At 43.3% G+C, this 136680-nt stretch overlaps 11 protein-coding genes across 14 annotated transcripts; 4 read left to right on the plus strand and 7 right to left on the minus strand.

Annotated features, from left to right (window-relative positions):
* The first annotated feature begins 486 nt into the window (after positions 1–486).
* dnpep (aspartyl aminopeptidase) lies at positions 487–8149 on the plus strand. The gene is made up of 15 exons (XM_070930635.1): positions 487–557; positions 1005–1095; positions 1699–1787; positions 2141–2254; positions 2718–2843; positions 3092–3216; positions 3406–3490; positions 3659–3766; positions 4123–4200; positions 4649–4729; positions 5466–5626; positions 5798–5837; positions 5990–6091; positions 6892–7059; positions 7812–8149. Exons 1-15 carry the CDS (start codon positions 552–554, stop codon positions 7860–7862), a joined length of 1425 nt encoding a protein of 474 aa, XP_070786736.1. The 5' UTR covers positions 487–551; the 3' UTR covers positions 7863–8149.
* A 1138-nt stretch (positions 8150–9287) lies between these two features.
* On the plus strand, positions 9288–34862 carry ptprnb (protein tyrosine phosphatase receptor type Nb). Its single transcript, XM_070930641.1, has 23 exons — positions 9288–9366; positions 14700–14750; positions 18227–18337; positions 18462–18567; positions 18734–18896; positions 19045–19501; positions 19829–19972; positions 20230–20264; positions 20522–20709; positions 21150–21236; positions 21923–22002; positions 22153–22223; positions 24457–24666; positions 24974–25276; positions 25565–25712; positions 26042–26115; positions 26509–26586; positions 26693–26812; positions 26887–27053; positions 28261–28314; positions 28724–28788; positions 29258–29331; positions 34753–34862. Exons 1-23 carry the CDS (start codon positions 9288–9290, stop codon positions 34822–34824), a joined length of 2937 nt encoding a protein of 978 aa, XP_070786742.1. The 3' UTR covers positions 34825–34862.
* Positions 34863–37012: 2150 nt separating this feature from the next.
* Positions 37013–40351, minus strand: LOC139306854 (tubulin alpha chain-like). Its single transcript, XM_070930814.1, has 4 exons — positions 40301–40351; positions 38765–38987; positions 38252–38400; positions 37013–38151 (listed from the first exon to the last, which is right to left on the minus strand). Exons 1-4 carry the CDS (start codon positions 40301–40303, stop codon positions 37177–37179), a joined length of 1350 nt encoding a protein of 449 aa, XP_070786915.1. The 5' UTR covers positions 40304–40351; the 3' UTR covers positions 37013–37176.
* A 1471-nt stretch (positions 40352–41822) lies between these two features.
* LOC139306929 (tubulin alpha-1A chain-like) lies at positions 41823–44513 on the minus strand. The gene is made up of 4 exons (XM_070930894.1): positions 44479–44513; positions 43540–43762; positions 43278–43426; positions 41823–43198 (listed from the first exon to the last, which is right to left on the minus strand). Exons 1-4 carry the CDS (start codon positions 44479–44481, stop codon positions 42218–42220), a joined length of 1356 nt encoding a protein of 451 aa, XP_070786995.1. The 5' UTR covers positions 44482–44513; the 3' UTR covers positions 41823–42217.
* Positions 44514–46117: 1604 nt separating this feature from the next.
* Positions 46118–47629, minus strand: LOC139306821 (tubulin alpha-1D chain-like). The gene is made up of 3 exons (XM_070930775.1): positions 47410–47629; positions 47188–47336; positions 46118–47101 (listed from the first exon to the last, which is right to left on the minus strand). Exons 1-3 carry the CDS (start codon positions 47588–47590, stop codon positions 46118–46120), a joined length of 1314 nt encoding a protein of 437 aa, XP_070786876.1. The 5' UTR covers positions 47591–47629.
* A 3017-nt stretch (positions 47630–50646) lies between these two features.
* bin1b (bridging integrator 1b) lies at positions 50647–64529 on the minus strand. Of its 2 annotated transcripts, XM_070930773.1 has the most exons (17): positions 64449–64529; positions 57921–58001; positions 57689–57743; positions 57432–57526; positions 56636–56731; positions 56447–56554; positions 55162–55247; positions 54987–55062; positions 54844–54899; positions 54693–54737; positions 53878–53919; positions 53336–53486; positions 52036–52056; positions 51497–51757; positions 51182–51235; positions 50954–51055; positions 50647–50772 (listed from the first exon to the last, which is right to left on the minus strand). In XM_070930773.1, exons 1-17 carry the CDS (start codon positions 64527–64529, stop codon positions 50671–50673), a joined length of 1512 nt encoding a protein of 503 aa, XP_070786874.1. In that variant the 3' UTR covers positions 50647–50670. The 2 variants fall into 2 exon arrangements, with proteins under 2 accessions (XP_070786874.1, XP_070786875.1); XM_070930774.1 differs by lacking the exons at positions 51497–51757; positions 52036–52056 and having other exon boundaries at positions 53336–53476; positions 53877–53919.
* Positions 64530–66517: 1988 nt separating this feature from the next.
* Positions 66518–74899, minus strand: LOC139306547 (indian hedgehog B protein-like). The gene is made up of 3 exons (XM_070930439.1): positions 74600–74899; positions 69945–70206; positions 66518–67215 (listed from the first exon to the last, which is right to left on the minus strand). Exons 1-3 carry the CDS (start codon positions 74897–74899, stop codon positions 66518–66520), a joined length of 1260 nt encoding a protein of 419 aa, XP_070786540.1.
* A 2738-nt stretch (positions 74900–77637) lies between these two features.
* nhej1 (nonhomologous end-joining factor 1) lies at positions 77638–90282 on the minus strand. Of its 3 annotated transcripts, none has more exons than XM_070930440.1 (9): positions 90227–90282; positions 89194–89346; positions 88577–88791; positions 88274–88495; positions 87876–88014; positions 87515–87573; positions 78795–78972; positions 78581–78684; positions 77638–78249 (listed from the first exon to the last, which is right to left on the minus strand). In XM_070930440.1, the coding sequence occupies exons 3-9, from the start codon at positions 88760–88762 to the stop codon at positions 78172–78174; spliced, it is 966 nt and encodes a 321-aa protein (XP_070786541.1). In that variant the 5' UTR covers positions 88763–88791; positions 89194–89346; positions 90227–90282; the 3' UTR covers positions 77638–78171. The 3 variants fall into 3 exon arrangements, with proteins under 3 accessions (XP_070786541.1, XP_070786542.1, XP_070786543.1); XM_070930441.1 differs by lacking the exon at positions 90227–90282 and adding an exon at positions 89956–90044; XM_070930442.1 differs by lacking the exon at positions 90227–90282 and adding an exon at positions 89747–89784.
* Positions 90283–91238: 956 nt separating this feature from the next.
* rpgrb (retinitis pigmentosa GTPase regulator b) lies at positions 91239–100150 on the plus strand. The gene is made up of 14 exons (XM_070930871.1): positions 91239–91308; positions 92357–92482; positions 92667–92759; positions 93743–93805; positions 93894–94052; positions 94531–94680; positions 94831–94989; positions 95218–95373; positions 95458–95582; positions 95813–96004; positions 96295–96481; positions 97135–97229; positions 97323–97382; positions 98036–100150. The coding sequence occupies exons 1-14, from the start codon at positions 91278–91280 to the stop codon at positions 100148–100150; spliced, it is 3711 nt and encodes a 1236-aa protein (XP_070786972.1). The 5' UTR covers positions 91239–91277.
* Positions 100151–104331: 4181 nt separating this feature from the next.
* LOC139306909 (dynein light chain Tctex-type 3-like) lies at positions 104332–106810 on the plus strand. The gene is made up of 5 exons (XM_070930874.1): positions 104332–104471; positions 104919–104960; positions 105672–105795; positions 106037–106114; positions 106304–106810. Exons 1-5 carry the CDS (start codon positions 104436–104438, stop codon positions 106375–106377), a joined length of 354 nt encoding a protein of 117 aa, XP_070786975.1. The 5' UTR covers positions 104332–104435; the 3' UTR covers positions 106378–106810.
* A 469-nt stretch (positions 106811–107279) lies between these two features.
* cybb (cytochrome b-245, beta polypeptide (chronic granulomatous disease)) lies at positions 107280–116357 on the minus strand. The gene is made up of 13 exons (XM_070930873.1): positions 116313–116357; positions 115862–115954; positions 114155–114265; positions 113846–113930; positions 113365–113513; positions 112443–112624; positions 111308–111440; positions 111047–111139; positions 110266–110519; positions 109726–109888; positions 109254–109400; positions 108542–108666; positions 107280–108145 (listed from the first exon to the last, which is right to left on the minus strand). The coding sequence occupies exons 1-13, from the start codon at positions 116355–116357 to the stop codon at positions 108028–108030; spliced, it is 1698 nt and encodes a 565-aa protein (XP_070786974.1). The 3' UTR covers positions 107280–108027.
* Between the last annotated feature and the right edge of the window lie 20323 nt (positions 116358–136680).

Raw genomic sequence — 136680 nt, forward strand, 5'->3', positions numbered from 1 at the left:
TGTCAACACTACATTCCATGAGTTTTTGGGCATTGAGTCACTGCCATCCAAAGCCAAACTCAATAACAGTAGAGTTTGTCATCAAAATTGCAAGCAGTCCAAATATGGACTTTATACAATGAGTGAATGAGAAAATAGGAATCAGTTATGTGTGAAAAAAAAGAGAAATTTAGTGTACATACATATTAACCTCAGTAGAAGCACAGCAATGTTTCTTCCTGTAATGCACTGACGTAATCACAGATTAAGTTATTATAAACTCTATTGATCCAGAAGATAACATATCATAACCATGCCTATAAAGGAAACAATGATATGAACATTCATAAAACAGGGATTAAGACAAAATAACAATGTCTAATGCAATAGTTTCCTGAAACATCTGTTGGCCTGTGCAAAAGGTAAAGGTTGTAATTGCACCGCCTGGCCGCTAAACGTCACTGTGGCGCAATGTCTGAAAACAGCGACTGCTTCTTTGCTGCCGTCAGCTAATCGGTATCTGCCTGTAGTTACTGTTTCGTTTCGGAGTTCAGAGTTTGAAATTGCAATTAATGCAGGTAAGTGTCATAAAAATGATTATTGTCGCTGCGGTATGTGGAGGTGTGGCTCCCTCATCGAAAGCTGCGTTGACTTTGGCAAGCAGAGGAAGAGGAGCGAAGAAGAAGAGACAGAGCGTTCGAGTTTTCCCGTGCAGGTTAGCTAGCAAAGGTTAGCTAAGTACCAGTGGGCCCGTTATCGGACAGGGACATCGGTCTGGATAATGCCAGATTTTTAATAAGGTTTAAGAGCAAACCATTTGTCATTTGCTACTTTGATATTGCTAGTCATTGGCTTATTTGTATATATTTGTGGGATATCGATAAGAAAGAATAGAGAGGCTGAAATCTCGCGATTAGTGTCCGAATTTGGAAGTACTCGCCGGTACCTGCTAGCTGCTAGCTTTGCTGTCTCATTGCTTTTGAGAAACTTGTAAAATTGACGCATCTTTTCTATTTTTTCTTCAGTCTTTGATCATGAAGAGCTCCAAGGAGGCCGTGCAGTCCGCAGCCAAAGAGTTCCTGCAGTTTGTTAACAGAGGAGTGTCTCCATATCACGGTAGAGTTTGAAAAACTGGGGCTTTATAAAAGTGAAAAAAGTGAATTTGTCAAATAGAACATGGTGAAAAAATGCAGATTTTGCATGAGCTACAAGATGTATGTATGTATGTACATGTTATACATATTTTAAAGTACATTTGAAGACATTTCTCCAGGAGTGGAAACAGAGATGTGCATGTGTCAGCATTAAGAAGGTGCCAAGAACAGCAAGACGCTGTTCAGGTTAATGGACAACTTTGAGCTTGAGATAAGATAAAGTCTCTGCAGATGAAACAGATGTTTCATAATGTCTCCTACCTTTGCACTATGACCTCTGGCATCCCACAGAGTGTGCCTCAACTGAGCCAATGATCATGAAAGCAATGAAAAATAAACTTCATTTGTATATTATATTCAAGAAATGATGTAGGAATTTCTTAATATGTGACAACAAATTATCAAAGTATTGAGTATATTCTCAGTATATTCTCAGTGTGCAGAAACATCTATTCAATGAAAAATCACTCTGACAAAACCAAATAAACGCCAGTTCAGCAGTGAACAGAAACATCTTTGACAGAAAAATATAGCATATTGTTTTCTCTTCTTTTCGTCTCTGTAGTGGTTGAGGAATGCAGGCGGCGTCTGTTGGAGGCGGGCTTCATTGAGCTGAAGGAGACGGAGCAGTGGGACATCAAGCCGTCCTCTAAGGTCGGTCAGGGTTAATGGTCCTCTGCAAGAGTTCAGGGCTGCAAAGTGCCCCATGAGCTGGTCGGTTTCTTAAATGTAGCTGTCAGTTTGACAGTTTTTTCTCTAGCCAGCTGCCAGTAAGGTGTTACATACAGCTTTTTTAAAATATCAGTATATTAAAGTCAAAGTTTCTGGTACCTTCAAAGTGTTTATGCAAAACTCTGAAAATTCAACAATTTGTAGGACTTGAAATGTGCAAATGGTTGAATCATTTTACATATGGAAAAAAGGGTCAGTGAGGGGTCCAAAGCTGTGAAAATATTAGGATGTTTGCACATGCTGCTTGTTGAATAATTCATAATGTTTCTCTTCAGTACTTTGTGACCAGGAACTTCTCCAGTCTCATCGCCTTCGCTGTGGGAGGACGCTTCTTGCCTGGAAACGGCTTCTCCATGATTGGAGCCCACACAGACAGCCCCTGCCTCAGGGTGAGAGCCCGCCCACATCCACTTGTCAATCACAATGTGTCTTTTACCTTTATTACATCCTTAGAAAGCAGTCTACTCTACTACAAGTATTTAAAGTCCTCTGCAGCCAAACTGCAACAAAACTGAGCAGTGAAGCAGTTTAGAGGTGTTTAGCATTAATGTGTTCTGAAAAGTTTCTCCCTCTGATGTTTGGCCTCCTGTCACAGCATGTTATGCTGTATCTCTCACAGGTTTGTTTGTTACATTAGATGAAGGCACGCTGAGGAACGGCATCTGCCTTGAAATGATTCTGCTTTGATGCAAAAATAAAAGTAATTGTCCTGAAATATCCCACATAAAACATGAAACTCAGTGAACACATTTCAGTTTTGACATGAATTTACCAACGCACAGGAGCTACGTGTTAGATTTTGTTATTTCAGGTATTTATTAGACTATTAGATATGATAACTGTGTGTTTCAGGTGAAGCCGAGGTCTAAGAGGACGAAGCAGGGCTGTCTGCAGGTCGGGGTGGAGTGCTACGGCGGCGGCATCTGGAACACCTGGTTCGACCGTGACCTGACCATCGCTGGCCGCGTTATGGTCAAGGTATCAGGATTGTTTTTATTCTCAGGACTATTTCTGTAGCTGAAGGACATTAATTTGCACAATTACTGTAAAATCTGTACACCATTGATATTAAGGGTTCTAATAAGGTCACTAAATGCACGTTTACAAAGACAAAAACAAGACACATTGTTGACATTATTCAGCGACCAAAGCAGATGTTTCCCACCTCCTCATCCTCTTTATATATATATATATATATATATATGTGTGTGTGTGTTGTCCTATAGAGTAACGGAAAGCTGGTTCACCGGCTGGTTCATGTGTCCAGGCCTCTGCTCAGGATCCCTCACCTGGCCATCCACCTGCAGAGGGACGTCAACGACTCCTTCGGCCCCAACAAGGAGAACCACCTGTCAGTAACGAAACACACCAGTTTAGGGGATTTATTATAGACAGTTATACTTACCAACTTCAGCAGGGAGACTAACACAAAAACATCACAAGATTGGGCTTGCTTATTGTCCGATTAATGTTGGAAATTGCAGGAATCACTTTGACTGTGGAGTTTGTGCCAAAACAGTGATATGTGTTTGTGTCTTAGCGTGCCCATCATCGCCACCGTCGTCCAGGAGGAGCTGGAGACGGGCTCTGCATCCTCCGGAGATGCCACCTGTGCTGCCAACACGGTAAAACAGACACGCACATCTGACATTATGACATTTGGGAAACAGCATAACATGTGGCATCAAGGGAAACTTCAAAATACTCTTCTACTTCTACGTCCATGTGACTTCAAATCACGTGAGGGAAATGGAAGAAGTGATTGATTTCAGAATGAAAGATTCCCTCCTCAGGCAGAGAAACACCAGCCAGCGCTGGTGAAGGTGCTGTGTTCAGAGCTGGGCGTCCAGGCTGAAGCCTTGCTGGACTTTGAGCTCTGTCTGACTGACACTCAGCCAGCGGTGAGTCTGCAATTAAACCATTGACTTCCTGCCACTTGTAATAATCCAGCTTAACCTCCTAAAGCAGCAGTGATCTCAGGCAACACATTATTTTAATTTAGCCACTGGAGTGTTTGGACACATGATCATAATGCAGAATGTTTATTTAATATAAAGAGGAGACTCAATTGATAACCAGAAAGAATGTAAACTTTCAGCAGCACTAGAAGCACTTATTACTGCCTGATTCTTCTCAGTCATGCTCTCTTTTCTTTGGTTTTTGAATCATATTTCAGACTAATGGTGGAAGGAAACATTAACGACTCCACATCTGTTGTATTTCTGTTCGTCATCTTCTTCTTCTCTTCTCTCTGCAGGCGTTGGGGGGGGTGTATGAAGAGTTCATTTACTCACCTCGTCTGGACAACCTCCATAGCTGCTACTGCGCCCTGCAGGTCAGACTTTATCCTTTCTATCAGTGTACTGACACTCTGCTTATTTTCTCTTCTTTGTTTCTTTCTTTGTGTTACATGTCCTTTAGTCTGTTTTCTTGTTTCGGTCTAAAAACAAGATTAAAGTCTACATTGAAAAGACTTCTGACTGGTTAAACCGACTTTGAGGTTGTCCTGAATGTGAAAATAATTGGCAGTTAGTTGAAAGTGTTGCTCAAACAGAATGGCACACAAGTCAAAAAACATTCAACTAAATGAACTCTGCAGCAGTTTCAACAGATGAACCTTCTGTTGCTTTTCGTGTAACTCCTAGCTTAGTGTTTAACATTTCTATCGTTCTCATATTCACAGAATCACAGCGAGCCACCTTGTGAAGAAGAGTAACTGTCCTCTGACTTTTTTGCTTCATGTTCTCACGTCTTTCTCCCTGTCTGACTTTGTTGTCTCTCAGGGGCTGATGGAGTCCTGCTCAGGAGACTCTCTGGCCAAAGATCCCAACGTCCGCATGATCACTCTGTACGACAACGAAGAGGTGAGTGTGATGGAGACTGAACCAGTTTGGGAGATTTCCTTGAGTTGTGTGATGAGGGAAAACGAGCGACACAGTTGATGCTTGGTGTGCTGTGTCTAGTGTCTCCCAAACAGCTGTTGTTTTGAGTTTTTCCACACAACCGTTTCAGTGGTTTGCTCAGAACTCCCAGTGATGGGTGATCGTTGGGCTGAAAACAGCTTGTGGAAAATGGGGAGCATTGTGCAAAGAAACGCATATAGCCAGTAAAATCACACCTGAATTCATCTTTAAACTCTTCACATTAACAGGCTAAAGTGAACTGACAAGTCATTGAAAGACAGACTGTAAAAAGCCCAAAGTTTCCTTTTTAAATTGATGTGCCTTTTAATGTTATTATGTTTCCCATCTTGTCTATCAGCTTGTAAAGGGAGAGTTGAGACAAATGTCGAAACTCACGCTGAAATGATTAAACAATTTGTGAATCCACAGAAAATGGATGCACGAGTTGATCGTTCTTTAAAAACAAAAAAAGTGGACTGAAAGATTCTTTTGTTCCAGCTTCTCAAATGTGAGGATTTGCTGTGTTTCTCTGTTTTATCTGATTGTAAACTGAAATCTTTGGGTTGTGGACTGTTGGTGGAAAACAACATTCAAAGACAAGATGTCGCCTTGGGCTCTTTTTCAGTAGTAAAAAGAATCAATAGATTAATCAATGATTATGGAGCAGAAACATCTGTGTTTTCTGTGTGTCCTGTAGGTGGGATCAGAGAGCGCTCAGGGAGCTCAGTCCAACCTGACTGAGCTCATCCTCAGCCGCCTCTCCGCCTCCGCTTCCAACCTCACCGCCTTTCAACAGGCGGCGCCGCTCTCCTTCATGATCAGCGCTGACATGGCGCATGCCGTGCACCCCAACTACCAGTCAGTATCAACACACAACTTGTATTATTTACTTGAACTTGGACATATTCTCATTCCAAGATGACAGTGCAGTCGTTCTCTTTTTATCTCAGACCTTTTGATAATCTTCAGCAGAGAGATTGGTGCTGATTTCTTTCAGATTTGTATCAAAACTGTTGATTTTCTTCTCAGGGAGAAGCATGAGGAGAACCATCGACCAGCTTTCCACAAGGTGCAGAGACGAGGACAAAATACAAACACACACACACAAACATTTTTACATTGTGGACATTTAAAGATTAGATCTAGATTAATCATTTTTAGACCTTTCGACCTTAGTTTTGGCTTTACATATTACATATCTCCATATAATTGTTCCTTAAGGGCCCAGTGATCAAGTTCAACAGTAACCAGCGCTACGCCACCACAGCCGTCACCGCCTCTGTCATCAGAGAGGTCGCCGGGAAGGTTGACGTGCCTCTGCAGGTACAGTGTGTGTGTTAGTGTGTGTGATTACAGATGAATTGTTTGCACAGCTTCCTTTCTTTGTGTGTCTTGAGTCACTCTGCAGCTTACACAGATCACCTAGCAACATGCCGGTCTGCTCCAGGACGACAAAGAGGGGAAAAGAAAAGAATTCAAGTGTGAAACAAAGACTCAGGAAGAAAAACAAGGGCAGTTTATTAACACTAATTATAAAACGTGGAAAGACTAGAGACATTGCTATTTCCATGGCTGTAGAAATGGACAAAAAGTCATTTTTTTCTTTATTAATATTTATATGAGAATCACTTTAACATGTAACACTTCTGAAAACAGAAGTCACTTGGCAAAGCAGTGATGAATAAAAAGGTGCCATTACCATCCAAGTGGTGATCAACATACTGAAAATGATGTATTCTGTGATTATTTTCCCCAAAATGCTAAAGTGAAAAAGTGTTGAAAGAGTTGGTTTCAGGAGGATGGAAGAGGACAAAGGATCAGCGATACATTGAATAAACCCTCTGAATTACCTCTGAGAGCTGAGAAAGGTTGTTTGTGTGCAGTGAGAACCAGCCAGAGTTGTTTTTTACATGCTACCAAGTCAGAAAAACAGAACATTTCTAACCTTTCTGACTTTTAATCATGACACTTTGACAAGATCTCATTTTATGATTACAATGTTTTTAACATGGCCAAGACAGCAATAGGTGCTCCCTACACATTTACACAAAAAGTGTGTAAATGTGTTCTTTTTATTTTTAATAATCTTCCAGCAGTTTGACTTATGATCCTTCCTCCTGCAGGATGTGATGGTCCGTAACGACAGTCCGTGTGGAACCACCATTGGACCCATCCTGGCCGCCCGCCTTGGCGTCCCTGTGGTGGACATCGGGGCTCCACAGCTCTCCATGCACTCCATCAGAGAGATGTGCTGCACCTCCAGCGTCCTGCAGAGCACCACCCTCTTCAAGGTAACCCCTGTCTGTCAAACAAACATGCCACGCCATACTCTTGAATTGTGCCGTCAAATGGGAACAAAAACGAGTTCATAAAACAAAATGTGGAGGTTTTCACTTTGATATGTTATATTTATATATATATTGTTATAACTCCAAAATGACCAAAGAGTTGAATCAACACCTCTGACAGTCAGAGTTCAATGGATGAACAGAAAACAATCGACACAACATTTTTTGGGTTTGTATTGTGCACGTTGGGGGTGTGATTCACATCCTGCTTCTGAGATTGATTGTTATGACATGCTGCCCTGGAGGACAGAGGAGCCATGATGAGTCCTCAGCTGGAAATATGATCATTTCTTCACATTTTAAATATAAAAGATCAAACACACAAAGCAGCCGAAACATCGACACCGTGTGTTCACACTAATGAGAGAACATCAGAATACGTCAACAGCATTTTTACCGTCTTCTTCCCGGCTGGTGTTTCCTGACACTTCAACATCACACATGTTTTCTGCAGATGGAGATGTTTGTCTCATCTCTCATCGGGTCTCTGTGAGCTTAGAGTGATTCAGGAATTTAATTCTCAGCTTTTGACTTGGTGGAAATTTCGGCAGATGAGTCACAAGTTCTTTGTCTTTCAGCTTTGATAGTTTTATTTTTTTATCCCCTGCAGATATTTGCCATATTCTCCATTTTCTTTTCATTTCACTTGAGTGTTTTAAACCATGCTCCCACTTCCTGTCTGCTTCCTCCTGCAGGGTTTCTTCGAGTTGTTCCCCACAGTGAGGAGCACGCTGGTTGTCGACTAGAGCCGGAAACAATCATAGCTGATGGAAATTTTACATAACGTTTAGTGCAGCACATCCAGGATTCAACACATACTGATGCAAAGAATATCAACATCCGAAGTAGTGTCAATCTAGACTCCTGTTCATGTTGAAATCAAATCCTTTCTTAAAAGCAGATTTCTCAGTTGTGACAATGTTGTACTCCTCAATACTAAACACCAATATGCTGATATTATTAACACCCAGTGAATAAAATCACATCTTTCTTATGATCTGAAAATAATAAAATATTCCTGAGTCGTCCAGTTTTCGAGACTTGTGTGTTATGTCCTCTTTCTGTCTGACAAAACAAATCTATGTTGCTTAATATGCAAGGTTTCATCCTGCAGGAGAAGCTGCTGTAATTGAATTTCTCCTCCTCAGTTTTAATAAAACACTGCGAGGAGCCAGATGTGCTGCTCTGCCAAGAGTCTGGACAGTTCTTTGGCAGACTGAGATGGACTTCTGATCCACGTCATGATGCAGTGAGAGACAGAAACTCCTCCACACTGCAAAAAATTGAGTTTTATCACCTTATTTATCTTAGAAAGACGTGGAGGATTTTTGTCAGGGTGAAATCCAGCAACCCAAGCAGAATTATCGAAAAATAATCACCTGATGATTCATTCCACTAACCAGGCGGTAAATACGTAATCTTTTGAAGCCAAAAATGTTGGGTTGGTGTTGTGACTGTCATAGGTGTTGATAAAACTCTTGTCTTTGAAGCGAGTAAGGAAATAAATACTAGATATAATAAAATGCAAGTAAAAACATTTAAGTGCATGAAAAAAGTAGAACAATCTGATCTTTGCTTAGTAAGCAGAGGTTCTAGATACAACAGCAGCTGTAACAGAAGGTTTAGTAGTGGGAGCAGCAGGGGGCCCTGGGCAGAAATGAGCCCCTGGGCCCCTAATTTACCTCCCGATCCTCCCCCTCTCTGTTTCAAGTGTTCACTATTAATACATGCTGGAACATCACATTACATGGAATATTACATTTGATTACACAAATCAATTCAGGAACATGCAACGTGAGCAAAACATCAGATGAAATAATGACACAGGGTCTCAAGACTGGGTGAAGCAGGGCCCACAGTAAGGCCCTCATCATGTCTGTTCATGCACATAAAGGTATCATGGTTTAAAAACACAGAGGTTGAAGATAATAGGAGTTTAGATTATTCAATGGTGGAAAGTCTTTAAATATTTCTTGCAGTGTGGCGCCTCCTGTGGCTCTGGTCCCCCCCCCCCCCCCCCCCTCCTCTTTCTCTCTCACACTCACTCACTCACACATGCTCACACACTTCCTCTCCATCAGTCCTGTGCAGCAGCAGCAGAGATGGAGAGCTGGTAGAAGTGCAGCAGCGGCCGCTCTCCCCTCCTCGCTCCGGTGGATGTTGGATGTACCATGAGGTCTCCGCGGCTCTGGGCGGTTCTGTGCCTCCTCCTCACCGCCTCCTGCCGGCTCTGCGCGGCCGCCCGACACGGTAAGACGCATTAGATCTGATCCAGCACTGATGGAGACGGATACACTTTCCTTTTTAATGAACTCGCTGCATCCAGGCGGCAGGGCGGCGCGTAAATCACGACTTCCCCGATGACAAGTCCCTGTTCCTATAGTAACTGTTCTACTTAGCAGCGAGTTTGGAGTGACCTTACAGCACTTTGTGTTACTTACTGTAATATTCTGAAGGATATTTTAAAATCTACAGTTGTTCCTATGATACCTGCTTTTCTCTAAAAGGGCTTGTGGAAAATGGAGTTGCTCGGTCCGCCCTTCTGTTCTGTACTAAACTCGAGTGTTGATCTTTGAATGAAAGAAGTGCTTTGGCTAGAATGTTCCTGGAATGACCCTGTAGTCAGTTTTATTAAAATCCATGATCAATTCTTGCTTTGTGTGCAGCAGATGTAGATATTAAGACCTATCTAACCTGCCGGACTTCATCTCATATTTGTTGCTTTTCCTGCTCTGCTCGGCTCATCTGCCTCTGATCTGTTTACACCGGTGCTAAATTGCGTCACTGACGCAAATGCTCTGACCGCGGGTCAGCTCGGATGTGTCTGGCTGCCCGAATGAATCACTTTGTTGTTCAGTGTGCAACGACAACAGCAAACACACAAGCAAACAGCAGGAGAGAGAGAGAGATGGTTTGGATTGTTTTGCTTTGAGCCTGTATGGAGCCAAGACATGATCATCTAATAGAAGGGCATCTATTTGCTGCAGCTGTGAGGGAATATTTACCCAATGGAAATTACCTGCAGTGGCCCTGTGTCTGATTTTAAATGGCTACAATACAAATATCACAGCAAAAACGTGATTACAGAGGAAGTAAATGCACCATGAAGCTCAGTACAGCCAGTAAAAAGTCACAGCAGTAACACTTCCTGCAGGAAGATTACAGGAAATCAGCAGACTAATAAATAGCATATGCAGACCACAGCATAAGAATATTATGGCAACAACAATAATAAGGTAAAAGATAAATATTACAGTAAATATTTCCACCATTGCATGCCTTAAGAATATGAGACGATGGAGCCCTGGGCACAGTAGCTCATATTTCCTGCCGCTAATAAAATGATACATAACATAGCCCATAACAGAACTAAAGCTAATCTATAATGATTTCATACAGTTGCTTGTAGGGGTTTGTGTTTACAGGGGCAGTTGAATGGGCATGACAGCCTTCTTGACACCCCTGTTACAACTCAAAGCTTGTCATGTAGCAACGCAGTCAAACTATAAATCCCTATAGGAGTATTAGAGCAACATCGCACTCACAGTTATGACTCATAACTCCGTGTGCTCACAACAATGGCTTCCTGTCTCCTTTATGCACTAAGCACTGCACAGTGGTTCAGCACCATGGAGAGCGAACAGCAGGGGACATTAAATCCTTGTGATCCCACCAGTTGAATGTTAAAGCTGTCTCATGTGTAAATATCATTAGAAAAAGGGAATTAATGAAAACATTGTTCATGGAGAATCCATCAGGGATTTTTATCTGTTCAATAGTGAGTTTATAGCCTACTAATTAATGGTACTTTAATGCTCTGTGATGTGTGTTTTAATGGCAGTGTTATTGTATGTTCATGGTACTGCTACGATAGCTTCCTTGAAGAACTCGATATTAGAATTCACAATGATGGTGTAATAGTTCATAGTGTATGTGACATTACAGCCTAATTGGACCGTTAACGTGGTTAGTTAATAGGAAAGTTTTTGGTGCGATAATAAACGTACCTTAAACTTAACTAAACTAAAACCCTCTTTTCAACCTTAGTAAGTCTCTCACTACTTTCTGACTTCCTGTCTGTGGCTCTCAGCCCCAAGTCAATTGGTTCCTACTGAAGACGTAAAAAAAAGTATAAAATATATAGTTTCAGTTTAGAAAAAGGCTCTGAAAACAGCTGCTCACTGTAGTTTTAATCGAACAAACAGGAGGACATAGTGCATTTGTCGGGGACTATTTTCAGTGGTGGATTAATCCACATTTGGTGCTCTATAGAAGAAAAATATAGAATATCACCAAACCTCTCCTTTAAAATGCTGCATGTAGTGCACAGTGAGCTCCAGTCAGAGTGATTAGTGTGAGTCGGTATAAAGTAATAAGTTTAAAGGTTAACTGAGCTGAGGAGGGTTATAACCTCACTGCCTCTGCTGCCACTCAGCGACACCACGCAGGTTTTATTCTGCTCCGTCCTGGCTGACTCATTCCACCTTAAATATCCTGTGTCAGCCTGCAGACCAGAGGACGAGCTCACGCTCGCGCAGCAGCGACCACAAATGCCAGCAGCACCATTATGAAAACGACACTCAGGCAGGCAGTTAATGGACGATAAAAGCCACGGCAGACGCTGATGGCGATGATGGGAGGCTGGAGTTGAGTTTCGGAGCTGATGATGAGTCAGTCTGATTTTCTTAAGATGTCCTTTCTATGTAAAATACAAATTGGACTGTTTTTGTAATACTGGATATCAACAGTTACATACAAAGCTACAGACAAACCGTCTTACAAATTTTAAATGCCAAATCTATTCCCCACGTTCCCCTGCCACTGAATTATGATTTGAATCATCCTGCTAACCTTAAAGATACAGTCCCCGGTTTGGTTTTAGTGTTAGTTAACTGTTACAACTAGTTCTCATGCCTGAAAGACAATATGAGTCTCTATGACATTATAGAAATACTATGAAAATGCTTTTTTGCCAATTAGATTCACTGTTTGTGTGTACATGTATTGAGTATTGAGACAACAAGCTCAACAAGTTGTACATTGTTGAGGTTTATAAGGGTTCTAATAATTTAAAATCAGTTCTAAAATCAGTTCTTGCTTCCTTTTGCAGCAGGTGCAGCCTTGAGGGAGAGCTCTGTCTTAAGCAGGAGGGGAGGGAGATACTGAAGTCCAAACAGGAAGTGATAATAGGATGGATATATTTCACCAGGTCAGCAGAGGATAAAATAATAAAATGTCTCCTAATGACTCCCTTCAGTAATGATGTAAGGAACCGAAACATATTTAAGCTTTTATTCTGCTCAGATGGAACCGCAGAAAAACAAAATGGAGCTGGTGCTGTGTGGAGCCACAGAGGAAACCCTGTATGTGATGGAGGGTAGAGAGCCAGACTCTCCACAGCACCTTCTCTCTAATTAGTTTTAGCTGGAGAAAGAAGTTTGTGAGTGAAACAGGGAGAGGAAAGCTTTCCCCTGAGAGACGTAAAGACCTGCTGCTGGCTGGAACCACCTCTAGGTTGAGTCATTTTCATGGTTTTTCTGGTGAAATTGAATCAAACAGGAGAGCTTATTGCAGAGTCAGTTTCTATGACTCCCTGGGTTGAAAAAACTTTTCAGCTGCTAAATCAACTTTATTGCAACCCCCCCCCCCCTTACTGAGTCAGTTTTGGCTGTAAATGAGGCTTTAAAGTCTTATTTTCTAAAAATCTGCCAGTGCAGGAATAATATTTGAACTTGTCTGTAATAATAAAATCAACCTGTTTTTACAAAGTATTTTCTAACGTCATTACTCTTGATTCCAGTGCAGCAACTTTCCTTTTTCTTTCTTATTTCACAACACAAACACTCATTTCTAGTAACGTCTCAAGACAAGTTAATTTGTGTTGGAAACATGTTGAAATATTCTTACTAAACTGGCAGATTTTTCACTTGTTTTAAGCAAAGATAATAAGATTAATAGGACTCAGTTATGGACAGAAATGACGTGTTAACAGAGGACGATCAGAGCTGCTAAAGTGGCTTTTGAAACAGAGAGAAGTGGCTACTAATTCTCATTTATTTCAAATAGTTGTTAGCAAAGAGATTCTTCAATGCTGCCTTTTCTTTTTCACAAAAATGTACTTTTCCTGAAACAAATTTCCCTGTAACGCAAAATATTATATGAGACTAAACTAACCGGACATTTTTACGGTGCATCTGTCAGTCTGCTCATTAGATACTCATTTACACCAAAATTTCTTCCAATTAGTCGGTAATGTGTATTAGAAGAGGTGATGGAGTGTGGTGTGACCGGTGACAGTGATGGACAGTCTGCAGGAGGACGAGATCTTCTTAGAAACAGGGAGGACAGGGATGGAGAGATAAGATGGGAGGGAGGGATGTGTGGGCGGAGGAGAGAGGACAGAGCAGAGATTAGTCATCATGTGGAGTTTGGACGGAGGCGCAGACGGACGGATGGATGGAGAATCTCTCTCCGTTCTATGTTTAGCAGCGTCTCAGCTTTCTCGTTTAATGGAGATTCCCTCTCTGATAGCTGCTGCACAGGCAGTTTGTTTGTGTCGTCATGAAGTCGATACTCCGTCAGGCCTTTTATAGATTTCAGGTAAAAGAAAAAACATAAATGGAGTTGGCCTAAGGAGTCAGACGAGGCTTTGGTAGAGAAGAAAAGGATGTTCCGGTTTACTCTCAGCTAAAGTCTTCTTGCCAGGTCATTTTTCTTTGTCTTAAACAGGTGAACCATTTAGATTGTGAAGTCATTCTCCTCAAAAGTGGATTGTGACATCACTAATTGGGATGGGGCAGCAGAGCAGACATTTTAAACACATGATACACTGCAGTAATCTCCTACTTATCACTGTCTATGAACTAGTAGGGATACTCTTTAACACTTGAATAGAAACTACTCCCTGCTACATCAGAGGGTGGAAACAAGAATTAAAATGGAAATGAAAGCCTGTCCAAACAGCTCAGATGAAGTGAAATCACTGGAGGAGTGAGCGTGGTGTGTTTGTGCAGGTTGTACTTTATACTGCAGGACAAAGTGTATTTTCTTAAGTTATCACAGGTGAATAATAGACATGATTATATAAATCCTTAATGAAAACCAACGCAAACAGGCATAAATAAACACAACGGTGCGAGCGGCTTCACATCTGCCGTTTACTGCCTCGCAACAGATTAGGATCTGGGAAAAGGTCAACTGTAACGCACACATATATATTCCCATCACTTAGCAACACAACATGGACGTCCAATGTAGCTGCCCGCTCTGGTTGGGGTTCCCCCAACTCATTTCTGTCTATAATAAATGTAATTTGTATGGCATTTTAAAGACTGCTGTTACAGAGTTTTACAGCATTAAAAGGCAAAGTTTCACAAGCTGCAAGGTTGATTTTTAGTATCCACATCTGTTTCTGCTTTTAATCGGACAAAGCAGCAACATATTCAGTGACAAACATGCATATTAACCATGCTCAGTCATTTTTTAGGAACACTGGTTGATTGTTTTTTGGTGAGTTTGCACTTCTTTATACATTTATGTTTCTCAATGTGGTTACATTTTTCTGTATTTCTTGTTGTTTGCAGGTTGTTTGTTTGAAAAGAAGCTCTGTCCGAGAGATCAGCTGTGCAACGATGGTGAGTGTTCGAGTTTTACTTTTCCATCACAAACTGAGTCTTTGAGAGTTTTATTCCCACAAATAAAAAAGATGATACCTGTTTTTACATTGTGCATGTTTATGCAAAACAACAACATCAACAAAAGCTTAAAATGGCGGCTGTAGGAATGACCCTGCACCCTTGTTGCATTCACATGTTGGATTCATTGGAGCAGCCACACAGAATAATGTTTATCATGCCATGACCATATAAAACTGTGATTGGCCGAAGGGCGTTCATTACTTCCACATAATGCTCAGCTTTCATGCAGCATCTTCATCAACATTTTAAATAAATCCTCACAGTTGAAAGGCTGCTGTGTACAAAGACATGAGTTCTGCTAATTGGAGAAACATTTTTTTCCACAGAGAGCTTTGATAACTGTAAAAAACAAGACTGCATGAGGTGCAGCAGCGCTTTGACTTGAATGCTGATAAGGAGTGAATGTACATGGGAGTCTCATTGGTTTTGGTCATAAAACAAGGTATTGAACAAATTGAAATTGGCCTGCTGGTGGCGCTACTGGAAAAGGTGGGGGATCACCAAGGACAGATCCCATTTTACTGAAAGTAGGAAATAAGAAGTAAGAAGCAATTATTTTTTGTGATATGGGCGAACTGACCCTTTAAAGCTCTCTATTACATCTATACTCTGCATACTGCTTTTCACACACTCATGAAGCCAAGTTGGAGCTAAAATCTCTCAGATATCCTCCTCTGGGAAGCTGACATGGACACTTTATTCCCCAGTAGGAAGCTCATATTTACAGTGCCTTGAATGCAATGTGACAAGAATAGTAAATCGACCAATAGTGAGCAATCCCAGCAGGCTCCAGTTGCAGAAGCGACACGCTTCAGGAAGCTGTGACGTGTCTTCTGTCCATCAAACAGTCAGGAGCTGGTTAGCCGTCACGGCTCAGCCTGCCTTTAACGGAGCTGTCTGTAATCCCTCAGTGGGTTTCCTGCTTCCTTCCTGCCTGTTCAAACATGGTTAGGATGTCGTTACAAGAGTGTGCACGTGCCTGAGCGTGCACCTGTGTGTCTCAGCCTTCAGAGATGGCTGCATTATTGATGGCGGTGTGTTTCTGTGTCTGCCTTGAGGATGTTTTGTTCCCTGTTTCCAGAGACGGGAACATTCAGGGAACACGAGTGGCATTCATAGTGAGGTCTCACGACGTGTGTTCGATGATGCTCTGCTGTGCTGAAATGCAAGAATGAGAGTGGTGAAAAAGGCAGAGAGAGTAACAGGTTGCATTTCAGACTGCGTTGAAAACACAATGTATTTCATCACCTGAAACATCTTTAATCTATGTTAAACCTCTGGAATATTTGAGTAAAATCAATTAAATTCCAGATTGCATTAAAAAAACGGACCATTTTGTGCCCTTTAATAATCTGCATTTAACCTCTGAGCGTGTACATTTTTAAATTAAATAAAATTTGTTCCAGATTGTGTTCAAAAACATAACATTTTGTAGCCTGAAACGTCTGTAATCTGTATTACACAGTAACATTTGAGTAGAATACATTTTATTCAAGATTGCATTAAAAAACGATCTGGTTTGTGCTCTAAAACATCCGTAATCTGTGTTGATACATTCCAGACTGCATTGAAGAAACAACCCATTTTGTTTCTTTAAACATCTGTGATCTGAAATCTATTTTATCAAAAGAAATTAAAAATCAGAAGGCGTAACTACTACATTTCAGTGTGCGTTGAGTCTGAGTCATCATTCGAGCATTGGAGCGTGTGTCTGACAGTGACGTGTGTGTGATTGTGCTGAAATGTGAGTGTGTGAAAAATGATTGGTTTCTCTATGAGATTCATCACATTGGCAGTAAGGTGGGAAGAGTGTCATAAAGAGAGGGATACGGAGTAAAGAAAGAGACAAAAGAGAGAAAAAGAGCGAGAGTGCAACGTAAACAAGGTCTCCCTCCGTCAGCTGCTCTCTGCCAATCGCAGCTCGTCCTGATCGTCTCTATGACAACAGTGACATCACTTGCCTGACGACTGTGTGTCTCCCTCGTGTGTGTGTGTGTGTTTGATGAGAGATGGAGGGAGTAAGAGGTGATGACTCACCACGGCCCACGCACACATAGTGAAGCACAGTGTGTGTGTTGTGTGTGTGATTTGTGTGTACATGTGTGAAGTTGAGTGTGTATTTGCAGGCTTGTCTATGTATTTGTGTACATACTTGTGTCGGTGTGTACTGTATATTGTTTGTGTACATGTGTTTCTGGTATGTGTATGTTTGCATTCATTGTATTGTATGCAGATGTGTGCCTTCGAGTGTGTGTTGTGTGTATATATGCTTGTGTATGTGTGTCTACTTGCATATTTGTACATTATGTCCATATTCATGTTCACGTGTGTCCTGGTGTTCGCTGTGGTTTGTGTACGTGTATATTTTTGTGTGTATTTTTCTTCTTCTTACTTTTTCCATCAGCTCTGTGTTGGTTTCTATAAAATTATTGAGATGCTATTTTGGTCAAAAAAGAGAATCAGATCTCAAAATAGTATCTTGGTTCCAATAAAATAGAACATGTTTCTGGTGTATAGAGAAATGTTTGTGGGTGGGGGGAGGGTTATTTGTTTATGTGTGGATCTGCCCTACATCATATGTGGGCACCAGTTTCAGACTTTGAACCAGTGGACTGAGGACAGCTTGCTTGTTTTCACCTGCGTCTAGTAGATGCTAAGCTGCTTTGGGTTTTCATGGGGATTAAAGGATCACTTTACCCAAATATAAAAAAAATTCTTCCTCACCTCTAGTGCAGTGCTTCCCAATCTTTTTCACTTATGACCCTTTAAATGAAGCAATGAGGCCTGAGGAGGTAAAAACCAACAAATCCAGTAAAAGGCCAAAAAGGCACAGTAATAAACATAATTTGTGGAGTAGAGATTTTTTTGTCTTATCTTGTTAATCATATTGGTCCCGTCCACAACTGTTCTAGTGGCATCTACCAGCATGGATAGATACCACGAGAGCTAAGTGAGGAAGTCATTTGTAATTTGGCATGTCTAATTGAGATGTCATGCTGTGTTCACACTGACAAAAATGCAGCCTTCCAGTCCATTTCAATCACACCACTGTGATGGCACTGATGAGTTGGTGGCTCAACTTTTGCCGCAATGCAGTCAGACGTCATCCAGATAAGATATCTTTACCTGCGTACTGTGTAGCATTGTACTGATTCTACTGTGACGGAGGAGGAAAATACTTTTCCGAAACAGTAAATTCTTGCCGCGACAGAGTATAAACTGAAGTGAAGAGTCTTAGGGGTGCAGTTTTCAGGCTGACAGTCTGAAGTCTCCATTTTGTTTTTGAAATTCAGCTCAGGTTATAAATGAATGTAAGCCCATGAACTGTCCTCAGAGGTGACATAAAGAAACATTTTGTGTGTATGTGTGTCCATTTCAGTTCTGCACTGACTTGTTGGTCTCTTCCTGTGCAGACGGTTTGTTCGGACAGTGCCAGGCTCCTCATCAGGAACCTGTCCAGTACCAGGTGTCTGTGCAAGTCCTGCACAAGCTGCAGGAAGTCCTCAAAGACCTGATGGTGCAAGGCGAGTCTCTTTTACAGTGACGCTTTAACTTCTGCTCACCAGCATAACAAGTAAGAAGTAGGAGTAAAAGTCAGACAGGAAAGAAGTTAGAGCTGACATTTCTGCCCCCCCTGTGGCTGCGCAGGTCTGACCTGGAAGGACGACGTCACCCAGGCGATCATTGGCCGAGAGTTGAGTCGCATTCCCACAGTTGGCTCCTCCTCCAAACTTCGTGAGAAGTCTCCCAAACAGTAAGAAATCCTCCAGCAAATCCCTTCATCAGTCCAGCACGTCCAGGAAGTCAAATATTGATAAATCAGTGAAGTACAAAAACTCAGGATCACACAAACTTCTGCTTGTGAGATTTAGATTAACATGAAGGGGCTTTTGAAACAAGTGAAAAGACTTATTTCCCAGGTTGTCCAGACTGTCGGGCCCCAGTCAGCAGAGGGTTCAGGGGCCCGAGGATCCAGCTGATCCCAAGATGATGCAGCAGTACATGGACTACATGATCCTCGACCCATCCCGATCCTCTGTCCACATGCAGACGCCCCTGCTGGACCCTTACACCTACCACCAGGTGGGAAAAGTATCCAGGCACAAAGATGGACTATTTATTTAAAGAATGATGATTTCAGACTATTTGCAAAAATCGGCATTTAAATCTGAACAACTTTACAAAGTGATAATATGTCTGCCCCATGTTTGTTGTACATGTGTTGTTGCAGCAGCAGTACGGCTACCAGGAAGAGGAGGAGCGCTCCCTCAACTCCCTGGACGATAATCCAGCCTTCCCGCTCCTCGCCTCCCCCTCTCGCTCCAGATTCCGAGGAAACCCTCTGGACAGAGACCGGCAGCTTCTCCAGGACCTGGTGTCCTTTTACCTCACCTCCCCTTCTTCCTCCTCTTCTTCCTCATCCTCCTCTTCCTCCCCTGTGCAGACCCTCTCCCGCCAACGAGGGGCGGTAGCAGCAGCAGCAGCAGCTGCAGGATTTCCCTCTTCGCTGTCCTCCTCCTCATCATCCTCCTCTTCCTCGTCCTCCTCCTTCTTCCCGGAGCTGGACTTCCCGCTGGACTACGGCGAGGACTACATTTCCCAGGTGGCCCAGCTCAGCAAGCAGCAGCAGCAGGAGCAGGCGGAGAAGAAGGTGCAGGAAGAGTACGATGCTCTGTCAGGACTGGATGGTGAGAGGAGAGGAAAGAAATATAACATTCAACAAGTGTAAAAAACCTCCCTTCTGACATGTGAAGAATATTATGCATGTATTTGATAGTTGTAGAGTTACATTCATGTAAAATGTATATAATAATGTCAAGTCAGACAAACTCATTATCATCAGATGATAACTACAAGGTGATGTTTGAGGAAGGAAAGAGAAAAGAAAGAAGAAAGCTTTGTAGTATCGTGGAGTAAAAAGCAATATTTACAATATACACAAAATGGAAAGTTAAGTTCCAGTCAGTATTTCTGAGATCTACCATCTGTGTTACACTGTGTGTTGTGTTTTTCAGAGCGCTCTCTGCAGAGGCTGGCTCTGCTGCTCGATCACTACGGCCTCGACGTGAAGGATTTGTCCCCCGAGCAGAAAGACAACCTGCCGGCCGCTCTGAAGCAGCTGCAGCTGGAGAGCGCTTACGCCCACAAACAAACCAAAGGTCGGTCTGCTCAGAGGCTTCTTCATTTAACCGACAAACGTTAACGTCATCTGCTCATCACTCGCTTTTTACTGCTGCTAAAGCGATGAGATCCTGCTCTGAATGCTTTCTGAATGATCTCTGACCTTCATTTAATCCACACTGGGCTTCGTTTAGGCCACTGCTTGTACAGGGGTGAATGTCCAAATACATATAGATATATTTTGTCTTGCATCATGATGATTGATGATTATACTGTGTTTTGGTTTACCATTCAGAGAAATATGGAAACAATGCTGCCACAGGAAAGAAGGTGAGCATGTTGCTTTTAACCACAAACATCACGACATTTCTTTAAGAATAATTCTCTAGATTACACAGTAGTTAAGAGTTTCAGACACATTTAAAAAGATAAATATGGTAGTTATGTACTATGGTACAAAGTACAAATAGGTGTAGGTGTTAATCAAGGTTCAAGGTTTCATTCGTTCATCCGTAAATTTGTTCTAATCAACCCGAAACAAAACATGAGATAAAAATTACCCATAAAATAATGTCCGTATTTATCAGATCACAGAGGGTTCAATGGGGTACAAGATGGCCGTCCCAGAGGCTCCACCCTCCACCTTCAAACCCCCCAAACCAGATGGAGCCCAGAAAGATACGACTCCCCCTGCAGTAGCCAACCAGGACAAACTGAGGAAGAACGAACCTGCGGCCAAAGCAGAGGAGTACGGCTACATCGTCACCAATCAGAGGTACAGTATGCTCATTTCCTCCATGTGGCTCCACCAATCAGGATGACTGATGTGTGTGAATGAATGAATGTGGATGTCGTTTTCATGTTGTGAGAGACTGGAGTTTGTTTGTGAGTGTGAGGACGGGAAATCAGATCAGAAGACATGGATGACAGAAATAGCAGAAAAAATACCGCAGTATAAGTTCAAGTACTGCATTTATCATTATGACATTAAAGTTTGAAGTAAAAGTACTCATGTAGTGAGGAACTTTTCAGGATTTCAGGTCAGCTGAAAAAGGAAAGGATGGAAAAAGAAAGGAAAAGAGGGAGGACAGAAAGAAAGACAAAAGAGTCATGGAAAGAAAGGAGGACAGAAGGAAGGAGATGAGAGAATGCATTTGTGTGTTTATGTGTGTGTGTATGTTTGTGTGTATGAATGTGTGCGTTTTGTCACCACAGCCCCCTCAGTCTGAACGACGGGGTGCGTCTGTTGGAGCGTCTGTCAGAGAGGATCGGCCTCTCCAGCGGCTCCTTCATCAACCTCAGGTAGGACCGAGGACACCGGCGGTCATGAACCCTCACAAACATGTAAAATCTCCAACCTGCTGGCCTCAAGCCTCTGGATCCTCCTGATCTGTATCTGGATCACTGACTTTTATTTCATGAGATTAACCTAAATCTTTGCCCAAAGCTGTTTTTGGAACCTGAACACCAAATGAGACGTAAAATCTGGTGAGCTGAGCAGCGTGGTGTGCTGGTTTTCTGCATGTGGAAGTGATTCACTGCTTTTATTCTGCTTATCCTTTTCCCTGCTTGGTCTAATCTTTTCACCTGGCAGCGACCCCTGACCTTAACTGCAAAAATCTCCTTGTTATCTACTTATTTTGGTCTGTAATTCTTCATCCAAGGTCCCATAACTCCCGCAAAGTGGTTGCTATCTCCCTGGAGTCCAAATAAGATAATAATAAAAAATAAACTGCAATTTGTCTCCACTCTCCACTGTTTATTGAGCTGGTCTGCAAACTTAAAAGGACACTATAATAATTAATTAACAAATGTAAAAAAGATATGTTAGTGTCAATGCGAAAAGAAAAAAGAGCGAAAAAAGAAAACAATTTAAATCCCACATTATCAAACAAGCCAAAAGTTAAATAAAACTTTATTTTATAAAATACTTGAAACAAGCTCTGTGTATAACCCCCCTTTCGGATCTGCTTGTGTGTTTTCTGCAGTGTGGTCGGACCTGCAATCACCTTCAGGATCAGACCGAACTCCAAGAACCTGACGGCTGGAGATGTGGCAGAGAAAGCCGGTACGTCACGTGTTCTTTTGTTCACACTACTTCAAATACTGTCACCCACAGTGATACAAGTACTCCAGGTTTGACTGCTGAAGTACGCAGCAAGCAGCAGGCACACTTCAATGTATTCTCTGGTCATTATTCAATGTTTTATTTCTGCAGTTGAAGAGAAGAACTTCCTGGAGTCTGAGACGGGCCTGAAGGTGCTGCAGGGCGGTGTTGGCGAGGGAGAGGTGGGTGCTTGTGTTTGATACCTGAGGCGAGTAGGAAGAAGAAGTCAGAGAAGAAGAAAGGCAGCAGAGAGGGTTTCATGGAGGAGCAGTGAGGGATAAAGACAAAATTAGATCCAGTTATGACGGAGGGACGGTGGTTATACAGGAGGAAATGAGGGAGAGGACGCCGCTGTGTGTGTGTGTGTGTGTGTGGGGTTGTATTCGTATAACTGGTATACTAAATGGTGTACTATTGCTATAATAATATATATATAATATATAACGATAATATACTACTACTGCTACTACTAAGTTCACAACTACTGTTACCACGACTACCACTGCTGCTGATATTACTATGACAGTGGTGGAACAAGTACTTAGTCAAGTAAAAGTAGTAATACCACAGTGTAGAAATACTCTGTTACAAGTAAAAGTCCTGCACTCAGTACTTTACTTAAGTAAAAGTACATTACATTGGAGTAGAAGTATAAAGTAACATAAAATGGAAATATTCAAGTAAAGTACAAGTATGTCAAAATTGTACTTAAGTACAGTACTTGAGTAATTTCCACCATCGTTAAATATAACAAGACTACACTTTTATTTTGAAAGTCAGCCCTGGAAGTCCAGTTTGTTGTTTGTATTTTAACTTGACAGTCGATATTTCACCACTGGGTCCATGTGAGTTTAGCAGGACGTCAGGGAAGTTGCTCTGCATCTATGTTTGGTGAGTGAAAACATAAAATCAGCTAAATAACACTTTATTATTATTATTGACACAGAGTTTATTCATTGAGCAGTTAAGCCTGAAGTTCTAAAGTCATATTTATGAATGGAGTTAGCACTTTATGCTCATTGATCACTTGTATCACACTAGTCTAGTTATCAGGTTATAGAGATTTTTTGTACTTAAAGGTCTTTAAATCAGTTAATATGTTGTTTGATCATGATATTTATATGATACTCATGTCGTATTTTTTGTACTTAAACTCATTTATATCACTATTTATGTTATATTATCGACATAATATTCCTACAGAATAAGGATGTAGTCGCTTTATAGTGACATTTTTGTACTTAATATTATTTGTATAATATTCCTAAAATATTTCTTATTGTACAGGACCTCAATATCCTCAAGTATTTTCCTGATTAATGTTATTTTTATCATCATATTTATATAATACTCATTCATTGACCTGTAATGTATCTGTAGCATTTATTATTATAGTTTTACTGCACCTTTACTGTGTTTTCTATATTTTACCTGAGCACAAAAGCATGAATGATACTTTTATCATATGGCTCTAAAATATATCATAGGATTTCTGCAGCTCTTATCTGTGTGACACGTTAACTGTCTTGGCTGCAGCTTGTAGCACCATAACTTAAAGAAAAAAGGAGAAAATAAATCTTGTTTGAGGGTCTTCTAAAAGCGTAAAGCAGTGAACCACCTTAAATCCACTTCTGTCCTTCAACCACATGTAGCCTGGTCATCCATTTTCTTTTTTTCTTCGGTTTCACACACACACATAGTGAACCCCACTGGGGCCCCTTTATAATAGCAGGTGAAGTACCCTTTCCACCCCCCAGCTCAAACTTTAATGTCTTTCAGATACCACACACACACACACACACACACACACACTGAGAGAGCGCCTCACATTCCTGAGGCCCACAGAGAGGAAGGAGGAGGTCTGAAAGGTCAAGAGAGACAATTCATCCAAGGAGAAGAGGGAGGAGAAGAAAAGAGAGTGGAGGGAGGAAGAAAGGATGATGAAAAAGGACGGGGAGAGAAGTTGGGGGAGACAAGGAGAAGAGAGGAACAAAGAAGATAAAAGGATGACAAAAGGAGGAAAGAGGAGGAATGAAATGAGAGTGTGGAGAGGAGGGAAGTAAGGTACACAAGAGGGACAGCAAACTTACATATACATGATAAATAAATAATACATACAAACAGAAATGAAATATATATATATTATATTATTATATTCTAAATTTAAAGCATAGATTAACACACGGAGCAGCAGTGAGGCACATTCTTGTCCCAGATGGATGGGCAGAAATAAAGGAAGAGTTACCTCCTCCTCCTGCTCACACTTTTATTCAACTGTAGCTACTTATGTTCAGATGCTCAGAACTGTGTGTCTGTGTGTGTGTTAGCATCTGAAAACAACAATTTGACAGAAGATTTGATGTCATTTCTCTCTGCTCTCGCTGTCTTTCCTACTCTTTGCCCCTTCTGCCACAGAGAAATGATGGGAAGGCATTGCCCCTGGCGACCCGAGTCCAGCCCGGCTCCCGCTGGGTGTTCGCCACGCTGGTGGCCATGGCCTGCATCGGCGGCATCCTGGTGGCGGCCATGACCATCGCCTGCCTGCGTCACCACGCCCACCGGCTGGCAGCAAAGAAGCTGGGTCTGGGACCAGAGGGAGGCAGTTTCAACCACCAGGAGTACCAGGTGAGGAGAGAGAAGAACTACAAACATGTCTTCACCTCTAAACAAAGGAAGTGTTCCATCAGGATCATAAGACAGTAACAGTGGTCTTGTTGCAATGCCCCGAAATAGCTTAAAAATGAATCGGTGCAGCTTTAAAGAACATTATAGAAACTCAATAATTAAGATAATAAAAAAGTTGTCAAACACAACAAAAGCATGTTAAATGGATTTGAAAATGTTTAGAAAACATAAAAACTCAGTAGCTGAGAAAGCCAGAGACTAAATAATGCAGTGTAACAACATGATGCATGCATAACTGGCTCACCAGGACCTGTGTCGCCAGCACATGGCCTCCAAAGGCGCCTTCGGACGCTTGGAAGCTGCTGCTCTCGGCGCCGTGGGAGGAGGGAGCGGAGGAGGGGGAGGAGGAGGAGGAGGTGGTGCGGGTGCTGGTGTCGCGGGAGGAGCAGGAACAGCAGGAGGAGGAGGTGCCGACTCGAGGGTGAGCAGCGTGTCGTCCCAGTTCAGCGATGGAGCCCAGCCCAGTCCGAGCTCCCACAGCAGCACGCCGTCATGGTGCGAGGAGCCGGCCCAGGCCAACATGGACATCTCCACCGGTCACATGATACTGGTCAGTGGCAGGCTTTGTGTTTACCTGTGAGGAAGCACTGACTGATCATTTTCAGGTCAGAAGATGTCTAGTCGTTCCCAACCTTCAGATAAATCAGTCTGTATCAAGGGGTTTAAAAGTAAATCTAATATAACTTGATTATCAAAAACTGTTTAATGCCGAACCTTTTTCTTGCTGAGAAATATGTAGCAAAAGTCATTCAAAGTACTGAGTAAAAATACGTGGCTTGTTTTGAGTGCGTAATATGAGGTGGAAGAAGAAATGGACTGTCTTGCTAACATCCCTCAGGCCTACATGGAGGACCACCTGAGGAACAAGGACCGTCTGATGAAGGAGTGGGAGGCTCTGTGTTCCTACCAGGCCGAGCCCAGCGCCGTCGCTGTGGCTCAGAGCGACGCCAACGCCAAGAAGAACCGCTGCCCCGACTCTGTACCCTGTGAGTCCCAGCAGCTACTGATGCACACAAACAGTTAAAGTTATTGATCTAAACCTTTAGGCAGATCACAGGGGAAAAAACAGACCTGAACCAGCTTGTCTCAGGTCAGATCCAAAATGTCCTAAAGATACCAAATATATCAGGCCGGACTTTCATAGAAATGCACAAGACATCATTTTGAATATTAATATGAAACAAAACAATGCACAATATATATGATACCATGTCAGCAGGATGGAATAAAGGATTTTAACAACCTTAAAGCTACTTAAGGAAATAAAAGGGGAAAAGTGGATGTGAAGGGGTTAAATGTCACTGCTGTCCTTCAGATGACCACTCGAGGGTGAAGCTGAAAGCTGAGATCAATCCGTCACGGTCTGACTACATCAACGCCAGCACCATAGTAAGTCTGTGGTGGTCACTATGGTAACCACATTATTCCTCTCATGTTTGAACCACTGTTGTTGAACAAACATGATCGGTGGGAGAAGAATTAACAATTTTTGTCCGTGTTCGGTCATTTTTGCTCATCATTCTTTCACCTTCTTGACAAGTTCCCAATAATCAATCAGAGATCAATATGTCTCCCAACAATCTGATGCCCCTGGTAAACAAACTGAAAGCGACATTTTGGGCTCCATTAGTCCAAAAGAAGTTTCCTGAAAGAATGCAGTCGCTCCAGTGGACCTGCACACCATCACAGCTGGTTTCCACGGCAACTGAGACTTTGTGCTTACCCCCGAGGTGACCTTTGACCTCTTCCCCTGTTTAACCTCTCACCCCTACCCCCCTTCAGATTGAGCACGACCCCCGGATGCCGGCCTACATCGCCACCCAGGGCCCCCTGTCACACACCATCTCTGACTTCTGGCAGGTCAGTGTAGTTTGTGTAGATGGTCCACCTGCAGAACTAGCGGTCGGAGTTGTTGGTGTTAATGCAGCTCACATGGGGGGATCAGCTTAATGTGTCTGTTGTGTAGATGGTGTGGGAGAATGGCTGCACTGTGATTGTGATGATGACGGCTCTGGTGGAGGACGGAGAGAAACAGTGTGACCGCTACTGGCCTGATGAGGGCTCGTCCCTCTACCACATCTATGAGGTGAGAACAGTGTGCGTGGGTGTGCGTGTGCGTATGTTTGAGGACGGGACTCAAACTTTTATGTTTCTCTCCAGGTGAACTTGGTGTCGGAGCACATCTGGTGTAACGACTTCCTGGTGCGAAGCTTCTACCTGAAGAACGTGCAGACGCAGGAGACCAGAACGCTCACTCAGTTCCACTTCCTGAGCTGGCCGGCTCAGGGCATCCCCACCTCCACACGCCCCCTGCTGGACTTCCGCAGGTACTGCTGCTACCTGTATATCCACATAGAAGGTTATTGAGGTATCGTCCTCTCCTGAAACTCAGACATTATATCGACACTGGCATCGAAAACATTTGAAACGATAACCAGCCTTAATAACACGATGAAGAAACAATATTGTTACCTTCCATCCTTCTGTCTTTCCACCATTATTCTGCTCCTGCCCTCCTGTCCTCCTACTCCTCTGTCCCTCCTCTCTTCCCGTCCTCCCACCCTGTGCGATGGAGGTCAGCGGGGCCCTTGGTTTAATTTTGAACATATCTGTCTGTGTCATTCTTGTGGTTTGCAGCTAGTAGTCTGGGTCCAGTTGCATAGTCACAAAAATGATCATGGACTGATGTGGCTGCAGCAGGAGGTCCATCGCCGAAAACCCCTTTTTTACTCCCCTAATCTATCTATCTATCTATCTATCTATCTATCTAACATGCATACTGCTTGTCTTGCTGAAACAAAAAGGTTAATCTTACTTACAACTTTATTTTCTTAAAACATGAAAAGTGTTTCTTCTTTTTTGCACAATTTCAGTGCAGTGAGTCTTATTTTGAGATACAGACAATCATTTCTAGAAATGATTTCTTTTAAGACATACTGTAATATTTAAGTTTAACAAATGAGATTATATAGTGCATGAATCTGGTTTTGTAGCCAAACAGCTGCACAGTGGCTGCAGAAGTCCCCAGATTCATTTGCTATTTCCTAACTTACAATAATGTTGCTCGTCTGTTCATCTATATCTATCTCTTACTGCTTGTATATTATTTTTTACATTATTTTTCATTAGTTTTGTTCTGCACAACATTCATTAGATATATGAACAGGCATCACAACTACATATATGTAAACATAGATTATATTATACCCATATCTATTATTTATTTCAGAATTCTCTGCACAGTTTGGGGGTATTTCATGGATATATATTAATATATTAAACTTTGACTTTTGGGCAGTCTGGAGTTGTTATGTGGCTCTTTTTATTCATGATTAAATATGAAGATTTTTTGATTGACTAATTGTCACTGAGCTTTTGACTGTGTGATTTTATATATTTAAGTAAAGATGAATTCAAACTGTTGTGATCCTCTGACTGTATTTTTCTACCGAGCATCTATGGAATTGCTAAAATATTGTTATATTTTCATATTTCCTTTAACTTTTCATGTTTTCTTGTGTTTTTTGTCTTCAGGAAGGTGAATAAGTGCTACCGAGGACGTTCCTGCCCCATCATCGTGCACTGCAGGTAAACCTTGAACGGCATGATAAAATAATAACTCCAGGAAGAAGTTTAATTTAGACATACACTCCATTGTAGGACCTCATAAATCCACTTGGTGGCAGACATATTCAACATTTTGGCAGTGCACAAAACAATACACGATCAAAATAATAAAATGAGTCCACTGCAGCTGTATTCAAATATCATCTCCAGCCAACTGAATAGGCTGCTCCAGTCTGAGCTCAGCGTTTCATTTATTTCATATCTGATATTTGCTCCTATAATACAAAAACGAGAAAAAAAAGTGAAATAACAAAGACAATTGTCTTAAAACCCTGTGTTGTTTTATTTTTTTGAATTGTAAAGCACTTGGTTTTAAAAGTTCTACATGGTTTATTGTTAAGTTAGTGTCTGCTTTGTCTTGTTTCCATAGTGACGGTACAGGCCGGACTGGGACTTATATCCTGATTGACATGGTTCTCAATCGTATGGCGAAAGGTGAGGTTTATATACGTCTGAATGCTGAAATACAACCATTTTCTACTGCCTGAATTTGGTTTGTTTTGTTGTCCCAAGTTGATCTGCAGAATCAGGATTTGGGCTGAGCAAGTAATTGTCTGATCTTTTGTTTTTTACAAGTACCTATTAAAAAACGTATCCACACACTGTTGTAAGAGACATACTGTATCTATTGGACTCTTGGTTGGAATTGGCAGATAATCAATATTAAAGAACTCGGATCAGGATTGGGAGCAAAAAAGCGTAATCACAGATAAACCTGTTGTCAGTGTTTTACCTTTGTTTTCCCTACAATATCTGTATTTACACAAAAACACGTTTTATAATATCCTCATGTAAAGATATTATATATAGATAGATGTGTGCTCACTCAACCATCCACTTGTTTTTGAGGATGTATAAGTGCACGTTACTGCAACAAATGTGTGTGTTACCTGTTTTCCTGCAGGTGTGAAAGAGATCGACATCGCTGCTACACTGGAGCATGTCCGAGACCAGAGGCCTGGGATGGTTCGCACCAAGGTCAGTCCAACGAAGTGTCATTTTGAACTTCATTAAAGGTGTAAAATTACAGCTGCTAGTGCTGCCATGAGTCTGACTGGTGGTTCAATTCCTGAATAAAAAAAAATTCCTTGTATGATAAAGAAGCCTGCTGAACCTCCATCATGCCTTTTATTACTTAAGAAACTACCACTAACACACGTGACCTGCTGGATCCAACATTAAAACAAGTCTTCAAAAATAACTTTGAAGACTGTTTTAAGTCCAACTGAAAACTAACAAGCTACCAACTACCGGTTGTACTCCCACTACTACCCATTTAGTACAGTATGGGCTCCCCCTTGTATAAATCTAATTGGATTCTCTCACTTCATGTTTGACAGTCTGCCATTTTCCCTGGACGTGACGAGGATGGGAGGAAGTGCTACGTGCATGCTACAAACGTTTGGGTAAGTGCGATTGCATTTCAATCATTTGAATGTATAAAGAAATAAGATTGAATGTGTAGTCTATGTATGTTTATTGTTCTGCTAAAGCTAACATGCTAAGCTTCAGACACCCTGGGCTGTCCTCTGAATTGTAGCATGTTAGCTTTAGCCACAACATGTGGGATTAAAGCATGCTAACTTCTGGTTAGTTCAATATGCATTCTGACATAAATTACAAGTTAATGAAAGAACTACACATTCAATCATATTTATTTAAACATTCAATCTGATTGACATGCAATTGCACTTACCTGTGCTATGTGGCCACATTCAGTTTGCTGTGTTGTTGCAAAACAATTCAAAAATGTGTGAATGATTCAATAAATTCCAGTGGCATAACACCCAGTTTCCATCTTCCGAAACATCGGGGGGGGACACAGCCCCCTCCCTCACCCACCATCCGTGCTACCCATGCTACCCGTCACCCGTGAAGTGATGCTCCAGGTACTTGCCACAGGCTGGATTTGAACCAGCTGCTGCACCCCATGGCATTTCGTGGTCGCAAACAAACCACACCACACCACCAAGTACCCTTCACATATAGACCTGTTCTCTGGGCGCTTTTATTTCTTCACTTTGGGTGTTGGACTTTCCCAAAATTCACTGAGTTCCATAAGGATCGTACTCACAACCTCAGACCTTCTGATCAGTCTCCTAAGAGCCTGAGCTAGTTCACCTGAGACACTTCACTGTTCTTCCTTTGAGCTTTTCATTTTTTCCTTTGGACATCCAACTTAAAAAGTCTGAAAGTAGAAAAGGGATTGAACTCACAACCTTCTTACTTCCAGTCAGTTTCCCACTGACTGAGCTAGTTCACCTGAGACACGTCACTGCTCTTCCTTAGAGCTTTTCATTTTTTCCTTTGGACATCCAACTTAAAAAGTCTCAAAGTAGAAAAGGGATTGAACTCACAACCTTCTTACTTCCAGTCAGTTTCCCACTGACTGAGCTACTTCACCTGAGACGCTTCAATGCTCTTGCTTAGAGCTTTTCATTTTTTCCTTTGGACATCCAACTTACAAATTCTCAAAGTAGAAAAGAAAAGGGATTGAACTCACAACCTTCTTACTTCCAGTCAGTCTCCCACTGACTGAGCTACTTCACCTGAGACGCTTCAATGCTCTTGCTTAGAGCTTTTCATTTTTTCCTTTGGACATCCAACTAAAAAAGTCTCAAAGTAGAAAAGAACAGGGATTGAACTCACAACCTTCTTACTTCCAGTCAGTCTCCCACTGACTGAGCTATTTCATCTGAGACACTTCACTGCTCTTCCTTAGAGCTTTTCATTTTTTCCTTTGGACATCCAACTTAAAAAGTCTGAAAGTAGAAAAGGGATTGAACTCACAACCTTCTTACTTCCAGTCAGTTTCCCACTGACTGAGCTACTTCACCTGAGACGCTTCAATGCTCTTGCTTAGAGCTTTTCATTTTTTCCTTTGGACATCCAACTTACAAATTCTCAAAGTAGAAAAGAAAAGGGATTGAACTCACAACCTTCTTACTTCCAGTCAGTCTCCCACTGACTGAGCTAGTTCACCTGAGGTTGTTTGTATGTGTTTCTTAGAGCTTTTAACTTTTCCCTTTAGACTTCAAATATAAAAAGTGTGAGATTAAAGTAGGGATTGACCTCACAACCTGTGAACATCAAGTCAGTCTTTCATGACCCTGAGCTATTTGAGCTGACTGTTGGCCCAAAAAATTCCTGTAGACTTTTTCACTTTTTTCTTTTGACTTATGTTGCATTCACATGGATTTAGGCAGACGGCAGACTGGCAACACCTTCTGGACGGCAAACAATGAGTCCGACAGAATGGCAGGACAGCAAAACAATGATAATGGAATAAGTCAGCTCCTTTGTCTTTGTCACGTTGAGCTGCAGGTGGTTCTGCTTGCACCATCGCAGCCCTGTACTCCTCCTCATCACCCTTACTGATGCATCCAACTATTGCTGAGTCATCAAAAACCTTCTGAAGATGGCAGGTCTCAGTGCAGTAGCTGAAGTCCGTGGTGTAGACGGTGAAGAGGAAGGGAGAGAGGACAGTCCCCAGCGGGGCCCCGGTGTTGCTGACCACTCTGTCTGACACACAGTGTTGTAAGCGCACATACTGTGGTCTGCCAGTCAGGTAGTTGACACTCCAGGACACGAGGGGGGCATCCACCTGCATCTCCGTCAGCCTCTCACCCAGTAGAGCCGGACGGATGGTGTTGAACGCGCTGGAGAAGTCACACATTAAACTACACTCCCGGTACTCCCTCTGACTCCTGGCCAGCGCCGTTGGCTCGTCCATCTTGTTTGCCAGCGATCTCACGTTGCCCATGATGAGAGAGGGGAGACACGGCTTATATCTCCTCTTCTCCATAAGCCTCTGCTGTCCCGACCCAACTCTCTTCCCTCGTCGCTTCGTTCCCCCTCTGCATCCTCTGTGTGTTTTTCTCCAGATTTCAGCGGGGATCTCCGATGATCTGGTCTCCTGATCTCTGGAGTAAACAAAGTGGCCCAGAAGTTGCTGTGCGACTGTCCGATGTTTGAATGAAAGTAATTCCAGAGTGAAAAAAAGTACCAGAACTCTCTCCTCCAGCATGTTTGAAGAGGGTACAACTTCAAAAGTCAGTACTTAAAAAAAAGTTCTGAGTTAAATAAAGAAATAAAGGAGAAAAAGTAAGAAAAAGAATAAAACAAACAGGAGCGACTGTAACAGGCTACATGCACGGTCTGCGCATGCGCACAATGTTATGCTCCAGGTACCTGCCAGGGTGGGATTCGAACCAGACGTTGCACCACCGGTGGGTTCAATACTCCCTCAAATCTTTATATTTTTAAGTTGGATGTCCAAAGGAAAAAGTGAAAAAGTCTACAGATATTTTTTGGGCCAACAGTCAGCTCAAATAGCTCAGGGTCATGAAAGACTGACTTGATGTTCACAGGTTGTGAGGTCAATCCCTGCTTTAATCTCACACTTTTTATGTTTGAAGTCTAAAGGGAAAAGTTAAAAGCTCTAAGAAACAAATATTAACTACCTCAGATAAAATAGCTCAGTCAGTGGGAGACTGACTGGAAGTAGGACGGTTGTGAGTTCAATCCCTTTTCTACTTTGAGAATGTTTTAGTTGGATGTCCAAAGGAAAAAATGAAAAGCTCTAAGGAAGAGCAGTGAAGTGTGTCAGATGAAATAGCTCAGTCAGTGGGAAACTGACTGGAAGTAAGAAGGTTGTGAGTTCAATCCCTTTTCTACTTTCAGACTTTTTAAGTTGGATGTCCAAAGGAAAAAATGAAAAGCTCTAAGGAAGAGCAGTGAAGTGTCTCAGATGAAATAGCTCAGTCAGTGGGAGACTGACTGGAAGTAAGAAGGTTGTGGGTTCAATCCCTTTTCTACTTTCAGACTTTTTAAGTTGGATGTCCAAAGGAAAAATGAAAAGCTCTAAGGAAGAGCAGTGAAGTGTCTCAGGTGAACTAGCTCAGGCTCTTAGGAGACTGATCAGAAGGTCTGAGGTTGTGAGTACGATCCTTATGGAACTCAGTGAATTTTGGGAAAGTCCAACACCCAAAGTGAAGAAATAAAAGCGCCCAGAGAACAGGTCTATACGTGAAGGGTACTTGGTGGTGTGGTGTGGTTTGTTTGCGACCACGAAATGCCATGGGGTGCAGCAGCTGGTTCAAATCCAGCCTGTGGCAAGTACCTGGAGCATCACTTCACAGGTGACGGGTAGCATGGGTAGCACGGATGGTGGGTGAGGGAGGGGGCCGTGTCCCCTCCCGATGTTTCGGAAGATGGAAACTGGGGGTTATGCCACTGGAATTTATTGAATCATTCACACATTTTTGAATTGTTTTGCAAAAACACAGCAAACTGAATGTGGCCTCATAGCAGGTGCGAGTGCATGTCAATCAGATTGAATGTTTAAATAAATATGATTGAATGTGTAGTTCTTTCATTAACTTGTAATTTATGTCAGAATGCATACTGAACTAACCAGAAGTTAGCATGCTTTAATCCCACATGTTCAGCTAAAGCTAACATGCTAAGCTTCAGAGGCCCTGGGCTTGTTGACTGACATTTTCTGCTGTTTTTCAAACTTGTTGGCTGCTGGAATTGATTTACTTGATTTGTGGTGTGACATGTGTAAACTCATAAACGTTCATGACAAGTGTAACATGCAACTTAGTTACCTGGATGATTGATTGATAATCAGCAACATGAACGTTTAGGATATGAAACATGTCACACAACAAATCAAGTAAATCAGTTCAATTCTTTACTTTCAAGTCCAACAGCCAACAAGTCAACAAGTTTGAAAGCTTTGCATGTTAGTTTTAGCAGGACAATAGAACATGTGGGATTAAAGCATGCTAACCTCTGCTTAGCTCAGTATGCATACTGACATAATGTACAAGTTAATGAAAGAACTACACATTCAATCTCATTTCTTTACACATTCAAATTGATTGAAATGCAATCGCACTCACCCAAACGTTTGTAGCATGTGCTCCCGTCCTCGTCACCTCCAGGTAAAATGGCCGACTGTCAAACAGGAAGTGAGAGAATCCAATTAGATTTATACAAGGGGAGCCCGGACTGTACAAAGCGGGTAGAGTACAGAGGGGAGTGTACCTGGTAGTTGGTAGCTTGGTCGTTTTCAGTTGGGTTTCTTCCACTGTGGGGTGTCATCATTCATGTTGATAGCAGTACATCTAGCAGCAGTTGCTCTCTGCATTAAAGATAGTTAAAGAAGAAGAACTATTGTAAGAGCATTTCAATCTTTACTGAAGATAATACCTTTCAAAATCTGACAATTCAGCCCATAAAACTTTGATAAAAACATCTGAAGTATAATAAATTATACTGACCTATAATTAACATTAAATGAAGTAGTACGTTTTGGGCCTATGATAACAATACTTACTGGCTAGACTAGACTGAGGTGAATGTTTGTAAAATCTTTCTTCTTGTGTCCAGGACCAGTTTGAGTTCGCCCTGACAGCCGTCGCTGAGGAGGTCAACGCCATCCTCAAAGCTCTGCCCCAGTGAAACCAGTACGACCCAGACCAGCCTGACCCCGATCCTATCTTACCTTGCCTTCTCTCTCTATGATGACGATGATTATCATGATGAAGAATGACGTACTTCTCAATCTGCCCGCGTGGTGATTCCTTGAAACATAATGATGATGTCAAAAGATTTGAAAAACACTTAACTATCAGGTTAGGAAGGATTTTACGCAGACAACGTCAGACTTGAAATCTGATTTTTAAGTATTTGTGGCACTGATATGATGTGATCTGGGACGTTCAGACGGTAAAAAGTGTTGCATTCACAGATAATCTGAATGAAAATTAAACCAGGAAGATAAAACAGAACAGAGACGCTATAGGGTTTTAAACTATTGCAATGCCTCATAATCCAAAAACTTAAACAGCAAAGTCATCTGTACTTTCCCACCTGAATGTATTTTCTGAACCATCTGACGTGACCATGTGAATGAGCCACAGACTATCTAAACATCAGATTTTACTTCATCCTGTGGAAATCCAGCCTGACGTTCTGGTAGCTATGCTCCAATTTGAGCCATACAGACGCAGAAACTTAATTTTTCCTCTTATATGTGATTGAAGTTTGTTGAAATTGTGCTGCCGTTGGGTCATGTTTGGTTTTGTTCTCAGTAAGGAAAATGATTGGATAGGAAATGATTTAGAAATGTGATTTTAAAGCATCAAAAGGCTCCAAAAAGCTTAGATTTCTAAAATGTCAAGTGGAAGTATAGGATGTTTTGCAAGGTGGTTAGGGATGAATTCTGATTGTTTGCACATCCTGCTCGATCTGTAGCTTCCCTTCCTCTCCTCACATGACTAACAAACATACGTCCTTCTCTTCGTGTGCCGGTCAGATTATTTTACATCACTGGATATATTGTTGTATACCTCACGCAAATCAGAAAATGAAAAAAAAAATATAAAAAAGAAAATGCTATTCTATGAAAAGAAGAAAAGCTATTTTGTATATGTGAGACCTTAAATAAATTTTTTCGTGTCAAAGTGCTGCAATCACTCGTGTGACTTTCTGTTTTTTAGAACTATACAGATACACACATAAACACAATAATCACCACCTAATTACTACCTTTTTCTTCTTGAAGTGTCAAGTTAAATAACATTTATGAAACAGAAATATTTCTAATCCTATTCATCTTTTTCTATTCAAACTGAGCAATGTCCGTACATATACTGTATCAGAACCAGGAAATAGTCAAATTGTCCTTTTTTATACTTATTACAAAAGCAACGGGTAATGTGAACTCTTTCCAGCATCTGTATTTTGTTTTAATCACATTGAGTTTTCATATAGCTTTCATTGTGTGCCCCATTAGTCGGTTCATGTCAAGGTGTGTTTGTCCTTTAATTAATAGAACAGAATAATCAGCTGTAATTATAGGAACCATAGTGTTTGAGAAGAGTCCAGAGCTTATTTTAAGACAGGCTCCAAATGTCCAGCCTTATCCTCCCAGTCATGACACTGGAAGATAAATCCATGAGCTAATTTATGCTGTTTTGGTCTTTTGTCCCTTTTCGGTTCATATGAATCTGGAGTCCTGGCCTAGAAATAAAATATTCTCCATGACTCTCAGTGGGCTTAACCCAGAAACATCACACCAACTGACCTGCTGCTGCTCCAGGATTTAGCCTGGTCCAAAATTAGACAACACACTAGCATCACAGGGATTTCCAAATTATCTCTCATATATTAAACCCAAATACATAATGGAGGTTTAATCTGCTTCCAGAGCAGTTAGTGAAGTCATTGGAGCATTAGGCCTCTCTCAGGCATCAGCCTGTTATTGTATTGTGCTGAGGTTTTACCAACTACTCACAGGACAAGGGATTAAATCTGGTTATAAAAACACAGGCTGCACAGTTCCTACAGCCTGATCTGTTAAATCTGTCCAGCACAGAGCTCAGGGCAGTGTTTTGAAAGACATGCCAAAAACTCACTGGTTTCAACCTCTTAACAGGAATATTTCCTAGTTTTCTTTACCTTATGATGGTAAACTGATCTTAAGGCTTTGGGCTGTTGACATTTTACAAACTGAACTACTAGTTGATTAACCTAGAAAATAATCATTTGAGAAGACATTCAGTTAACATAGTTCAAAGTATTAAACCAGTAAGACGTCAATGCAACATGATCATTGTGCTCGCTGAAGTAAATACATGACAAGAAATTACTTTGCTCTTTTATTAGTTTGCAAGATTAAAACTGAGGCAGGAAACTCTTGTAGCTCACTGGAATGTGTAGAATTAAAGGAACGAGTCCACAACAAAACAAAACATTCTTTCTAGAGCAGGTGGACTTATGGAGCCACAGCGAGCTAGATGTTTCAGGGACCTAGTATTCCTCGCCTTCCTCCTCCTCCCCGACGCTGTCGGTTCCCACCTCTTCGTAATCCTTCTCCAGTGCAGCCATGTCCTCTCTGGCCTCTGAGAACTCTCCCTCCTCCATTCCCTCTCCGACGTACCAGTGGACGAAGGCCCTCTTGGCGTACATCAGGTCAAACTTGTGGTCGAGTCGAGCCCAGGCCTCTGCGATGGCGGTGGTGTTGCTCAGCATGCACACGGCCCTCTGCACCTTGGCCAGGTCTCCTCCAGGAACCACAGTGGGAGGCTGGTAGTTGATGCCTACCTTGAAGCCTGTGGGACACCAGTCCACAAACTGGATGGTGCGCTTTGTTTTGATGGTGGCGATGGCAGAGTTGACATCTTTGGGTACCACGTCACCGCGGTACAGGAGGCAGCAGGCCATGTACTTGCCGTGACGAGGGTCACATTTCACCATCTGATTGGCTGGCTCGAAGCAGGCGTTGGTGATGTCAGCCACTGAGAGCTGCTCATGATAGGCCTTCTCTGCTGAGATAACTGGGGCGTAGGTGGCCAGGGGGAAGTGGATACGTGGGTAGGGCACCAGGTTGGTCTGGAACTCCGTCAGGTCCACGTTCAAGGCACCGTCGAAGCGCAGTGAGGCGGTGATGGAGGAGACGATCTGTCCAATCAGCCTGTTGAGGTTGGTGTAGGTGGGGCGCTCGATGTCCAGGTTCCTGCGGCAGATGTCATAGATAGCCTCATTGTCCACCATGAAGGCGCAGTCTGAGTGCTCCAGGGTGGTGTGGGTGGTCAGGATGGAGTTGTAGGGCTCCACCACAGCTGTGGACACTTGAGGAGCTGGGTAAACAGCAAACTCCAGCTTGGACTTTTTGCCGTAGTCGACAGAGAGACGCTCCATCAGCAGAGAGGTGAAGCCAGAGCCGGTTCCTCCTCCAAAGGAGTGGAAGATGAGGAAGCCTTGGAGCCCTGTGCACTGGTCAGCCTGAAACATTAAAGTGTGTTTAAAATGTTGTTCAGCCACATGCGCAACAGTTTCTCAACTGAAAATGCTAGACCTTACACGTTTGAGAATTTGAGCTCACCAGTTTGCGAGTCCTGTCGAGAACCAGGTCAATGATCTCCTTGCCGACTGTGTAGTGACCGCGGGCGTAGTTGTTGGCTGCGTCCTCCTTGCCGGTGATCAGCTGCTCAGGGTGAAAGAGCTGGCGGTAGGTTCCTGTTCGTACTTCATCTGAGGAGCAACAGTAATACTGGCTTATAGTGATGCTCCATTTAACTCCAAGCTGGAACAATTTACAAGTTGAACTCAAGATTTTCTCCCATTTCCTTGGAAACATAGGTCCATAGGTTTTAGGTACCAACATGTGTCCACTGTGGTGAAAATCTCACACTGAAAGTTGGCACAAAATATGCAGAGACATTTGTAATCTTGTTCACTTACTCATCAGATATTTGCTCATTCAAGTCGTAATTATAGACTTACTCTTTTAAAAAAACAGCCACAGTTCAAATGGGACCAGTTGAAGAAACTGCATAACTGCAAATATTATAAGATGTAGACTAATATGCCCTCTTTGTTTATTAAAATATTTTACCTATGACTGTTGGCTCCAAGTCCACAAAGACGGCTCTGGGAACATGTTTGCCAGCTCCAGTCTCACTGAAGAAGGTGTTGAAGGAGTCGTCTCCCCCTCCGACGGTCTTGTCACTGGGCATCTGACCGTCCGGCTGAATGCCATGCTCCAGGCAGTAGAGCTCCCAGCATGCATTGCCCATCTGGGCTCCGGCCTGGCCGACGTGCATTGAAATACACTCACGCTGTTGAGAACAGAGACAAAGATCAGCCATCACTTTCTCATAAAGGAGTTTTATATAGTCTTTGTAAACACTTGCCTCTTCCCAACAATATGAATATGCACAGTCAACTCATTGGTACAGGAGGATTGATGAAACAGTACATGTTTCTGCTTTGGATTAATCGTTTTGTACAGCACTGTCCCAGATCACACGTCACCTCCTCAGAGCCTCTATATGACTCTGCATGTCATCATGATATCACAGCATAATGTTAATGATGTCTTATAGTGATGGAATTATTCTTGTTTCATGTATTCCCGGTTTACTTGATTTGCTACTTCATACTAGGGCTGCAGTTTCATTTTATATTGAATCATTTATTAACAAACTGACTGCATTGATTTAACAATACAATTCTGATCAGCATCTTCTGCAATTTTCTGACATTTTATCTTTTAGGGATCTTGTCAAAATGTCTTGATTGATGTAAGAGTTTGTTTAAATTAAAAAATGGCCAATATACTTAAGATTTTAAACTTAAATTTCAATATTGTCCTCAAAACCCAGTGTCATTCATTTACTTCATAAAAGGTGCTTTAGTCGGGAACCTATGGAAAGTGTCTCGCCTCAGGTCACGACTTTCTGCTGGCTCGATGAATCATGTCTGCTGAGTCACATGGCGACTTACTGCGGACCTGCGGTGGGTAAACCCTCCCCCTCTTCCTCCCCCTCCCGAACAGAGTGAGCAGCGGCACCAGCAGATCAGTAAAAGACACCCAACAGGCAGGAGGGTGAAAAAACTACAGACAGGAAGAGGGCCTCCTCCCTGCCCCCACACTACTGCAAAGCCCTACCTTTGTGTAGCATTCACGGACAGGGCGTTATCTGATGGCGCCTTCTAACGTTAGCTCACACTCAGAATAGATGGCCATCGCGCGTCTGTGCACAATCGGCCACACGCGCACACCGTTTTCTTCAAACGTAAGTTAACGGATAATAACGGACACGTTCAACGGTAACATTTCTCATCCGTTTTTATTTGACACTGCGCCAGTAGTTCGGCCCTTCTTCCACGCCATGGAACTTAACGTTACACACACTGAGATCATGAAAACATCCACATTAAGCTAATTTAACAGAAATAAACGGATTTAATTGAACGTTATAGCTGTATATTAACTATAAAATCAATGCTGGATATTTAACCGTACGTAAGGTGCACTTAATTAAAAAAAAAACCCGTACTTTTCTTCTAACAACTGCGACATTCTGCCTTTTACCCACATTTTAAAAACAAGTACTTGTCAAAAATCTATTTACGCCTCAACACTCACCATTTTTCCGACTGTTTTTTCTCCTTCTTTCCGACGTTGAAGAATCGGTTGCTGAAGGCGGTAGTGAAGAGCGGCAGCCGAGCTGGTAGTATTTATACTTTTTCAAGGAGGCGGAACCAAAGTGACGATTTGAGTTTCCTCTCGGCGGGAGCGACCGTTAGGCGCTGCTGCATTCAAGTACGGCCCGAAATATTCCGATTCATGGCGTTTAGCTGCGTCATCTGATGGAAAGGACTGCTGTTAGTCCCACTTTGTCACTCTCATGTAATCATAACTTTCCCATGTGAGACTTTTGCATTGATAATGTGATGACACGAATTTTCGAGGCATCACAATCAATGTAAAGAGACCGACGGTTGCAAACAAACACAGACAAAGTTGCATGACTCCATGAACATACAGATATATAAGAGGAAAAATGAGAGGTTCCTATGCTACATTGGTAAAAAATCAGTCCAACACACCTCACACACAATCGATGCATCTATTGGCCCAGCTAACATTTGTATTGTTGGCTGTGAAAATAAATAGTGGTCATATTTGTATGTATAAAGCAAGTTCAAAATGTAATTAATTGCGTCTGAACGCACCTTCAAAATACTACTGAAAATATCTGGAAAATATGCCACTATGGCAAAGTAAAGTGATTTCTCTTACTATTTTTCTTAGCAACAGGATAGAGGATTGTTAAAATGTCTTCAAATCTTGTTGAACAGCCAGGCTTTTAGGTTTGACCTAGTCTGCTGAAAACAGTGACTTCCAAGGCTCAAATGTGCATAAATGCTAAATATAAAATGTAATAATGATGATTACCTGAGGCACAAGCTAAAGCTAAGCTGCTCTGGGGGTCAAGTGCAGTCTTAACAGTTGTTTTATTATTTTTAATTGTGTTATATCAATAAAAAGTGTGTTTATTTTTATCAGTGTTATTGAGGGTTATTTGTATAGCAATGAAACAAATACACAGCAACTAACGGTCTGAAAAGTGCCCTTTTTTCTAATCTAAATATCACGACTGAAGTTGGTCTGTGCTACTTAATTTCTAGAATTACATAATACCCAGCTAAAACTATTATTATAAGCTTTGTTTTATTGTCATTTTACTCTGGAGGGCACTAGAATTCATGAACAGTTTTATTTTTGATACTCTAATTTCTTTTAATTTCATTTAATTTCATTTATAATTCATGACTAAATTAAGTAAACCCCATGAAAGCCATATAACGGAAGCTATCAATAAAAAAGAGTTAACACTTCCTTCACCAAGAACATATGACTTAGAGCTAAAATAATGAAAAGCTACAAGTGCTACAGACTATCACCTCTCATGTATTCATTGGTAGTGAAGACTGAGCACCATGAGATAATCCAGGTCTAATCCTGAGGTATTTTTGTTATGTAAGGCATTGCACATGGCTCTGAGGTGGAATTAGACTTAAATGTTCAGTGCTTATCAAGGTATTGAAGTGAGTTGTGTTATAAGACACTGACAACAAAGTACACCAACGGAAACATGTCTCAGTTTATTCTTTCAAGAAAAGGAAACATAGAAAAGATGATATCTTGACACTGAATTCCTCTTAATCTCACTCCAGGCTTGACGTGTGAATATCTTTTTCATTGTATAGAATATCACTATAAAATTTGAGAGCACCTGACTGTCTGTTTAGCATAGAGTAGATGTCTTAATAATTCAAGACTTAAAATTCCTCAACAAAACTCTGTAGTTCCTAATTCCTTGCCTTGAAGCCAAGGAATATGTCAACAGTAGGGTTTTCCATACCACTCAATTGATGAGACATTTGTACAGTTTATCCGGGTTTGTCCCTCTCTATGACAGCAGGCCTTTAAACCATGTCTAAAAGTCAAAAGTAAAACTTTGCCCAATCAGTGTTGGTTTTGTTTGTTTTTTCAAACTTAATATTCCTCCCCCTCTTCCTCTCCTTCGTCCCCGACGCTGTCGGTTCCCACCTCTTCGTAATCCTTCTCCAGTGCAGCCATGTCCTCTCTGGCCTCTGAGAACTCTCCCTCCTCCATTCCCTCTCCGACGTACCAGTGGACGAAGGCCCTCTTGGCGTACATCAGGTCGAACTTGTGGTCGAGTCGAGCCCAGGCCTCTGCGATGGCGGTGGTGTTGCTCAGCATGCACACGGCCCTCTGCACCTTGGCCAGGTCTCCTCCAGGAACCACAGTGGGAGGCTGGTAGTTGATGCCCACCTTGAAGCCTGTGGGACACCAGTCCACAAACTGGATGGTGCGCTTCGTTTTGATGGTGGCGATGGCAGAGTTGACATCTTTGGGCACTACGTCACCACGGAATAACAGACAGCAGGCCATGTACTTGCCGTGACGAGGGTCACATTTCACCATCTGATTGGCTGGCTCGAAGCAGGCGTTGGTGATCTCAGCCACTGAGAGCTGCTCATGATAGGCCTTCTCTGCTGAGATAACTGGGGCGTAGGTGGCCAAGGGGAAGTGGATACGTGGGTAGGGAACCAGGTTGGTCTGGAACTCCGTCAGGTCCACGTTCAAGGCACCGTCGAAGCGCAGGGAGGCGGTGATGGAGGAGACGATCTGTCCAATCAGCCTGTTGAGGTTGGTGTAGGTGGGGCGCTCGATGTCCAGGTTCCTGCGGCAGATGTCATAGATAGCCTCATTGTCCACCATGAAGGCGCAGTCTGAGTGCTCCAGGGTGGTGTGGGTGGTCAGGATGGCGTTGTAGGGCTCCACCACAGCCGTGGACACCTGGGGGGCTGGATAGATGGCAAATTCCAGCTTGGACTTTTTGCCGTAGTCGACAGAGAGACGCTCCATCAGCAGAGAGGTGAAGCCAGAGCCGGTTCCTCCTCCAAAGGAGTGGAAGATGAGGAAGCCTTGGAGCCCTGTGCACTGGTCAGCCTGCAGGGAAAGGATGAATCTTTACTCTGTGACTGATGACACCTGAACTGAAATATGTAGAAATTGCAGGCAGACTCACCAGTTTACGAGTCCTGTCGAGAACCAGGTCAATGATCTCCTTGCCGATGGTGTAGTGACCACGGGCGTAGTTGTTGGCTGCATCTTCCTTTCCAGTGATCAGCTGTTCAGGATGGAAGAGCTGGCGGTAGGTTCCTGTACGGACCTCATCTGTACAGTACAATACAATCAGATGTTCACAAGTCCAATTGCTTGTTGAAAGACTCATTCCAATATTTTTGTATCCTAAATGTCTCTGGAGCCCAGAAAATAATCTATCTTACCTATGACTGTTGGCTCCAAGTCCACAAAGACGGCTCTGGGAACATGTTTGCCAGCTCCAGTCTCACTGAAGAAGGTGTTGAAGGAGTCGTCTCCCCCTCCAATGGTCTTGTCACTGGGCATCTGACCGTCCGGCTGAATGCCATGCTCCAGGCAGTAGAGCTCCCAGCATGCATTGCCTATCTGAGCTCCAGCTTGGCCAACATGGACAGAGATACATTCACGCTGCAAAAACAAGTGGTTCAGATATTAAGAACTTGTCACACACAATTTTTTAAAACAAAATTAGATAGCGTTCATAAATGAAAGAAACCAACAATTAGCTGCTAGAGGATTGGGTATTGGCCAGGCAAGGCCACATTAAAAGCAATTTGTCAATCTCTTGCTATCAGTTACATTCGTCATGGCGGGCCACTAACATTTAAAAGTTAGCATTTTTAGTTAAAAACTGCAATATTTATGTTACCTTTCATAAGAATGATCCTAATGAGTTCCATGTAGTGTGGGATGGAAAGAGTACTAGAATATCATACTGAAGTGAAAGTGTTGTTACTTTCGAGACATTTGAGTCAAGTAAAAGTGAAACTAGTTTGTTCATTCCACCCCTGCATGTAGTGAGGCATACAAAGGAGTAACATTAGAAATCCCCTAAAAGACAACGATGCCATGAAGGGATCTAACTGTACAACCAAAGGACATGATACCATCACCTTGCAGCTCGAGACTCTAACAGGTCTCCAACTTGCTTTTTACACCAAACAGAAAGAGTGCAGTCACGGGTAGCTAAGTTTTATTGTCTCTGTCACAAACTGCCCCTTTATGGCCAAACACAGACCACTGTGTAGCACACAACATATCAACATAAAACTGACATGTCCTTTTCAGGTGTTTTCCTCATAACTCATGTGTGGACCTTAACCATAAAACAAAGAGGTTCTCACCATGTTTCTGTTGCTTGAAGCAGTCCCTCGTTCACCTGAGATGAGTGGCTGGGGATGTTGTGTCACGTACGAGTGCAGGGGGCTGCTTTATAGCGTGGCATCACTAGGCAACAGCCTGGCATGTTGTGGTAACTGGAGGAGCTGGAGAAGCAAACACCGTCTCCTTTAATGAAAGATGAGGAGGAGGGGCACAAAAAAGAAAATCAACTGGTATGTTCCCCTGCTCAGATATAAGGAATAACAGCTGTTGTTTCACAGGCGAGTAACCACCAACAATGACCAGAGTGGCTGTGAAATATGACCCATAACAGTTCGCCCTCTCCTCCAATTTCACATTTTAGATTTGAGGCATGTCACTTGTTACTCTGCAGTGAACAGGTTCAACTTGCTCAAAGACACTTAAACAGGCTGTTGTTTGTCTGCTGCTGAATCAAACTCATGACCTTTCAGTTACCAGACAAGAATAGTGCATGAAAAAAACAATATTCTAATGGAGCACTATTCAAATTAAAACTTGGTCCTGTTAACACGGCACACTTGGAGCCTCTGTTTTCTTATCTTGCAGCGGTAAGAAAACAGACACCTCCCCAGAGTGACCTGAATAGGCTTTTGTTACAGATCACCGTTGCATCACCACTTTGGTCGAGATTCATTTGCAATGCAAAGGTAGTCGACAGCCAGGGGATAACATTAGAGCACGCCTCTCTCTAAGGCGGGGGACATTTGAGATCAGTGTTTCGTTTTCCAGCAGGTTACAGAGCATCAATGTATGTGATAAATATTTCAACTGAGTTTTATTACCCCACAGAAAGACAACAGGGGCTCGGTAGCCATATTGAGTTGGCTTGATGCATGCTATACTTAAAGCTAAAGATTAACAAAGGATTATGATTTCTCTCAAGGAATTCCCACCAAAGACTTAGACTAATATTGTTTTTAACAGACTCTCCCCAACTACTGAATGGGTATAGGTTGATCAAATGCTTTAAAGCTGCTAACCCTAAAAGAATTTAGTAAGCATTGTTTTAATGGAAAGACTTAGTGTCTTGATGCGGTTTCAGAGCCTTTTCCTTCCTAACAAGAAAGAAAGTCTTTAGGAAGTTAGTGGCAAAAACTGTTGTGTTTATATCCATGTACTCTTTTGTTTGAATTCAAATGGCTGTTCTATGTTTCACCTCTGCATCTGAAGGTAACCCTAGAGACGTAATAACAAACTGCTTGCATCTGCCAAGTAAGGACTGCCTGAGCACACTCCCATTTAGTTTCCCTAGTTACTCTTTTCTCAGGCCTTGTTTGCTCTGGGATGTCAGCTGATGTGTGTGCATTACACTCAATGGCAGACACTCTCATTGAGTACACACAGAGCTAGTGAGAGAAACAGATCATCAGCACACAATGGGGAGGTGGTGGTTGCAACATTCCTGCTAGCCCTCTCATTGTTACAAGAATTTATGACCTTTTCTAAAAGATTTTTAGCACAAATAAAAACACGAATTCTTTGCGCTTTTGCTTTATTTTCCATGTAGTATTCTTGTTTTGAAGTGTAAAATCTATATGTAATATTGTGTCAGTTTTGTGACAAGTGAAATACAACTGCAGCTGAGTTGTGTGAATACATTTAACAATTTGTGTTAAGCACTTAGTACTCCTCCCCTTCCTCTTCCTCTCCTTCGTCCCCGACGCTGTCGGTTCCCACCTCTTCGTAATCCTTCTCCAGTGCAGCCATGTCCTCTCTGGCCTCTGAGAACTCTCCCTCCTCCATTCCCTCTCCGACGTACCAGTGGACGAAGGCCCTCTTGGCGTACATCAGGTCAAACTTGTGGTCGAGTCGAGCCCAGGCCTCTGCGATGGCGGTGGTGTTGCTCAGCATGCACACGGCCCTCTGCACCTTGGCCAGGTCTCCTCCAGGAACCACAGTGGGAGGCTGGTAGTTGATGCCTACCTTGAAGCCTGTGGGACACCAGTCCACAAACTGGATGGTGCGCTTCGTTTTGATGGTGGCGATGGCAGAATTCACCTCCTTGGGTACCACGTCACCGCGGTACAGGAGGCAGCAGGCCATGTACTTGCCGTGACGAGGGTCACATTTCACCATCTGATTGGCTGGCTCGAAGCAGGCGTTGGTGATCTCAGCCACTGAGAGCTGCTCGTGATAGGCCTTCTCTGCTGAGATAACTGGGGCGTAGGTGGCCAGGGGGAAGTGGATACGTGGGTAGGGCACCAGGTTGGTCTGGAACTCTGTCAGGTCCACATTCAAGGCACCGTCGAAGCGCAGGGAGGCGGTGATGGAGGAGACGATCTGTCCAATCAGCCTGTTGAGGTTGGTGTAGGTGGGGCGCTCGATGTCCAGGTTCCTGCGGCAGATGTCATAGATAGCCTCATTGTCCACCATGAAGGCGCAGTCTGAGTGCTCCAGGGTGGTGTGGGTGGTCAGGATGGAGTTGTAGGGCTCCACCACAGCCGTGGACACTTGAGGAGCTGGGTAAACAGCAAACTCCAGCTTGGACTTTTTGCCGTAGTCGACAGAGAGACGCTCCATCAGCAGAGAGGTGAAGCCAGAGCCGGTTCCTCCTCCAAAGGAGTGGAAGATGAGGAAGCCTTGGAGCCCTGTGCACTGGTCAGCCTGCAGGGAAACAAAACAACTGAATTGCTTCCATATTTGATTACACTCTGAACTAAATTCAGTTTAGTTTTTGCAGGTTGACTCACCAGTTTGCGAGTCCTGTCGAGAACCAGGTCAATGATCTCCTTGCCGATGGTGTAGTGACCGCGGGCGTAGTTGTTGGCTGCATCTTCCTTTCCAGTGATCAGCTGCTCAGGATGGAAGAGCTGGCGGTAGGTTCCTGTACGGACCTCATCTGTGATCAGAAAACACTAAGGATACAATCAGTAGTTCCCAAATCCCGTCGCATGAGAAAATAATGATCTTACCTATGACTGTTGGCTCCAAGTCCACAAAGACGGCTCTGGGAACATGTTTGCCAGCTCCAGTCTCACTGAAGAAGGTGTTGAAGGAGTCGTCTCCCCCTCCGATGGTCTTGTCGCTCGGCATCTGACCGTCCGGCTGAATGCCATGCTCCAGGCAGTAGAGCTCCCAGCATGCATTGCCCATTTGGACGCCGGCCTGACCGACATGGACAGAGAGGCATTCACGCTGGAGGAGCACAAAAAATAGAGTCAAGTCAAGTTAGTTAGGTAATTTGGGATTAAATCTGCTTCTGTAGAATGAGCTGCAAAACTAACTTTCAACACAACTCTCTTTTAACTGACACTTTATATTCATACTTTGTGATGTTGTTTCCCAGGCAAGAAAGAAAAAAGCAGGTGCTTAAAAGGCTTGAAGCTGCAGAAGCTTACCATGATGACTCCTGCTGCTGACGTTGAGGATCTGCAGGGGAAATCTGTTGTCGGTGTGTCTGTTAAGATTTCTCTTATAATTCCTCCAATCTCTATGGTAACAAGTTTTCTTGTTGATTAACTGGGTTTAGCAGAGGGAAAAGCCAATAATTCAGCTGTGGAACACATTATGCAAACATACTCCGCCACACATCAATAACCCTTCGTCCTGTATTTGTGGAGTATACTGAGATAAATTAACTCAAGGCTCTGTGGGGGGCTGAGATCTCCATGGAGATCTACTAGAGTCAGTCAAGGAGATTCACTGAAATCATTTGTGTCCAGAATGATGTAAATATTTAATAAATCCTTCTATTGAATAGATGTGTTAGGTTGGGGGAGCTAACTGAGTCTTGATGAGGACTTCCAAAATAAGTAATACACAAATGCAAAATTCAAAATGGTTCAAACGGACCTCTGAGTTTTCTGCCATACTGTCAAAGGTTAGTTGTAATGTGAAGTCTATGTGATTTGTAGTAAAGAGCTAAGACATGGAAACACTGGAAAGGACATTTAAATATCAGTAGGTAACATATGGGTTTGAGTGCTCTATAAAGTACACTAGATACAGAATTAAAATGGATTTCTCTGATTATTTGTGATCAGATCTGTAGGCCTGTTCCCTCACTGCTGTTTGATCTATTGTTGGAGTAGTGGAAGCCCCCCCCCCCCCGGCCTCGCCTCCATGAGGCCTGACTGGGCTGCTCTGTTGTGTTTTCCGCATGATTGGGTGTCCTGTTGTTACAGAAACATTGAAGGTCACACGACGGTTGCTGGCATGTAGATTTACAGAAGAACAGGGCCTGGGGCCAGTTTGTCAGCATGGGTTGGTTTGGTAACTGATGCTAAATACATAACCAATACAGGATAACTAGGTTATGTAATATGAAGGCTGTTAAAACTGGGTGACTTTAAACCCAGTTTTTTTTCTAAAGCAGGTTGTTCCCTAAAAGTTTGTTGTTCCAGATTTGATCATAATAAGTAAGCGTCACTTGTTATAACCAGTAAAGCTGAGAAGAAATGTTCTGTTCACATTACTGGTGTACTCTCAAACTGACCCTTAATTGAGATACAGAAGACATGCAAAGCCGAGAAAATGAATTCTGATCACAACGCCACCTGGTGTTGTACAAAGGAAAGACAGCAGGGTTTGGAAAAAATACAAGAACATCATAGCGAGGAATGATTCTTGATACTTGATCATTATTATATCATTATGCCTGTAAATCTCTTCTCAAGTGGCAGAAATGTCCCTATTAAAAATGAAGGAAATGTACTGATGTTATGTTTGTGCCAACTATACCCCTGAAAGACTGACCGTTAATAACTGAATTTGAAAATGAGACATCCATCTGTAAGGAAAATGTCACTCTTACGAAACAGATTCAAGATAAAGTAAAAAGGTAATACACATTGGCACGGCAGATGTTGTTTCATTCATCTTTAATGACACTGATTTGATCCAACAGATGGTGCATTAGTTACCACTTGGACTGATCCTTATTCATTAATTCCACACAGTGTAAAAATATCTTTTGCATGGGTTTAAATTTGGTTTCTGCAAGATATTTGGTTAAAACTACTTTGGATGACAGGCTCATCATTTTGAACCAAACAAAGGTTTACATGTTAAATGTTTTAGCCTCAGTCTCTCGTTTAGCTGCTTGTATCACAGTTATGGAGGTATGCAGTTTAAAATTGTTTCTACTGGAAAAACACGGACATGTGTCTGCACAGTAGAGATCCAGTGTTATCATTCATGCAGCAAAGACTGAAGAGTCAGACAGTCCCGTTCAAGAGAGCACAGAGATCCAGAATGTCTCTACATATGACATCTAAAGCTGTGGTAAATAGATATAAATAGTGGTAACTAAAGAAGATGAAGGAAAGAATCAGCAGCTGAGTTTGATGAGAAGGTTTTGCATTTCATCCATCAATGAAAAGGTGATTCAAAAATCAAAGTAAAACTGTATTTGCATTAGAAAATGTAAGCCACACATCAAGTCATGTCCTCAAAATGGCAAATAAAATAAATGAAAAACTACTGTTCCCTTTGATAATCCTACAAGCCCAAGAAACTGTAATAGACTTTGATAATGCGAGTCAAAGCCCTGCAAACATACTGTTTATATCTGTGGTGTTCTCCAGGGCTCTATTCTAGGACACCTGCATTTTTCAGACAATCACAGCCACATTTCATAGAGCGATCCCACCTGGTGTCACAGTGTTTGTTGTGTTACAAAGTAAATGACAATACAATCAAATGCTTCATGCAAGGAACTGTGAAAAGTTCTTAAAACATTGACAATACACAACACAACATATTTTGACATTCATACAGTACCATCCATGACTTATTTCTCCTTTTTAAATACACTCTTTTGTGTTTGAGTTCAGAACAAATATCAATAATTCAGGAATAAGAAATCAAAACAAAAACAAATGAACACATTTAGTTTTGGGTGTACAATTTGACTCAAACATTTTAGATGATTGTGTATCATTTACCACAAGGTCGTGTGTCGGGGCAAAACCTACTTCTTTATCATCTTAACGAGAACATTCAGTTTGGTTTGAGTAACTGTGTTAACTGGCACTGCTTTCTGCACAAACAGATCATTTGGTATCATAGCCATTGAGATGTACTTGTATTTCAGTGCACATTTCTAATCATGTACCGATAGATTTTGGTGTGTAAATAGACATTTAGTGACGTTTCCAACATGTCTTTACCAGATAAGATATCTGAGAGCTCGGGGCACAGGAGGGGGGCAGAATTTTTATGTGGCATGAACCTCAAACCCTCTGAGTAAAGTTCTCAGGGAAAACGCCTTTGGCTGAAATATCTTTGTTCTGCACCCAGTGAGACTCCTTCACACCCAAGAGCCAGCCATCATCCTGCAGACAGACAGAATACAAACAAAGTTTCATGGCAGAAGATAAATGAGTAACTTACAAGGTTTAAAGACAATGACGGTCACGCAGCATAGACTTTATTCTTTATATATATCCACAGTGTAAATACAAGGAGGAGGAGACAACTATACATGACAAAGATAAACTGATAGTGAAAAGTGACCTGTTCATCTGGGTTGTCAAAGGCCAAAACCAGCACAGCATCTCCCATCTTCAGTTCCAGCTCATCGCCGTCAGTGGCAGCGTAATCATGTATTGCTTTCACCTGGAGTAAAAATACAGCCAAACTAAAGGTTTTCATTGAATATGGACCCACTAAAACACAATCTCATTAAAAAGTGCATGTTGAACAATGACTGCCTTTCACAAGTTCACGGAGAAGTCATTTAACCTTGTAGGCGAATCCTGGAGGGAGGTCGCCATCTGAGCCATTGGCCACCGCACTCTGTAAATGAGCAGAAAAGGTCCATGTGTATTATTAAGGAAGTTCATGAAATGCTTAATATAGTTGGCAAGATGTGTAATGAAGAAAGTCTGAAGCATTAAAAAGAAAAGGAGTTCAAAGTAGGAAAAAGAAAGAAGACAGAAGAGAGGTTTTTGTGACTGTCACCAGAATTTGAGGGATCCTTGAATTCCAGGCTTTAACCTGTGATTGTTTCAAGACCCCACTGAGGTCGCACCTGCCTCCCTATCCATCCGACCCTACCTGGGCCTCTCCATCATCGCCCCAGTCACCCTGTCCCACTTGGGCGCCATCGTCGTCCCAGTTGGGCTTGGTGTACGACTGAGCGTCAAAGACTCCATCGTCGCTCCAGCTCTCCTGACCCTGAGCTGTTTCTGCATCATCCCAGCTGGGCTGCGTGTAGCTCTGGGTGTTGCTTTCATCGTAATCCCAGCCACCTCGGGCCTCTTCTTGGTATAGCTCGTCATCGTGCTGGGGCTCCTGCTCTGCGGCGGCCTGTTCTCGCTAGAGAAGGCCAGGGGTTGTGGAGCAAGAGGACGGGTAGGCGGAAGGACGGGAGGAAGACGTGTTGTAGACAGAGGATGTCAGAGAAGCAGTCGGGTTGGCAAGGGTTGAAAGTGTGTAATAAAGGTCATGACCCGGGGTTGTGTGGGGTTTCATAAAGCCAAAGGAGGTTTTGGTGAAAAAAGATGTAGTAGAGTTATTCCACTGTCATACATTAATATGGAAAAATATAAAAAGAGTAAACCAGTAACTGCATCTATCTCACAACCCCTGCTTACCCATGAGTCCCATGATGGCTCCTTCGGAGGGGCAGTAAGAGACAAGACAACCAGTGAGATGAAAGAAGCCTTCACCAAAGCTTTACTCACATAAAACATTCATGTAGCACATTCAGTGTGTTTAAGGGAATTCAAAATTCTGTCAATTCTTCAAAACCTGAGAATGTTTTGCAGCTTTTGCTTGAAAAAGCTTGACTGCCCCTGGAGTCCTTTTAAATATACATTTCATCAATAAATCTGAAAATCAGATAATAAGCAAAACAAACATTTGCATGCAAAGTGATGCTGAATGGGCATTCACGTACAAAGCCATGCAGTGGATTTGTTCAAGTCAAAACAAAGAAAAACTAGGGGGTTGTTTCCTGACACTCACACTCAGTCAGATATTTCCTGTTTTTACATGCAGCCTAAAAGCTCATCTCAGCACCATGTCTGAGGTTTCACAGTGAACAGTTCAGGTGTGAAAGAGTCCAAAAAATAATAATAGCCTTTAAAAATGTTCCTTTTTTAAGACGTTCTCCACCCTTTTTGGTTTTGTGAGAAGGTCAGTTCAGTTGGGGTGAAATTAAATATTAAATACAGCCAACAGGTTTTTTAAACTGCATGTAAACAGTCTTCAACCCCTCAGGACTCCGTCGACCTTTGACCTTAACAAAGCGCACCCACCTTGGGAGCTGGAAATGTGATGGGCTGTAACACCTCCACATCCCAGTCCAGCAGGTTCACCCCAGACCAGGGCTCACACTGCTTCACACACACATACGCACACACACATCCATACATACACTCAGGTTAGGAGGGTTTACTATCTGGGGAAATGAATGCTGCTGATGTGAAGCGTCACGTTCAGCAAACTGGAGTCACATCTCAAACAGCACTAAATGAGAGAATGCAGTCCTGACATTTTATCTCTCCTAGTAGCGCTCTGACCAATACTGATTTAGATATTTGAGGACAGTTAAAACCCCATGAAGATGTTGGCTGATGTTTTTTTCATGACATGAAATACAATTCAATCCTTCAAGAGCTGTGATATATGAAATCTGTCTGTGGCTTTCCCGGTTCCTTAAAGGCTGAAGTAAAGGAATAAAATAAACATACTATAGCCATTCTATTTATACCCATAAGATCAGATCAGGTCTAGTTTAGCGAGTTAATCTAACTGACCTTCCCGTTCAAACCAGCCTATAGTTGTCTAGGAATGTCCTAGACTACTACTTTCTGTTTAACTTGTTGATGATTCCGATCATGCCGACGGATCTTTTTAAAAGCACCCAGGATGTAGAATAATCAGTCTGACCTGCTGTGTGGTTGTGGTAGTGGAGTCTGTGTTAGCGTCAGGCACCGAGGCCTCGTCCTCCAACAGGCCGGCATGCTGCTGTCTCTGGTCCGGAGACGGTGTCAGTCTGGGCGGAGGCCGGCTGGGAGGAGGACCGGGCCTCTGCACCACCAGCAGGGTTAAATCAAAACCACACATCACAAGCGTGCACGCATGCAAAAGAAGTGAGGAAGACAGAGACACATTAGTACACACAAAATGAGGGACAGTTGAGTTTCACATTGAGACTTAAAGGCTTCACTCGATGTCAGAAAGAGGGTTTTAGACCCGAAGCAGACTGAGGCCTTCAGTCCATCATCAGTTTCTTCTTGTTCTCCTTTGACTTGATGCCGATCTCTTCTGGTTGTATCTTTGTGTAATGAAGCTCCTTTTTATCCTTAAATATTCGCCAACATCATTGTCATGTTTTAACTTCATCGACAAGATACATGAACACATTCAGCTTATACATTCATGTGGACAGGTCAGGTTTACCAGGAGCGAGCGTGCTGTTTGGTTTTACCTTTGGCGGTGAGCAGGCCGATTCGCTGTGGTTGGCTTCCTCACTGAGAGAAAGAGACAGAAAAAGTGGAGGATAAGAGCATGAGAATAGGTACAAAGGGAGAAAGAAAAGATGTGACAGAGATAGTGAAAGAGAGACAGCAGATACAGAGATAAGAGAATGAGTGACATGCAGTTGGCAGCTCAATCCACACGAGGGCGACAACAAGCTTTAAACAAACGTGTTCTGCATGTCAGGCGACACACATCCAGAGCAGACCGTGCACGACATGTACACAACGTTATTGTGTTAGAGAGGCAGGTTACAGGTTCAAATCCCAGGCCTGAGGAGCCCCCCCCCCCTCAGCTAGCCGACTTCTGACAATAGAATAATGCTTTCATGCTTTTAAGAAGAGCAGCAAAGCAAACTGTAATGTATACGATGAGGACGGCAGATATAAGTTGAGCAGAATTACAAAAAAAGATACCGCTACATGGAGATAACAACCCCCAGTGTAATAACTAGAGATTTTAAAGTTGTCATTTTAAGAAGAATACGTTTCAATAATATGACTTTATCCTCATAATATCATTACCTTCGTTGCATAAAAGTATTATTTTAATCTTCAAACATTACGGCTTTATTTCTCCTACAAATACGTTTTTATTCTTGTAACATTAGACCTTTTTAATTCACAATATTACGACTCATTTTTCCAGATACTCTTCATATCTCCTGCAGTCCCCGTAGTTTATATTCCCTTGTTGCCAAAAACAAAGAATGAGCAAAGCGCTGCATGCTCAGCCTGTGTGGATCACACCAGGAGCAGATTTTTACCTCTTGGCACAGTCTCCTGTCTTTGCTGCTGCAGTACCATCTTTTCTGCAGTAGGGGGCGGTGTGAGGGCCATTACTCTCATTTGTTCTACATGGCGACAAATCTTTGAAATCTAAAGTGTTGGACTGAAAACTCTGTTGTGTTGACTTACTTCAGCTGCCGCTGCTCTTCCAGTTTGGTCATGATGTCGTTCAGGTTTTGGCTGAGCTGAAGAGACGCACAGAGCAGAGCGACTGATCAATACATCACCCGATCACAGCCAGTGCTGTCAGTTTCATCAACAGTTTGACTCACCTTGCTCATGTCCCTGTGGAACTTCTCCTGATGACCTGCCAGGCCCTGGAATGTGTTAACATAGACGCCAACACGACTGCACACACACACACACACACACACACACAATCATTTTTAAACATTTTGACCGAGTCGTCATCAAAGATTTTGTAGAAGACGAAAAAAACGGTCTCACTTGTCCCACAGTGATGGAAGCTCGTCTTGTAACTCCACGTTCAGCTCCTCGAAAATCTTCTGAGCTCTGCCCAGGTCCTCCTCCGCCTGCACACACACACAAACAGACGATAATAATCTATCTGTGTGTGTGTGTGAAATACAAACTGTTTAAGAAAGACAGTTTTTCATGAGCACACGTACATGCAGACAAACATACAGGGTTTGAGAGTCTGAATCGGGAGGAAGAGTAAATAAAAGCATGTCTCTGTCAAATGTACAAAACAATGTCAACAATAGTTTGGACTGGGGATCAAATTATAGTGAGGCTCTCTACACATGATCAGTGAAGTGAAGGAGCTGCCTGGGCCCTTCATCCTGAGGGGGACATGTGTGAGCCAAACTTCATGGTAGTCCAACTACAAGTTTCACTAAAGACTATAAATGTCAACCTCAAGGTGGCGCTGGAAGAAAAGTCAGAGGACCACCAAAGTCAGTAGGATTCATCCTCTGGGGACCATGCATGTAAAATAATTCATGACAATCCATAAAATCGTTGTTTGGACCAAAGTGGTGGACCGACTGGAGGGAAAAGACAGGGGTCTGCAGCGCTGTGATGTAACCTGACAGCAGCCAGTGGTGGATGAAAAGATAATGAGGTGACATCCACCCAAACCGATAATGGTAGGGGCCTTCTTTTGAGTGAAACTGAACGACGTGATTTAACAGCCTTTGCTTGTTGCCACCGCTCACAACGCTGATCACGTGTAGAGAGCCTGTGGAGGAGCAGGGGGGGAGCAGGGTCACAGATTTGGGGTGAGGAGGGGGAGTCAGCGATGAACCAGAGCTTCACCTGGTTGTAGGAGAGGTTAGTCTGAGCCACCTGGTGGGCTGATATCAAACCCTGAGCCCAGCTGGGAGCCGCCATCTCCAACAGGGCTGCTGGCTAACCACACACACCATGCAAGAGAGAGGAAGAGGAGGAGGGGAGGAAGAGGGAGAGAAAAAAGAAAAGAGAGAGAAGAAAGAAGAAGAGAGAGAATGGAAAAACGAAAAGCAAACAATTCAAGACAAACGCAAACATGTTAATAGTGTAATCAGCTTAAGGTTAATCAGCTAACTCATCAAAGTGGTAGATTGACTTAAGGTGGTATGAAGTATGAATTGTCCATGCAATGAGTAACTCATACCACCTTAAGTCAAAAACTGTACCTTTAAACTTTAGCATAAGCAGCAGAACACGCTCAAACACACACCATTCATCAGCCTACATAAATGCACACACACACACACACACTGGCGGTTACCTTGGCGATCTTGGCCTCGTCCTTTTTCTTTCCTTTCTGTAAGGAGGAGAAGTGATGCCTGGCGCTGTCGAAGTCCACCATCTTCCTGTCGCGCTTCGCTATACGAGCCTGCAGCAGAGCTCAGGTCAGAACCACTTTAACTTCCACAGCAGTCCACAAACAGACCATCGTCACAGAACAGACACACACCTTAATATCAGGAAACTGAGCCAGGTACGTGTCCATGGAGATCAAAGACTTGTCCGTGATGTTCTGGTGGTAGTCTAACCACAGCGTGTCGGTGTCCTGAAACACACAAATCATCCGTTTTCTTCTGTTCCAGCTACCAACACGGCTGTGAGGAGTTAAAGCACCTGCTGACACGAAACTAAGCGCTCTAAAAGCAGCCACTACTTCCTCTACTGCAGAGCTGAACCAGTGTTTCCCACATGGAGCCCAACTGGAAACCATAACCACCAGAATAACTTCTCTAGACGACAGCTGCACAGCTGCTGTTTTTACATTCATATGATGGTCCACTCTGACGCCATCAAATGTTTTGTTCCCCCCCCCCCCCCATGACCTGCGGGAAACACTGGAAGCTGTCTGCGTTTTACCTCCAAGTTATTGTCCATCTCCTTCTCTATCATCTCCTTCAGGATGGAAGGAGAGACGCATGCATTTAAGAAAAAGAAAGTGTGTTAGCAGGCAGAGAAAGAAGCAAAAGACACCGGAGGATGAAGAAAAAGTGATGAACTTCAAGGCTCTTTAATTGAATTATTTGTGGAAGAAACCGACTCCGATTATTCCTTATTTCAAGAAAAAAGCCATTGATCTTATCTCATTTCCTTTGTGTCTTTTTCTGATGTGCTCATTTACGTTTGAGCCGAACAACGCTCACTTTATAGCTTTAGGATTTGTGGAAGTGGAAGCAGAGACAGAAAAACAAATCGCTGTCACTGATTCTGCAGATTTTGTGCATCAGTGAAGAGTTTCCGGGTCTCACCTCTGTCAACGTGTCCATCTCCTCTTTGCCGAACCAGTCGGGTTCGTACATGTCGGCCAGACAGTCCTGAAGCCGCCGTGACGCATCGTGCATCGCTGAAAGACACAAATACAGAGAGGAGGATCAGCATGAAGTCATACCTGTAGAGCCCTACAGACGTATTATTAAAGAGTCACTAGCAGGTAGCAGTACTTTCTATATAACGGTAGATCACAGCTGGGGGTGTATATGTGTATATAGCATCAAGACAAACTGACTTTTCACTGCTGTCAGGTAAGCTTTCAGGTCTCTCTGCAGTTTGGTGCCTTCTGCCTGAAGGAGCAAACAGCGGGGAAAGAAGAGTTTGAGTGAGGGAGAGTCATTTCAGCTGAATTTAACCTTCAGATATCTAGAATGTATTCAGATATGCTCATTTGCTCTCAGCTCTACACTGTCCACTGTATAATGAAGGCATTACGACCCCCCAAAACTGATAAGAGGTTTCCTGACCATCTGCTTGTTGAAGTTGGCCACCATCTCCTCAAAGGCAGCATCCCGGGTCTCATCTGCTTTGCCGAGCTTCTGCAAGACCTGCAGAGGAGACGAAAGGAGCACATAAACATCAATCTATTCATCTATTAATCTATCGATCAATCCATCGATCGATCTGCCTGCGTCTGTCTATTCACATCTATAACTGGAGGCATGTATGTCTCTATTTTAAGGCCGCCTGTCAAAGCCATGTGTCTCCTCTGCGTCACCAGCTGTGTGTGTGTGTGTGTGTCTGTGTGTGTGTGTGTGTGTGTGTGTGTGTGTGTGTGTGTGTGTGTGTGTGTGTGTGTACTCAGATTAGAGAAACACTACAATCTGATCCAATCTGAAGCTTCAACAATCACATAAAACACTTGTTGGTAGAAGTGAGACACTGAAAACTGCTACAAAAAGTCTTTCAGCTCCTGTCTTGTCCTTGTGTCTGGCAGCCAGGTGATAGAGGTCAAAGGTCAAAGCCTCGGTGACCTGATGACACGTCAATCGGCAAAATCAGATTCCAGGTTTTTGACAAGAGCCAGAAGAAGACGACAGGATCATCTTCATCTCTACAATGTCAGCGTTTGAAGGTCGCAGGTGTTTTCAGAGGGTGCTGACACCGTCTCCTCTCACCTTAACCTGAACACCGTCTCTTCCACCATCAACACACATTTCATGGCTGAACGGAAAAACCACACAGTCCTGAGAGGAAGACTCAAACCCGTCCTGTTGCACTTCATCATCGTCCACATAATAATCCATAATAATGTCACAGAGAACAAAAACATCACAACGGGAAAAAGAAGCTTTCCATATGACTTTTATTTTTATTCTTTAGATTATTTCATTCATTATTTTCATTTTTATATTTATTATATTTCTATTTTATTTCAACCTTTGTGAGGAAAAGTCTGCCTCCTTCACTGGTCTGATCATTTCCTCTGTTGCATAATAACATGTGTTTCCATTCGACAGCATGGGTTTCACATCATACTTTATTAATAATGATCTGTTGGCTGAGGCGACCGACTGTCAGGATTAGAGAAAGAAGAGAAATCAAGACGTTCGTTATGTTGCTGTTAGTTGCACAAGGTCACCAGCTAATCTGATCAGATGACTGACTGCGAGCTCATGGACGAGCCTCCAGCGCCGCCGCCTCCACCAGCACCACCTGCCGCCCTAATCCTGTGACGGATACACAAACCACGATCAACACCGCGACGGGGACTTCCCCACTGCTGCAGCACACACCTGCTCTCTGAGCCAGTTTCTACCAACCAGAGTCTGTTTATAGCTCTCAGAGGAAATACAGCCAGTCAAACCATTCATTCAATACTGAAGTAACAGTACAGAAGTACCAGCTAAATGTACTGTGTCAAAGGTAGAAGTACTCATAGACATTTGAAATGTGACAAGAGGTCCAAATGTGTTGTTTTATAACTAGTAATTCAAGCTGATAAATATCGTAGAGTAAAAAACGACTTTTCCCTCAGAAATGAAGAGGACTTTAAGTATAATGTGCTATATTATAGTACAAGTACTTCAAAACTTCAGCTTCAAACTTTCTCCCACAGAACACAGTTTCTCCAGGTGTTGTGTGGAGACAATCATGGGAACAGACTGGTTCAGGGTCGATGTATTAAGATGTGCTGCAGTTGTATACGCAGATACAGTAACTTTGTGTCTCCTGAAACACACATTCAACATAATCTGCTGTAGATTCATATTTAGAGGGCACTTTATTCAAATATTCATCTTTGGATATTGTGAAAACAGGGAAAACATCTCTGTCTCTATTACGTCATGTCCACTCTATATATTTTCACTTATTTAATTCTGTTTTTTGGAGCCGTCCTGCATCATTCATCTGTTTCAGCTGTGAATCACTTCGTAAAAGTGCTAAATAAATAAAGGTTTTTAAGATGATTACTATTATTATTATTTATTAGTTCAGGCAGCAGATTCAAATCCTCTGCTGACAAGTTGTAGCTATTAAAATCTGGACCTATATTTGGACGACACAACTGCTGTATCCTTCACAGCCCTCAGTGTCTGTCCGCTCATTGTGTTCCAGTCATATGTGTCGTGGTGCATTCAGGTGATTCTCGTACAGTCTGGAAAGATCACGAGGCCATGCTGCAACCACCTGTGTGTTCATGTGTGAAAGGAAAATGTTGCTTACACTGTAGACTCAGGTATAATGGTTCCTACTTCCTACTTTTCTCCTGTAATTGTGTGTGTGTGTGTGTGTGTGTGTGTGTGTGTGTGTGTGTGTGTGTGTGTGTGTGTTCACTGCCGCCCGCCACGCTTCGGTGTTCAATTTCAACCCCCAAAAATACACCCGGAGCACACACACAGGCAGTTTGTGGGGTATTAAGAGTGATGAGGAGGAGGCCCAGGAGGGCTATAGATAGATACACCCCCCCTACACACACGCACACACACATCTGAGCCCCACCCACAGCAGTGAAGCATGCTGGGAGTCCTGGGAGGGAGGGAGAGACAGGTGTGCAGGGCAACTTCGAGGTTTGGTAACTTTGGATTCAGAGGAGTAATCGTAGAGAGAGTAAAAGTGTTGATGCAACAAACAAACCTGCTTCAGTTTCTCCGTAATGTGTTGCTCCCTGTGCTGACATCTTTCAATAAAGCTGTTTAAAACACAGACAATCTCATATCATATTGAGTTATGTTAGAAGATAATACTGTTTTATTTTGCTTTTGCAAAGTTGCGATGCTGCCGAGCAGTTTGCAGGAAAGTTTTGGGGGAAGGAAGTGTTCACTATGTGGCTTTTTTCGGAGGGGGGGGGGCTTTGGGTGCTGAGAGGGGGGCGGTTAGTGTCGTGGGGTCCTGCCTCTTTGACTCCCAGCACCACTCCGGGTCTCCGGCTGCTTTCTAAAGGGCACCATCTCCCCCACCTGCCTCCTCCGTTATCGCACTCATCCGGATTCCACTGAGGGGAATTTTACCCAGCATGCTCTGCGGCATAGCTGACCGGTTCATGAGTGGGTGACATTACATCACTATGACAACCACGGTGGCACCAGGAGAAGCTCAGGATGATTAATAATCAGATTATTACTTAAAGTGAAAACAAAGAAGCAATGAAATGAAATATGGCCGCAGTCTCCTTTCGGACGCTTCACGTGTTTCAGCATTAATCATCATCATTAAGGCGTAAGTATGCTTCAACCTTGTCACATTGATGAACAGGGTCTGACAGTCACGCCCACTTCACACAGTGATGGCTCAGGTGTGACAGGAGGCGGGGTTTGAACTTCACTCTCAAGCTCTCTCTTTTTGTTCTTTAACAGCTATTTAACGACCGAGTTTAGTGAGTATTCAGCTGAAACATCTCTTACTTTAGAGACACGCAGTCATGGAAGAAGTAGTAGTAATACCACAGTGTAGAAATACTCTGCTGCAGGTAAAATGTACTTAAGGTACCAGAAGTAAGAGAAAAGTAAGTAAGTCAGACATATCAATATAATAAATGACATATTATAGGATTATAATTACTGATACTCATCACTTATGTAAAAAGTACACTATTGGCTTCCAACGTTTAGTGGAGCCGAAGTATAAAGTACAAGTACCTGAAAGCACTTGAGTAAATGTACAGAACTAACATCAGACTGATGCCTGAGTGCTATTTCTGGAGCCCTGCGAAGAGTGAAACAGCTGTTTTCTTCTGTTTTAATTCTGCTGGTTTGAGTTTTCATACTATCCGACTGAAGCTTCACACTTTTCTAACCAACATCTGAGCTTGAATTTCTTGCCCAAACAAACTTCTGGAGACTCAAGCCCACACCTCTGCTTCCTGAGATCCAGCAGCTTTGTCTTACCTGCCTAATAGAAATTCTTATCTCAGCTACAGGATTTCTGGTTTCATCTTTATCATCATTTTTAACCTCTTCCTGCTTCCTCCCTGGACAGGAGAGACGCCGGAGAGTAAAAACACAAAGTGAGAGAGTTGGATGAGGTGAGGGGTGGAGGGCGGCGTGCCAGCAGACAGACAGCTGAAGCCGACGCTCCCCTCCTCCACCTCAGCCGGCCTTCGGAGGGAAGATGATACTCTGACCTTCCTCTTTACTCCCAGCAGCTCAAGGGCTCAGTATCTCCTGAAAGTCTGACAGACTTTCTTCCAAATGCTGCTTTTTTGTTGCATTTGAACACTGAAGAGTTCAATTCATCCGTTTCTACATTCTGCAGGTTGGTTTCCTCAAGATAAATATCCCTGAAAGAGAAGAAACCTTGAATTCTCTGCATATGATTCCTGGATTTCAAGGCTTTGAGATACATTTCAATGCTATCTAATCTGGGTCATAGCCAAGATTTTAGAAATATTAAGGTCATGAGTTCCCACAGCAGAACCCCACCCAGAAATGCTTGGCCATCCATCAACCAAACGTTTAAAATACTCTGGTCTGGTGCCAGGTATGTAATTATGGTAGAGAAGACTAAATTCTCTCCATTTGAATTTAATATAGAGGGTTTTTTTTAAAATGGTTCTACAATTACTTTTTTTCTGTCTCAAAAACACACATTCTGGTATATTTATGAATGAAATGCTGCTGATATTCCCTGCAGACAAATTCCCTAATTCTCCCCGTCTGGAAGTATGTATAGAGGTATCTTTAATAATGAAAAGTGGGCTGATGACGTCTGCATTAACCAAAACTATGTTCATTTAAGATGATAAAGCTAGAATGATGCTGTGTATAATTGATGTGTTATTTTAACCACTTCCTGCAATGCTTAGTTTAGTAAGATAAAAACAGATGCACATGATGCATACTGAGCTGAACGTGGATGAAAGAACTGAAATGACTCGATATCTCCACAACAAGCTTCAGTCTAGATTGAAGAGGAACTTCCTCCTCAACAAGCTCTCACATTAAGACAGAAGGAACGTGGGACACGGATGCCTTTTCATTCAGCAGCGAGCTACAACTGCGGTTTAAAGTGCTTTCAAGTGCTTCTGAAATGATCAATCGGGTTGAAACAGCAGCAGGAAGTTACTCCGACAAAGTGGAAGCTCTTTAAACTTCAACATTTTGGAAAATACCTTGATGCTAAAACTTTTGTACTTTTGCTAAAGCAAAGTTTTAAATGCAGGAGGTGCTGGTACAAAGAAGGACAGAGCCAGGCTAGGTTTCCCCCTGCTTCCAGTCTTTATGCTAAGCTAGGCTAATTGCCTCTTGACATAAGCTCTATACTCAACACACAGACATGAGAGTGATATCGAACGTCTCATCAAACTCTTGTAAAGAAAGCAAACAACAAACAAATGTTTCACAATAATGCTGAACAATTCCTTTAACCAAACCTCACTGTGATTTGTAACGATTTTAGAAAATATAACTCTCAGAACTAAAGATAAAAATGACTGTGGGAGCGTGCATCCGAACGTCAGGAGGTTAAATATGTGCAGCTGCCACGAGGAATGAGCAGATAGGAGGAGTTAGAGTCACAAGTTCGATCCACGACGAGGAAGCACTAAGACAAACTAACTGACAACAATGAGTGGTTTAAATATGAAATCTGTCTATCTGACTGAGTGACAGCGCTCCTGGTGCGGTCCTGAGGTGATTAGAAGGTAAAACCTCAGCAGGCTTAAGCAACAAGAGTGATTAGGACAGACAATAATAACTCAGAGACAGAGAGCTGAACACACACTGTTGATCAGGTTTCATTCTCTCACTCTTAGAGCTCCTCCTGTAGTCTGCTCTTCAATCCATGAGGTGGTTTTTACTCTGGAGTTCTGGTTCATTTGCAAATAAACGTCTTACTTTCAATGTGACAAAGCAGAGGTAACAAATCGTGTCTTTCAGCTCAGTGCAACATGGTATTTCCCTCATTATGCACTCTTCACTTCATCACTTGTTGATCTGTACGTTTCTTTAATGGATCTAAAAGCTAAAAAATCCCCCAAAAAGTAAACTTTCCCCCCAACGGCCTTTAACTTCAGATACCTGGAAACTTTTTACTACAAGTACTTATTTACCATCACTTTTTTAAAGTGTTTCTGCACCCTTACTTTAAAGTGCAAATTCAGGGTGCTTTGTCATAACTTCATATATCACAATTCATGTGAATGTTCAAGGTTTTAATTTTAAGGTTTATGATGATAAATGACTTTAATTCTATTGAGATTTTAACCCTTAAAAACCTTAAAATGTGCAGAGAACCCCCCCCCCCCCCCAAAATACCTTAACATATTACACAGGCCTGTACATTATTATAAGGGGCAAATGTTAAATGTCACAGGGTTGACCCCGCATTTGGGGTTCATGTAAAGGTCCATTTAACCCCTTAAAAACCCCTTAAAACCGTGCCGAAAACGTACTACACATCAATCCACTGATTAATACATTAAGTATGCCCTCATGACGTCACTATTAACGCGTAAATGAGCAGTATTTGAAGGTAAAAAAGTAGGGGGATTAGGTTTCACAGTGACAGTAGGACACCGTGTCCTGCTGGTCTCTGGTCAGCTGAGAGAAGTTTACCTTCTCCTGCGCTCTGGTGAGCCTCTTCTGGACGTTGATGGCCAGTTTCCCGGCGGTGACCCCTTTCCCTGTCTCGGCCATGTCGCGCAGTGTGGAGGGCTCCCCGGCGGTGTCAGGACCAGCGAAGAAGAAGAGAGGCAGAGGGAGAAATGTCGTTGAAGGAGACCCCTCACTGCAAACCGACGGTGCGTAAAACCGCTCCGGAGGGCGACTTGGCTCGCTGCGCGTAACTCTAATCCCGGGGACAGCTTCTTAAAGGTGCAATGCGTAATTTAATCCGATGTGTGGCAAAACAAACCGAAAAACAACAAAAAAGCAGGTGGAGTCTGGAAGACAGAGCAGAGGGACAGGTTCAGACACCGTCCTGGTCTCGGCTCACTGTTAGTCGACGCACGCTTGACTTGGATATGGAGAGATATTAGGTTTCCTTCTCAGTCATCCTCTTAAAGGCGCAGCAGGTTGTTGTTATTATTAGCCGACATCTGTTGCATACATGCAACTGGTGTGTTGCCGTCTTTACACACGGATTTATTTATGTGCACACAACGCTTTCCAGTCAGATGTGAGGGCTAAATCAGTCCTGGTCCCCTCTGCAGATCAGCTGCAGATACTTACTGACAGACACGAAGAAGAGTGCACCTGCTTTTCAAACAGGAAGCCGGTAGATGTCAGTAAAGGTGCGTTCACGTGTCAACAGGGTCATCAGACAGTGAACAAATGAAACCACACACAGCTCATTTCTATATAATTTAATTTAAAAAATAAATCTTTTTAATATCTCTCCACCTGAAATAACTTCATAAACATTATCGGATTTCTGTAAACAAATAACATTTAAATACACCATCATTTATTCTAGAATCTCTGTATTGAAGCAGTAATGTTACATACAACAAGAGCACAGCATCCCTGTGGACTTCACTATGAAACTAAATCCCCTCAGTTTCGACCTTAAAATGCCACGAATTAACTCATTATAATGAAGTAATTAAGATGTTTAAAGGGATACTATATCTGCATGGTTTAAGGGCCTTGAAAGCAGTAAAACACCTTTAACATTACATATTTGAGGGGCTGGAACTGAGTGCAAATTATATTTAAAAGGGATTCTTACTCAGTATTTATGTGTTTAAAAGCTTTACCCCACATTAAAAGTAAATGAATTGATGCATTAATGGATTGGATTGTATTAAGGGCTTTTTAAAGGGATTTCTGCACAGATTAAGGGTTTCTTGAGCAGTAGAAAACACTTAAAGACAACATGACAGACTTACATTACAGTATACCTTAAAGGTGCCTTAATGTTAAGATGGAAATTCAGGAATGTCTTTCATGCTATTTGGTAACTGTTAATAATGATCCAATTAAGGTATAGACAATTCATTGTAATCTAATATGGTATTTTTAATGGATTATCTGCATGATTTGAGGGCTGGAAGAGGTGAACAACCCCTAAAATGTACAGTATTACATGAAAACATCCCTTAATTTATCCCTTTACATTAAATCACCTGAATCCCAACCTTAAAAACTCCTTAAGGTGATAACTATTGTGTAAAGTATGGAGGAAGTCATGCACCCTTTAAATCTTCATTTGTTAAGGGCTTGCAAAAGAATGGACTAATTAAAGGATCTCTGGCTCCCACACCAAACACCTTACTTTTAAATCAAGGTGTTTGGTGTCCATTTTCAAGGGTGGATTAAAGATTTAAGGCTATTTTAAGGGATTATTGTTTCATAGTGTTTTAAGGATACAAGTGTCACCAGAAGTCTTTGAAACATCTGCACTCTTTGGAGCTCATTCTGCCTCCGAGTGCTCTTTTATTTGCGGTCTGTGTTTGTGGTTTTGGGAGAATTTATCTGTCAGTTCACAGCTTCTTCTTCCCTCCTTGGCCCGCCGGAAAACTCCCATCAGGCCTCAGCAGGAACCTGAAGGTCTCCCATCTTGTTAGGTAGTTCATCGTGGTCCTGTACAGCTCTACAGGCTTGTATTTGGGGTCATCCCGGTTAAAAAGTGAAGGTTCAGGTTCCTTTTTGATGTGTCCACCCGTGTCACCTTGTTTCCTTCCTCACCTGTCGTGCTGAGCCACGCCCAGCGGGTGGAAGCGTCCTGCGTCCAGCAGCATCCTCCCCAACCAGTGTAAAAGCCGTGAGTACCAGTGGATCCCGTCACTGCGGGTCCCAGTGGATCCAGTCCAGCTGTGGATCAGCCGGAGCGGTGAGAAGGCCCAGTGAGCCAGGGAGTGCTGGTCCACCACCGCGTAGCAGGACGCCACCACCCCGTCCACCACCAACGTCCCCTGCTGGGTCAGCGGTGCAAACGCACCCCTGCTGTCCTTCACCCAGACCCGGGTGATCCGAGACAGACGCCCCTCGCTGTGCCTTTGTCCTGCTTTACCCTCCGACACCAGCACACACTGTCCCGGATGGGCGTCGCTGGCATACACAGTCCTGAGGGCTCCACGGGCCGGCACCGCCCCCTCTGAGCAGTTCCCCTCGGACACAAAGATCAGGTGGGCGGCGGTGAGCGAGAGGCGGGCTCCAGCTTCCGTCTCCAGGGTGTAGAAGAGCTTCCGGGTCCCAGGGTTACTGTCCAGGAAGGCCAGGACTTCACTGTAAACCAGCTCCCCGCTGCCGTCGCCGCCTGCCGAGGCCAGGATCCGCTCACCGGGTCGCAGGTCACCGATGGACTTCTGCCCGCCACTCTCCAACGTGACCAAGGCCTCGCCAGGGAAACAACCTCCAGATTTAGCCGCCACTGAGTGGTCTGAAAGACAGACAGAGAGACAAGGAGGTTAAACAGGATGTCAGTATTCCGGAAGTACGGAAGCTCAGTCCCGCCAGGAAGAGAAAAAAATATATTTTGATTTGCAATCTCATAATTTTGACTTGATTCAAAATCTTGACTTTGTATTGGCATTATATTTTATTTATTGCTATCTTAATTATCTATATTATCTACATAATTATGACTTGCTAACGTATATTTGACTTTGTCGGTCAAAATCTTAGAATTTGATTTATGAAGTCAAACGTTTGAATTATTATATTCTACATTTGACTTTAAAAGTAAAAAGTAAAAAGTTTCTCATAGTTTTGACTTCGAGAGTCATTATTTTGTCATTCCAAATATTTCATCAACATTCCTTTTTTATCGTCCTGGCAGGAATGGACTTCCATACAAAAGGCATTTAGCACACAATAAATCTTTTCAACTCCCTTTAGCTAAATATTGACTTTTTTCTGTCCTCCATTGGACATAAAAGAACAATAACCAGATAAAAGCTCCTGTTTGCAGCCCTGAATAATGGCCGTGTGTGTGAGTATACATGTGTGTCCAGGCAGGATTGTGTTCGAGACAATGCGTCCACGCACTTGAAAGTGACACTTGAGGACCGTCTCAAGCCTATCTGGGGATAAATATTTGGGGAAGGTTGGAAAGCCAAGGCCAGGTGATAAGATAAGTCACCTGAAGGAGGAAGGAGTCGAGCAGGAAAATCAGCCAGCAGGTTAATCATCTGACAAACCGACACATGACTCCAGTTCACCTCCAGTACGTTTAAAAGCATCTCTTCCACGTTGAAAGACGGCAGGATGTCAGCTCTTTTAATGAGATGACGACATAGTAAAGGGTCTAAATTATGGCTTTTTGAGTATCTCAAGTTAAATGGTTAAATAAATCCATAAAAACAGTCGAAATCCTCTGAAAGTGTGATTAAGAGATGCAGCTTCTCATGAAACATCTATTCCATGTTGACTGTTTAGAGTTTAGAGTCTAATCCTGAGCCATATGCTTCATCATATAGACACTGGTCTTCATTATCAAACACCATAAAAAGTTTGATTTTTAAATGAAAATGTGACTTCTCTCTAGTGGTAGAAGTAAAAAACTTAAAGTATTACCTTCCTAACTCTCTTCCTGGTTTGACCACAGGAATATTTCTCATCTTGTTGGTGTAAAGCAGCAGAAGTCTGAGGTGAAATGGGTTAACTTGCTCCATTAATGCCTGTGTTTCCTCCTTTTTCTCAGTTATCGCCTCTTTTTCAGTCCAGGCCTTCATCTACAGGGTGCTGCTGCTTTGCTGCCCCCTAGTGGTTGTTTCCTCTTGCTGACTACAGTCCAGCTGCCCCCCACCCCCCCTGTAAGTGCCTTTAAGAAGGATTTGGGGGGGGTTTGTTGATGCTCATCAGTTACAACTTTTCATCAGCTGGCTGGATTTTTCTTCCAGAGAACGATTTCTTTTCTTGTTTTGAGGAATTTTGAGGAAAAACAGGAGAAAAAAAAGGAGAAATCAAAAACATGAAAAAAAAATACCAACTTGATTGGTTGCCCTTCTGATCAAGTCAAGGACTGGGCCCTCGCAACCCGATCTGGGAGGGAAGGAGAGAGGAGGAGGGGAAAGAGAGATAAAGTAGGAAAAAGGAGAAAGAAAGAGGGAAAAGAAAAGGAAAATCTCAGTTACCACTCAGTGTAAAATGTGTCGGGGGGGTTTAAACTCTGATGCATTTTTACAAAAGTGTGTGACTTTCAGCACATGTGTGTGTCCACTTCTGGATGGCACATTTGTGCTACTTATGGTTATGACACTATGTTCAATATGTCGGACCTTCATGTGAATGTGAGTGGTCCTGTCTGCACTCTGCAGACCTCATTTCATACAACAAGGTTCCACTTCGTGTTAACATGCCATGTATGTCCGGGATAAGAAGCACTTCTAACCACAGTTTTGGCCACAGTTGCCAAATTCGTCCAAAATTGATGCAGAATCCACTACAAAATCTAATCTTTAGCTTCAGAGCATGGACCAGAGTTTTAAGCTCAGTTACTGTCTCTTACTGAAATACTAACTACTCACAGCCTGTGCTTCGCATCTAATACACTAGTTAACATTTACTGGCTTTTAGTTGTATTTGAATGTTAATCTTCTCTGGAGATTATTCTACTTTTCTCAAAATCTACATTTTTTTGTGGCAATACATGAAGAACTTCCAGGCTTCATGGTCCTGATTTATTCATCTTCCTCTTCTGAAATCACCTGATACCTGGTCGTATAAAGTACCGCTGAGCCTGCGTCTGTGTGAGGAAAGCAAAAAAGCCACAAACAGCTCACAGAAGCACAAATGTAGGCGTGATGTAGAACTCGGTCTAACCTGAGGAAACATGGGGTGAGTGGCAGATGAGACAGATGAAGAAGAGGGGAAATATAAGAGCTAGCAAGCGCCCACATACTAACATACAGAAAGTTAGCGGTCAGGGACGGGGGAGCGAAACAAAAAATGTTAGAGAGAAAGGGAAAGGCAGAGGCAGCAGTTCCTGACAAAAGCGGCCGCCAGTTTTAGTTGCACTGAACGGATACTGTGAGAGAGCTTCGCAGATACGATATGTTCAGTATGAACACATCCGTTTGAAGCATACTGAGGCCTTTACTTTAGCCTGCAGATCAGGGTCTCTACAGGCTCTCTGGTACCTTAACAAAAGCACCTGTCCTCCCTCACCTGACTTGACGCTGCAGTGGATGTGGGCCTTGGACTCGTAGTAGACCCAGTCAAACCCGGCCTCCACCGCCAGTCTTGCCAGCATGGCGTACTTGTTCCTGTCTCGGTCCGAGGTGGTGATGTCCACCGCCCGGCCCTCGTAGTGCAGGGACTCCTCCGAGTGGTGGCCGTCCTCGTCCCAGCCCTCGGTGACCCGCAGCCTGACCCCGGGCCACAGGTTCATCACCGAGATGGCCAGAGAGTTCAGCCTGTCTTTGCAGCGCTGCAGCAAAGGAGACACAGTCTTAGGTCATGTATGTACAAATATACGTTGTTTCACACATTAATAGAACAAATATCAGATCAGAATTTATGTCCATACACAGTAAACATGCACCATATGGCCACCTGAACATTACAGTCATATATGATAGTTTAACTTTCCTCCAGATGTTGGAACCTGGCTGCAGGGATTTGCTCCCATTCAGACACATTCACTGGGACGAAGGGGCCGAAAAACAGACTACGGACGTCCACATGCATAACAGCACAAGGTGCTGCACAAGGTGCTGCACAAGGTGCTGCAAAGTCCTCCGTCCTCATTTGTAGGCAGGAACAGTTTGAACCAAAACAGCAGATGTGATGAATTTACTGTTTTCCAGAGGGCTTTTATTCTGGAAAACCTGCAGTAAAGTCTTCCTCCCTCTCCCTCAACCGAGCCGAGAGAAAGAAACTATATCTGAAACGACGAATGATTTCCTCCTGTTTATTGTGTGAGTACGTGTTGACCTACCTATGATGTGTAATTGATCTTTGCAGGGATAAATAAAGCTGTAAGCGATGGTTTGAGTCTTGAAACAGGCACATTTGTGTTTACAGGGAGCGTGGAATAAAAGCCTTTCTAAACCCTTTTATGCTATTCTTTAACAGTTTATGGTTTGGTGTATTTCCTGTTGACCCTTCTGTCACATTATCTTCTTCTATAATCCCAGAGGTGTAGTCACAGACTGCAGACTTGACCTTTGAACTTGAAACCTTGAGGATGTCGGAGTGTAAGCCCCGCCCACTGCTGCTGCACTCTGAGCTTGAACTTTTAAACCAGTCAGAGGGCGTCAGAAAAGAGTGGGCTACAAAGAGGCATTCTGCTCACACCCATCCACTTCACCAAATCCCCGTCACACCCCGGTCACCCCGCTCGCCCCTCTCCCCCTTGTCTGTGGCTGCAGCCTTCCCACAATGCACCCCTGCTGTCCCGGCTCAGCCTCATGTTTGCTCTCTGTGGTGAGCGAAGGGAGCTATGTTGAGGATAGATGGAGGGGTGAAGGGGGGACTGTAAGGTTATAGGGTGGTTGGGTGATGGTGGGGGGTGACGGGGGGGTGGCTGCTACATGAACAAGAGGTCCTCAGCGTCCCTCTAAACCTGGAGTCTGGTCAGGGAGAGCAAACAGAAGGTGAGAGGGCCTATTGAAGGACTCATTCAACCCCCCCCCCCCCCCCCCCCCCCCTCCAGCTCTCACATATAAATCCTCCAGTCGGCTGCGTCTGTCTAATCCACACCCAGGCTGCATTGTCAGGGCGGCTGGGGGGGCATCAAGCAGGATTTATCTCACGTAATATCTCAGGTGACATCTCAGATACACCTGGTGTATCCTGTGGTGAACTCAAACGTGATACTTCACACACACACACACACACACACACACACACACACACACACACACACACACACACACACACACACACTGCTTCAGATGAATTTAACAGGCGTGTCTGATTTCCGCAGACATCGCGGAGGAATAGCCCCACAATGAGAATGAATTGCCATTTTATTCATTCATGAATTCAGCCTGACGTGTATGCTAATGTTCACCAGTGTCTATTTTGCTTTGCCATAACCTTTGGGAGTAAAGTACCCGTCCTGCTGGCACCATTTAAAGTCTGAATGGAAGCAGCTATGACCAGTTAACTTAACAAAGAAATATGTCGATTTCAGTCTAAGTTGACTGGTTGTAAGTTGACTTGTCCGGCTGTGTCAAACTCTCCCGCGCTTGTTGCCATTATGTGCTACTGCTAGCAGCTACAAAGGAAGCTAATCCTGGCTACAAAGCTCTGATTGGTCAATTGTTTCTCTAACCAGCGGATTAAGTTCAAAATCTGGACATCTCAGCCACCACTTGGTGGTTTCGGATGGACGAGGCTTTGAATAAAAGCACGGACGGACACCGAAGATCTAACTAAAACAAATCAATAGGAACTTGATCAAACTGGGGCTGTAACTGTAATTTTTAAACTTGAACTCAGCATATCTTCCACTCGACTTGTTCGATTTTAATGAAACGTGGAGGAATGATGCAGGTTGATGCAATGTTTAAACAGTTTAATCCCCCATCTGCTCACATCCTGAGAAATTACATTTTCCTGGTCAGTTAAAGGTCAAAACATGAACCTCTTAAAGGCCATAAATGCCTCCATTAGGATTAAACCAGGAGGGAAGTTTGATTCCACTTGACTGACAGACAAATGAAAGAAAATCTGAATCACATTCACGAAGTCTTATTAAATCAAGGCTGCATGACTATAGGACGTCTTGTCATTTTCCTGCAGCCCCTGAAAGCGTCTCAGTGATTTCATGAATCTCAGCCTGGTGAGAGTGAAAAGTGGGATTAAACGCTATAAATGTCTGTTTCCATGTTGGCTGTGATAAGAATAGCTCGTGGCTCGGTGGCCACAGATCCCTTTTCACGGTGTTCACTGTGGATTTTAACGTCTTATGTTTTCTCTCTGCGGTCAGAGCAACGAGCTGGACTTCATAAATCAGACGATACATTTTGTTGGTTTTCCTTTCAAGGTATACAGATCGACGGGGGTTTCTGTAGGAGCGGTTTAAGCACTAAACCGCTGGCTGCACAAACATTGGACGCGCAGGCTGACAGCATGCGCCTATGCACACCTTTGCGCTGCAAAAAATGTCCTTCTGAAAAGGTCAGTTCGCCTCATGTGGCGTCTAAAAGTCTTGCTTTCTTGAGGTGAGGGAACAGAATCTGCAAAACACAAACTGTCCTCTTGATTCCGATGCAATTAGATTGTTTTGAGGATGTTCTTAAATCTAAATCTATCATTTGCATTTTTACGCACGACGTCTGCATGGAATGGACATGTCCTTACATGTGGTTTGGAAGGAAAAGTAAACTAAACGTGAGGAATGACACTTCTTGCAGTGTGGCTTCACCCTGAACAGTCGGCCTGTATGCAGCACGGAGCGCCCAGGAAAAAGCGAATAAAAAATAAAGAGGCGAAAAAAAGCTGTATAATTACGGCTTCAACACAAGTGAAGTGGGCTATTTCTGCACATGTGTGCTGCGAAAACAAACAAAAAGTAACACGGAATAGTAAAAGACAAACAGGAGGCTGTCTCCTGCGGCTTGGAGCCCATAAATTGTGCGCAGGTCCGCGCCGTTGACGCGGCTCGGCGCGCGCTGCAAGAAGTGTCCTGCGCCGAGAGTCTGAACGTCGCATTTCCTCAGGTTCAAGGAGCCTGACTTTATCTCTCTAGCCTCTCCTGCAGTTGCACCTTCAGTAGTAAGAAAAGGGACAACATCTGGAGAGAAAGCAGACTCCGGTTTATTTGCACTAAAGACAAAGCGCATTAACTCACCCCTGTTTGCTGACTAAAGACCTTGTCCTGCACATGTTCTCCCTGAAACCCAGCCGAAGTGACTCGCTCCCGCGGACATTTCTTGCAGTGCGCGCAGCGAGGTGACAGCTCCAGACGGGAGTGCGCGCTTTCATTCCCCACGTGGGTCTGTGGACATAAGCGCTGCAGCTCGGGGAGGAAGCCCGCGGTCACAAGAGCCAGATATAAATACTTTATTCCTGGGGAAATTGGGAGTCAAATAAATTCCACCCGGGGCCACATCAATGACGGTGTCGTAAAAAATGTTGACAGTCCAAAAGGCGACTGTTAACTCTGGCCAGTCGGGCTAAAAGCGAAAACGGTAAACATCAGTACACGCTTGACCCGGGCTCTAACCAAATACGACTTTTGGCTGTTTTTCCACTAAAAAACATGATGTAAAACAGAGGACATAGTGTTTTAATTAAGAGCGACCGCTTTTCCATCCAGTTTTAGACGGGGTAGCCCTCCTTTACGCACGAGCTGCCCACAGTGAACCTCTGAAAGTTCATGTGGAGCAGAAGAGGAGAGCTCTGATTCAAACTGGTCACCTACACAATCCAGAAGCGAACTCACTGTGTCAACAGCTGCAGGGCTTTGAGAATTGACTGAAGAATGACTTGTGCAAACAGGCAGATTCTGTAATCAGTTTCCCAAAGAGCAGCACTGCAAGAACAATCCACCTTCAGACCATTTTCATTTGGGAAAGAGAGCAGTTCAAATGTGATTTCAATCAAGTGACAGTCGGAAGACTTTTGGTAAAGATGACACTTGTTCCCTTTAAAAAGCACTAAAATGATGTCTGAAGAGAAATGTGAGTTCAACACAATTTGGTTTGTGAAGACTGATTGTTTTTGCAGTGACGAACCTTGAGTCAACAAGAAATGCGGAAAAAGATAACAGTGTCCACGCGTTGAAAGACTGGGCAAAGTGCACCAAGTAATGCACTTAGTAACAAGCAGGTTTAGTGCTGAAAACACCGGTGGGGGGGGGGGGGGGTTACCTGTGTCATCATGCGGTCTGCACCTGTGTTCTCCTCATCCTTGAAGATGATGTCGGGGTTGTAGTTCGGGGTGAGCTCCTTGAAGCGCTCAGAGTTCCGGGTTATTTTCCCTTCGTATCTCCCGCTGGCCCCTAAAGTCTTCTCGGCCACGTTGGGGCTAAACTGCTTGTAGGCGAGCGGCGCGAGCTTCCGCGGTGACCGCCTCTTGCCATAGCCTCTACCCGGTCCGCAGCCCTCGCTGACCGGCGAGAGGAGGACGGCGCACCCGGCGAGGCACGTCACCAGCGTCGGGAGCAGCATTCCGCCCCGGGCCGGTATGTAACCCCCCGGCGGGTGGCCAAAATGTCACCGCTGTAATTCTTTTGATGCGTGTCCCCCCGCGTGGGTTCCCCTGTATAATTTTAGAGTGGAGGTAACGGAGCAGGACTCATTCCCGAGTCCCCAAAAGTGGCCATTCCCGGCGCGTAAAAGTGGCCAGTGCGCCGCTGGAGACGAGCTGGAAAGACCTGGACCTGTCCTCTGAGCTGCTGACACTCTCCTGTCCCGAGTGCACGCCGAGGCAGGGGCATAAATAGGCGAGGTGAGTTTATCTTGGCAGGCAGGTTCAAAGCTGTCTCTCTGTGTCGAAGCTGTGAGAAAAGGCCTACAGACAGACACGGAGGCGCGCGGTGCGTAGTCTGGCTGCGCCTGTTGGGCACGGCGGTCAAAGGGTGTCCCCGCAGCGGTTTCTGCCTCTCGGGTTTGTTCTCAATGCGTCCCTGTGGCGCAGGGCTGTTGGCAGAAATGGAAATGGAAGAGATCCTACTACAGTACAGATGAGGTGCCGCGGGAGAAGAAGAAGACCGCGCCCTGCTGGACCTGCCCTCTGCTCCGTCCTCTCCTCCCATCGGGGTGGCACAGGCCCCGCGGCCGCCTTCATCTGTTTATTGTCAGCCAAGAAGACAGACAAACACCGAGCCACGAGACTGTCCGGGCTGGCGCGCGCTTACTCTGTCCTTTGGACCCTCGTCTTTAAGTTAACGCACGAGCAGAAGCGCAGGTGCGCGCGTTGTGACCTGCGCTCCAAAAGTGTCTCACCCCTCCTCTGTAAGATTTTAGATTCATTACAGAATGACATAACAGTCTGAGCTGTAGGTGAGGAAGCACCGTTTTCCCCCTGTGCAGACGCTTTATAGTGACGTCAAGGACCCCCCCTCAAAACATTTCAGCTTCTCAATCTAAATGAGTCTAGAGCTCCCCTTTAACAACCCACCGGAGAATGGACGTGAACTTCTGCTACTTAATGCCTTAAACTGTAGAGGACGCGCTGGAACAGAGAGCAGCGGTGAGACGCAGATGTCCTCAGGCGGAGAAATACCATCTGACTGAAAGCATTCTGGTTTATTTCTGTTCCTCTCTTTCATTTATCAATTGAACTTCCAGGAATTTGATGAAAATAATGAGTGTAGTGAACATAAATGCAGATTGAAGCTGTTCTAGAGGCTCTCACGGTTCTAATTTCATGGCAGGAACTTTCCCAGGTGACACGGAACCCTTTGAGGAACTCAGGAACTTGCAACCTGCATTTCCACTGAAAGGAACCAGGGTCTAAAAAAGGTCCCCGTTCCTTGGCTTAACTTTCCAATGGTCCAGGAACTATCAGGGAAGGGTCTGCAGTGCTGAACGTGTGTACATTGGAGTTTCTCAGTCGTAATTACAACTCAGGTGTTGACATAAACAGCATTTACAAGTTGGAAACTGGTAATTACAGTAACTCTTATAGGACATGAACGCAGCATTACATGCAGCGGATATGATGGTTCCTGGGACTAAAGGGTTTTAGTTGAAAAGGGAACTTTTATGAACTTCATGATAGTTTTTCCTGTCACTTGTGAGCCATCTGTAGATTAATATCACAATATAAAATACTATTATTACTAGACAGACAGACAGACAGACAGACAGGCCGACGCTCTGAGATCAGCTGTGGATAACGCAGAGGCTCGCTGCAGTGAATTATGTCGGGTAAAGGTCCGGTTTCACCAGCAGAGACACGACACCCAACACCCAGCTGCTGAGCCCGCTGAGCCCTCTGCTGATGTCATACCCTCCATCACTGGAGGCCAAACTGGGGTCTGAGGACATCCAGGGGCCTTTCGTAGGGTTTTCAGGGGCCCAAAGCGATATTAGGAATGTTCTATCATTTAAGGGATTTCAGGACAAATTGTCTAAAAATGGGGCTCCTCGTTTGACAACAACATGTTGGATGACGTTGACTCAGGTTGAATGATGCTTTATTTCATTTCAGTGAAGCTGTAACCTGCAACTCTTACGTTTGGGTTAGGAGCATTACACCAAATCAATCAGACCTCTGGGTGTAGACTAGACGCCCACCTTCGTGAAATCACTACATCAGAAAACTTGGATTACACATGGATATATTTGCTGTTGGTGCTGTCAAGTGGAAAACTGAAGTCCCTGACCAATCAGAGCCGAAGACTAATCTGACTAATCTGATGTGTCCATCTCAGAAAACTACAATATCATGTCATTAGATCTTGGGGGACTTAAGTTATTTCTTAATAATGAGTGAGTGCACCTGAACACACTTAATTTTCTTTACAATTCTGCAACCTAAATCAGATTTCCCACAATTTCCAGTTATTGACCAGCTTCTTTCCTGGAAATGATTCGGAACACGACCAGTAAATCAGCAGGCAAGTAAGGGACTCTGCCTTTCCAGTTAACATGACGCCACTTTACAGAAACGTTTCTCACACACAAACTCTTGAAATCCTGCAGACAAACAGTGACTTTTCAACTAAAACTTCAATAGCATTCCCGAGATGCTGCAACACCTTGAGTCAACATCTCACTGTGCTCCGAAAAAGGAGAGGGGCTGCTCTATCGACCGCCGTCAGCTCATTATTCCCCCTCCGTCGGAGCTCAGGAAGAGAGAAATTACTTCAAAGTGAATCTTTAGACACACACAGATGATTCGGTGGTTTTCAAACAAAAGGAAAAAGATCTGGATGCTTGCAAACAAAGAGAAAACTACATTATTATTTTCTTGATTCAATTTTAATAAAAGTGACAATGACTGTTAAAGAAGATCAAATAACAAAAATCCCTCAACACTCGAAAGGCAGAAACATGTTCAGTTTATGGTTGCTTTGAGTTTAAAATCTCAACTTACAAAATGTCGTCCAATATTTTGACCATTTCCTGCAGTTGATTTTGTTAATAACGGACAAAAACAGCGATCATAATCATATTTACATCTTGAATCGACAGCTTGTTTTACTCCCCTAAAACCTCACAAAATCCAGAAGAAACAGGACATTTGGTTTATTTAATTACATTTTTAATCTAAAAATCTAAAATCTAAACCCTTATTAAAACCAGTTTCAGTGTCTCAAACAATAAAAGCGCCCTTCTTCAAAATTTTTAAAATAAAAAATATGAGATGGTTTTAAAGATGGTGGAGAAATGCTTCAAATGGAGAAAAAAAAGAAGCACTTTTTCGAATGACGTTCTTAATTGGCATCTGTGTGTGTGTGTGTGTGTGTGTGTGTGTGTCCTACTGCTCAGGCTCATCTGAACAGTCCGACTTTCTTCTTCTTTGGTTTGGAGGACGGTCGCTCTGCAGGGTCGGACGTGACCGGTAGAGACTGTAGAGGACGGACATTTGTTTTTAGTATCTCTTACACTGTTTTTTTATACCAGTATTTATCTTATAATGCTGTTATTATAATGTTATTTATCTCTTATATCTTTTATATGTTTGTAAAATCAGACTTATATAAAATAAGAGGTTCATTAACATTGTTTGAAAAAGGCACTATACAAAATCTATGTTATGTTAAAAGCCATTAAATGTAAAAACAACCACAATATTCCATTTTACAGTCAGTGGATGATGATAAAAGGTGAATATGTAATAATCAATCCGTTATATAGAAAGTTTTGTAGATAAAGGCTGATGTCGTCTCCCCGCTGTACCTGTTGTACTTTGGGCCTGTCGGCCATCTTGGCTCCAGCGGCGGCCACCTGCCTGTTGTGGTTCTGCTCTCTGGCCTCACCTGCTTCACTGCTGATAGATCCACCTGAAGGACGAAGACACAGACGCTCAAATACACTCAAAAAGTGTGAATTAAACATTTCCTGACATTCAAGTAGCCAGCAGGGAGCTTTCTAGACTTCAAGTCAAACAAACCTAGAGATGAAGTGAGGTCTGGTTCTTCAGCGGACGGCTGGTCCTCCTCAACAGAGCGTTCCTCAGACAGTTTGCGTTTCCGCGTGTTTCCGTGGGCGACGATGGCTGCGTACAGGTGCTGGAGGTCGGCGTCGAAGCCCAGAGCGTCCTGCTGTTCAGAACGCAGCAGAGGAAGGGCCTGATGGGAACACAAACAGACAATTTGGGTCTTATTGTCATTTACTTTCCTCCGGAACACAAATGTGTAGAGTTACCACCAAAGTACTCCACCATCTTTCCTTCTACCCTCTGGGTGGGAATCACTGTTCTTCTTCTTCTTCTTAGTAATTTCATCCCAGATGTTAGACGTGACCTTGATGAGTACTACATTATTATTATTACTGATAGAAATGAAGGTTGTAATAAACCAGAATGATCCAGAATGACCCTGTATGTTGGTATCAGTCAGTTCCTTGTCTGTGTGTTTTAATACTGCACTAAGTCTGACTTTCTTAACTGCATTTACATTTGAGGTTTTAGTCCAGCTGCTCAGTTTTTAATCTTCAATAAAGATGAAACAATCAGGTGCGTGAACTTAAAACATGAAAGTGTCCTTTTAAGCAGCTTGGTGCTTTGGGTATGTTTGTTTTATGGCCCTGCTGTGGGAGTCACATGTCCGAGGTGTGATGCAGGGTGTGCTGGGGCTGCGATAAGCCTCTAATCAAAGCTGCATTATTGGCACAGCTGACCGCAGGTAGAGCAGCGAGCAGGAACAACTGAAACACACACACTCCGTCAACCACAAGCCTGACAGATAAGGGTGCGTGTAAACTCCTGCGACATTATGCAAACGCACGGTCGAAGCGTAGAAAAACACTCGCTATTCACTAAATCCTTCTTTTTTTTTCTCCCCCAATGGAGAGGACAAACTCTCCAAATTAGCTCCTCAAATATTGACCGGGAGAAATTGGTGGTCTCCTGCTCGCTGTCAGGGCAGAGGGGCTCCTAAACACACTTTGGTCAGGTTTCGAGGTTTTGCATTGATTTATTTTTGTTATTTGTTTGTTTAAATATCGTAAAAATAAATGTAAATGCTCTGGTGAGGCTTAGTTCTGCTTTGGGCACAGAGAAACCAATGTGCCGAGACGGAGAGAAAGCAGCAGAAAGCCCACCTTATTCTCTTTTTTTATTCACCTTCCCCTCCTCTCACTGGCTGCCAGCTCACTTCAGATTATTTGATCAGAAATGTTGAGCTCAATTTGTTGGATCCGACTCCGAAGTGCAAGAATCAACTGTCTTATGTGATCTACTCTCTACGGAAGCCTATTTGTGCCAGGAAAAGAAATGGATGAAAAGTTGTGTGGTAAAAATAAAAATACTGATGGCGAGTCAGAATGATGAGATAGTGGGCCCTATTTTAACTGTGCAAGGACAACGACCGGCGCAAAGTGGTAAAGTGGTCTTGGGCTGCAGTGCAAAGAGCAAGTGGAAAATAAATTGGAGGGTGGTGATTAATAAATACACCAACATACCAAAGTGAATTTCAAGGTCAGGAAAATACCAAAAATAAGGCCCACTAGGTCAAAAATCTGAGACACTAAGTCGAAGTAATGAGATAGTGAGTTTGAGAGAACATTTTAACTTAACAAATGAAACTCTGAGATACTAAATTATCACCAAATCAAAATGTAGATTTATCACAAGTATTTTTTTTAATCTTATTTTTGTTTATGGGCTTCCATACGTATGTATTTTAGGAAAGAAACAAACATGGCCACAGCGGCGAGCGGCTTGTTATCTGCTGCTGCTGCCCAGAAAGGAAACGCCAGACGAGGAATAAAAAGGTGATTACAGCAGGTCAATAACCTCTCATCTGTTTTGTCGAGCTGAGTAACGTTCCGGAAAGTTCCACCTTGTTCTTGTAACAGAACAAAGTCCTCCGACAACAGAGGAGACGAGGCAGACGGGAGGAGGAGCGCTCACCTGGAGGCCACACCTCCAAGCTCCGCCTCCTGCCCCACAGCAAAGCATCATGTGTGGGGAAGGTGATGAGAGGACGTTGGCAGCGTGTTGGTGTTTCTCTATTATTAGCAGGTAAACAGCTCTGATTTTAGACGAGTTGCTGCTGCTGCTGTTGTTTTTCAGGTGGGGGTTCTGGTGCCGGAGAGTCTCACACTCACTTTCCCTCATCCTCGTCTCTGCAGCGCACCTCATGTTTACTCTCCCTTATTCCTCTCGACCTGGTTTTCTCTCGGTGTGACCTCAGCTTTCCGCCCCGAATCCTGTCGCTTTCCATTTGAACCCCGAGGACTCGAGGTCACGTCCTCGGAAAAAAACTGGAGGATGAAACTGCTCAAGGACGAGTGATGTTGGAAGAGAGTTACAAGGTTGAGACAAGACCTGGAGTGGTAAGATGTGGAGCACACAGCTATAGTTACTGTAATCAGGTGCAACAAACTATTCAAGAGCTCCAACTATAACCAGATCCTGTCCCATCTGTTCAGGCACTGATTTGAGCTCCAAGTTGGCCGATTCACAGAGATTCCCTCAGCCTAATTACAAGGTTGAGTTTCAAGAATTAAATTCAGCACACACAAACCAAACCAACCTTAACCCTTGGAAAAAAAGCCGCATTTAAGAGTGTTGAAATCCTTTGAGTACCAAGAACTCTAGGCTGCTCAGGTGCGTCAGTAAGTCAGTTAGAAAGGAGCAAACGTTTGAATCCTCACTCCCACAAGCTGTAGCCCGCTGCAGGCTAGAGGCTCCAGGCTACATTATGCTACGAGCATAACACACTTGAACTAGAGTTGCATTGTGGGTAATGTTGGCAGGTTTTGATAAAGGAAGACGACTCAAAATAAAAGGAGCAATTCAATGATTTAACATGACTAGAAAACACTGAAGTGACGTAAGCAGAAACATGTGAAGCCGAGTAAACAGAAAGGTGATGTCTTCACCGTGTGTTTCAGTACATCAGCCTCTCCCAGGATCCTCTCTGCTCTGACGCCACCTTCACGCCATTTACCTCTCACCTCTCCTCTGACCTCGTCTGCTGTCCTCATGTCTCCCTTCAGGGTGATGACACACAGAGAGCTGCTAATCTGAGCCAAAAGGTGCCTGACGTCCCATTAACGGTCACAATAATCAACCACCGCGAGGCAAACAGACTGTTTCTAATTCGGTTTTGTTCGTCATGACAAGAACTGGTTTAAACTTTGGGTACAATATGTAATAAAGTCACATTTTTTCTGTCCACTAAGTTTTGTCTACTCGTGAAAGAAACAAAACACATTTACTACTAGTTCTAACGTGTCCACTCAGGAACTCTTTCAGCCGTTGAGCTCAATTTGCTGTCACTCTTTAAAGCAAAGAAGGAAAATCAGTCAACATACTATAAGATTTTTCTCTTTTTAATACTTTAATATGATTATTGGTATCGGCCATAAAAATTTCACATCATATCTAAGTTTTGAAAAAAAAAAACCCAAGCCAAAAAAGGATGGTCATCTAACATATCACTCAAATATCAATATCAGCTTTAAAATCTCAAACGTTTCTCGTTTGACCTGTGACCTCCTGATACTGAAAATCCATCTTCTGTCAGTAATATTTGTTTGTGGCTGGTGAACGCCCCCTGCATCGTGCTGCTGTAACAGGAAGTGTTAAGTGTCACAAATAAAATACAGTATTGCGCCCAGCGTGTTCACGTGCCGACAAGCGCTGCAGCCGTGTTTTGTGTTTCTGCTCTCTTGTTGCTCACAGTCTCATGATGTCTTTGCGGGACGCCGCACTTGGCCGGTCCAGGCTGGGGCTCGGCCCAGCGGCCAGCAGCTGAAGATGGGGAGCAGCCAGGCCACAGAGGGCCTAATTACAGACCCAGACCGGGGACAACCCTGTGGAAACTGTGCGCAACTGACAGAGGGCACAGGAGGAGGAGGATCTATACTCTATGAAGATGGTTTTGTTTTGTTACTCTTTACAAACAGTTTGTGCTGAAGCTGATGATTATTTTCTGCTGAGTCCAAAAACTGTAAACTACACTACATCTCTCAAAAGAACCACAACACAGTCAAATACTATTATTTTTGATAAAGTGGCTCTTCATCAGGTACAGAATCAGAAACACATCTTTTTAAGTTGCTTCCATTCTGTCACTCTAGACTCATCTTTAAAAGATACTCGTGTTTCTAATATTAACTGGTTGAAACCCGAAGATGAGCGAAACTACAAAGACTGTACAAACCACACATAAACAGATGTCTTTGACTGTACGGAAGGAGCTGAGTAAATACATCAGAAACACACTGGTCAGTAAACACTGAGCTCTGCAGGTAGACAACCAGCACTCTTTACATACATTTGTGCTGAAAAGCCCAAAAAAGGAGGAAAATATATACAGTATATATGACTTGATCTGCTGATCAGTATTTAGCCAGGAAGTGAAATATTCTGAGTTCAACATCACTCTCATGCCGATGTGTGCACCCCTCGCTCATATCAACTCCCCTCTGGAGCCTCGCCTTCTTACCACCCAGGCCCTGAATTCCTCAGGTATGTGCGATAAAGATCAATGAAGAAGATCAATGATTTACTGAGGAGAAGAGTGGGAGAGACTTAGAAGAAGAGGAGAGGCCACCTTTCCAACCTTCCTCCACTCTCTTCCTTCACTAGCTTCCTTCATTCTCGGTCCCTTAACACTGATTACAGTGTCACATATGCCATTACAAGATCCACTGACCCCTGAGGGGAAATTCCCAGAATGCTCATTGTTTGCTTCATGTTTTTCATGAAAAAGTTGATGGTGTGTAATTACTATATTTTAGTAAGACCCTGGAGGAAAAGACAATAAACAGTAAGGATGCAAATACCATTCATTATCTAAGGTTATTTTAGATTAGATTAGTGCATTAATAATACAGAAATGCAAATAGATCTTCATATGTGGGTGCAGTCCCTCATCACTTCATTTGTTTTTGCATTGGAAATAGAAATAAATTGTTCGATTTTTTGCAATCAAGGGGCTTCCAGTTGTGTTTTTGGACTTCCCTTCTTCATTTAACAATCAATATCTGCAGCTGCTCTTCATTCTTCCTGTTCGGCTGCTCAGAGTCAAAGTGTGTATTTTGGAATCCATCAGACGCTGTGGTGAGTGGATGAAAAAACGTACGTTTCCTGCCCTGCTCTTAACTTAGAGCCTCTGGTTGAAGCAAACAGATATTAGGATTTGACTCCTCCTGTTGTGCCAGCGCAGGGCTTCACGTGGAGAGCTACGTAGCATTTAAGGATAATTTCTTCACCCGTTTGAGCACATAATCATTACAGGCGTTTTTACTGGAGATGGAAAACTGCACATCTTTACACTGTAAAGAAGAAAGAAATAGTTTCTTATTGATTCTCGTTTTGTTTTTGAGCAGTTTTAAGCTCACTCAACACAAAACCAGACCAGAAAAACCTTCAATTTAAGCAAGAAAAGCAGGAAATTTGGAGTAAGGAACGCCAAATTTGGAAGCCAACAACGCAGGAAGGCAACATTTTGGCTCAATTATGTGATTCTGAGCAGCTCAAGTGAGGTGTTTTGGTCAGAAGTGGCCACTAATTGCCAGATGTCGTTATACTGCAGCGCGGTTGCCGTGGAGCTGTGAAGCCGCCGTCTCATGAAACAGGAAGTGGGCGACGTTCCCAAACGGTGACAATTCAATTCAGAGCTGACAACTGTGACGCTGCCTGCTGCTGCTGCACAACTCGCTGCGCCGGGAAATACGGAGCATGCGTCACCCTGACACACACACACACACACACACACACGTATTTAGACATAAAGATTAAAACAAAAACAGCCTCAGTGACACACACAGCAACACTCAGTTCTGAAAAACCAAAAGCATGCGTCACAGCCTGCTCTGTGTGGACAAACAGACACTCCCCTCTGTCAGGTCATGAGCTGCTGCTGCTGCTGCTACCATACACACACACACACACACACACACACACACACACACACTCCAAATTTAGGTCCTAGGGGAAGCTGATGTGATCCTAAAAGGATTTGAACTTTTTTTTTCATCCTTCAGCTCCATGACCAGCTTTAGCCTGTGCCCAAGTTAAATCCCTGTGTGTGTGTGTGTGTGTGTGTGTGTGTGTGTGTGTGTGTGTGTGTGTGTGTGTATCAGTGGGAAGCGCATGCTAATTCCACCCATGTAAATGTTGACCTGAGCTGGGTGGGGTGTTTGTGTGGTGGCGGGCTGGGGAGGGGCTTTCATGGAAAGCTGCAGTAGAAAATAAAAGCTCCTGCTCCTGTCATCATCGTCTCTCTTTCACTGTCCCTCTGCCCTTCACTCCCCTTGGTGTGGGAACGAAGGCCACAAATGGCGCACACACACACACACTCCACTTGTGGAGATGGTGAAAGAGGGGGTGATGAGGCAGAAGATGTTTTGAAGATATTGGTCTGCTCTGCTCTCTGTTGGCACCAGGAACGTAAATAACTGTGTAAATGTCAAAGAAGTTCAAGTTCAAGGAAGAAAAACTGAAGCTGAAACTGAAGCCGAAACTGAAGCCGAGTGTGACACATGCAGACTCTGTGTCGTACCCGTGGCTCTGATCTGTCTAATTGAGCATTTACAGACTCAATTTTAAAAGGAACATTTTGGGAAATAGGCTTATTGGCTTTGATGAATACCACTTTCATGTCTGTGCAGTAAATATGAAACCTGGTTAGCTTAGCTTAGCATAAAGACTGGAAACAGGGGGAAACAGCTAGCCTGTCTCTATCCAAAGTTAACAAAATGTTGTTGTTAACTGAATTTATTCATCGATTATCAAGATTGTTTTCTGTCAATCGACTTATTCATTAATTGACTAATGATTTAAGCGCTCAAATCAGGTACATTTATAACAGATATGTTAAAATAATCAGACCAGAAATGGCACGAAGACCTGCATGGTGAACGTCGCCGTGGAGACGGACAGACAGAGACACAAACACAAGACGCTACAAACACACACACAAGCATAGCAAAGGCCCTGCCCTGATAGATAAATACTACACACACACGCCAAACGCCTTCACCCTTTCTCTGATTCACTCACACACACACACACACACACACACACACCATCAGTCCATCCAGTGTGTGATTCTCCCTTTGAAGCGTCCCGGTAACATTTTTCCCAGACAAGTTTTATTTCAGTTTGGACTTTGGTCTGGAGGCGGCCTCATCGCAGCCCGGTGGAATTTGCCACAAGTAAGAAGACTTTGATCCACTACAGCATTCTTCTTCTTCTTCTTCCTCTTCTTCTTCATCTTCTTCAGTCTCAGACTGTCCGCTCACCCTCTCAGTCCAAGGATGTGATCACCAAAAAGCAGAAAACAGAGCCGCCACTGTGACCCTGATGTAACTTTCCATGAGTCTCCGTACCTGAGCTGGACTGTTTCCACCACCTAAAGAAAGATTCTTTCCTGGTTTGTCCTTTTAGACAAACAACATCAACAAACACACTGGTTTCCTCTCTGAAAACCACCAAATGATGCAACTGAGGAGCCAAACAAACTGTGAATTGTACTGCGGTGTTTTCCTGTAAAGTGACCAATGGAGGAAAAGTTTTTGTTCACCTTTAAAAATTCCTTGACCTTCACATGAAATCAGGTTTGACATTTCTGAAACAATAAGTCTCTTTTCCAGAGAAGCTTGAAGAACAAAAGGGCGTCAGAAGTTCAGCTAATTTTAGTTTTAATTTTTATGGAGAAATCTCACAATAGATTTTTTTAAACGCACATAATATATTATTATTTTAATATTTTCCGTATAAAAGTCATGTGGATGAAAGCTGCTACATTAGCTGTCTGGAGTCATGACAGAATAGTTTTACAACAGTTTATGGGACTGTCTCTCGCTACCTTGTAGTGAGTTTAACGGTGGCATGTACACGATGGACACTGATGTGAGCTCTGTTTGTGTTTGTTTGTCATCTCTGGTTACCGCAGGTGAAGCCACAGGAGTCGACTGAGATTTCAGGCACTTCAGGCACCAATCTTAATCATTTTCATCGCTGACAGCTGACCATGCAGAGCATTGCATTGTGGGATTGTTAGCATAAAGTACTTTATATTTTAGTCGTCTTACGTAATTCATAACCCGATTAACAGAAAATATAATAATGCTGCAGCTCTAAAGATCTGAAAATGACCAAAAACTGGAGACTTGAGACTAAACTAAATGAAAACTACAACAAAGACTGTCATCGAACAAAAACTGAACTGCAAATGAAATAAAGGTGTAAAAACAGACAAACAGGGAGCACATAGACACCCCTTGAAAATTCCACATGTGGATCTGAAATGCCCAGTCAGTCAATCAGACAGACAGACAGACAGACTCTGAGTAGAGTCGGGGTTCAACAAAGTCAGAGATGAGAAATTCCCCACCTGAATACAGTAAACACACTTCCACACACAAAATGTAAAAACTCCCCTCGCCTCGTCCTGATTGGCTGACAGTAACACACAGCGACTTGAAAGCGTGTCATGGCGGCTCGTGTTTCAGGCGGAGAGAGCACCGGCTGTTCCAGCGGCCGCAGTGTTTTATCATGTGGTTCCTGCCGCGCTCGCCACAGCTGGTTAACGATCAGGGACGGAGCGGAGAGGACGGTAAAAACAGGCCCAAACAACAGGCTGCAAGGACTGTGGTGTGTGTGTGTGTGTGTGTGTGTGTGTGTGTGTGAGTGTGTCGCTGACCTCTCACCTTTGACATGAAGTCCTCTCTGTAGCTTTGCTCCTCAAAAACGTCCGTCTGCAGCCGCTCTGGGTTCAAACACACACACATTTGAATTATGAACATGTTATAAAACATTAACCCTCTTCACTGTCTGCCACACGACAGTTAAACCTTCACGAGAACCATGTGGGTCACCTGGTGGTCAGGACCCCCCATGAGGTCCCATGACAAATCTGAGGGGTCACAAGTTGATTAAATAACTTTCACCTGTTTAGGTCTGTTAAAAAACTGCTGAAAACATTTGTCATTTTAAACGATGAGCATCCGTTGATATGTTTTTAACCTTTTGTTAACTATGTCATGTTACTGTATGTGTGTGTGTGTGTACCTCTGCTGAGTGTGGCTCCGTTCTCTCTGTAGTCCTGGATCTCTGCGTCCTTCCTCGCCAGCAGACCTCCGAGCTGCTCCACTTGCCGCTGCAGCAGGTGGCTCATTGCCAGCAGGGGGCGCACCAGCTGAACACACACCTGACAACACACACAAGATACTGTCAGAGGGAGGACAAGGGTTTTAACCGATCGTGTTTATATCTGGACTCACAGCGTCTTATCTGTTCTTAAAATCCACTTTTGGGATTTTGTTTTACACTGTTTGATTTGAAAATATGTCCCAAATTCACTTCAAATCAGAAGTCCTTTTATGGTTTAAATCAAAACAAAATATCACCAGTTCATAGCCTCATCCACTTGTCTACTAAAAAGTTCAAATCTGAAAAGTGGACCGTACCACAGTGACGGGGGCGGGGGTGCAGTGAAACTCCCAGTAGAAGGGCATCCCTGCCAGCTCACTCTTCAGCTTCATGCTGATGTTGCCGTCCTCCTGTCGTGTCAGGGAAATCTGGGCTTTGCCGTCGGGTCGCCTGTCACTTCCTGACAGACAGGGCTGAACCACCTCACACAGGTGAGAGAAGAAAGCTTTGACTTGAGCTTGCAAACGTCTGTTCAGCTCCTGGGATGAAGAAAACTGGGTTTATTTATCAAAAGAATGGCTTAATTGATTAATTAACCATTTACTCAGTGTTGCGTGTACCTTTGCTCTCTTCTGGATGGCTGCAGAGTCCATCCTCTCCTCCCACACACAATGCATGTCTGTCAACAGGACGTGGTACGCTGTTTCCCCAAACCAGCTCTTGGCTAGCAGCTGGCAGCTGCTGAAGCTAACAGGAAGCCAGGGCTGCTGCAGGAGGACCTCAGTCGGGGCTCCACTGGCCTCCATCACGGCCCAGAAACAAGATACCAAACAGACTAAACAGAAAGGAGAGATTAAAGGTTTTGATAAAAAGTCTGTGAACATAAAAACGGAAGAAAAGAAGTCAACTACTCCCAAGGTGCATTTCAGTAAAAAACATCCAATCACAGAGCAATATAGATGATCCTGTACTGCAATTCAATTCTAAGACAAATTTTTTTTTACTCCTGCTTATTCATGCTATATGTTATACTACGAATCACTCCAGCTGGCATCCCCAGTGGAGCCCACAGATCCCACACTGATATTTTCACCCATTTGGCAGTTCTACATTGTGGGTCAAAACAGGTAGAAGCTCCTGAATGTTGAAGGATGGTTCCTGGAAGTGGATACCAATGACACACCCCAAAAACGGTGTAATTTTCTTTTTTATCAAACCTGTTTTCTTCATCACTCACCTCCAAGGAATGCGCCCCCAAAGCCTGGACTGAGATCTGTTAAAGCCGCGTTACAGACGCCGTCCCAGCCACATAATCACCACCTTGCAGGAGGGAGACCGCAGTGGCAGCTCCTGCGGGTTACCGGCTCCTCTCTTCTGACCTGTAATGGGGCTGTTTTCGGGGAATAAAACGAGGTATTTCTCGTCAGTCGCCATTTGAAACGCCGTGCACATTTCAGAGGTTGACTCATGCCAATTTGGAAATCGCAAAAATACCAAATCAGTAACTTTATGACTACAATATACAGCCATACACAGCTGAACACGGATGCCAGCGGTTAGAGGGTATCAGGAGAGGATGTAGACCTGACACGCTCCGTTCTCGCCTGTAAGCGAAGAACGTCACACCAAACTCCATTGATAAATATCTGAATTTAAAATTCCCTTCCTTCTCAGCACGTGTCCGAGTTACCGTATTATTTTAAACCGTGTCTACCTCGACAGAAGCTATTTTTGTAATTCGGCGACCATCTATCCAGTACAATAAGCAATACGTATTGCAAAATGCCTACTTTTTAAATGATACATGTAATCCACTGGGTAAACTGTGGTGGGCGGAGGCAGGGAAAACAGCCGAAAAAGGACACAGTCCGGGTATTGGTTGATATGTCTTCTGTATTCAAAAGTTGGTAAACTCACACCAAACGCAATTTACAAATCTCTGAATTATAAAGCTCCCTTACTAATAACAAAATATAGTTATGTGATAACGTTAGCTTACCAAGCTAAACCATGATGTCATTTGTAGAAGCTATTCGTCAACTATACGACTATATCGCTAACGCAAATACGACCACTGTCAGTTATAAATTGCCAGTTTTGCCAGCTAATTCAAGGCAAAAGACGGTGAGAAGGGAAGTTAGCGGGCTAACTGCTTCTTTTTCTGTCGTTGTGGACTTTGTCTAATATAATTATATGTTCAAGCTTATAACAAACCTGGAGACATTTTCAAATTAAGAAAACAAGAGAATTAGTACATTAAAACTACCAACGTTAGCAACAAGCGATGCTGCTTCTCTGCCGGTTCCTGTTGACAGTTAAGGATTCCTACACCGACGGACAACAGCGTATTTCAAAGGTTCCGCTTATTATAGTAATAATCATAATAATAACAATAATACAAATATGAGTAACTATAGTAATAGTAATAATCGTCATAATCAGTTCTGTTCTGTGTAACTGAGTGTTTTGGGTTTTCAAAATTAAAGCTTCTGGTAAAACATTCAAAAGCTTTGTTTTTGTCTCATTAAATACTACTTTTATACCTTTATAGTCATTTTAGACGTAGTGAATCTGATTAAGATTAATACCATTAATACCATGAGTCAGTATTAACAGGAATCAAACTGGTATTTTTAAAAATCATAACAACTTATACTACTTGGGTAATATCTATGTGATGGGAAATCAAGACTCCAACAGACAAGTCTAAAATCGATTAGTTACACTATATGTAATGTCTGACATGATTTGTGTATTATATATTTTTCAATATATAATACGAATGTGACAACCAGTGATGCCAGAATAAGACATCAAACATTTTAAATCAACAATTGGATATTTGCTAAACAGAAAAAAATCCCCTCGCCTTTGGTAGATGGTTGATGGAAACTTCCTGCTCACATCTGTGCCTGTTGATAACATTTGAATAGATTTGCTTTGAGAAAGTTAGTTCTGGATAATAATCCTGTTTTAATCAGGATGCTAAACCATGTGAAGCACTTTGTAACTTTGTTTTGAAAAGTGCTGTATAAATGAAGTTTGATATTATTAATTTACAATGAAAAACGATGAGAAGTGATTTATTTCTGCTGATCACAAAAATTAAAAACATCTGCAATACGAATATATAGAAATACGATGCAGACTTCAGCGGTGAGACGCCAGCGTCAAACCGGACATCCTGGCCCTTTAACGGTCACGTGGTCAGCGTCGTAGCCAAGGAGAAGTTTTGTTTACTTCCGAGTTGTCGGAATCGAAAACAAGAGGGGCACCAACACGCCCACGACACCGAGCAAAGCGGATTAAAGTCCCGCAGAGATGGCAGGGGAGGCTGAGGACGACATACCAGGTAAATAACGATAATTATGTCATCATTCTACACTCCCGCCGTTTTATAATTGAGTATTTTACTTTTAAAATGTTAGCTAGCCATTTCATCCAGCTAGTCAGCGGTCTTTAGCTTCTGCCTTAGCTCGCAGGCTAACGGAAAACAAACCCTTTTCATTCACTTTCTCCGCTCTAAACTGTCAGTTAGTTATGTATTCCATTTGTTTAATCCTCATGACTGGCTTACTACTTTACTTTACTTGCTGTTTACATTTTTCTTTCCCCTTTTCCTTTATAGTGAAGTACGTAAAAAGTTCGTTTTGAAACGTGCTCTGTAATTAAATATTAATACGCTTTCTGTCGGTTGATGATGTATTACTATCATAATTTCAGAAGCTAATGTTCGGTTTGTTTCATTGTCATAACGTCATTTACATACAGGTTAGCACTGCAACTTTGAGGTACTTGTACCAATGATTATTTCCATGTTATGCTACTTTATACATTTCAGTGACAGCTGTTGTATTTTTACTCCATTACATTAATCTGACAGTTATATTTCACAAAGATGTGAAAAGAAAATGTGTTATTAACGTATAAAATATGATGCATTTTGAAAGGTTAAGCTACCCAACTGCAAAATATTGAAATATAATTAAATGCATAAAAATGATTCTTACACTTGAATGCATCAGTAATAATAGGGTTAGGGTTATTATTAATTGCTGCCTAATTAGTACATTCATTTTTCATTTTTAAGACCATTTTGCTGAGAATACTTTCAGACTTCTACTCAACCTATCTCTACTCTACTAATTGAGTATTTTTACATTCAGGTACTGTTCCTTTTACTCAAGTAAAAGGTCTTAACACTTCTTCCACTTCTCCAGATATCATGAGAGTTCTCCCAGCTGGACTTTATGAATATTATCCACCGCGCCAGGTTACAGTACAGTTTTAGACCTTAAATGTAACCACACAAGCTGTGGGAAGAATGATTGCCGTGAGTTACCAGAGCTCAACGTGAATGTAATCCATGTTCTGTTTTCTTCTTTACTTGTTTGTGTCAGAATCAGGAGCAGTTTTCACTTTTGGAAAGAGCAAATTCGCAGACAACGTCCCCAGTAAATTCTGGCTTAAAAATGACGTCCCCTTAAAAATAGCCTGTGGGGACGAGCATACCGCCTTAATAACAGGTAAGAGCCATTTTTAAAGTATCTATCTGTATTGAAAAATGTTTTTTATAGTAGTACAGTCCCCAGCAGGAAATTTTATTTTGCTTACTATGAAACCAATTTCTTTTGCATAATACCCACTTCAAACAAAATCTTCCAGCTCAAGCACCAAAGAAATCAACCACTTCTGTCTGTGTCTCCACAGAAAATGGGAAACTCTTCATGTTTGGCAGCAACAACTGGGGCCAGCTCGGTCTGGGATCCAAAGTGACGGTGAACAAGCCTACTTGTGTCAAAGGTTGGTCTTTAAATAGCTCTCCATTCCTTATTTTATTCCAAAAAGAGAGAGTATTGTGTTTAAGGGCTGCCACTTACAGCTGCCTTCAGCCTGCTCCGGGGGAAGTGAAGAGGGAGTCCCTCAGAGGAGGAGACGCCTCCTTCAGCCTGGACAGGAAACTATTTCAGGGCCAGTAGCTGGTTTAAAAAAAAGTTGGATATGTACTAAACAGAAATAATCTGCAAAGTAAATATAGTTCCCTAGGTAACAAATAGTGCCTGGTTTCTTTTTATCACTGTGGAAACCTTTTATATGACATTACAAGTGGAAGCCCAGAGATTTGTTACCTTCATAATCCCAATCTGGAGGGTCCATAATCTGGTCTAATCTAGAGGGACAGAGACAGACTGGGAGACAGATTTCTGCGCACTACTGGTGATATAAGATAATACAGAGTTAAGGAAGATTTGTTTGTGTATCAGTTTGTTTTAGATCTTTTTTGGTTTCATTTTGTAAAATATGTTAAAGGATGAATATAGTCAGGAGATGATTTCAGAAAAGGTCGTCACATTTTTACACTTGAGCATTAAAATTCATTCTCAACCTTGGAAACCGTAGTAAAACTGACAGATGGACCAAAATATAACAAAACAAATGAATTCCAATTTGAGGCTACTTCCAAGATTTTTCCAGGGCTTTCGACTGTGACATACGGCTTTCATCCGCGGCTGGTGTTTGTTTCGTTTTTTCATGCTCTTGACTTTAAGCCAAAATGGGCGAGAAGTCCTAAAACTGCTGAATGAGACCAGGACAGCGAACGCCCTCCTCTGATGAAGACCGTGCGTATGATTGAAAGTTCCAGAAAAAGATAGTAACTGAACCTTAAGTTCAGTTATTTTTCTCAAGTTTCTGTCTCCAAGTTCAAGAAGAAACTGAAAGTATTCATAGCTTTGTAACAGTAAATGCAGATTTGTTTATTGAACATTTCTTGTGTATAATTCCAGCTCTTAAATCAGAGAAAGTTCAGTTTGTGGCCTGTGGAAGAAACCACACTCTCATCTGCACAGGTCGGTATCTGAGTCTGACGGACTACATTTAAAATGACTCTTAAACACGCTCGCGTTGGAAAAGTCACGTTTGTTTCCTTGTTTGTAGCTCAGGGAAAAGTGTTCGCCTCAGGGGGGAACAGTGAGGGTCAGCTGGGGCTCGGTGACTGTGACGAGAGGACGGCCTTCCAGAGGATCACTTTCTTTGATTCTCGTGGACCAATCAAAATGCTCGCTGCCGGTTCAAACACCTCCGCTGCGCTCACAGGTGACACTCAGATACTAATACAACTGCCTTTCTTCCTCTTTTCAGTTGAGCATCACAGCAGCTCGTGAGCTTTGATCCATTTTAAATAGATATATATTTGGTCAGTAAATTAGATTTTCATCATCATTTGTTTTTTCAAAACATTATCTAAAGTTACATTTATAAAATTTAAAATGTTACTGTTTACATTTGTACTTTAAATTGAGGATGTTATTGTAAAATTGTAGTCCAGCTTTTTCCTACTTCAAGTCCTTGATTAACAAAATGTTACTGTTACACACCCTGTATGTTTTATAGTGTGAAAAGACAAGACAGTGCTCTGCATGAGGCGCAGAAATGCATTAGAACAGATACGACAAGCGTTTCTCATTTCTATTTGAAGGTGTTGTAGTGCTGCATTACGAGATGAATTGAGTTTTCTCCCTTGAGTAGATCTGTCGCGTCTTGGAAATGACCTCTTTACTTCCTGCCGTCACAGAGAGCGGTAAACTGTTCATGTGGGGCGACAACACGGAGGGTCAGATCGGTTTGGGGAAGGAGAGCCACGCCTCGTCGCCACAGGAAGTCAGCGTGGGACGACCGATCAGCTGGGTGTCCAGTGGATACTACCACTCTGCCTTAGTGACAGGTGAGCACCAGCATCTGTCACTACTTTACTTTAAAATGAACCGGTTTTATAGAAAATTTAAAGTGAAGAGGAGGAAATCTGAACCAGCTCCCTTTTCTAGACTTCAAGTTTTATTCATGGTGTGAAACAGTGGTTTCCTCTGTGTCTCAGTTGACGGAGCTCTGTACACGTTTGGTGAGCGTGACAGCGGTAAACTGGGTCTGGGCACCGACCAGCTGCCCCGACACCGAGTCCCTCAGCTGGTGAAGAGCATCAAGGAGCCGGTGACACAGGTGGCCTGCGGCGGTGGACACACGGTGGCACTCACAGGTAGTGAAGTATGGTGTGTGGCGAAAATGATCATTCTGATTATTTTGGTGAATATTCTCAGTACGTATTGGGCAATAAACTCTGTCGCAGGTCCATTTCTGCATATTAAAGTTATTGATAAAATATGGCTCTGGCTTTGTGGCCATTGAAGTAAGCTCAGACATGATGAATTAAACCACGTGTTTACCTTTTATTAAGACTTGTATTAATGTGTTTCTTGTCTTTCAGAGGATGACGTGTACACGTTCGGTCTCGGTCAGTTTGGGCAGCTCGGACACGGGACGTTCATCTTCGAGTCGCGGCTGCCGAGGCCTGTAGAGCACTTCAAGAAGGGACGAGTCTGTCAGGTGGCCTGTGGAGAAAACCACACCGCCGTCATCACAGGTGAACACTGCGTCTGAGTCCTCGCTGGTTTCATGAAAGTAGCTCTCTTCAAACTCAAATGTCGGTGTTCTGTTTCTCTTGGAGACGGCGGTTTGCTGTACACGTTTGGAGACGGCAGACATGGAAAGCTGGGCCTGGGAGAAGAAAACTTCACCAACCAGTTTAAACCAACTCTGTGTCCGCGCTTCCTCAAGTACAACGTTCAGGCAGTACGTGTTTGACATGGACACACAATTTATTTATTTATTATACTTTTTTATTTTGATATCTGTTCTATTTGTAATTTAGATTTTTTATTGATTTGTTTGCAGTTTCTTTTCTTTTTATTATTATTGACGAAGTAAATGTTTGATGTTGTGAGTAATACATTCATATTAATAGTAATCGTGTCAGATTCTGTGAATGATGGGTAACAGAAGTGGACGATGTCTTCGAGCAGGCTACGTGCGGCGGCTGTCACATGGTGGTGTTGGCTCGGCCGAGGGATCAGAGCTGCGGTGATGTGACTCTGGAGGAAGACGACGTGACAGAAGATTATCTGGAGAAGCCGTACGTGGAGCTGCTGGGGGACACGGCCGACTCCTCCACCCTGCAGAGGAGCCTCTCTGCTCGGGTTCGCAGGAGGGAGAGGGTGGGTACGGAGCACGGAGGTGGGGGTCATCCACAGATAAAACAATCACAAAACAGATAAGCTGATAGTGTACAAGACTCCCATTTAATGCAGCTGTAAAGCCGCTTTCTTCTATTATTATTTGGACTGATGTGAGCTACTAGTTGGACATACTGTGCAGCTGTTATTGGCTTATATCATATTTGAATTGGCTAACATCTTTAAAGGCAGCCAGGAAATACTTTTTTGGAAAGAAAAGCAAATTTTGGACAACACCATGTGACTCCTGGCTAATGAAACGCTCCCCACAGGAGAGATCTCCGGACCAGTTCGGCGTCATGTTCCGCACGCTGCCCGCCATGATGCCCGGCTACCTCCACCCGCCGCTGCCCGTCTCCAGCCAGACCATCCCGCCCAGACTGCCTCCACCTGAGCTGACCCACAGAAAGGTGCTCAACGGCACTCACCAACACAGGAGCGCAGGGTCAATCCAGCAGGGTACCTACCTCACCTCCACCTCCTCCTCCGAATCCTCCCTCTTGTGTTTCCTCCAGGGTCAGACCAAGAGTATAGACATATTCATTTCTAGCAAAACTCCAGTTAAATCTATGAAGGATTACGTTTCACGTTGTCTTTCTTTCTGTTTAAGCAGACCTGATTAAAAAGGGACGTGGTCTTCCCGATCACCTTTGCTTTCTCTTCCTCCTTCTTAAAATATTTCATACCTGCAAATATTTAGGAACTTTTGTTGCATTCTTGTCTCATACTGATCATTTAGCATGTACACCAATATAATACCGTCAGACAGACGATTTGAAGAAACTGGGTGGACAGGAAAACAAAAACGTTTGAATGAAACAGATGATAGATAATTAAAGAAAAAATAGAAATCAAATAATGCACATGAAGCATTTGAAGAGGCAGAGTTAAAGATTTCAACACTTTCAGCTACTTTCAGATCTGCTGAACTGCTTTGGGAACTTAACAAAAGCCGCAAGACGAAAAGCTCTTAAATCCGGGCAAGTTCCCTTCATTACTGAAGGACAAACGGGTTTCTCTGACACCCTGGGACCAGAATGTTTTGTTATGTTTGTTGTTTTTGTAAAAGATAATCTGGTCTTAACATGCTGTCTTGTTTTCTACCTCGTCAGAGCAGAGCGGGGGCGAGACAGACAGCGTTGTGGAGAGCCTGACAGACAGCGACAGCGTTAAAGGCCTGGGAGAAACCACGGACTTCCTCAACATGGTGAGAGATCAGTGACTCTGCCCTGAATGATATCTGAGAAGTGGAACTTTGTGGATTTTGCTGCTCATTTTCCTGTTTTTTCCCTCCTGATAGACACACATGATGAAGATGGACCCCAGTGATAAAACACTCACTCTGTCTCCAGTTCAGAAGGTAGCTCACACTCTTTCTGTCACATGAACATCTCCCTTAGTGATTCCTCACCTCCCCGTCATTCTCCTCTCTGTCGTCACACAACTCTTCCCCTACACGCCTGCTTTGTTCCTCAGCTAGTTCCTCCTTCATCAGGTTGATATCTGAGGTTGTTTTTGATTGTAAGAACTACAAAACATACAAGACAATGTTACAATCATTGTTTCAAAATATCTTTTTTTTTAACAATATATAATCTTAAGCATCATTAAGTGCGTTTACATGCACTCAAGTACAGTAACTGGTTTGTTTAGTACTCCATTTAGAAATCCAAACTGGCTCCCTTTCAGGAGCAGCTTCTCTAAATGTCCCTGTTGTTGATAAAGAAACCTTCTCAGTCTTCCTCTATAGATATATATATATATATATAAATATATATATATATAAATATATATAAATATATATATATATGTGTGTGTGTATAGGCAAGAAATGAGCTCATATACCACCGTGATGAAAGTCATAGAGACAAAAAGAGTTTGTGAAACCTGATGAACATTTTCTGTTATCCCGTCATACATTTCTGATTTCCTTCTGTCTCTTGATTTGTCTCTTTTCCTCTCTAATGCATGCCTCTTTTTCATCCTCTTCTTGCTCTCTCGTGCCGGGGATAGAGGAAGGGTAAGCATGGTACGACCAATAAAGGGCAGAAAGAGAACAAAAAAAGGGAGAGAAAGCTCTCGAAGCAGAGCAGTTTCTCTTCGACTCCCCCGGCTCATAAGAGAGAGACCGTGTCTCCTCGCCGGGCGTTACCCACCGAGCTTCTGAGGAGCCCCAGTGCTCGCTCTCTGGCCTCTCGGAGCCCACAGAGACACAAAACAGCCAACCAGAACAAGGAGAATCTGATCATGGCAGTGGAGGAGCTGCAGAGGAAGCCCAGTAAAAACAAGCCCCCGAATGTTGGGGACATTAGGAGGGCAGCGTCCAAACAGCGGCTCCAGCCAGTTCAGGGGAAAAGCCAGCTGATAGAGGTTGGCAGGAAGCTGGAACCAGACTCTAAACAAGGTCCTGAAACCAGAAAGGCAGCTTCAGGTGTCGGCTCTGAATCTGCAGTGGCAAAAGTTAAGCGAGTGCAGCCGAAACCCGTCAGTGTTGAAAGCAAACCGATGCAACATGCTGGAGTTAGCTCGGCAGGTAAACGCAGTCACACAGACGCACCTGGGCTTCATCTGAGCGCTGCCTCGGATGAAGAGAGCTTCGATAGCCCTCGACTGCTCTCTGAGGTGAAAAAAAACTCTGAATCTAAAGAAAGCAGAGATTTTTCTAAAAAATCCAAGAATGAGAAAAACAAAAAAGAGGCTCAGTCAAAGAAAGAGTCCAAACTTGCGAAAGAAACAACAAAAGAGGCGTCAAATCTCGGCCTGCTTGCTGGAGCTGCCTCTCTTGCAGCGGGATCGGTATTAACGCATGAGGTGGCGTCCAGAAGCCGCTTGAGCTCGCCGTCGCCATCCGAGGGCAGCCGCGGTGTCCTGAAGGACGGCGTGAGGAAATCACAGAGCGACGAATCTGAAGCCTACGCTGCCGATTTAAGTAACAAATCTGCAGTCAGCATCAACATCATACCTGAGAGTCAGGACGAGGAGGAGACCAGCCAGGAGGAAAGTGAGGAGGAGAGGAAGGAGCTGGAGGATGAAGATGAGGAAGGGCAGAGAACAAGTGCAGAAGTAAGCGAGGAGGAGGAGGAGGAGGAGGAGGAGGCGGATGTCAGTCACAGTATCGAGAAAGTAACAGAAGAAGAAGAAGAAGACAGTGACACCCTTCAACCAGAGGATGAGTCTGAAACTGACGTAGGAGAGGAGGAAGACGAGAGCAGTGTTGAGGAAGAGGAGGAAGAGGAAGAGGAAGCAAGCGGGACGGCAGGAAGTGAAAGTGAAGACGAGACTGAAGAGAAAGGAGGTGATGTAGAAGAGGAGGAGGAGGAAAGCGAGGAAGGGTCGAGTCACGAGACAGAGAACAAAGGAGAAGAGTCTGAAAATGAGGAAGAAGAGGGGGATTTGGAAAGCGAGGAAGAGGAAGGTGAAAGTGAGTCTTTACAGTCTTCGGAGAGAGAAGAAAGTGATGTAGAGAGTGAGACAGAGGGAGGAGAAGAGGAAGAGGAGGAAAAAGAGAGTAGTGCTGAGGAGGAAGAGGAGGAGGAGAATAGTGAGGAAGAAGATAGTGAAAATGAGGAGGAAAGTGAAGAAGAGAACGAAGAAGGAGAAGGGGTGGAAGAGGAGGAGGGAGAGGAGAGTGAAAATGAAGAGCAGGAGGAGGAGGAAGGAGAAGAAGAAGGGGAAGAGAGTGCTGAGGAAGAGGCAGAAGAGGAAAAAGAGAGTGAGGAAGAAGTGGAGGAAGAGGAGGAAGAAGAAGAAAAGGAGGAGGATCAGAAAAGCAAGGAAGAGGATGAAGAGACTGAGGGGGAAGAGGAGGAAGAAGACGAAGAAGAAGAAGAAGAAAAGGAGGAGGATCGGAAAAGCAAGGAAGAGGATGAAGAGACTGAGGGGGAAGAGGAGGAAGAAGACGAAGAAGAAGAAGAAGAAAAGGAGGAGGATCGGAAAAGCAAGGAAGAGGATGAAGAGACTGAGGAGGAGGAGGAGGAGGAGGTTGAAGAAGAGGAGGAGGAAGAGGTTGTGAAAAAGAAAAAGTCTAAATCTGGAAGTAAATTCAGGTCAGGGGTCAAAGGTCAGGCAGCAGGCGAGGCAGAGGAGTTCTGGGATGACGTGTTGCCGCAGTACCTCAACCTGAAATAAGTCACAGGGATCAATGAGTGTCATTATCGATCACTCTGTCGATGTCTCCTTCAGCTCATCCATTCCTCGTTTACAAGGCGGCGCATGAGGCTGGAGGTCCAGCACGAACCAGAACCAGGTCCCTGTGCCCTTCTGCTCATATTTCTTCTTCATCTCCTTGGTTTATACGTTTCATTCAGGACGCTTTATTGACTTCTTCTCTCTGCAGTTAAAGAGTAGTTTGTTTGTCCTGCTCAGGTTTGTCAAAGTGACATTTTCTACATTTGGCTCAGTCGAAACGTTTAAACTTTTCAGTCTGTAGCCATGTTATTAAAATGTCATCCAATATTAAAACAAATATAACGCCTTCCTCTGACACGCTTCTTTCCCTCTCTCTGCTTTCTTTTCCTGCTTTTATTATTTTACGTGTTTGTAATAAACAATTGTGTTTCATTTCATTCATTCACAAATCGTTGTTTGTGTGTGTTGTTTTGAAAGTATGATAACTTTAAGAAAGAGTTAGCATGGAGTGGTTCCTCAACTATGAGCTCACAGGGAGGCACTTTTCCTTTTCTCGTCTGGAGTCCGTCTGTGCTGCGGCCGCTGCCTCAAAACCACATTTCATCCGAAAGTCTGTGAAAATAAGGTTAATAATATTAATAAGTTATTGGTGAAACCTGTAACTTCAGGCCATCACATCCCTCGTGTGTACCACTTGTCAGAACTGTCTTGTTTTGCAGACCAACAGTCCAAACAGTTTATATCTTTAATAACCAATTAATCAATTAGTTGTCTGAAGCGTTTCCTCTCTCATTCGCCTGGTTTGTTGAGCGTTTGCTTGGCCGAGTTCAGGATCAGGTGGGGCTTGTTTTCTTCGTCCAGTCTCGTCTTTGTGTTCATAATCCCTCCTGTAATCCCTTCCCATCATTCCCTGCTGCAGTCTGGAGGAGCTGAGTGCTGCTGGCCAGACAATGTGAAACACTCACACAGGGTTTCCATTTTCTGCTGTCTAGTCTCTCGGTGGGAGAATCAACATGAAACCGTCCCGATTCTACCAGGATTTTAGTATTTCTCTTTACTTGTGTCCTGTCCTGCCACAGTTTCCTTCTTTCCTCTGTCTTTTTAATCCCATTCCTTTTGACAGAAATCTCCCTCCTACAGTAAACTTAGCTCAGCCCTTCGATGTCTAAATCTTAAGATTTGAAGATGAGCATCTCAAACCAACTCAAGACCTCATGATATCTTCAAACTGCTGAAACGTTGCTGGCAGTGTTGTGCTCTTATTCGCATTAAATGTGTCTTCAATTCACTCTTTTTGTCAGGACTTGACAAAAGGATTTGCTCAGACGTGGAGCAAAGGCGAAGAGGAAGGAGAAGAAGATGATGAAGAAGAGGAAGAGGAGGGCAACGCTGGCGAAGAGGAGGTGGAGGAAGAGGATAACGATAGGTCAGCTGAGACGGAGGGACCGTCCTCGAGTGTGGACGACTCGACGGAGAAACCAGCAGAGGAGACTCAGAGTCCTGTACGTGTCCAGAGCTGGATCACACGTCTGGCCTTCATTCAGTATTCCTGTTGACTCTAACATGTAACGTGATCTTTCCAGAAGCCCGAAGAGCTGAAAGAAGAGTCCATCCCTGACGGAGAGCAGGAAGGTGACACAGGTGTGTTTGATCAGCTGCATGTCTGGAGGACAAACCCATTTATGTCTGTGGCATATACATGAATGATAGACAGAGTCATAATAAGGGACGTGTTTTTATCAACAGCAGCTGAAATCAGCGAGCAGCCCCACACTACAGGGGAAGAAAAGAAAGATGACGGCATCAAACCAGCCAATGGGACGGCAGACAGCAACTCCAAAAGCCAATCAGGCTCCAGCAAAAAGGTACAAGAACTGTTTAACATGTCTGGAGACACATGGGTGTTTTCCAAACAAACTGAAAGGTCATCAGGTGGATAAAGATACATTTGGTGTCGAGACCAAACTAAACCATATTCATCCTCAGCTGTTGAGGTAACTGAGTGTGTACAGAGATGACTGGCTGGAAGGTTTACCTGCATGCACACGATCAGAAACCTGGACACTGTTCCGATCCTGTATACAGACATATGACCACAGCCAGGACAAGACACGAAGACACATGTAAACCACTCATTTTCTGACTTATGTAGCAGAATCTGGACGTTCTGGTTTCACCTCAGCTCCCTGTATGAAGTTTGTTGGTAGGGAACCTTTTTAGAAACCACTAGTTAGTGGTGTGAACAGGAAGGTCTTTCAGCTACCACCTCTCCTTTGTCCTCCTCTCAGCTCTCTCTCTTCAGACGGCTCTCCTTCTCCAGGTCGAAGCAGACCAACGACAGGGACCAAACACCAGCGGTGGGTGCCATCCGTGGGGACGCGGCTGTCCAGGGAGAGCCTCCCTCCTCTGCTGCTGCCGTGAGCAGCGACCCAGAGACAAACAGAGGCGGAGCACAGCAGAGATCTATGCCCTCTGGAGCCAGAGGGCCTCGCTCCGGAGCCTGCACCGTACTGTGATCCCAGGAACAAATCTCTCAGGTGGCCTCAGTTATCTTGAAAAGTCAGACCAAAAGTGTGAAAAGGTTCTTTAGCAGCAAGTCCCACTTAAAGGGGCCCTGTGGGGTTTTCTTGGAAACACTCAGTGTTACTCACCAAAACACAGTCCGTTTCCTTTGTCATAAAACATTTGTGAAGTGTTTTAAATCCAGCGTTGTTTACATCCATGTTAACCAGCTTGCACTCTTCTTCTTCTCTGCCTTTGCTGGCACATTGCAGCTTATTTTGACTAGAGGTCTAAACTCCACAGGGAACCTTTAACTGTGTTTTCAAGCGGTTCCCCTCTGGGACGATGGTGTTTTCATTTAGGTCTGTGGTGCACAGTATCATCCAGCCTCCTGCTTGGTCACCTGACAGGATTTCTGTGAACACTTTTGCCTCCTTTTGGAACTACTAACATGCCATCTTTGCGAGTGCAGCTTTAAATCAACCACTACACTTTCAACCACTGTCTGTTCACAAGTGACCTACAGCTGAGCCTCCTCCTCCACCAGTATGACCAGTGTCACCGTGTTGCTGGGCGGTTTTTAACTTTAAAGTTTGTAGTTTTTGTTGTGTGGCACATATTTCCTACCCAGCAGCTGAGCCTTGAGGTGTGTGTGTGTGTGTGTGAGAGAGAGAGAGTTTTAAACTGTGAGGATGTAAATACTCTTATTTATTGTGACACGGTCCTTGAGCACATTTGCACTTTTGATGTGACCTGTATGCATTTCAAGGAGATGCATCAGTTTTATATTCTGACATGATAATCTCATTTAATGTTGATGTTCATTTTTTATCATTTGGATTTTTGTGATATCAGTAAAGCATTTTGATATAAAGCTGAAGATGTGTCAGTGTTTTTGTATAATTTGGAAGCTACACATCCAGACAGCTGGTTTCCTGAGATGGAAAGTCTTGAAAACTGTATGCTGGTCTCTCTAAACAGCAGATGAACTTTCCATATTAAAGTCCAGTACGCCCAACTACAAGTTAGCAGGAAACTAAATACATCTACAAGTCACAGCTAAATCGCTTAAATGCCTGTAGTAGCATGGAGATTGATTTAAATTATATGTGGCAGAGCTTTCAAGTGTACAAGAATTTCAAGAAATAAGTTGTACTGTACTGTTTTCCTAGATTGGTTAACAATTCGCTAACTACTAGCCTAGTCATACTATGTCATAATTTCGGCGAAGAAGAAGAAGACATCAAAGAAGAAGAAGACGACAGCGAAGAAGAGGAAGGAGACATCGAAGAAGAAGAAGACGACAGCGAAGAAGAAGAAGACGACAGCGAAGAAGAGGAAGGAGACATCGAAGAAGAAGAAGAAGACAGCGGCGAAGAAGAAGAAGAAGATGTTGGGACCATGAATTGAAGGACGAAACTAGCAGCCGCATTTCGAGTCTCAGAGGTGAGTCTAAACAGATGATTTCGAGTTAGTGTCACAAAACAGATAGAATTTGTTTATTTGTGTCTTTTTTACGTTTTGTGTGTGTATTCATTGAATAAACTCGAGCGAAATGACGTTATAAAGATGTACCGTTAAAGCGCAGATATGTGTTGCCACCAGTAGGTGTCAGCAGTTAGCTAATTATCTCTTCTTCGGGGTTTATGTTGCTCTTTTTAGCAGTCGTTGACTCTGTTGACAGCTCACAGGAAGTCCATAACAGCTTCGTATTTTTCTTCGAGCAAGTTCGCGTTTTCTTCTAGAAAACTGAAGGACTGTAACCCCTTTGGACCGGCGATACATGACAGGAATGGAGGAATATCATAACGGCAACGAGGTTTGTCCCTGATTCCATGTATTGTTTGATATAGCACGGTAGAAATGAGCTAGCTAAAGGCTGGCTAGCTACCATAGCTAGCCAGCTACCATAGCTAGCCAGCCCTAACGTTATGTCCAAGATGATCTTAGATGCTAACGTTGCATTTGTATGTTTAATATCATTATATAACATTGTTATCATATCCAGAATTAATTAATAGCCTGTTCATGGTAGTGTTGAAAGGAACATTATGACTGATATATGATTCCTGTATTAATCCTATGAGGACTTAACGCCAAACTCTGACTGCTGTGGCTAAAAATGAGGTTCCTTGTATAATTTTTTAAATCTCATACTGTATCCTTAATGGGCATACAGTTACACTGTTGTTTTTTTAATGAGAACATATTAACTATGTATGTATAACCTGCATTGACTCATATTTGTCTGTTTCCCATTTTTCAGGGCTCCTTCAACTCTGAAGAAGCTGATAACATTGTCAAAGAGGTAATCTCAACCCTTTAACATCAAGTTTCATTGGTTTCCCCACGTTAAGGTTCTTATAGTCTTTATTTTTCCACACTACTGGACTCTTAACTGTGGAGTGAAATATTCAAACCCTAGTTTGCCTCTATTTTCTCTATAATTTCAACCTAATGACATAGTTAAGTGCTACCATCTATTTTTCTGGAGCACATTGCTTAATTTTTTCACTCTGTTTAACAACTAAATTGAGCCATTCAATCAATAAATGAGAAACATAACAAGACAAACTGAATAAAACAACCCACAAACAGGGGAGATATTCTCACCATGTTACACCCTTTCACCCACTCGTCTTGTCTGTATTTCTCACATATGATAATGTGTTGTATTGCAGAGGTCTAACACTTCTAATTTCTCTTAATGTTAGGTATTAAAATATAATCCAGTCATGTTGTAATGGTTGGGACAGTGTTGGGTATTCATTTTGTTTAGCTGTGAAAGAAAGTTCCTGTGCTGCTGTAGATGTTCACTATTGATTCACACATGTGCTCAGGATGATTAAAGAATCTGATATTATCTCAATAAAATGAATGTTTCTGCTGTCCTCAGGTTTGTACAGGGATATTTAGTCTTTTTATTTTCAGTGTCCTCAGGGTGAAACAGCACCCAGTGACTTCCACATGACTGTAAAAACTGAGCTTGTGTGTGTGTGTGTGTGTGTGTTTATCTCAGTGCATCGAGAACGTGGTGGGGGGTGATGACTACAGCCAGAGTCAGGTGAACAAATGGACCGCCAGCATCGTGGAGCGCTGCCTCACACAGCTGGTCAAACAGGGGAAAGCATACAAGTACATCGGTATGTTTCCGTCAGTGTTTTGTGAAGCCACAGTAGTGTGGGTGTAGATTTTACTGTCAAATTGACTTTTTCAGGACCTAGAATTAAACTTCTTTCTCTCTCGTTTCCCCAAAGTATAATTTTCAATATTTAAAAGGGAAGGAAATTAGTTGTAGATGTGACTGGATCCAAATCTGGTGCAGGTGTGTGTTTTTATAAGAGGAGTAAAATGGGATTAAGTGCTTATTGTTTGTCTGTACAGTGACGTGTGCCGTGATGCAGAAAACAGGAGCAGGCCTCCACACAGCTAACTCCTGCTACTGGGACACGGCCATGGACGGTAAGCAGAGCCTCCATGCTGATTCACACTGAGAGCATATAGAGCATAACCAACGTGATGAATGTATTTCCTGCCTCAGAAACATTTGCAAAGCTCAGTTCAGTTCTGTTTTCTGTAGTTCCTCTTGTTTGGTCTGTTTGTTTCAGTTTTCTTCACGTTATATTCACCTGTGTGTGGTTGTCTCCTCAGGAAGCTGCACCGTGAGATGGGAAAACCGCACCATGTACTGTGTGGTCAGTGTGTTTGCTGTGGCTATCTCATAGGACACGTAAATGACCACCACCACCAGAGGAAGAGTGCAGTGTCTTCCTGTGAACAGCAGGGGGCCATCAAGTGCCACAGAGTCCTCATCCATACAGCTGTGTGTACACCTCCAAGCTTGACCTGTCACCACTGAGGAAAAGCTGCAGAAAAGAAACCAGCTGTATTTTCTTGTGTTTTCAGCTCCTGATGCATGTAACATCATCACGTCGATGTATTTATCTCCTCATGTCACTGCAGTGCTTTAATAGTTTCACACTTAGTTGTATTTATCACTGACGCCTGACAGCATGCAGCAGCTGTGAACAACACATTCAGTCCGATTCTTCTTCTTCTTCCGTCTTTTATTATGTATCATGTCAACGACAGAAGGAGGATTTTTGTACTCTGAGCTGTTGCTGCAGGAAAATAAACATGAAGAGAACTATGAACAGACAGCAGTGTTCAGTCTTTTATCTTCAATGAATATATAATTATATCTCCTGAGCCACACTGACGCTCCTCTTTTTCATGCAGTGAAGAGGCGTGAAACACTAAGTGTATAATTGGTATTAGACAATCTCAGACTTCCTCGTGGCGTCGGAGTCATTTAGAAAGAAAGACCTTGACGTTCGAGAAGCTGTATTCTGCTCAGTTGAAGTCTGGGAATTTCAGAGGTTTCTGAAAACCGATTCTGTGAAGTCCTTCACATGATGAATGCACTGGATGAAAGCTGCTTTTGTCCACAGAAGAACAAGTTTGTGTCATTGATGAAGACTATGGTGGGAAAACCAACACTGAAAACTGGATCCCCACTCATAATGTCATGAAATTCAAATGGACAAATGTGATTCAGAAAGAATGTGATGATTTGTTTGGACGGATCACAAAGTGTAAAAGCAGAAAACCAATTGGGACCATAAAGTGAGAGTTCCCATTTATGTTTACAAATCATTAGTTACAAAATCTTTAATACTGAAAAGTTGCAACAAAACTTCTGTGAAAGTCTATTATCCAAAAAGGGAAATTCATTTGATCGCAGGTGCAACAACTAGTGTGATTAGCAGAAGGAATAGTCCCTTTTTCAGACATATCTGAAATGATTACTCGTATAACTTCTCTAACCAATCCAGACAAAAACCCACTTATGATCCAGGACTCATGAACGCTCCTGGCGAAGGCCTTCTAATCGTGTACAATGAACGTGATGAAAGTGAACATATAGATACACGTGGCTGTCACCAGAAAAGCACTGCAAGACAAAAGCAGAAAGCATCGAGGGCTTGTTTTTGATGCTGCTGCTCAACAGCAGAGCAGACCAAACTTTAACGCCTTGCTGGAGAGCGATTGAGCTGTTTCTCCTCAACATTAAATGAAATAAATAAAAAAAGGAAGGAAGGTTTTGAAACCAGCAGAGTAAAAGAAAAGCAGAACAAGTTAATGTGGAAGTTATTTCCTCGCTTTTTGAGCAACAACGGCATCTTTGCAAAACGTCTGTGGTGAGAAGCAAAGAGGAGAAGAAGGTCTGTGATGAGCTGCCAGCGGTTACACTTGTGCTTCTAGTACATTCAAAAACGCAAAATAACCGCCCGTCTCCGCGGCCCCCCTGCTGCGTGGAGGTTTCCTCCCTCTCGTGGTTGTTCTGGTCCTCCAGCAGTTGGAGATTTCGTTCTTTAGAAGTTTTCTTTGTTGAAGATGAACTTGACGTCGGCCTCCGAGTGGGACAGACACTGTTTCTCCAGAGACTTCCCCAGCTGAGGCGGACCGCACAGGAAGACTCCCACTTTAGTTCTGAGGACACAACAAACACAACAAACACTTTTTATGCTCATTTTCAATTTGTGCAAAACAAAAACTTTCAGTATCACAAGAGATGAGTAGTAGTAGTAAAACTAGCAGTAGTTTTTGGGACAAATGTAGCAATATCAGCAGTAGTAGTAGAGGTTGAAGTGGGAGTAAAAGTAGAACAGTAGCAAAACAAGTAGAAGTAGTCGGGGCAGCAGTAGTGGTATCAGTACCACTGTTAGTAGTAGTACTAGAGAGAGTATTTCAGACATGAAGTTACAGCTACTGATCCTCACTCTGAGCTTTACTTATTAGAAGATGGATGACGTCATGAGCTGAAGGTAGAGTGTGTGTGTGTGTGTGTGTGTGTGTACAGTGTGATAACATAATAAAGGGCCTCACCCCGGGTGCTTTGATGCAATATTGGTGAACTCGTTGTCCCAGTTGGGTTTCCCATAAAGAGTCTTCTGTTTGAGTCCTGTGATTGGGTCATTCTCCGCCTCGTGGTGAACACGGAAGTGAGCCGCCTGACAAAGGAAACGTTTATTTTTCAGCCAACAGCGATGAAAAGACGAGCCGCACGCAGCCCAGTGTTTGTTAGAGTTAGACGTCTGTGCTTCTAGCCAACATGCCTGTTCCCTCCCCATCATGAAGAAAAGGAGGCGTCAGTGGTAAAAGAAGTGTTCACATCCTTTACTTGAGTAAAAGTACCACAACAATGTAGAGAATACTCAATTACAAGTAAAAGTCTTCAATGTAGAATCTCACTTAATATTAGAGCAGCATTTTATTTTTGTTGCTGTGCGTTTGAACTACTTTATACACAGTTAGCTAGTTTAGTCCAGTGGTTCCCAACCGAGGGGCCAGGCCCCTCCAAAGGGTCACCAGTTAAATCTGAGCGGTCTGAGATGATGAAGTGGAGAGGAAAGCAGGAGAAACAAAGTTCTGTTGTTTTTTGTGAACAACTACTTAAACAAAACCGTCTGAGCAGTTGGCAGAACTGATAACAAACTCCGAGACATCTGGAACATGACGAGGGCTCACAACTGAAATGTAGTGGAGTGGAAGACATATTTGACTGTGAGTTTGAGGCGGTTTGTTGCATCACATGTACCTCGGTCTCCTTCCAGCGGGTGAGGTAGATGTTGTAGCTGAGGAAGTCGGTCACGCCCTTCTCCGCCATCTGACCCTCCAGAGACTGCAGCAGGTCTGCAAACCACTCGAAGGCCTGCGTCTCCGGGCACAGCCAGTAGAAGTAGATCTGGGGAGGACAGGGACACTCAACAGTCACTTTACTGATTCTCCGTGACAACTGTGCCAACTCCATCTGCTGATGAAGACCGTGTGATACAGTTGAAAGCTCCAGGAAAAGCTACTAATTGGAAACTATTTCAAGAATGAGCTTTGATGCTTGCTAGAAATTTAATTTGACAAAAAAATGTTTGCATCTCTCGTTCTTCCTCAGAAAATGAAGACCGAGTGATATGGTTGAAAGCTCCAGAGAAAGCTAGTAAGAGGACCTTGCATTGGGATTGCTTCGTCAAGCTAAATGCTGCCGTTTTTCTGCTGATGTTGAGGTGTCTCACCTTCTTGGTGAAGACGTCCTGGTTGTTCTGGATGCGTTTGTACCACACGGACTTGAGGATGGAGGCGAAAGGAGTCACACCGATTCCCGCGCCCACCAGCACCACCACCTCGTACCGGAACACGTCCTCGCTGGCTGTACCAAACGGGCCGTCTATACCCAGCCTGAGGGAGACAGAGACATGGGGAGAGATTTGAAACAGCAGTCTCTACAGCACAAACATTTTGAAAATATCCTGATTAATCGCATCTTATCAGTGTGTCACTGCTGCCTCTGAATAAAGGCCGCACTCTTTCATTATCTGGTCTGAAGAGAACAGAAAAATGCTCCGGCTCACTTTCTCTGCCTCTCCACTCACTCCTGAAAGGGGGAAGAGTTAGAAGACGCACAATAAACCACTCAGGGCTGTAAATGTGACCCCCATTGCCAGCTTTTCAAAGGAGTATTGGATCCAGGAAGCTGAGGGTGCAATCAAATGTAATCACAAGCAATTTTAGGCACAGTTTTCCTCTCTTTTCTCCCCCTTCCCCTGTTGTCGTACTTGGGCAGTTTCCAGGCCTCCTGAGTCTCGGTTTTGTCTCCTCCGCAGGCCTCGTACAGCTTTTGAGTCCAGTCTCCGACAATGCGGATGTGGGCGCTGAAGTAGTCCTCCTCGGGGGCAGAGGTCAGGGTGAAGGGGTGCCACTCCAGCCTGGAAACGGACGGACACTGGATGAAGACGTACTGACCCACCTCCATATGGAAACCTTTCCTCTTCATCTGCAGCTCCAGAGTCTTGGAGGGGTGCATCACCACCTGATGGACAGGGACAGGGTTTTTAGGGTCCAACTAAAAAGGACTAAATTACATTTTGTTCTGCAATTGCTTGATTACTTGATTAATTGTGTCGTCTGAGCAACTGTCCGAACCTGTAGTCTTATCAGAAAAATACTTTGACGTGTCAAAAAACAAATGAAGGACTTTATTTTAGGGTCATCCTGTTTGATTGGATGAAGTGTGCAGGAGGACTGGAAACAAAATAATGTTTTATAGAAACTTAAAAATTGGCCTAATGTTCGATCAAGCGGACCTGTACAAACAAGGAATGTAAGAAATGCAGCCACAGCGGGAAAGATTCTAATGTTTAACTTGGTCCATAGCCAAACTTTCCACCAAAGTCGTTTTTGAGATATCCTGCTAACAGTCTAACAAACCTAGAAGACAGAGAGCATAACCTCAAGGCAACAAGACATGAACATGACATTAGTTACAAATTAGGGGTTTAATGTGTTGCTCTTCAACAAACAGGCCTGTTTGTCTCTCTTATTTCAGCACATACACACCTTGGTGATGACCACTTTTTGGTGGGATCGATAGATGCGGACGATCCTCTCGCACACATAGAGGATCATGGGGCCCACCACCCACTTCCACGTCTGGAGAGAAGGGAAATATTGGTAATTGTACAGTAATACTGAATTATTACTAAGAGTTTAAAAGAAGATGTGACATGCTCAAAGTATTACTCTAAATGATTGAAACAGACTCCTCAACACTCTTACATAACAAAAACGTAATGACAGCTTTTGACTTTAACAACTAACCATCGGAGGGTTTCCAGCAAACTCTGGTACAGCACAGTTGGACCCGTTCTTTCCCCAGTCTTCAAACTGGTTGGCACAAACGTCAGGTTTGTTTGTCTCCAGGCTACCGGCCGTCTGTCCTCGCACAATCCGCCTGCAGTCAATGAACAGCACACCAAGGAGGAATTCATATTTAATGATGAGCATTATTATTATTACTGCTATTAGTGAAAGGATAAGTGAAACTGGGGGGACCTGGACCTCATAGGTCCGAAGCAGAACTGTAGACAGTGATCACTGTCCAGACTGAGTCAGTATGGGGTCATGTTCGAGTCCCGACCAGGGGCCAGACGTACGATGCACGTGTGGTTGTCAGCTGCTGAGGCGGAGATGTAACCTTATCGTGAAACCCAGTTTCACTTATTGTATTGTTGTTGCAGTCTGCACTGCGGCCTGTCAAATGTTAATAGAGAGGCGCATTTATAAACTTAATTTCAAATGATTTATGAATTCTATCATTTACATTGGAGCCATTGTTTCTCTGTCGTCAGTGATCTTTTGATTAGATACTGAATTGTGAAGCAGTTTGTGAGGTCTGTTTCAATATGAGCTGTAGGAATTAATCATTGATGGTTTACAGGTACATGTGATGAATTAGTAATAAATAACCACAGCTGCTTTGGTGGAGAAATAGCATTTCTTCTTCTTTGCTCTTCTTCTCATTTCACAGCTCTAATGAGTGGTGGACCAGGACCAAGTGTCGAGACCCAAACGGATGTTTAAGTGTGCATATGCGCCCAGTTCCACAATGATTCCTAAAACAGAACCAGGCGTATGTGCGGCATTAGAAATGTAAAGAATGTGGTTGTCAGTTTTAGTCATGAATCTACACAGTTTTATGCATCAGGCCTCTGGTCCAAATGGTGTCAAGACAGAGTTCAGTAGAGGTCGTGTTCGAGTCAAGATCCACATGGGACTTAACTAGACTAGACTAACTAGACTAAAACAGGCAAGACTTGTGGCCACGCCCAAGACAAGTCCAGACAGGTCCAGAGTAGCTTCCCTCACACTGAAAACTACTAACAGCTGTGGTAGAAATAAAAGAGCAGGCAGGTATTTCTCAGAAAGAAATGAACTGTATCTTGTGCCTTCTCACCCGAAGCCGTGGAACACCAGTCCGATGAAGAAGATGACAAAGAGATGGTGGGTGTACCAGAACACCTCGAAGTAGGACCTGCGGATGACCTCCATGGAGGAAGTGATGATGAGGATGAGGGCTAGCGTGATGGCCACGCCCGTCAACCCAGCGATGGTGGTAAACATGACAATGGTAGGGTTCTGCATCATAAAACAGTTTGAATTGTCAGAATCAGGAAGTTTACTGGCGTAACACTTACAGTTCACATGTCAGGTATTTACTGATTATCATTTTTAAAACTCGTTTCCCTCCTTTCTCCTCCACACGGCTGATTAGTCACGGCGTGGGTGGTGGTCACAGGGTCGTCACCTCCAACAGTTTCTCACTTGTTTCCACTTTAATCACGACACTCCTGCAGGTCATGTTTATTATTGGCTTCCCTCATGTACCAAATGTCTGTTTTATTATAGTTCCTCTTACTGCTGAGACTGACTGAAGGCACGTGTAAGTGATAAAAGCTAAATACAGTTTTGAAGTAGGAAGCTAGTTTGGATGCTAGAGGTGAATGTCACTGGCTTTATAAGTTATTATATTATGGAAATGAGGTTTAAACTGATTTGGTTTGTCCATATAAGTATAACTCTTATTTCTTTGTGTTATGGCTTTTGAAGAAATGCATTTGGAAGCTAAAGACTGTATCTGCAAAGAGGAAGTTTCTCAAAACATCTGAGGTCAAATACGGAGAGGAAGTTAGTCAGATTAAGTAATACTATGTATTTTCTCATCTCTCACAAAATGTAGCAATAGCAGAGGGGATTTCACAGATTTTAGTAACACAAGAAGAATCCAACTGCATGTTTGATTGAAAAAAACACAGTTTTTCTGCAACACTGAAATGGATCTGAATATGAACTTGTGTTCTCTGGTGCCCACAACTCACCGTCTCATTACTCCTAATGGGGTTCAGGAAGGAGGCATTGTCCCCGGTGCCGATTTCAGACAGGACGAAGGTCAGAGGCCTGTCGTCGCGATTCAGCTGGGCGTCCATGAAATATTCAAAGTTAAACAAGTGTGCGACGATGTGGACAGCTACGAGAAGGCGAGAAAGGAGAGATATATGATGACAATGGGACTTTAAATAGTCAAACCCTATCCCAAATAAGTGTTACAGGTCACATGGGATCGGAGAAGCTGTGAAATACGACTAAAATGGATATTTAAGTTATAGTAAAGGTTGAGGTTTCACTCTTGTATCTACATGCTTCCACTTATCAATAATACCTGATCATACGTTTTCTTTTCACTGTTGTTGACGACAACTTTATGTATCTATAAAGGCTTCAAAACAATTGTCTGGGTTCAACAGCCCCCGCAGAACTGATTATTGTAACACTCACTCACATCTTCAACAAAAATAATACCTGTGTGGAAGGCGATCATGTAAGCCACCAGTTTGTGAAAAGTGATGTTTCGATCTAGTTGACGAGCTGCTGTGCGGCTGCAGCACTGAATGCAAACAAGAAGACAAATATTGCAGTGTTAAAATGTTGAGAAACTAGTAAGAAATAAACCCCAACAACAGCAAAAATGTTAGCAGATACTTTCAGTCCTCTAATAGTGACAACAACAAAACAACCTACAAATTGTTCCCTCATTTGCTTAAGTTAAGTGACTGTGGTTTTTCTACACTGTTTAGTGCTTTGGAGTGAGCCGTGGTTTGTTATGGGTACCTGGATGGTCCCGCGAAGGAAGGACAGGAGGTTTCGGCAAACAGGCAACAGAATGAGCATACAGTTGAAGTTGAGGCAGGCAGCGGGAGCTCTGGCCCAGGACAGAGCTTGCTGAAGGGTTAGAGAGAGTGTTGCATTACTTCAAAATGTTGATGTTTTTCTGACTTTGTAAGTTAACCACAAACTGACTTGAACAGCAAAGAAACTAAAACCACAAATGGAAATGACTTTGGTCAAATCAGTAAACTTCCAGAGCAAGTCTGCCTCTGAGGAATGTTTTTTCTCATTAATATCTGTTTATATTGAATATGAGAGCTTAGTGTTTGACAATTAAATTTGAATTTGATTAAATGATTTCATTTTAATGTTGGCATCCACATACTTTCATACCATCGCGGTTTTATTGGTCTTGAAGTCAGAAAGCTTCTGTAATTCATTACCACTAAATGCTGTTTTATCACCCACAGCCTCACCACTATGGCTCCACCTAAACATGGTACTGATATTATCCTTAACCTCAAACCCAAGCCTAAATCTAGAATCATCTCAACCTCAACCTTTAACTCCACGTTGTTTCTAGCATAACCTTTATGACCTTAGTTTTCTCTCCGTAAAGACGTATGCAGCAGTAAATTTGGATTTTGTTCCTCATCTCTCTCAGAAAGAGCACAAAGTCAAGAGATTTTATCCTCTCTGTTTCACTTCTGCTCACCAGCTGTGCAGCCGGTGGTATCGACTCAGCGTATCATAACGCCAGCTGTCACCACAGAGCAGACTCTAACCCCCACATCAGACCTACTTCTCTTCACTACAATGTAAATAGAAAGTGGTGTAGATAAGGCGCGATTAGTGCGGGGGCGGAGACGCCTCAGTGTATTGTTCAGGAGGTGATGGGGATTTTATGCTGTGGCATGAATCACCTGCTTAATAAACAAATTGAATTGGGGCTTTTTACAGAAACACATCAGTAGATCAGTACCAACATCCAGTGGAGATATGAGGAAATTCTGGCAGCTAAGAAAACTCCCGACTGTCAGCAAATCAAAATGGCTGCAAAGCCTCGACTCAATGTAGATTAAATCCGACATTAATACTATTTAAAAGGAAGCCATATAGCTAACACACTTTGGTACCACGTGTACCATGAGCTAATTCAGGCTGCTTTTCCACAGATCTCTTGTAACGCGTGATTCATCATCCTTTCCTGACTCAGATCTATAGAATATCAAAAAATAGTAACAGAAAACATCACAAAAACGCCCACGAGTCGAAGGTGACGTCGTCCAATTGCTGGTTTTGTATGACCAACTGTCCAGAACCCAAATATGTTCAAGATCACCAGAGATTCACACTGAAGAGGCTGGAATCACAGAGGTTTTTGGTATTTTTGCCAAAAGAAAATGTTGCAGATTCATTTGAGGAACTGAAAGAGACCGGGTCCTGTTTTTTAGAAATGACTCGTTTCATACTTTCCCAGAACTTTCATGAGCCGTTTGATGAGTTGTGAAGAGCTTTTTCTTCTCTGAAGCTAAAAGGAATCACACTCTGTAGACTGATAAGCTCCAAAAATAGGTGTGTGACCAATTTGATACAGACTGCTTTAAGAAACAGCCCCCTTTTTTATTAATCATGAATGAATGAACAAAAAGTCTCAATTCAAATATTGGCATGTGGTGCAGCAGAAGTGATGCTGCAGGTCAGACTCACCCCGAGCAGGACCCTGGTGTAAAACCATCTCTCCACCAGGAAGGCCATGTAGAAATGGACAAACAGGAACGCATTGATCCCCAGCCATACCAGCTGGAACGCACATCCAAACACATGTCGTGTTAAAAACGAATGAATGAATGAAACAACCCAATCAAGACACATTAGAATGAGATACATTTTTAATTCAGGAGGTCAGTTTTAATACCTGAGTACCAATGCGGGGAATTGTTTTATATTCACAGAGATGCTCTATTGCATATAAACTATGCTACCTGTGTAACTATCATACGTCACAATCAAGTCCATGCGCTTTTTAAAGACGTGCTTTTAACAGAGCATAAATGCAGGTGATGAAAGCATGAAAAAATCAAGAAACAAGACATGAAGTGGTACAACAGAGAACCATGAGAAGGCTGCAGATTGTAATAATTCAATCAAATATACTCACAATAACAAAGATGGAGAGTCCCTCATTGGCAGCAAAGTTCCCCATGATGAAAAGTGCTTCTGAAAAGGTGTGTGTGAAGGAGAGAGTGTTAATGTGATAATAGAGGAGGAAGCAGGAAACAGGAGGAGGAGAGTGAAGAGTGAAGTGGGCTGATTACTCATTTTATAATCTTTTTTAGGTGCAAATAAGGAAGTGGCCCTTCACAGCTTTTCAGAAGGAAGGCCTGTCGTTCCGTCAGCCGCACACTCTGAAAGGTTCCTTATCGAGTCCGAGACTATAATCTGATCTTTGAAACATTTAATCAAAGTTTGTGCAAACAAACGTTGTTCAGACGCCAAAGAAAGAACAATAATGAGCCTTCAAAACAACAGTCAGAGCTTTCGACTAAAATGTTAAAGGTTTTCTTAGTTTTCTGGCTAGATATGAAAGCGTGTTCCAAGAATACTTACAGTGGCGACGCCTTGCTGTCATGAGCAGTGCTCGGCGAGTCCTGGATGTGTTAACACTCGAACCCAGGTGACGGTTCAGGAGGAACTTGATACTCAATGGTGACATTGTGAATTTTAGGCAGAGGAAGTGGCTGATTTCTAAATGTGAAGTAAAACAGAAGATTAATTGCCACATGCTTCCTGTTTCAAGTTAAACTGCAGAAAGTGAAACACCTGAACCAACATCTAAATTTGGTTCACATTAGAAGAAAAGCACTAGCAACATATACCAGGGCTTTTTGTTGTTTTTGTTTTAGTTGGACTTTCAGCAGAGACACTTTTGCAGCTCATTTCCTTCTGTAAATGAATGTTTCTCTCTTGGGCAACTCTAAAGCCTGCTGATAATGAAAAGACCCAGGGGTCCTTGAAGGGTTGCAGGGTGACGGGATGTTTCAGAGGGGTACTTCAGGGGGCTCTTGAGAGAGTTTCTGGAGTTTCTGAGGGCCGAGGTTCTGAAATATGTCCCGCCATAGGATCTAGTGGTTCTTGAGAGGTTTCCAGAGGTCTCTAAGAGGTTCAGTTGGGTTTACAGGATTAGAGGATTCAGAGGGTTTCATTTGTCTTTGGTTGACTTCTATGAGATCACTGCTGCAGGGAAGGTGTTTCTAAGGTTCTCCAAGTGGTTCCTGAGGCTCTTGAGAGGGTACCTGAGGTTTCTGAGGTCCTATCCTACGGTGTGTTCAGCAGTTCTGGATGAGTTCAGGAAATGCATTGGGAGGTTCACGAAGTTTTCAGAGTCATGGGTCTGAGGGGTACTTTGGAGGGTTTCCGGTGTCTTTCAAGGAGCCACGTGTCTCTGATGAATTTCTGGATTGGCTGAAAGGGTCCAGGGGTCCTTGAGAGGGTTCACAAGTTCTTAAGGTTTAAAATTTGATCTTAATTTCATTAAAAGGAAGTTCTTCCTGTCCTCTGTCTCCATAGTGCTTCTCATTGTGGGAGCTGCTGGTCTCTGTAATAACATTATAAAGAGTCTGTGAAGTGTCATGAGTTGACTTTTCTTGTGATTTGGTGCTATATAAATAAAAGTGAATTGAATTCACTAGAAACAACCATAATAATTCTGTGAAAAAGGGAATGATCTGAGTTGACTAATATAAATGAAGTTGTTTGCAGTTACACATCTCAATCCATAAGGAATTAAAATCATCTCAAATCAAGTCTACTTAGTCCTGAAAAAGAGGGCGTGGCTCTCATCACTAGGGCAACTAAAAGCAGCTCTGCGTCCCTGAAAAAGACGTTTCTCAAGGAAAACGTTTCTGGATAAAAGCATCAGCATAACATGAATCAATTGTCACCAGTTCTCAACTGTATAATCTTATCCTGCATGTTTTGATGTTGTCTTTTGAAAGAATGTGGTAATGTTATCTGGGTTTAACGGCCTGCAGCACTGTTGCACTGATGCTTTCAGCACAATTGCATGAACGGAAATCCAACTTTCACTCAGGATTATTGTCAGTCAGATCACTGCTGATTGTCCAGAGGATTTTGAGGTTAAAATGGCGAGCATTACGCTACATGTAGCTGAAGTCATCAGGTGACTGTGAATGTTAGATATCTGTCTGGTGCTCAGTGATTTCTAGACTCTGTAACAGATAGTTTGTTTTATTAGCTGCTCCTGTTAAACCTGTGTTACTGTGTGCTCTGTCGACGTGTGTGTTTATTTTCATACTCTTCAGGGCTGCAATATCTGGAGAGGTGCTTTACTAATAAAGTTTAAAAGCTACACAAATCCCTTCCTAGTCCCAACCAAAGAATACATTACTTAAATATTAGTGTCTGCTAATGCCGCGGATCACATAATCTACATTGGTGTGTTACTGCCACCTATCAGGAAACAACAAGTGTGACAGATGAGTGATGACTTCCAGTGAAATGACAAATGTCAAGCCCTCTGTGCATCCAGGTTGCGGCTGTATGTGTGCATGTATGCAATAACGTCTTCTATCTGTGTGTCAGTTTGTGTCCAACCAGCAGACAGATGGTTGTGGAGGCGAGTGGGGAAAATACATAATTCAGACTGAACAAGGTTGACGTTTAATTGCAGAGTGACAAACATGAGATGTGACAGAATGAGTCCAATACCACACACACACACACACACACACACACACACACACACACACAATGCTGATGTAGTGTAGAAAAAAAGTGAATGAAAACGTGCAGTGGTTCCTCCTCACCAGGCATGTGTATCTTATAAATCCTTCAAGTCACGTAGATCTAATCACTGCACGTGTCTACCACAACACTGCTGCAGTACTTTCTAACTAACCACAGTGTTTCCACTCCCTCCTGCCACACAAGTGATGTGTTAAGGTTGTGGGGGTACAGTAATGTCTGTAGGAGAGGATCCAAGCGCGACACAGAAACCTGTAACGATTTAAATCCAAAGGAGGAAGAGCATCCGCACTCCACTCTTCGTTTTCTTTAGCTAAGATGGATAGAACACAAATGCCCCCCCAGACTTGCAGACTAATAACATGCGCTATACGATGGGACTTTAGATCAGTTCATTGTATATAAGTTCAACTCCCTGATCCTGTAAGTCTTTTTTTTTATTTATTTATTTATTTTTTATTTATTAACTCTGCATATTGTAACAAACAAAATGATTCTGCATATTCTCTGTGTGTCAAACCTACACAGAAAATGAAAGCCCACAAACTGTGTATAATTGTCATGGGTTGACTTGTTTTATTAATATTCTGCAGAATTCAGAATTCCATATTTTGCAGCCTGATTCACATTCACATCCACGTTAGTGCAGATTTCTTTTAATCACTTCTCAGCTGATAGATATGTCAGGGAAAAATGAATTGATAATTATGAATCTCTATCTAATAGTTCTTTCAAAGTAAAGTGCTCTTGGTTTGATGGAAAATGTTGGAGTTTATGTCAAATAATCCCGTGAACAGTCTTGCTGGGCTGCTGTCCGTCTGCTTCAGACTGTTCCTCGATATTTTCATTAGGCGTGACTATAATATGGTGATCGCCCCCCACCCTGTAGCAGTCAGCAGTGAAGCAAGCACTTCATGTAAAAGATGAAGCTGGGGGTGAAGGTTAAAGCAACACTCATGGTGTGTAATTTAGACGAAAGGCCTTCTAGTGATTTTCCCTCCTAATCTGGGGGAAGAGGATTAGATTAAATCTGTTGCACAGTCACTGTGACATCACCAGCGACCCATTTCACAATGCATAATCACGAAATGCTGCGCCGCACTGTGGTTTCTCCTTCATATGTCTGAGGCGCCACTGAGGACGCTGCCTCCCAAACACAACCAGGCAGGCCCTGGAACAGAGGTCACAGTCACCACCGAAGAGTTTCCTCTTTAAACCTACTCACCATCCAGTACTTGTTGAGATAAAGTTCCACTGAACTGTGATGATGTGCTTCTCTTCGTCTTCAATGATGGTCAACTCGGTATATTCAGTATCTTTGGGTTTCAGACAGTTGGTCAGAAAAGCAAGCGATTCAATGACATCACCGTCATGTTGAAGTATTTTCTGACATTCGATAGAGTGAACGATTAATCTATCAATGAAGGAGTAATTGGTAAATTACAGTGAAATATTAACAACGTGGCCATGACACAGAAGCGTGAGGGACAGATTAAATTAGGTGGAGCGATGGATTTCATTTCTGATGATTTTTTAAACTGTGTTCATTGAAGTACTGTGATATTTATTTCTAGTTGACATAACAAATCTTCATGGTCATGAAATGTCTTGTTGGTGGTTGTATTAAATATAATCAATCAAAGTGAGGTAGAAGAATGCATTCTGCACATTTCTGACAGGCAGCTGAGATATTCACGGTTTATCAGAGCTGCAAGCTGATTTGTTCCAGTCACACTGCTGCAGAGTTGTTGTAAATTAGATCGTCTCTGGTCTTATTAGATAGTTTTGATTTTTTGAAAAGTTAATTATTGTATTTTTCCAAAATGCTGAAAAATAGACCAGCCTAAATCTCTCATATTCAGGATACGATATGTAACCTCACTATTCATATCTCTGTATGATTGTAACATTATCCAGCGGTGTCTCTGTAGTTAAAATATGACCATTTGATGCCTAATCCTCACAAGAGGGTGAAAATGTGGCGTAGTTTCCATTCCCTCCCAAACGTTCTGCCATTGTCAGCTTCCTAGCGATACCAAAAGGTGGACAGTTTCAGATACCTTGGTGTCCACATCACCAGTGGTGAGAAAAGCAGAGACGCTTATACTGAGGAACTTCTACCCCTGCCCCATCCAGAGCGTCCTGACGGCGAGCATCACTTGCTGGTATGGAAACAGCCCTGAACAGAGCGGTTCGTTCAGCTGCAAGTACAATAGGCGGATATTTACACCAGAATCATTAAAGATACCGAGCCGGCACTGAGAGGCCCAGGAAGAGCTTCTACCGGCTGGTCCTTTGGTCCAACTCCAGCTCCTCAACAAGGACACCAACTTCACTGTGTCCTGCTGTGGAAACCACTCGCTCCATGTGCAGCATGACATCCGATTGTAAACAGTTTACTTTGAAACTTCACCTGCTGTTACGGTAACCATGGATTTAACCAATGCCCTTTAAAAGGGAGATTCCAGATGAGGACGAAATGAATAAATACTGGTCCCCGAAGCGACACACAATCAGGAAACACAACAAAGAGAAACAAAGAAAGAAGAGAGAAGAAATGGCAACAGCAAAAACAGCAAACCTGGACGGTCGTGTGAAGTCCTATGTTGAAAAGTGGGAGTTGGAAGTCAGTAAAAAACTACAGTCCACCAAGGTGATGCTCATGTCGTGTAGCCGAAGTGAAAGAGCCCACCTGAAAACCACAATTGAGACCCTGGGTGCAGTCCTTGATCTGCTCCAGGGCAGAACAACAACAAACACTTCCGGCACAAGCGAGCTGAGGGCCGAACACACAGCTCTCGCCTTGAAGCTCAAGTTGGCCAAAAAAGAGCAGAAGCAGACTGCTGCCAACCTTTGTGCACAGCGCAAAATAAATAAGGACTTAAAACTGCAGCTTTACAAAGCTAATCTTAAGCAGTTACAGACTGTATCTGCAGCAGAGAGGATGAGCGAGGACCTCCATGCGAGGTTGAAGAGAGTCCAGCTAAACGCTGCCTCAAGATTGAGTCTGGAAGCTGCGATCAACATGGATCTCAGTTCGAAGCTGGAGGAGGCCCACAGACAGCTGCACCTGCCTCCCAATCACAGGAGCACAGAGACTCCTGGTGATCTGGCAGGAGTTTGGAGTTTGGAGGAGTGTGAGTTCAGTGAGCAGCAGGGTGAGGCTGCTGAACCAGAAACAGAAGAGAAGATCCAGGCTGCGGGAACAGGCATGGATCTCAGGGAGGTGCATCCCCAAGTAATGGAGAAGGCACACCATCTTGTACTCTGCCACTCAGAGAGTGAACCAACCTACCTGCAGATGCCCTCTCCACCTGCTGCAAAGCCTGCAGTGAGTGTGAAGAGCCCGGGTAGCGACGCGTCTCCGTCAGAGCCTCGGCTAGAAGCTCCAGAGGAGCTTAGACCCGCCCTCAGTGCTGGAGATACTCAGCTTATTGAGGAGGAAGATAGAAAAGTGGTTTGCCTCAAAATCTTTCAACTACACCAAATCTTGGAGAACGCAATCGATCAGGTTTTGGAGGAGAATGAAGATACGCTGAAGAGCCAGAGAGCGCAGATTGCCGAGCTTCGGGCTGCTGCGAAGTTGGCCGAGGAGCAGCTGGAGGTCCGATGTAAAGAGTCAACCAAAGTCCTGCAAAAGAAAGAGCAAGAATGGGCAGAGAGGTTTGAGGAGCTGGAGAGCAGGAAACAAGAACCGGACAGGAGGCCCAGGAGGAGGAACGGGTTTGTCAGGATGTTTGCATGCGGCTGTGGACGAGGTGTACAAGAGTAGGGGGGCCGATGCTGTAAATAAGTAAGGTTAAAATATCTAAATCAAATGTACCACCAAATAAAGTCATACCTGTGTAGTTTAATTTCTGTCCATTAATATGAGCTGGAGCTTCTTGTTGAGGCTGTTTAGATACTTCAAGGCTTGTGGAGTAACCAAGTACATTTACTCAAGTACTGTACATTTTCGAGGTACTCAAACTGAAACATTATGAGCTTCAGCAACTTTATATTTACTGCAGGTGTTTCTGTTATCCCCCCCCCCCCCCCCCCCCATGTGTTTCTGCGTGAGTCTGTCATCCATCTGGGGCTTTAGTTGATGTAACACAGGTTTACAGTACAACCACAAGGGTTTTAATATGTAGCTCTTCCATAAGTGACATGTTCACGTTTCAGCGGGTAGAAAATGGTTTTAAACACACACCACTGCTCCCCCCTCCTTCACATCAGCTTGCATTTAGCCGCCTCGTCGCCTCCATGGCTGCATCCCAGGATCTGTTTGATGAATCATTCAGGGGAGGATGCACTCTGGCTAATTTGAGTCATGCCTCGTAGCTCCGGGCCGCTGAGCAGTCATGCTGTTCTCATTGGTTAAACATCAGCGAGGAGACCGTAAAGGAGCAGAGCAGCGTACGCTGGAGGCCTCCCAGCACCAAGCTGCTCTGCTCTGGAGAATAATGGGATTATTTCTCCGTGGGGCAAAGCTAATGCTGATCTGAGGCGACTGCTCTTTCACACATGAGGCTGACTGTGCTGCTGCAGGATCCAGGGTTTCCTGAAACCCATCACAGCACGCAGGGCTTCATCCTACATGATGCACGCTGTTGAGCTGCGGCTGAGTTTCTGAACCCGTTACCGAACGTGTGATTGGCTGAACGATTCTCTCGTGAAAAATGCCATTATGAAATGAAAATAGATTTGAAAAAGGGAATGGTTCAAAGATCAGTCTTAAACAGCCGTTGAGAAAACAACCCCACCACAGTTAGTCTATTTAGTAGCTGTTCTGGAGCTTTTGATCACATCAGAACATTAGAAAACACAGTAAATGACCTTAAAGGGCTCAGAAAACATCAAGATGTGCACTTCAGTACGATGAAAAGCCCCAGAACAGCTACCACATTGACCTTGAAGTGAGATTTCTTCCTCAGTAGCTGTTTTGAATTAAAAATGAATTCCAATAAAGCTCTTGTTACCTTGACAACAAGAATGATGAAATAACAATTCACAATAACGACTTGAGTTTTAATAAGCTATTGAATTATTATTGCATCAACATTTATTCAAAATGTGATCATATATTTATTTAGTATTGGCCGTTTCGTGGTTCCATATTCTAGTTTGAATGGATGTGGACTGAAGTAAAACAGCTGTTCACTTAGTAACACAGGAGCAAAGCCTTCTGGGAACTGTAGTTGTTGAATGATTAATGTTATTGAATATATTGAATATTCATGCTGATACAATAATAGTTAGACACCTATTTTATTTTCATTTTGACTTATAGAGACAACATCTTGAGGCAGTATCTCATAATGTTGACTTAACATGTTAGTGTTAACAACACTTAGTGGCAGTAATGGTCTTCCATACAGTCCAGAGCAGGAGGTTGGATCAGTTCAGAGAGGGGAGGCCCGGAGCTCCAGCTGGTGGTTGGTTGGTGACGCGGGACCAGGTGGAGGAAAATCTCCTTACGGGCGGAGGGCGGGCGGAGAAATAAACAGCGACGGCAGTGAACGCAACACCGACAGACACAGCAGCTGTACCACCGGCTCCGTCTCCTTCACAGAGAGTTCACCCCGACCACCGGCTGCATCCACCGGCTACCGGCCGGTCCCGGTCCCGGTCCCGGTGTGGGTCTGTCTCTTCGAGGGGTCCATCTGCTGGAGGCTTTGAAGCGGCAACAAGCGGATCTCCAAGCGGTTTCTTTGCTTGAGAGGTAAGACGGATTCCTGTTAGTGAAGAAGAATGCCTCCTCAGGTAACCCAGTGGAGGTGGTGGACGGCGGGACTAAAGAGCAATAATTCCATTGTCAAGGTTTCAACTCTTGTTCATGGTTTGAAATGTCAAAAAAGAATCGCAGATGAGCATCAGGAGTCCCCGGAGCCTCTGATCAGGGATCAGTGGAAACACATCCTCAGGTGTGAATGTGTTGTTCTGGATCCATGGAGTCTGTCTAGTTGAAGCTGCTGGTCCAGTCTCCTCCTCTTCTGGTCAGTTTTATTGGATATTATTCCACATGTGTGTTTTGACATGTTTAAGACGTAAACAGACACAGCCTGCTGTTAATCATCTCTTGGTAGGTAAAGACATCCTTACATGCCCACAGAGATGCTGAAACTTCAGTGTTATCTAATTGTGGGTTTAGAGTAGAACCGGTTTCAGCTACATGCTGCTCTGCAAACCTTTGTATTACACCTTATAGACTTCACAAGTTCCCTGTCGCAGGAGACCATCCAAACATTTCTGCTTTCACTGTGGAAATCCGTTCAGTTTGGACCCCATGGATTAGTCTCCCCCCCCCCACATGTGCTACAACAGATAAGAATGGTAAGATGTGTACCACACCTAACAGACAGAAGGAGATGTTTCTGTTGACAGTCAAACTGTATGATCACATCACCTGGGTTCTGGTCTCTGTGCTGCTGGATAAACCATTATCCCTCTGGACAGTTTCTCTTCTAAATAACACGTGCAGATTAAAACAGTTCAGAACCTGCAGCCTTTACAGGTAAAAGTCCAGCATTCAAAATAAATACAACCCAGAAGTGAAGCGTTTGTTGATATTTAAGAAGTCTGACTGCTGCTGAGATTGTGTTCTGATGATGAAAGAGTGGCTTTAGACCTTTAGCAGTGTGCTAAACAGATCTCTCATCTGTTGGCACTTACATGTGCAACACCCTGGACTGAAAGAAGACAATGTTTTTTAAAGTAAAGGAAGGTGAAGTTTAATCCTGAAGCTGCTCACAGTGTTATCATATGAGAATACAGTGGCACTGAGAAGGTGGAGAGGCTCAACAGGAGCCCGTCTGGACCTGGCCCTGATGAAGACCTGAAACTGTCCTATCTAAACTCCTGAGTCTGTGAGAAGTAGTTCGAGCTCAGTGCTTGTTGATTGTTGCTGCCTCCATTTTGTTTGTCACTGTCTTACTTCTGAATCCTGTTCATCGAAGTCTGAAATCAGAATTGAGCGTCTGGGAGAAGCAGCGGGGAGTTTCCCTGTTCTGGAGTCCTTCCTGGCTGCTCTACACGGGGGTGGAACATTCATTTAAACATATACACTTGGTACTGTATGGCTTATCATGTGTCAGATGACCTTAACATCATATGCCTGTTATCTGAGCAGCCCATAGAAAGCTTCAGGCATCTTGTTTTTCTCAGCACAGGCAAAGATAATTCAATTAGCTCCATGTTGAAGGGCAAACACAAGACTGAGAATACTGAGGCTTGTCTGTCTTCACTGCTTGTTAACTCATTTCTGATTTCAGGTTACTGCTGTCTCCCCGTCTGTCTTCCATATATTTATGGATCATATTCCCATGTCCGAGTTTGACACAGTGATAACCCTAACCCTTTCAGATCTCGTCTCTTATTAATTAACCGCTGTCCTCTGGCTGGGTTCGTGATGTTTCTGCATGTCAGCATGTTCCTGATATGATAGCTGTCTGTCTGTTAATTAGTAACAGCTCAACGTGAACATGCAGGATTGTTTAACGCTGCAGCGTTTATGCCAAACATCAACCTCGGCCGGCGTCAGTGTGTGTGTGGGAGTGGGTTTGCAGGCAGTGGTGCATGTGACTCCCTGTGGATCGAATGCCCCTGTCTGTTCACATCTGTGTTTCTGTGTGTTGCCCGAGGCGCTGTGAGAGCTGTGATGGGTGGAGGCCCTGATCAGCGCTGGAATGGAGCTACAGACAGCGTCCATGCTTTAGATAAGACTTATCGCTGCTGGATCTGCACATGACGGTTGAAGTCGTGGCCACAAAGTCCAGCAGTGTGTCTGCCAGAAACGTCTTGTTGCTCTGTTGTTCTTCCGTTGTAACAATCGAGACATTTTAGAGACACAAACTCCAATAGAGTTTATTTAAGTCTGACTGTTCTAAATAACTTTGAATTTAGTTTTGTTCAATGCAGATTGTACAGTGCAGGATTGTGCAGACTGTCGTCACTCGAAAAACAACAGAATGAGTTTAAATGCCGACCAACAAGCTTAAATTGTCGTCTGTCAGAAGTAGAGGTGGACGTAGTGGGACGTTGTTTACGAGTTGAGACTTTGACATGAGAGAAGTGAACAGAAGAAGACCTGTGTGGCTCGTCTGAGCTGTGAATGGACGTCAGCTGACGAAGCCCGAAGTTAGCGATTCTTCTTCTGCTGGTCGACTAAGCGATCAGCAGCCTACCAGCTGACAGAAGAGAGGACAGACACTTTGTCTTGTTTGTGGCTGGCAATATTTCAGGTGCTAAATCTTGACGAATGTTCTACATAAAACGTGTTCTGTGTTGTTGTCAGTCTGTTAGTGATGGACTGAATGCAGTAATGAATTCAACTGAATGTCAGCGAGATCTATAAACTTCTCCCTTTTTAAGTGACTGCATTTCTATTAAGCCTCTCTTTCCTGTTTGTGTATCGGGACTTAATTAGAGTCTTTGTGGTTAAAGGTCAGAGAGATGCCTGTGGGGACAGCACTCTTTAAATAAGCCTTATCTCTCATTTTTAATAGCTTTTTAAATGTCTGCTTTCTCAGGGTGAATAACTATTTTTCTGATGACTTTTATATGCACATAAATAACCATATTAATCAGTTTTGCAGACGTGTTCCCTGGGACAGAACTCCATAGAAATATCTGGCTGTTTTACAGTAAATCAACCAAAGCCACGGTGACACAGGAACAACGTCTACGTTCTTCTCTCGGTGTGTAATTTGATATCAGTGTGTTATATCAAAAAGAAACAAAACAACAGCCTTCAGATTATAAAGTATTTCAAGCGACTCGTGTCTTGATGATAAAACCTGACGTCTGCTTACTTTTGTAGATCTGTTCCTGTCTTGCTTACATCACCTGCTCTAACAATAGTGAACCAGGTGACTGTGGTGACATTTACTTAAAATCCTATGCGTGTGGTCACCAGAGTGTAGGACAAGGCGCTGTGCAGGCTCCAAAGACCAGATATAATATATATATAATATCTCATGGCTTAGCAGACGAGCGTCCGATTCATTGTTCATTCAGAACAATATCTCAATAACAACATTCAGGCATGACTTGTCCTTTCGACGTTGTGAGGGGCTGCTGCAGCTGTTGCATCATGATCCTTATGCAAGATGTTTTTTCAATGGGATTTTCTTTGTAAACCAATTTCTACTGCCAATATTCAGTTGACAGTAACTCGTCCGATAACTAGATCACGAAGCAAAGATAGGACACAGATAAAAGTCCTGGTACTTTCATTAGGTTGGCTGTAAAGACAGTGAGGCTGGGCTAAAGAGCTGGAGATATTTGTGTAATCACCAAAAAAAAGAAATGAATAGGCTTCATATTTGTTTTCAAGGCCTCAGACCTCCACAGAGCTTCAGCTGCTGCTGTCACTGTTCAGGATCTCTTCTCCTCAGCACTCAATATCTGTAAGTGCAAACAAGTGAAGCCACTTAACAGGTCCGACTCAGGGCTCCACCTGATGGCCTGTGTGTCAAGAGGAGGATTTCTACACCTGGACCCAGAGGCATAAAACTCAGCAAACACAGAACTATACGTGCTTTATAAAGCTGCGTGTACGCATTGCTTCTGTGTTGTAAATCATAATCACTGGCGTGCAGTCAGGCCTCTGATGCAGAACAGAACTTCTGCCTTATATTTGCAGGGCAGATTTGGCAAATTGTCTCCATTAAAAAGAGCTGAATCAGCTGTTAGCAGCTCCTGTTAGCGACCACTGGATCACTGTGATACTGAAGAAAACTTCAGCAGCTATAGGGAGCGTCTGTCCGCTGCTGCAGCTCCAACACCTGCATGCACCTGTCCCTTTCACCTCACGACCCCCCCTCCACACCTCCCCTTCAGCTCTCCCTCAGTTTGAAAACCTCTGCACAAAACAATTCACGGGCCTTTGATTGGCATCTTCCGATGTGTGGACACACCCTGTTTGAATACTCTCCTGAATGCTAACCCAGAGAGGAGATGCCAGCTAGCTGTCCTGTCCCCGGGGGGTCAATAAAGTGCTTAGTTGATGATTAACTGTGATATTTGAAGGAAAGTTCATCTGTGTGGACGTCCTGTTGTGAGCGTGCTCGGTCTTGGATGTGAGAGCCAGCGTGCGGCGCCGTGTGTCCGGCTGCAGCTTCGCTTCACATTAAGCTTCAGGATGCGCTCGTATAGATTTACCTGTCAGCCTCCGGATCATCAGAAACCTTTCCAGCGGGGGCCTCGCTCCTCTCAAACGGCAGGGGACGCGCATGGGAATTGAGCCGGTCGTCACGGCAACAGATAAAGCAAAGTATTTTGGGACGGCGTTAAATCCAGCTTAGCATGAGAAAGGCCGGCCCCCCGTCCCCCTCCATAGTCATGTAAAGGCCTTATACCTTCTCACAGTTGATTCATCGTTCCTAATCTAATCCAGCATCGCCCCGTCCAAAGCACCGCTGCCTGACTGTGAGCGCGGCTTTCCAGATCACTTTTTACATTCATAAACAGTAATTGCATCAAGTTATGACGCATGATGATTCATTAAATCAAAATTCTTTGCATTCAGAATGAAAATACTTCATGACATTAATAAGATGCGTACAGGCTCAGTGTGTCCTTGTAAGAATCCTTGAACAAATGATTTCATTTCATTTTTTGAGGTCAACAGAAGTGTGCTCTCCTGTTCTACTTTAAATATCAAATCTGCCTGTGAAATGATGCTAATGCTGACAGTAAATATGGACTCCAGACGAGAGCAACCCTCAGTGACAGACGTTTGGTTACAGAGGGTGGTGGAACAGAGGCCAGACAGGAAGTGGCGTCAGGACTTCAGCTCTCAGTTGGCTGGATTTCTATGAACTTGGGTACAGATTCTGTACTGATTCTGAGCCGCTGGCCGCCACATCTGCACGCGCCGCCATCACCGTGGTAATAATAAGTAACCAGCACAGCAGTATCAGTTCCGGCCCGTATAATGAAGTACGTTAGTACTGCATGTACTCCTGTGTGTGCACGTGGAGGTTCAGTGCTCAGCCAAAGTCTATAAAACTATAGAATTAAACTCTTCAATCTTTAAGCGTTTGTGTGTACACACATCATGGTCTGTGACTTATCACTGATGTTATTACAGGCCAAGGACTTTGACATGTGCCTCTGATTAAAAAGTTGGTCTGATGACTTTTACCTGAAACAAATCAGCCGTCTCAGGACAAACACAGTCACCTTCATATGGAAAGGTGTTGGAGTACTTTTTACCACACACACTGTGGATTTACAGGCCACTAAACCCGGCGATAAATGCAGTCTCTGTCAGTGAGTAATCACAAGTATAAACAGCTGGATGCCAGCTGGATGTTGTAGAAGTTACACCTCAGGTAATGAGCTTAAATGGCACATTAAACTCCACGTTTATGTAATCGTTATGGCTGCAGTGGAAGTATAAATCCAGGTCTTTGAAACTCTTTGAATCTTTAAGTCTGGGAACAAACCAGCTGCATCAAAGGGTTGTTCTGTATTTCTGGGGCCTGAATGAACAGCAGTGGACATTCCTCGGTTCATGTCGTCCGTCTGGGGTGTTTCAGGCCGAACAGCGAGCCATAGAATAACGGCCAGACATTCAGAGAGGCTTTCTCTTGGTCCGAGTGAGCGGAGTACAGGGTTTCCCCTCTGTCAGATCATGTGAGACAGGACGTTTCCTAAATGAAACGAGTTCCAGCTCACTAAGGTGGTCGAATCAGGCCTGGTTAAATCCTCGAATGCCACGCATGGGTCATGATTTTGGTTGAAATAAAGTCTGAAGTCCAGTCTCAAATTGAAGTCTGAGCTCTGGTGATGGCCTTTAAAACAAACAAAAAGAAGAGCTTGGCTTTTGCAGGACGGAGGTGTGGGTTTGGAGTGAAGAGGGAAGGACGGCAGACGTTGATGGTTAGAAACCTGGAGGTAAAGTCGGTCTGAGTGTCAATCCTGTCGTTTTACATTTTGATCTTTCATGTTGTGTTGGGAGGACGCGTTGTACGGCGGTCACTTTGTGTCATTGTGTCCTGTGGCCTGCGCTGTGTCCAGGTCAGCTGAAGCTTCCAGATAAAACCCAACAAGGCCTCGTTTTTAATCCTCCCGTCCTGTGAGATCAAGGCGGGGATTATTCGCTGTGATTGTTGTCTTAGCGCTCGGGGATCAGCTGCTGCTGCTGCTGCTGTTTGCATGTCAGTTCTGTCGTCCTTCCCCTCATAAGAGTAGACTTTAAAACCCCTAAGCTCCCATGTGACTTCATTACTGTTCACAGAATCTTGATATTATTTATAAGGGCTATTTATAGGTGTTTTAGCCGACTCATGGCAGGTAGTTTTCTGGCAGGTGAGCTGTCCCTGATAATGAATTTGGCCTGTTTCTCCCAGTCAGAATGAAGTTAAAGGGTTCCTGGGTTCTTAGTCAAAAGGTTCCTGTCTGTTCTAACTGTTTGATTGACAGGAAGCTGATGTGAGGAAAGTTAAAGGTCTCCACGTTGGTCATATTGTCCCACAGCAGCACATCGTTTCTTCTTAAGGAGGAAAAGTTTCGAGAAATAACTAAAAGCTTCTAATAAAACCCCTCACAGTGTGTGTTAATGGTGTTTCCATGACAGGCTGACCTCGTATGCCGCACATGCTCAGTGGTCTCTGACAGAGCGCTCCACTGGACTAAGCTGATTAAAGTAATGAGCTTTCAGCAGAACCTTAAAAGCCCAAAGATATACAGTTTCATAGTTGACATAAGAAACTAAAAGGCTGGTTTTCAGCAGCCATCTATACAGGAAGTCACATAAACAATATCAGATCCCGACTGAATAAAATGTTATTTATTGATTAACCTACGAATGAGATGTTTGTAACTGTGACTGCGTGAGCGGGCATGAAACTGCTGTGTAACTGTCATCGTCAAGTCAAGTCAGTTTTATTGAAATAGCCCAAGATCACAAATCACAATTTGAGTACTTCTACTTCTGCTTGTACTTTTACCACACTGTTTCATCCGTTTGATTCGATCTGGAAAGTTTAAAACAAAAAACAAAATGAAAAATGGCTTTGTTTTCCTGTTTTTAAGTGAATAATCTGATAAACAGAAAAATAAGCATCAAATCTGTTAGTTATATTAATGTTTTGATTGTGTCATACATCACGGTGAGACAAATTGAAAGTTACATTTCGGTCTGATTTAATGATTTAATTTTAATGTTGGCATTCATAGACTTCCGTATAAATGGACCATCTTTCCATTGTGGTGTTACTGTTGCACACTTTTCTTATGGTGGTCCAACCATGAGAATCGAGTTGAGAGAGGAGGTCCCACCAGGAAACTCAGTCTTTCTGTGATCTACTTTGTGTGGAAGAAAATGGAGGGTGTCATTTTTGGGAACGGGTGCACTCTTTCGGGGAGACTTGTTGAGGCGTCATAGGTGCCCCAGCAGAGGACTGATTTTATGATGTTGTCTCATGACTGGAGGAAGTGATGCCGCTCAGTGTTTGACTCAGAGAGCCGCGGGGCGATCACCCTGCTGCCCTGTAAAATATAAATGTCCAGTTGCCTTTGGGTCACATGCACATAGACTTTCCCACGGAGAGTAAAGACTGGGCGTCTTCTCGGCCCCGAGCTCGTGGCTTTACGTTGTTTGCTTGTGTTGACAGGTTGACGGAAGGCGGCAGGATGCTGTGGCTGCTGCTCTGTCTGCTTCCTCCGGTGGGCTGCAGCAGAGTCGTCACCCAGGACGTCGCTTATAACAGACACATCCACGGTGAGTCAGAGGACGTGGTGGTTGCTTTTTTGTTTATATTCTAGTGAAATCATTCTGGACAAACTCTGTATTTAGACACAATCCCATTTTCTCTGTATCTTCAGTAATCTCTGGTCCTCATCCAAATGGATTATCTCTTATTTATTTTGGATGACAAAGACATTTGCAAGGCAGCCAGTATGTTTATGGATACGAGTATTTCCCTTTTGTTCTACTTTATACTTAATACTCCACTACATGTCAGAGAGTAATGTTCACTGTTCACTTATATGTTAATGCATAGGAGATAAATATTCAATAATGTGTTATTGATCAAAACACTCTCAGTACTGCAAAATGAGTACTTTTACACCAATTACATTTTGCTGATATTGCTTCTGTACTTTTACTTACATTGTAAATGTTGTAATGGAGTATTGACTGACTGAGAGCCAAATGTTGACAGTGACAAAACAGGCAGCATCACGTTTCCTACAAAATGTATCTGAACATAAAAGACAAGAAATGAGAGCGTACATGTCCTCTACAGGCTTCCGTAGTTTGGCCGGATATATTCTGTGTAAAATCTAAATGTTGATTCTTTTTTGTTGACTTACACTACACATTACATTTTCATTTTAAACAACAACATATATTACCAAAATGTATACGAGACAGATGAGTTTGTCTTTAAATGATAAAAAATAACATTGAGTTCTGTGAGAGAAGGCTCTGGTGGATGAACCCTCACAGAATGCTTCATCAGTACGTTTGACCCAGGCGGGATGCTGCTGGTTACACGAATTGTCGATTGATCTGATCTCTACTTTAAAAATAATCTCTGGGATACAAAGATCAGTTTGGAAACTTTCCAGGACATTTGGGCTCAGTACAAAACCTCTTGTGACCATTTCAAAAGAACTTGAGAGCGTTGAAGCTGTGAACAGGATCGTGCGCAGATGGCAGCCAGCTGTGTCGGCCATTTTTATATTCCGCTCAGCTGGACGTGTCAGCAGGTCATCGATACCTCAGCTGGGGGGGGGGGGGCATCGATGAGCTCGCAACATGGCTGCTTTTATTTCAGAGTGTTACTGACGACTTTTATTCCTTTTATTACCAACCAGTTTAAACAGGCTCTGTATCAGCCTTGTTTTGGGCATTTTAATCCAATTTTTAGGGGAAGTTTGGACATGTATGTGTTGAGAAAATCAAAATGAAACAGTTAGAGTGAGGTTTATTTGATTTGTGGGCCTGCTGCTGCTGAATCCCAACAGAAGCTTTGTGGTCATTATAATAATTACGAGCAAGAACATTGAGTGATCAATTAACATTCAAGAGCTTTATTTGAAATGAATAATCTTCTTAATATGTATGTATATAATGTATATTAATAGATTACTCTCCCTCCTATTACATTATGTCCTCTTGGCACCAGACTTGACATGTTTCAGACGCTGTATAGCACCTGCAGTAAATCCGTCACGCTCGGTCCAATCTGATTGGCTGCAGGTAGGAATTTGTCCAGCTTTATTCGTGCCAGCCGCGCGTCCTTTCTTTCTTTCTGAGAAGTGGAGGTTGTTGATTAGAAAGTTCCTGCAGTGTGGCTCATTGAGCTTCTTACAGCAACACACTACAGGCCTTTGTTTCCCTGCTGTCCTCAGACTGCAGCTCCATGCATTCTCTGATGGATTACTGCTCCCATCTGTGGAGGGCACGTGATGTCTCGCTGCTTTAATGTAGGAAAGGTTTTTTTCCTTTACATAACAGCCAGGACAAAGTCTTTGTAGTGGCTTCTGTAAAATGAACCTGAAAACCAACCTGATGTGTACGCCTCATACAGACGAGTAGTAGTTCTGCAGCAGTTTGAGCTTTCAGCCGCTTTAGCGTGTTAGCATGCTAACATTTGTTAATTAGCAATAAAAACATTTAAATAGTTGTTGAAACATTTCACTAACTTAACAAACAAAGGATTGAAACTATTACAATGAATGAAAAGTCGTATTGAATTGTTCTCTGCGCCTGCCACCAGCTACAACAACGTTCTGGTCCATCAGGTCCGATTTAGGGGCCAGAATCTACAAAACATGAAGCATGACGATGCTTCAATGAAATGATCTTCTATAAAAAGTCTCTGTTCGGTCCAGAAACGTCCAGCGAGCAGTCTCACTCCTCTGCTGATGTGTCTTTGTGTCTTTGTGTTAGTGTGCGTAGGCAGGACTGTTCTGACCTCCTGCTGTTTTCAGACGCAGATCGATTTTCCACTGCAGGTCCAAATCTGAGTCGGGGGGCCAACAGTCCAGCTATGGATTAGATAACTGACTGAGTGTTTGAGGCAGAAACGGATGAATTGAGGAAAAGGATTGAATGGAAGTGAGTGAGACGAGAGATGACAGTTGGATTTTTATTGATCTGACATTCTGAACGCTTTGTTAGGTCTCCGTTATCAAACTGTAAAACAGACTCTCTGCGTCTCTCTCTGCACACTTTACAGTCCACGTCGCCTTCATCCCTCCATCCTCTGTCTCTTCTACATTTTGCATTTAGAAAGACAGTTCACGACTCCGAACGTAGCCTAGATGCTCGTTTCTGACTGTTCATTCCTTTTTTCCTCTTTTCTATTCAGTCAGTCATCTTCTGACCCCTCAGACTCTCCTGGTTCAGAACCAGTCTCCGGTATAGAGCCAGACAATGAGCCCCCAGTGTACGCCTCACTTTAGAATAAAAGGGCTGAGGAAGTAAAAAGGCGCGTGTGAGCCTGAAGCAGAGTCTCTCACCTGTGTGTCTGAAGCTGCACCTGCATGAAAACACCTGTTGCTGTTGGTGGTGCTGCTCGGCGCGCCCACGGTGACGGGCTCACGCTGACCCGACTGTTGTTGTTGTTCACAGAGGAGGTTGCCGTGACGACGAGGCCCCACATCTATTACTGCCGCTCGCCCAACATGGAGGACTTCACCTGCTGGTGGCATCCGCTGGACAACCTGACAGACGGAGAGCAGGTCACCTACGTCCTCAGCTACTCCAAAGAGTGTGTACACAGCACACACACACACACACACACACACACACACACACACACACACACACACACTCTCTCTGAGGCTGAATATGCATTCATGCAGGGCTGCAACTGACAATTCTGTTATTAGGATTATTATTAGTCTGCAGATTATTCGATGAATCCATTAATCAATTTGTCCTATAAAACATCAGAAAACATTCTAGAACACAAGGCGACGTCATCTAACGTCTTGCGTTGCCCGAGTCCAAAACCAGAAGCTATTCAGAGACCACAGATCCTCACATCTGAGAACGTGGAACCATCAGAGGTTGAAAGAGAAGCAGCCCTGTTCCTGCTTACTGTTAGTGTTCAGATCAAACGTCCAGCTTTTAACAGGTCGATACATCAGAGCAGCTCCGAAATCCTGAACGCAGCCTCACGTGGCCTCAGACCGACGCCCGCCTGCCCACACGGCAGAGAAACTGCTCTCAGTAATCAGGACAAATTGGATTGTGCCTTTGACCCGACGTGGCACCGCTCGCAGCTCCAACAACTGCTGTCTGGTTCTCCTGCAGGAGTTTGTTTGCAACCACGAATGTAAATCTGGGATTAATAAATGTTAAAAATGACACTCTCGTTCATGAGAGTTTACATTCAACAGATTAGATTTCAAAAATAATAAATAATCATACTGTGGGCGTCCATTAGCCCCCATTCCTGAGGCTCTCTGTTAAATGTGCACAGTTTTTCTTTTGAGGAACCTGGTCCCAGAACTCAGACCTGAGATTAGAACAATCCTTTCAGAGCGGTCGTCAAGGTGAAGCGAGGAGAGCAGTCTGGAGCTCGCTTAATATTGTTGAAATTAAATCAACGCAAACCAGCTGACACGGAGACAACCGGAGCTTCAGACACAGTTCAGTCTGAAGCACTGCAGCAGGAAACATCTCCATGTAATAACGTCTCTCCGATGTTCACAGTAAAGGGCCCAAACATGAGTGTCCAGACTACGTGACTGCCGGCGCCAACAGCTGCCACTTCGACAGCAGCTACACGTCCATATGGAAGATCTACTGC

The sequence above is a fragment of the Enoplosus armatus genome, chromosome 24 (genome assembly GCF_043641665.1).
Source record: "Enoplosus armatus isolate fEnoArm2 chromosome 24, fEnoArm2.hap1, whole genome shotgun sequence".
NCBI classification, from domain to species: domain Eukaryota; kingdom Metazoa; phylum Chordata; class Actinopteri; order Centrarchiformes; family Enoplosidae; genus Enoplosus; species Enoplosus armatus.

Excerpts from the sequence above, each read along its gene's own strand:
- dnpep (XM_070930635.1), top strand. Across the intron at positions 3,491-3,658 it reads CCACCTGTGCTGCCAACACG|GCAGAGAAACACCAGCCAGC; the intron begins GTAAAACAGACA and ends TTCCCTCCTCAG. Across the intron at positions 6,092-6,891 it reads AGGTTGACGTGCCTCTGCAG|GATGTGATGGTCCGTAACGA; the intron begins GTACAGTGTGTG and ends TTCCTCCTGCAG.
- ptprnb (XM_070930641.1), top strand. The coding sequence starts at position 9,288 with ATGAGGTCTCCGCGGCTCTGGGCGGTTCTGTGCCTCCTCCTCACCGCC. Across the intron at positions 19,973-20,229 it reads CGCCCACAAACAAACCAAAG|AGAAATATGGAAACAATGCT; the intron begins GTCGGTCTGCTC and ends TTTACCATTCAG. Across the intron at positions 22,003-22,152 it reads AGATGTGGCAGAGAAAGCCG|TTGAAGAGAAGAACTTCCTG; the intron begins GTACGTCACGTG and ends TTATTTCTGCAG.
- LOC139306854 (XM_070930814.1), bottom strand. Across the intron at positions 38,401-38,764 it reads CTTGGAGCCAACAGTCATAG|ATGAAGTACGAACAGGAACC; the intron begins GTAAAATATTTT and ends GTTGCTCCTCAG. Across the intron at positions 38,152-38,251 it reads TCGACAGGACTCGCAAACTG|GCTGACCAGTGCACAGGGCT; the intron begins GTGAGCTCAAAT and ends TTAATGTTTCAG.
- LOC139306929 (XM_070930894.1), bottom strand. Across the intron at positions 43,427-43,539 it reads CTTGGAGCCAACAGTCATAG|ATGAGGTCCGTACAGGAACC; the intron begins GTAAGATAGATT and ends TGTACTGTACAG. Across the intron at positions 43,199-43,277 it reads TCGACAGGACTCGTAAACTG|GCTGACCAGTGCACAGGGCT; the intron begins GTGAGTCTGCCT and ends CTTTCCCTGCAG.
- LOC139306821 (XM_070930775.1), bottom strand. The coding sequence starts at position 47,590 with ATGGGCAATGCATGCTGGGAGCTCTACTGCCTGGAGCATGGCATTCAG. Across the intron at positions 47,337-47,409 it reads CTTGGAGCCAACAGTCATAG|ATGAGGTCCGTACAGGAACC; the intron begins GTAAGATCATTA and ends TTCTGATCACAG. Across the intron at positions 47,102-47,187 it reads TCGACAGGACTCGCAAACTG|GCTGACCAGTGCACAGGGCT; the intron begins GTGAGTCAACCT and ends GTTTCCCTGCAG.
- bin1b (XM_070930773.1), bottom strand. The coding sequence starts at position 64,529 with ATGGCCGAGACAGGGAAAGGGGTCACCGCCGGGAAACTGGCCATCAAC. Across the intron at positions 56,732-57,431 it reads AGATGGACACGTTGACAGAG|GACACCGACACGCTGTGGTT; the intron begins GTGAGACCCGGA and ends TGTGTGTTTCAG. Across the intron at positions 53,487-53,877 it reads TCGGCCTGCTCACCGCCAAA|GGTGGTGCAGAGGCCCGGTC; the intron begins GGTAAAACCAAA and ends TTTAACCCTGCT.
- LOC139306547 (XM_070930439.1), bottom strand. The coding sequence starts at position 74,899 with ATGCTGCTCCCGACGCTGGTGACGTGCCTCGCCGGGTGCGCCGTCCTC. Across the intron at positions 70,207-74,599 it reads CAGACCGCATGATGACACAG|CGCTGCAAAGACAGGCTGAA; the intron begins GTAACCCCCCCC and ends CCTTTGCTGCAG. Across the intron at positions 67,216-69,944 it reads CCACTGCAGCGTCAAGTCAG|ACCACTCAGTGGCGGCTAAA; the intron begins GTGAGGGAGGAC and ends TCTGTCTTTCAG.
- nhej1 (XM_070930440.1), bottom strand. The coding sequence starts at position 88,762 with ATGGAGGCCAGTGGAGCCCCGACTGAGGTCCTCCTGCAGCAGCCCTGG. Across the intron at positions 78,685-78,794 it reads AGACCTCACTTCATCTCTAG|GTGGATCTATCAGCAGTGAA; the intron begins GTTTGTTTGACT and ends TTCGTCCTTCAG. Across the intron at positions 78,250-78,580 it reads ACAGGCCCAAAGTACAACAG|TCTCTACCGGTCACGTCCGA; the intron begins GTACAGCGGGGA and ends CGTCCTCTACAG.
- rpgrb (XM_070930871.1), top strand. The coding sequence starts at position 91,278 with ATGGCAGGGGAGGCTGAGGACGACATACCAG. Across the intron at positions 95,374-95,457 it reads CCACACCGCCGTCATCACAG|ACGGCGGTTTGCTGTACACG; the intron begins GTGAACACTGCG and ends TTTCTCTTGGAG. Across the intron at positions 96,482-97,134 it reads CGCAGGGTCAATCCAGCAGG|AGCAGAGCGGGGGCGAGACA; the intron begins GTACCTACCTCA and ends CTACCTCGTCAG.
- LOC139306909 (XM_070930874.1), top strand. The coding sequence starts at position 104,436 with ATGACAGGAATGGAGGAATATCATAACGGCAACGAG. Across the intron at positions 104,961-105,671 it reads CTGATAACATTGTCAAAGAG|TGCATCGAGAACGTGGTGGG; the intron begins GTAATCTCAACC and ends TGTTTATCTCAG. Across the intron at positions 106,115-106,303 it reads CTGGGACACGGCCATGGACG|GAAGCTGCACCGTGAGATGG; the intron begins GTAAGCAGAGCC and ends TTGTCTCCTCAG.
- cybb (XM_070930873.1), bottom strand. The coding sequence starts at position 116,357 with ATGGGGAACTTTGCTGCCAATGAGGGACTCTCCATCTTTGTTATT. Across the intron at positions 111,441-112,442 it reads CTGGTGTTCCACGGCTTCGG|GCGGATTGTGCGAGGACAGA; the intron begins GTGAGAAGGCAC and ends CATTGACTGCAG. Across the intron at positions 110,520-111,046 it reads AAAAAGTGGTCATCACCAAG|GTGGTGATGCACCCCTCCAA; the intron begins GTGTGTATGTGC and ends CCTGTCCATCAG.